The following is a 121,896-nucleotide window of genomic DNA, read 5'->3' on the forward strand; positions in this document are numbered from 1 at the left end:
CTGAAGATCCACCATATCCTCCACCCATTCCATAGCTGGATCCTCCACCACAGTATCCAGAGGAACCTCCACTACCTCCACCTACAATGATGGTTTTTGATCCTGAGGATCCACCATATCCTCCACCCATCCCATAGCTGGATCCTCCACTGCAGCATCCAGAGGAACCTCCACTGCTTCCCCCTCCAATGATGCTCTTTGATCCTGAAGATCCACCATATCCTCCACCCATTCCATAGCTGGATCCTCCACCACAGTATCCAGAGGAACCTCCACTACCTCCACCTACAATGATGGTTTTTGATCCTGAGGATCCACCATATCCTCCACCCATCCCATAGCTGGATCCTCCACTGCAGCATCCAGAGGAACCTCCACTGCTTCCCCCTCCAATGATGGTTTTTGATCCTGAGGATCCACCATATCCTCCACCCATCCCATAGCTGGATCCTCCACTGCAGCATCCAGAGGAATCTCCACTGCTTCCCCCTCCAATGATGGTCTTTGATCCTGAAGATCCACCATATCCTCCACCCATCCCATAGCTGGATCCTCCACTGCAGCATCCAGAGGAACCTCCACTGCTTCCCCCTCCAATGATGGTCTTTGATCCTGAAGATCCACCATATCCTCCACCCATCCCATAGCTGGATCCTCCACTGCAGCATCCAGAGGAACCTCCACTACCTCCACCTACAATGATGCTCTTTGATCCACCACCGTAACCCCCTCCCATCCCATATCCAGAGGATCCCCCACTGCAGCAGGATCCGCCTCCTCCACCACCAGAGCTGATGATGACTTTGCCGGAGCCCCCTCCGCTCCCGCAGCAGGAGGAGCCTTGGGATTGGTAACTGGAGGAGCTGTGGCAACCAGAGCCCTGGCTGTGGCACCCGCTGGACTGGGAGGACATCCCATGGCAGCCTCCGGAGCTTTGTCTGGAGCACATCTTGGAGCAGTGACCCTGCAAGGAACGGAGCTGTCAGAAAGGAGAATCTTGGACATGCAGCTGAGCCTTCCCAGTTCAGGAAGGAAGAATTCCCAGGACTTGTCCCATCTTCTGCAGCCCTACTTTAAACTCCCACCCTGAGACCTGCCCTGACATCCCAGGGAGATCTCTGCAGGTCACAACAGTTCCAGGAACCCTCTGCGTGCAGGGAGGTTGGGAACACTTCCCGAGGTTTGCACACATGCTCTGACATGCCTCAAAAATGGTGTGGATCCTTCTGGATGTCTCACACTGACTCAGCAGCTCAAAGTTCAGCTTTCAGAGCTCCACCTGCAACGCCCCTGTCTAAGGAAGGGAGCTCTGTTGGCACCTCCAGTTGGTTTTGGAGACACCACGGTTCCAAGAACACCCAAAGACAAGCTGGTGGAGGGATCTCCCTGTGTAGAGGTTCCAGAAGTTTCTGTATCCATGGGCTTACCTTCAGTGCTGGTGGGAATGTGGTGATGCTCGGCGTGGGTTGAATGAGGAGCCCTGGGATGGCTGAGCTTTTATACCAGCTCCACCGTGCTCCGAGGGAAGTGAGACACCCTAAGGAATGCTGAGAGATTTATTGACAGAGCTTGGCCTCAGCTGCCTCCTTCCTTGACTCACCTGCAGCAGAGGAGATGTGAAGGAGGCGCATCGGCCCCGTTCTGTATCGCAGCCGATAATTCCGCCTAATCATTCCCTTCCGGGAGCCTCGCTCCGAATTTTTGGGGCAAGCAACATCTCGGGGTCTGTTTTGGGGGGGACCCAATGTGTTTCTTCTGGGATGGAGCTCTCTGGGTGCTCAGGACAGAGTGGGGACTGAGCAGATGCCAAGTGGAGTGAGTTGGAGCCAGTGTGATGGAAGGACAAGGATGAAGGATGTGCTTGAGCAGAGTCACAGAGAATTTTGGAGAATTCCCTCAAAGACTGGCAAGACGGGGAGCAGGAGCACATCCATCCTGCTGGAAAAGGCAAGAGGTGCCACCCCAACAGAATTCCCTTCTTTGGAGCTGCCCAGATCTGTGTCAGAGGATGTGACAGTGACAAAGGGGACATTTTCCTCCAGTCTTTTGTGACCCCAAGGTGGAAGCGGCCGTTGGATATCCACGGAGGTCTGTGCTCAGCTCCAGCTTCCAGGTGTCTCAGTCTCCAGGCTGGAGTGGGCAAAACCTTGGAATCCTTCCAAGGTTCCAGCCTCCTCCATCCTTGGAATCCAAAGTTGCACTTGAAGGCCATCAAGACCTGACCCTTGAACTCCAGGACATTAAACAACATCCTCTACCTCAACAGGACCCATTTCTGAGGGTTTTGGTGGCCACCCCACCCACACCTGAGCAGGGGAGTCGCCTGGATGTGTTCCCTGCTGGAGGATGACAGTTTGTCAGCACAGCTGTCCCAGCACCAGCTCTGTGTCACGCGTGTTTGGAGCCTGACAGCAGCATCCGCCCTCACGGGACATTGAGTAGAGGAAGGATTAATAGAGGTTCTGGCTGTGGGGACAAGTCACAGCAGCAGCAGGTCCTGGCGGTCATCACCATGAACGTGACTTTGAACACTCACACATGACACCCTTGGGATGGGGACAGGGCCACCAGCAGCAGGGACACACGTGCAGGGGCTTCCTTCGTTCAGCTTTGGAGTCCCTCCCATGGCCTTATCTCTGTTCTCATCTCCAGATCTGAGGTGTCACCGCTGTTCTGGCTCCCAGCTCTGGCGTGTGGGTGTTGTACTCCTGAGCATCTCAACACCTTGATCCCTTCTGTGCCTTCCAACCTGCAGGGACTTGCCCAGATTAGGATTTGGGATTAGCCAGACTCAGGATTAGCAGCTCATTGGCACAGAGGGACACCCAGTGTGAGCAGCTCGTCCTGACCCAGGGATGTGGAAAGGCCGTGGAGGTTTTTGGAGAGGTGGTGAGAGGAGCTCCTGCAGATCACAGAGTGTGGAGAGGCCAGGGTGGGACCCGTGGAAGCACTGGATCTGTAGCACATGGATTTGTTTGCCAGAGCTGTAGGAAAAGCGTGGCTGGAGCACAGGGTTGGCACTGCCACAACCTCTCCAGGTTAGGGAGAAGTTTGTATGCCTGTGTTGGATGAAGGAAATGGGGATGTAAAATGCTTCAAGGCCACGTTCTCAGTTTTGTGAAGCTCTGCTGGGCCCTTTTTCCTGGAGTCCTGGAACCTTTGAGAAGGGCTGGCAGGTCATGGTGCCTCTTCATCTCCTCACCGCAAACACCTTGGTGGTGGTTGATACAAGAGAAGACAAATCCCTGGCCAAATCCTACCCTGGATCCCTTTTCCCACCAGATTCCCTCAGGCACAGTGATGCTGACAATGTGGGGCGTGATCCTGGAGTAGAAGTCTCCATTTTTCTCCAAAAGGCAGGAATCTGACAGTCGTGATCCCTCAAGAGTTTCAGTATCCCATGGATTTGTTTGCCAAAGGTGTAGGAAAGGCGTGGCTGGAGCACAGGGTCGGCACTGCCACAACCTCTCCAGGTTAGGGAGAAGTTTGGATGCCTGTGTTGCGTGAAGGGAAATGGGGATGTAAAATGCTTCAGGGCCACATTATCAGTTTTGTGATCTCTGCTGGGGCCTTTTCCCTGCAGTTCTGGAGCCCTCAGGAAGGGCTGGCAGGTCATGGTGCCTCTTCATCTCCTCACCACAAACATCTCGGTGGTGGTTGATATGAAGGACAAATCCCTGGCCAAATCCTACCCTGGATCCCTTTTCCCACCAGATTCCCTCAGACACAGTGATGCTGACAATGTGGGGCACGATCCTGGAGAAGAACTCTCCATTTTTCTCCAAAAGGCAGGAATCTGTCAGTCGTGATCCCTCAAGAATTTCATGGCCGATGATCCCACTAATTCCTGATTTTGTTTCCTCCCTACCAGGTGTGTTTGTGAGGTGAACAAAAACCCTGTGAACTTAAAATTTGCTGGACTCAAGACTAATCCCACCAGTTCCAAAGAGGACTTTGGGAGTCCTTTTTGAGAGGATTTTCCTGATTTGATAGGAATGCCAATTGTCTGTGGGCTGCATCCAAAGAAGAGCAGTCAGGAGGGTGAGGGAGGGGTTTTTCTGCTCTGGTGAGATCCCACTGGGAATGCTGCGTCCAGTTCTGGTGTCCTCAGCATGAGAAGGACATGGAATTGTTGGAGCAAGTCCAGAGGAGGCCATGAAATTGATAAGAGGACCCCCTCCTCCATGGAGCCAGACTGGGAAGGTTGGGAATGTTCAGACTGGAGGAGAGGAGGTTGGGAATAATCAGCCTGAAGACCTCAGAGCCCCTGCAGGATCTGCAGGAGCTCCAGGGAAGCTGGAGAGGGACCTTTCCTCAGGAATGGCAGGGACAGGACACAGGGAATGGGATCAGGATGAAAGAGGGGAAAATTATGTTGGATATAGGAAAGATCTGCTCTAGCACTGGAGGGTGGAGGATATTTCCCAGCAGAATGTTGTGGATGTTTTACTCTTTTTTTTTTTTTTTTTTTTGGGAAGAAAACCCACAAAGGAGAATAGAACCTCACAAACCAGTTCTGTCCGTGCACAGAAGTCTTTATTTCCCGTCACATTTGTGGCACAGAGGAGCCACCTGGGAGTTCACAGCACAGGGATGCAGCACCAAGGGAACACAAGGGATGGGGACGTGCTGGGAGAAAACTTGGAGGGCAAAGACTTGGCCATTCCTGATGGGAACAGGAGCTGCCCAGGGCTCTTACTTCTGCTGGCAGGGCCAGCTGGAGCTCTGCTTGGTCTGGTGGGACACCATGCTGGGGATGACAACGGGACATTTCTGCTGTGAGGAGCCTCCGCTGCCACCTCCAGAGCTGATGATGATGGTCTGGCCCGAGGAGCCACCACCGGATCCACCACCACAGCATCCAGAGGATCCGCCACCGCCTCCCCCTCCCATGATGATCTTCCCTCCTGAAGAGCCACCACCGGATCCTCCTCCGCAGCATCCAGAGGAGCCTCCTCCTCCTCCTCCACCACCAGAGCTGATGATGATCTTCTGGGCTGATCCCCCACTGCCACCGCCGGATCCTCCACCACAGCACCCACCACCTCCACCACCTCCGCCGCCCATCATGCTCTTTGAGGAGCCACCACTGGATCCTCCACCGCAGCATCCACCACCTCCACCACCTCCACCTCCCATGATGACCTTCATCCCAGAAGAGCCACCACCAGATCCTCCACCACAGCATCCACCACCTCCACCACCTCCACCACCTCCCATGATGACCTTCATCCCAGAAGAGCCACCACCAGATCCTCCACCACAGCATCCACCACCTCCACCGCCCATCATGCTCTTTGAGGAGCCACCACTGGATCCTCCACCGCAGCATCCACCACCTCCACCACCTCCACCTCCCATCATGCTCTTTGAGGAACCGCCACTAGATCCACCACCACAGCACCCACCACCTCCACCGCCTCCACCGCCCATCATGCTCTTTGAGGAACCGCCACTAGATCCACCACCACAGCACCCACCACCTCCACCGCCTCCACCGCCCATCATGCTCTTTGAGGAGCCACCACCGGATCCGCCACCGCAGCATCCACCACCTCCACCGCCTCCACCGCCCATCATGCTCTTTGAAGAGCCACCACCAGATCCACCACCGCAGCATCCACCACCTCCACCGCCTCCACCTCCCCCACCTCCCATTATGATCTTCATCCCAGAAGATCCACCACTAGATCCACCGCCGCAGCATCCTCCGCCTCCTCCTCCTCCTCCCATCATGCTCTTTGAGGAACCACCACTGGAGCCTCCGCCACAGCATCCTCCTCCTCCTCCTCCTCCCATCATGCTCTTTGAAGAACCGCCACCGGATCCCCCTCCGCAGCATCCAGAGGAGCCTCCTCCTCCTCCTCCTCCGCCGCCAGAGCTGATAATGATCTTCTGGGCTGATCCTCCGGAGGATCCTCCACCGCAGCAGGATCCGCCTCCTCCCCCGCCGGAGGAGCCCTGGGACTGTTGGCTGCCCCGGCAGCAGCAGCAGCAGCCACAGCCGTGGCACCCGCTTTGTCTGGAGCACATCTTGCAGCAGTGACCCTGCAAGGAAAAGCTTTTTACTCCAGGGCAACCACCAGTTCTCACTAGGCTTGTGACCCCAGTCCAGCCCAACATCACTTTGTGGTGGCCAGGATCATCTTTTAAAGATTTTTAGCCCAAAGTTGTCTCATCTCCTTATACCAAAGCCATTCCATCTCCATCTCAATGCTGATGAGAGACAACTTTCAGCAGCACGGGCTGATCCTGCTTCTGCTTGATCTGGTGGGACCAAGGCATCCACAAGACATTTAAATTCACCCCAGCAATTTTCCTGCCCTTCCAGATGTTTTTCACCAAAACTTTTGCATTTTGGAAGCAGGAAAGGAAGAGAAGAATCCCTCCCTTGGGCAGACATGGACTTACCCTTCTCGGCTCTGACCACGGACAATTCAGGGCAAAGCTGAGCGAATGAAGCACCCCGAGATCCACCAACTTTTATACTGCTTTTCCTGAGTGGGAAGTGAGGCATCCAAAGGAATGGTGATAGGTTTATTTACCAAACAGACTCTCCTTCCTCCATCCCACTTGTCCTGACTCACTGGGATGCGGACGATGCCTCTCCCGTGCATCACTTCCTCAGCTGCCCTGCATCCACGGCAGGTCCCACACGTGAGCCCGGCTCCTGTGGTTGAATTCCCATGGTTGAATTCCTTCTGGGGCTCCAGAAGGATTCTGGAGGTTGCCACCCTCCACTCCAGCCGGGAGATGCCGCTGGTGACCGACATCAGAAGGGACTGGGGAGCCTCATTTTATTGGGTGTTACGCACTGGAGGAACAGGGGGGATTTATGGGGTGTCTGTGCAAGGCTGGGAATTGAATTCTGATGATCCTTTGGGGTCCCTTCTGCCTCAGGATATTCTGTGATTCCACCATATTCCAGATTCCCAGGGGAACAGGGATGGGACTGGAATTTCTGGGGCACCACAGGAATCCCTCGTGGCTGTGGGAGATTTCCCACCACAGCAGTGAAAGGTTGATGGGGATTTTTTTTTGGTTCCCCCACTCAGGAGAGAACAGAGGTCAGGCAGGCCCCACCACTTCAAGTGATGGAGATGGAGGGGTACCAGATCCATCATCCCCCCTGTACAGCAGCATCTCCATGGATATGGACCAAAAGGATGAATTTCTGCTCATTTTGGGCATAACTCTGTCATTTATGAAGAAGGAACAAGATTTGAGGCTGTGCTGTGCCTCCTGCCGTCACCCTGAGAATTTCTGTAATTTGGATCCTGGTTTTCTTGATCCTGAGCCATTTCTGGGTGCAGAAATTTCTGACAGCACTGTTTGCACCCCCCTGAAGTGGGACCCCAAACTCTGGCTTTGCTCTGTGCCAGCAATGTCAGTGTTTATGCCGGTCCCAGCTGCTGGAATTTTATCACTCCCAATGACTTCCCATAATAAAATCCCAGGAAACTCAGCTATTCCAATGGCTGGACGGGCTCATCTGGATGTGTTTTGAGGTATTTGCCTCACTGAGGTCCCCATGGGGGGTGAGGGCAGAGAGTGGAGGGACAGGAGAAGCCGTTAAGGCCATGGGTTTCTCCTGTTTCTCCTGGGACAATTCCAGGTGTCCATCACCTGCCTCTCATAGAACAATTTCTTGGTTTAATTCCCTTTCTCTGCTAATTACTGGAGTAGACCACATCAAAGAGATTGCTCCCCACAGGGAAACTCCCTCTGGAGACTCACGCCCGGAGCTGTTCTGGCCCTGTGGGAATGAGGAAATACCAAAGTTTTCCAGCCTGAGCATCCCAGCCCTTGGAAGGGCCTTGCTGGAGTCCCTGATTCCACTGGGGGTTCAGAGCTGGAAAAGTGCTGGAGAACTTCATTTCTCTTCCAGTTGTGAGAGCACCAGGAGCTTCTGCACCACCTCAGGAAGGGCCTGAACTCCTCTCACCCCATACTTACACCTTGAAATCCTTCACAGCTGAATTTTGTCATCTTCTCTCCCTGAACCCACTCAGAACTTTCTTGGGCATCACCAGGATTTTGGTGAGATAGAGAAACCCCAGTGATAAATTCTGTGGTACCTTCTCTGACAGGCAAAAGTCAGGATCATCATCATCATCATCAAGATTCATTTAAAAATTACTTGAGAATGTTTAGTGAATCCAAAATCTCTTCTACCACTGGGGTTTCAGTGCAGTTTTGCTCTGGATCTTTATTGAAACAGCACTGGAATCAAACCAGAAATGGAAATAAAGGGATGATAAATGAAGTTTATTTCCAACCGGGGATGGAAATAAAGGGATGATAAATGAAGTTTATTTCCAACCAGGGATGGAAATAAAGCAACTGGGGCCAGAAAATTCAACCACTCACACACAGAACTTTCTAGCATTGCATTTTTTATTTTCTGGTGCATGCACTTTAAAACTGGGGCAGGAGCAGGGACACGGAACAACCCTGGCTGGAATTACAGATACACAAGACCAGAGGTTCCGCTCAGAACATTCCCAGGGGAAGGGAGAAGAAAACAACACAAATAATCTTAAATTGAATAGATGAGGAAATGTCAGGCATCTTCATATCTTGGGCTTCCTTGGTGGCAGAGTCCTTCTGGCAGCCACTACTTGTGCTTGGTCTGCGGTGGCCAGCAGATGGGCTGGGTCTGCTGCTGCATGGACATTCCTCCAGAGCTGGAGGAGCCACCTCCACCTCCACCACCGCCGCCGATGATGACGACGGGACCTTGGCCCTGGTGGCCTGAGCCTCCTCCACCTCCTCCTCCTCCCCCAATGCACACAGGGCCTTGGCTTTGCTGCCCTGAGCCACCTCCTCCTCCTCCTCCACCACTAATGATGATGGGACCTTGGCCCTGGTGGCCTGAGCCACCACCTCCTCCTCCTCCCATGCCACCTCCAATGCAGATGGGACCTTGACCCTGGTGCCCTGAACCTCCTCCTCCTCCTCCTCCTCCTCCACCACTAATGATGATGGGACCTTGGCCCTGGTGGCCTGAACCACCACCACCTCCTCCTCCTCCTCCCATGCCACCCCCACCAATGCAGATGGGACCTTGGCCTTGGTGGCTTGAGCCACCACCACCACCACCACCACCACTAATAACGATGGGACCTTGGCTTTGTTGACCACCACCACCTCCTCCTCCTCCTCCACTGCCACCTCCAATGCAGATGGGACCTTGGCCCTGCTGCCCTGAACCTCCTCCACCTCCTCCACCTCCTCCCTTGCCACCACCACCTCCTCCACTAATGATGATGGGGCCCTGGCCACCACCACCACCACATCCACCTCCTCCTCCACCTCCTCCTCCTCCCTTGCCACCACCACCTCCTCCTCCACTAATGATGATGGGACCTTGGCCACCACCACCACCACCTCCACATCCACCTCCTCCACCTCCTCCCTTGCCACCACCACCTCCTCCTCCACTAATGATGATGGGGCCTTGGCCACCACCACCACCACCTCCTCCTCCTCCCTTGCCACCACCACCTCCACCTCCTCCTCCTCCTCCCTTGCCACCACCACCTCCTCCTCCACTAATGATGATGGGACCTTGGCCACCACCACCACCACCTCCACATCCACCTCCTCCTCCTCCTCCCTTGCCACCACCACCTCCTCCTCCACTAATGATGATGGGGCCTTGGCCACCACCACCACCACCTCCTCCTCCTCCTCCCTTGCCACCCCCATCTATGCAGATGGGACCTTGGCTTTGCTGCCCTGAGCCTCCTCCACCACCACCTCCTCCACTAATAATGATGGGACCTTGGCTTTGTTGCCCACCACCACCACCACCTCCTCCATCTATGCAGATGGGACCTTGACTTTGCTGGCCACCACCACCTCCACCTCCTCCTCCCCCTCCAATGCAGATGGGTACATGGCTCTGGTGGTCAGAACTTCCTCCACCACCTCCACCCCCTCCAATAATGATGGGACCTTGGCTTTGTTGCCCACCACCACCACCTCCTCCTCCTCCTCCTCCTCCAATAATGCAGATGGATCCTTGGCTTTGCTGGCCGCCTCCTCCTCCTCCTCCTCCACCTCCTCCTCCTCCACCTCCACAGGAGGTTGATGCCATGTGAGTCTGATAAATGATCCCACCACCGCCACCGCTGCCACCGCCACCGCCGCAGCAGCCTCCTCCTCCTCCGTGGCAGGACGATCCCTGGCTCTGGTATCCTCCTCCACCGTGGCAGCATCCTCCTCCTCCACCTCCTCCATGGTGGCAGCAGCAGCAGCAGCCGCCACTGCCGTGGCACCCTCCGGACTCCTGGGACATCCCTTGGCCATCACCCTTCTGCTGGTGGGATCCCATGGTCTGTGTGATGGGAGCCCTGCAGGAGAGACAAAAAATCCAGGCCTGAGCACTTCCAGAGGGAGGGAAGTTTGTGCTACTGGGCCATCCCATTCCCTTCAAACAGGGAATGGTCTTCTCTTCCCATTTTGCTCCTTCTGCTGCCCCTGACTGATGCTAAACTTGTCAGCTTGAGGAATTATTGAATAAACTGAAAACCGGTGAAGTAAAAACTTATTCCATCTACAGAACCTCCTTATCCAGATATAACTGTTCTTTTTTTATCTAGGACAATGATCACACCGTAATTCCTTCTTGCAGCAGGTGTGTCACTGCAAGAGGCCCATGAGGCTGTGGTACCCCAGAATTACCCTCATCCAAATGTGGTTTGTGGATTGTGAAAGGGCCGCAGTGCTCAGGGACAGGGATTAATATTCCCTGGCTGCAGGAAAGAACCCGGCTTGTCATTTGCATAACAATAACTCCATTGTACTTTGAAATTCTTCAATCCCGCTTTCAAAGGAGCTCAGTATTTAATTTCTCCTCCAGAAGGAGAAGGAAGAGGAGCAGCCTGTGAAAAAGTTGTCAGAGATGCTAAAGAAAGGAGGGGAAAAAAAAAAGCCCAGAACTTCAGCAGCTCCAGGGCAGCACTTGCAAGGTTTGATGTGTGTCTGTTCCCGAGGGATGCTCTGAAGATTGAGCTCTTCTTTAACACTTAATCCCCACCCCAGCCATGTCCTCTCTGCTGGCAGCAGGAATTGATGTTCCTGTGAAGGGAAGGGATGGCTCTGAAAGGAAAAGATCAGCAGGATCTGTGCTCAAACCTCCAAGAAATGAAGTGCTCCTCAGGAAATGCTCCTCAAGAAATGCTCCTCAAGAAATGCTCCTCAGGAAGTGCTCCTCAAGAAATGAAGTGCTTAAAAGAAATCCCTTCCCCCCCAGATAAAAGGCTGGAAAATGAGGATAGAGCCTCATTTTGTGTTTCTGTTCCTCTGTTTCCCACTCTTTGCGGAGTTACTGCCCTTTTCCTCAAGGTTTGTTTTCCAAGAATATTCTGGATTTGTGTGTGTGAGGTGCTGGGCCCAGAGAAATCCAAGGGGCTCCAAACCCCAGATTTTTCACGTCCCAGCTCTCTCCTTTCTCGATCCCTGAACTGGTAGGAAAAAACCAAAAAAATAACTGCAAATAAAGAGAAATTTTTGAATTGTGAGACCCAAAATCCACATTTAACCCCACATTTCCACTTCAGCATTCCAAGCCTAATCAGCCAAATTAATTTCCATCTCTTACCGTGTCCCACGGCACAAACCAGTGGAAAGGAGTCAACGGGACTGAGGGAACGTGGTGTGGGAGAACTTTTATATAGGATCTGGTCCTCCTCTTGGAAAGAAGCAATGATTGATTTATTTACTGCCAAGCCCAGCCCCGGCTGCCCACTTACTTCGCATAATCTCAGGCTCAGTCACTGCAGAGATTGCTATCGCCCTTCCTTCCACCACCTCTTCTGTTAAAATTATTGGATGGCTCCACCTACTCTGAGCAAAGTGAGGAAACACCAAAAACCAGAAATGTTTTCAGCATAAACAAGTGATTTTTGATTTTATGCCCCTCTCTAGAAAAGTGCACCATGCCAGTGAGGAAATTTGGGAGGGGGAGATTTTGTCTTTATGGATGAAAGGAATTTATTTCTCATTCTAGAAAATATTTCTGAGCTGCCAGAGGTGGCCCTGGCATGTCATTAGGGTGTGATGCAACCCAGGCTGTGGATTATATGTTCCTGATGACGCCCACGTTATTGCCAGGGACATGTTGGGCTCCGGCGAGTCCGAGGACCTGCAGCTCCCCAAAAACACAACAAATGCCTCCGGAGCCAGAGATTGGAGTGATGCAAATCTGGGAGGCTCCAGGTGATTTACAACCCTTGGAGGGTTTGACCTACTGAGAAGTAGAGGGAAGAAGCCCAAAAAAGCCCAAAGAAGCCCAAAAAGGAGTGAAATGGTCCTTGGGGAGATTTGCAGAAAGGTTGAGGGAGTTGGGGCTGCTCAGCCTTGAGGAAGGGAAGTTTTGAGGTGACCTCATTGTGGCCTTCCAGGACCTGAAGGGGCTACAAGGAACGTGGGGAGAGATTTTTACAAGGATTTGGAGCAACTAGAGAAGGGGGAATGGGTTAAAACTGAAAGAGGGGAAATTTTGGGTGGATATGGGGAAGAAATTGTTCCCTGTGAGGGTGGTGAGGCCCTCACCCCTGAACTGCCAGGGAACCCACTCTGGGTAGAGTTTGCTCCCATTTTTCCTGCCTCTCTTCTGCCAAGCTGGAATTGTTCCAGAGAGCAAAACTCTCCAGCTCCAGGCGAGCTCCAAAGTGCCAGAGTTGGGAGGATCTTTCGCTCAGATGGAGCTGATTGAGGCAATGGGAAGTTGATTTATTGTTTCAGAGATGATCTTGGCTCCAGAGCCGCAGGCTGTGTCACCCAGGTGCCACCTTCCTGCCCAAATCCTGCCCAAATCCTGCCCTGGAGGCTGCTCAGCCTTGTCTCAGTTTTATCTTGTCCTCACCAAATGCCACCACAGGACCTGGATGGAGGTGACACCACCACGGGTGGCAGAGGACAAGGGGCTCCTCCTCAGGGCTGTGTTGGAGGATTTAATCTGAATGGGATTTCATGGGATTTTTTTTAGAAGAAGCTCCCATCAATATACATATTTTAAAATTTAACATATTAACATTTATATATGGAGAATTGCATTTACATACATATAAATTAACATTTTTATATATAGCATATATATATATATAAAAATTATACATTAACTTTTATATATATATATTATATATAAAAAATATATTTAAAATAAAAATAGAAAATAAAAATAAAATTAAATAAAAATAAAAATAAAAGTATATTTTTATATCTAAAAAATTAACATTTTTTATTCAGAAAACTCTTGGAAGTCTCTTCTCCATATCACTCCCAAGAGATGCTCACACACACCTGGCTGTTGGAGGATGAGCAGGAGAGTGGGTAGATTAAAAATACCCACAAAAAAAGTTCAATTAAAAAAAAGAAATTAAATAAATAAACAATAATAATTGCTCTGTTCAATAAATAAACAGAGCAAAGAAATGAAATCATATAAAATTCACCTCCCTTTTCCTGAAATTTGGTGCTTTATTTCCCACAAAACTGGAGGGAAATTTAACTTTACTTGAATTAAAATTTAATTTTAATTGAATTAAACATTTAATTGAATTTTTAAAAAATTAAAAAATTTAATTTTAATTGAATTAAAATTGAATTAAAAGTGGGGCAGGGAAGGGAGAGGTGAAGGGACCTGTGCAGCTCTGGCATCAGAGGAAGGGCTGTGGTTGCAGCACATCCTTTGCATATCTGGAGCAGCTTGTTTATCTCTGCTGCCAGGATCCAGGGCACTCAGGATGCACCTGCCAGGGCCCAGTGCATCAAAAATTAATCTGGATTTCTGGGAGCCATTCTCCTGATTTCTGGGTGCAATTCGCCAGATTTCTGGGAGCAATTCTCCTGATTTCTGAGAGCATTTGTCCTGATTTCTGAGAACAATTTTCCTGATTTCTGAAAGAAATTTTCCTGATTTCTGGGAGCCGTTTTCCTGATTTCTGGGAGCAATTTTGGTGGTCAGAACACCCTGATTTTTGGGTGTATTTCTCCAGATTTCTGGGTGCAATTCTCCTGATTTGTAGGTGCAATTTTTCTGATTTCTGAAAGCATTTTTCCTGATTTCTGGGAGCATTTCTCATTTCTGAAAGGAATTTGCCTGATTTCTGGGTGCATTTATCCTGATTTCTGAAATAAATTTTCCTCATTTTTGGGGAGCCATTCTCCTGATTTCTGTGTGCATTTCTCCAGATTTCTGGGAGCATTTCTCCTCATTTCTGGGAGCAATTCCCCTGATTTCAACACCTGTGATTTGCATCTCCCTTGCCAAGGAATTTCGACACGGCTGAGGAGGTTTGTGTACCCCAACCAGGGCAACTTTCCCCATTAATTAATTGCCAGTGGTTTTGGCAGTGGAACAGTCGATTGTCCAGCTGTGCCTCGCTTCCCTAATTTCACTTTTATTTGGTCCCTGCACTTTGCCACCACCATTTAAGCCTTGGCCACACCCTGTCTTCCATTTTCTTCTTTCCCCCACACCGGTTCCTCATTCTTCAAGGTTGGGAAATCCTTGGAGCTTCACTGGGAATTGGGAATTCTCAGCCTGTGGAGATCTCAGAGACTTTTCCAGGGTCTGCAGGGGCTCCAGGGGAGCTGGAGAAGACCTTTATATATAAAAATTACATATATATATATAAATATATATATAGTATATTTATAATTTCCTCAGGAACTTCAAGGAATGACTTCACACTGAAAGAGGGGAAATTTAAAGGGGGTATTGGGAAGGAATTGTTCCCTGTGAGGGCGGGGAGGCCTTGGCCCAGGTTATTCCATGGATTTCCCATCCCTGGAAGTGTTCCAGGCCAGGCTTGAGGGGGCTTGGTTCGGTGGGATGTGTCCCAATGTGGTCAGACAGAAACGATCACTTTTAAATAACTAAAATTTCCCAAGAAATGGAAGAACATTTCGAAAATAAATTAAACCTGGGACTTTCTGGCAAGCCAGGACCTGGAGCTGAGCCTGAGCGAGGCAGACACTGGCGGCAGATGAAACAAAAAAGAGGAGAAGCCAAAATTGAGCAAGAGCTCCACCCCGCCCCCTCAGAGGTGCAGATCCCTTATCAAACCCACGGCCTCATCATGGGAGGGTTTGGTAATGGCAGCAAAATTGGGGCCACTTCCTTCCTGCACACACCAACCTTGGGCCCATTTGGGTTGTGTCATCCCAGATGCCATCACATCATCCCTGGAGCTGGACTTCCCACCATGATGGTGACCAGAGAGAGCCCCAGGAGTGTCACCCAACCCCAAATGTCTCAGTTGAGGTGGAGACAACACAAAGCAACGCTCTCCATTTTCAGAAGGCTTTGAACTGTTTTTATTCTATTTATTCTATTATTTCTATTTATTCTATTGTTTCTATTTATGCTATTATTTCTATTTATTCTATTTTTAAAAGCATGAATGCTTTTTATACATTCTTACAAAACTCATAAATTTAGACTTATTGGTCACAAGAGAAACAAAGAGTTTATTGGAATAGACAGTTGCAAGTTTGTCTTGTTTCTCCTTTTCTTCTTGGCTTCTGTGTCAAGGTAGAAAATCCTTTTAGGAGTGAACATGGATCCTCTTCTCAAACTTCTCTCTGGCTCACAGGAGTCTCTGCAAAACCTCTCCCACGGGAAAATAACATTTCTTTCTGCTTCCAGAGGGGGAATGAACCATGGGAGGGTCCCACATCCACCCTGGAGTCCCATGGGGTGACAAATCCATCAGCTCAGACCAAACTTCCTGTGCTGATAAGGGCACACCTGGCTGGCCAGGGCATCACCTGGAGGTGACAAATCCATCAGCTCGGGGACACCTCCATGGCTTTAGGGACAGGACACCTGACAGGATGTCCTGGGAATCATCTGCCACTGCCCAACCCCCTGGCACAGCAGGGAAGGAATATTTTTGGCTTTAATTGGACTTTTTTTGCAGTTTTTCAGGTTTTAGTTTTAATTATTCCTGGGTTAGGGCAGGGCGAGGAGAGCCAGAGCTGCCTGGACTTTCATTTGTACAGCAGGATCCCCTCCCAGTGGGAATTCTGCTGTCTCTCAGTATCCTGGGCTAGGAAAAGCTGTCCTTGGGTGGATTGAGGTGATTTTTGGGGTTCTTTCCAACCCAAACCATTCTGAGGCTCTGTAATTTTGACATTTCAAGACATCCCCAGAGGGAAGAGCATCCACCAGGAAGGGAGGGAAATAAATCCTCGTGGATTTGTTTTGGGTCACTCCCTGCAGCTCTAAACGTCATGAGTGAATTTTTATTTGATCTTTATTTGCTCCAAACCTTTTATCCTCACCCCCAGGACTTTTCCAGAACCCCTCCTGGGCATTTTTCCATTTTGTCTCTCCTCCCCACCAAGGAGCTGAAGCATTTCTGGGATGACAGGAGGGCTCGTTGGCCAAGCCTGTCATTGTCACCCAGACACCAACGTCACTGCCAGCCCCATTCCAGCATCCACCAGGGATCCGTGGGGACAAGGGCAGGACAAACTCCTGGGGAAGAGGGAGCTGCTCGTGCTCTGGCCAGTTCAGCTGCATTGCTTCCTATTTTTGAGGATCCACCCAGCTCTTTACTGGGTCATCTGCCCAGTTTTTCCCTGTGACACTGAGGCAGCTTCCTCCCCTTGTTATTCAGAAAATTACAGTCATCGAATGGAAAGTCTTAATTGCTCCATTCATTATCCTCGGGAGTCATATCCGACTGTTAATTTATTTTGCCTGGGAACTCCCCAAAGGCTTCCCGAGGTTTTTGGCCTAAATCAGGATTAGCTGCTCTGGGGACAGTTGGAGGAAGGAATGTCACCAACACAGGGAAGCCTCTCAGTGCCACCAGCTCCTGCGCCACCAAAACCAACCCCAATTTTCTCAGAGTGGGGAGAAACCTCTCTGTGATTTTTGGGGATGCTGGAGCCTTTCCCCCTCACCAACAGTTGATTTTTGGTTACTTCCATGAGGATTTCAGTCAAGGACAGGAAAACCAGGACCTGTTTTGTAGGACACATCTGAAATACGATGTTTTGTGCAGGGTAGAGGCATCTGGAAGTCTTCTTATCCTCTTTCTAAGGGCCTGGAATGACAGGACAAGGAGGAATGGCTTCAGATGGACAGAGAGAAGGTTCAGATAGGATTTTGGGAAGGAATCCTTGTTGTGAGGGAGGGTAGGCCCTGGCACAGGTGGAGCAGAGAAGTTCTGGATGCTCCTGGATCCCTGGAAGTGCTTGGAGCAGCCTGGGATGTTGGGAATTGTCTGTGCCCATGGCAGGGGTGGGATGGGATGAGCTTCCAGGCCCTTCCAAGCCAAACCATTCCATGATTCCACCATCCTGAAGACTCACATTTAAGAGCCAGGGTTCCCCCAGATCCTCCTGGTGGAACTGCAGGTGCAGCACAGCTGGGCAAGGCCAGCCCTGCTCGCTGCTCATCCCATCAGCACCACCCAGAGAGAGCTCGGGGAAGTTGGGATGGACAGGGAGGAATGTCCCAGAAAAACAGCAAATCCCATTATATATTTTACTGTATTATATTGTATTATATTATACCGTTATTATATTATACCATTATTATATTATACCGTTATTATATTATATTATATTATATTATATTATATTATATTATATTATATTATATTATATTATATTATATTATATTATATTATATTATATTATATTATATTATATTATATTATATTATATCCATTATATAGTATACATTATATATTGTAAATAATATATATTATATACTATATATTATATATTTTATTATATAGATATATGATATAAATCTATATATAATACAATATATATAATAACATATAATATATATAATACATATATATATATAAAAATGCAATATTTATATTATATATATTATGTTTAATTAAGAAATAGTCAGCTTCTTATTGTGATGGCGTGAATTATAGCATCTGCATTGTCTCACCCTTCACATGAGACTGAAAACAAAATAAAATTTTTAAAAGTCTCCCAGTTGCCCCATGTCTGGGTCAGAAAAGGGTTTAATCCGACATCTGTTCTCCCTTCTAGGGCACGAACCACCCAAGAGGAGTCCCGGGGAGCCCGGACCTGCTTTTCCAGCTCTCCACACAGGATGGGCCCTGTTCCATCCCTTTATCACAGCGGCATCACCAGGGCAGCAATTTGGGATTTCCACACCCGCCGTGCTCCACCTTCCCCACCCAGCACCAGCCTGAGCTCCCCAAATCCCTCAGAGTGTGCCCAGTAATATATGTTGTTTGTGGTTTTTTTTTTTTTTTTTTTTTTTTTTTTTTGTTTGTGGAGTGGTTAGTGTCTTTTTGGTGAAGTTACTCTGCCCCTCTGTCTGTCCCTCCGTCTGTCTGGCTCGTCCCAGGATGGAGTCTGGGCTGGAATCAGCAGAGCTCATTATGCAGCAGTTAATTAATGGTGCCCCCAGTAATTATAATTAACATATAACATATAACATATAACAAATAACATATAACATATTATAGTACATATAATGCAGTATATAGTATATACTATATACTATATACTATATATATAGTATACTTTATATATAATGTATATAATATAATACAATATATTAATATATATTAATATAATAGAATATATATTTTATAATATTTTATATTTTATCTTTTTAATAATTTTTATATATTAATATAATAGAGTAGATATATTTTAACATAAAATCTAATATAATATGATAGAAAAGAACAGAATATAATAGTAACTAATATAACTAATATAATATATTATAATTAGTAATTCGTTCCTAGTGCCTCCGGCCGCCCCGGGAATGAGGGGGATGAGTCAGGAAGGAACATTCCAGAGGCTCTGCGCCCGCACAGCCACAGGAGGGTGCTCCGAGACCATCCATGGAGACACCACCGAGAAAATCCCGTCCCATCCCTGGACGGGCCGCGACCCCATGGCTGATGTAAAATGCGGATTTTCAGCTCCGAGTCACGTGAAAAGGGATGGACGAAAAACCCAAATTATAAACAAAAAATTCCACGCAGCAGGGGTTTTATTTGGAATGTTGGGGATGTGCTGGAGAATGAAATAATGCAAAACACAAAGCAAATTCTCTGGCTTGCAGCTGACATATCTCAGGTGGGTATTTCATGTATTTATTTTATCCAAGGAGTTTTTATTATTATATTTAAGGTGTAAATGTTTTGAGGGGGAATTGCTTGACACAAGAGGCTCCCTTGACTTGAAAGTCAAGTTCTGGTTTTCACCATTTTATTTTTTTCTGGGTTTTTTGTTTGTTTGTTTTGTTTATTTGGTTTGGTTTGGTTTTTGTTTTGTATTGGTTTGGTTTGGGTTTGTTTTTGGTTTTTTTTTGTTTGTTTGGGTTTTTTTCTTGTTTGTTTCATATAATTAAAATCCCCGAATCCCTGAGGCTGGAAAAGCCCTCCCAGACCATCAACTCCGACATGAGCCACACCTCCACCTTGGACACCTCCAGGAATGTGACCCCACCACCTCCCAGTTCAATAAAAATGATATTTTTACAAATTTGCCTCCAGAACAAAGTCATAAGCAGAAAAATAAAAGTTTATTTTCAGCAGCATTGGCAGGGGGAGCTGTTTGGTGGCACTGGGGCCACCTGGAGGCCATGTCATCCATGTGGGTGGCCGAACCCACATCTCCTTCACATGGCCACCAGAATCTCCTTGTGCCACAGAGAGAGTGGAGGAAAGAGGAGAAGAAAAGGAGCTGCGAGACCCCAAAATCTAACACAGGGAATTCATGGAGAGGATGAAACAAGGGCTGGGTCCAGTAGGTGTCAGAAGGTTCCTGAAGGTTCCAGAAAGTTCCTTAAAGAACCAGAAGGTTCCCAAAGGTTCCAAAAGGTTCCTAAAAGAGCCAGAAGGTTCCTAAAAGAACCAGAAGATTCCTAAAAGTGTCAGAAGGTTCCTAAAGGTTCCAGAAGGTTCCCAAAGGTTCCAGAAGGTTCCCAATGGTTCCAGAAGGTTCCTAATGATGCCAGAAGGTTCCTAAAAGAGCTGGGAGGTTCTCAAAGGTTCCAGAAGGTTCCTAATGGTGCCAGAAGGTTCCTAAAGGTTCCAGAAGGATCCCGTTGTTTCCAGAAGGTTCACAAAAGAGCCAGAAGGTTCCCGAAGGTTCCCAATGGTTCCAGAAGGTTTCAGAAGGTTCCCAAAGGTGCTCAGGAGTGGTTTCAGCAGGAGAAGCATGGTGTTCCCAGGAGTTGCCCCTTGGTGCTGGATGTCCTCCTGCTCTTCATGCCCTGCCCATGCCCTGGGTGCCCAGCGAGGTTTTACTGCCCACAGTTGTACTGGTAACTGTTGGACCACTGGTAGGAGTAGGGCCCAGAGCGCTCCTGGCACACGGGGCTTGGGGCACACACCTGGGGACACCTGAGCACGCCCTGCCCGCAGCGGGGCACGCCCAGGAGCTGCGGGATGGGCGCGGAGCAGGAATCCAGGCATCGGGAGCTGCTGCACGATGAGGAGGAGGAGGAGGAGTGCCCTTCCACCATGCGCATCTCCACGCAGCTGGGCCGGCAGGGGCTGGGCAGGGTTTTCCTCACGGTGCAGAGCTTGGGCGCCACGGGGGTGCAGGGTGAGCAGGGTGAGCAGGGCAGCACCAGCTCGGAGCTGGGGCACTGCTGGGGGAAGGTGAGTGTGGAGCTCTGCACCCCGCCAGGGATGAAGCACTGCTGCTTGTACTGGTAGTTGTAGTAGGACATGGCTCCGGGGATCCTGGAAAACACAGGAGGGAGTTGAAGGAATTCCCTGCTGAGCTCAGCTCTCAGCTCTCCACCCAAACTTGTTTTTCCCTAAAAAACTCCCCCGCAGCTCCAGCTGTTGAGCTGTAATCCCTTGGAAAAGGCGAATTTTGGGATCTGGGATTTGTGCTGAGGTTCTCAGTTCTTTAGGATAAAGACCCTCATTTATTTCCTTTCCAGGTGCCTCACCTGACACTGGAATTTCTTTCTGCCAGCAGAAGGAAAAGCAAAGGAAGGAATCGCCCTTGGAACTCCTGGGATGTTCCAGACCCCTCCTCTCATCCCTGGTTGCTCCAAGCCCTGTCCAACCTGGCCCTGGACACTTCCAGGGATGGGAAATCCATGGAATTACCTGGGACCCTCACAGGGAACAATTCCTTCCCAAAATCCCGCCCAAATTCCCCCTCTGTCCCTCTGACCCTCTTCCCTGTGTCCTGTTCCTGCAGTTCCTGAGGAAAAGTCCCTCTCCAACTTCCATGGAGCCCCTGGAGATCCTGGAGGGGCTCTGGGGTCTCCACAGACTCAGCATTCCCAGCCTGGCAAAGACTAATCCAAACCTGGATAATTATCACCTGAACTACTGAAACAAGTGGCCTTTAATTAAGGAGAAATCTAGAACTCAATTTTAACAAAGCAAATGAAAAATTTAGATTTAATAAATAAATAAATATAAAATAAATAAGAAGGTGAAGAAAGCTCACATCCCAAATCGGGTGAGGTTCTCTAAGTCTCAGGCTCAACTTTAAAACCATTTTCCTGTCTCTGCCTTAAAAAAAGTCAGCAACAAACCCAAGAAAGAACCTTTATCTGCAACAACCCTCTTCATTCCCAGTGCCAGGATATTCCAGATTCCAGCTCCAAATCCCAGCAGAATTGTATTTTCTGAGGAGTAGAAATAGGGAAACAACTTACCGAGCTCACAGTGGAGAGTAAGGACTGGGTGGAAAGCTTGGAAATGGGGGTTTTTATATGGAGTTTTTATAGTCCTTCAGGCTTCATGGAAAACCTGAGCCACAGAGTGCCAAATCCTAATAAACCACAGCAGGGAATTTGTTCACATGCAACTTTTCCACTGGCTGTAATTATTTTACTCACTTGGGCTTGTTAAGACATTGTTATCCCCAAATCCCGTGAAAAATGCCCCACACCCTGCAGGTTCTTCCAATTGGAAAGCTTAACTGGGAGAAGGAAAAGATGCCTTTTATCTGGCTGACCTCATTAGGTACCTGAAGAAATCCAAACCTCCCCTCCTAAAGCTCCTTTTGTGGGAGTGACCATGGGGAAGCAGCGCTGGGGGAGCGGGAATTGATTGGGGTCATCCCAATGGTTCAGGGACCATCCTAATGGCTCTGGGGTCATCCCAACGAGCTCTGGGACCATCTCAACAACTCTGGGACCATCCCAACAGCTTTGGGACCATCCCAATGAGTCTGGAGTCATTCCAACAGCTCTGGAACCATCCCAACAGCTTTGGGACCATCCCAACAGCTCTGGGGTCATTCCAATAGCTCTGGGGTCATTCTAACAGCTCTGGGATCATCCCAAAGGATCTGAGATCATCCCAGCAGCTCTGGGGTCATTCCAATAGCTCTGGGGTCATTCTAACAGCTCTGGGATCATCCCAAAGGATCTGGGATCATCCCAGTGGCTCTGGGGTCACTCAAACAGTTCTGGAACCATCCCAACAGTTCAGCTTTGCACCCAGAGCTTGGCTTTGTCCCCATGCCTTGCGCTGGGCCCTGGGGAACGATCCTGTGATGTCATTAGGGTAATTAGCAGCCTTTGATGTGCCGGGACGCGGCCCTGAAATTGGCTCTGTGCTGGCGTTGCTGAGCCAGGCCGGCTTGGCTCGTGTCAGACATTAATGAGCGTTTGTGAGGGGTTTATGAGGTCCTGTTATGAAGGTGTTGTTTAATGTCTGTTCCATGTGCAGGTAAACACATGGGATGAGCCAGCTCAGCACCTCCAAAGTGTCTTCATTAATCAGGAGTGTCTTAATTTATCACCAGAGTGTCTTCATTTATCACTAAAATGTCTTCCTGTATCAGCAGGGCAAAGTTGAGTTTTGGGGTGAGAACAGGCTCTGACAAAGGTGTTTTTCCCTTTTTCCAGCTCAGAGTAGCCCTTGGAAAAACAGCCCAGCTGGACGTTGTGGTTTAGCTGTGGTTTTATTTAATTAGTAAATGCACTGCGTGTTTGTGTGTTGGAAAGGGGAGCAAAGTCATCAGGGAATCGTGGGGTGGTCTGGGTGGGAAGGACCTTCAAGAATATCTCATTCCACCCTGCCATGGGCACGTGGGAGGTGGGATTGTCTCTCCAAACTCCTGAGAGGACGTTTGGAGCCCCCATCCCCAGAGGTGCCCAAGGAATCCCTGGACATTGGTCTGGATGTCCAGGTGGGGTTGGGCCCAGCTTGGACTCGATGACCTTGGAGCTCTTTTCCAACCCCAGCGATCCTGAGATTCTTTTTTGGGTGTTCCATTGGTCTCAGGGATAGGTTGGATCCCTGGTCCCTGTTTGTTTGAACACTTCACCCACATTGGTGACCTCAGGGCTCTCTTTTCTCTGGGGCTCAGATCTCCCTTGATCCTTTCAGGTTTATCTTTACAAAGTCAGTGATTTTTTGTGTTTTGCATCTTTATCTTTAGAAGAGCTGACATTGGATCCTTCAGCCTGTCTGGGCTGGAAAATCGAGCTGACACTGCTCTGTTGTGCTCCTCACTCAGGTGCTGAGTTTGGGCCACGAGTCGCCAGTTGATTCATCACTTTTATTTCCTGGTTGTGCCTGAACTGTTACAACTCTGTTAACAGCGATACAGTGACAACATCAGGGCACTAATGAGCTTTTATGGTGTGTTTGGAAACGCCTGCAGAAAGCCTTGACATGTTTCTTTTCAGGGTTAATGTTTGTGTTCACGGAAATCCACCCTGCAGTGACAGGAGCCCCGAGCAGAGGGAACAAATCCCAGCATTGTGGATTCCTCCCACGCTGGAGTAAAGATCTGGACTCTTCATTATCAACAAATCCCTAAGATAAGATTTAACATCTAGTTTAATCTTCAGATGGCTCAAACCACTAATTAGGTATTAATTCCAATGTTTTTGACTTTGGGGATGAATTGCTGGCCAGTTTAATCCAAGGTGAGGATGGATGTTGCAATCCCTGTGGTTATCTTTGATTATTGTTGGTGTCCCACCCCTGGAAGTGTCCAAGGCCGGGATGGATAGGGCTTGGAGTGACCTGGGACACTGGAAGGTGGAATGCAATGGTCTTGGAAGTCCCTTCCAACCCAAGGGAGGAGTCCTTGAGATGAGGTTTAATAAAAGACAGCAGAAATAGGAAAATACTTTTGTTTTTTCAACCAAATGGGAACCAGAACGGGGCAGCTGCTGGGGGTGCGAGTGCCCATCCAGCTCACACCCGTGCCACCCTCGGCATCTGTCCCAGAGCCTCCTCCTCAGATTTAGCAGGATGATAACCCCAACCAGCAGGCATTCATCAGCAGCTGGCATTCCAGAGGCGTCTCCCACTTGTTGTTCCCAACGTCAGCTGTTCAGGTGCCCTTCGGTCAGAGAGGTGACTCTGTGGAAAAAATGCTTGATGAAGTCTTGCCTTGGTCACACCCTGTTTATGGCCCTTTTTGCCGTTCCCCAAATCCAGTCATGATTTATGGTTTCGAAAATATGGGAGTTTTTAATATGATATTAAATGTGGTCTTGCATTTCTTTCTGTTTTATTGTTCGAATGTCTAAATTGGGTACTCGATGTCGGGTTGAAAGAGGTGTCCTGACTTATTTGGGTCTGTAACTATAAAGTTCAGGATTTTTGCAGTGAGCCAGAGCTTTGATCAGACTTTTTATTAGTTTAAAGAACCCAGAACACAAATTATTCTTCTTTCATCAAATATTTCATTCAAGAACCCAGAACTCCAGTTTATCCCTCACTTTTTCAGCTCTTTCTGGATTCAGTCAAGGATATTTTTATCCAGAAAAATGTCTGGTTCCCCCTTGCCAAGGAATGAGTCCAGTAATGGAGAAGATCAAACCTAAACCCCATAAATATTTTCCCTTTGAGATGCAGAGACAAAGAAACCCCTCCCTATAAAGCTGAAATTGCAGAGTGGGGAAGGCAGTAAAGGACAGGTCATGCAGGACACAAGGGCAAGGCAGCAATTAGCAAGAGTGATTTATCTAAAACAATTAGCATCCGTTAACAAAGCTGGATCTGGAAAGAATCATGGTTAGTAATTGATTAGGAAGTTCTGCATGTGGCTGATTCACGTGCTGGGCACTTCGAGGCCGAGTATAAAAGTGCCCGAGCTCACATCTCACACCATCACCTTCTCTTGTCTCACTCTCTGGTGCTGTAGGTAAGTGAATTCCTAAATTCCTGGACTCCTGAGCTGCTGAATTCCTCCTCTAACCCAACCTTCAAGTGTGGTTTGGGGATCAGGCTGACATTGTGCTGATGGGAACCACTGGATGTGGCACTTGGGGATCTGTTCTGGTTGGGAAGGTAGGGATTGATCACAGGTTGGACTCCTGGGGGAATTTTCCAACCTCAGGCATTCTGGGATTGGTAAATGAATCCATTTGTGACTGCTCAGCCACTGGGAAATGCATATCTGGGTGAGATTTAAGTAATATTCCATGAATATTCCATTTGCGTTCAGTGCACAATTCAGGGATGCATTTTGGGTGCTGATCTATCAGAATCCTCCCTGTCCCTTGAGCCTCTTCGTACCCTTTTATCCTCGGGTTTGACTATGAAACCAACATGAATTTTGTTTTATTTTCCCGCTTTTCTGTGCCCCACAGATCCCCACCCAAGCCATGGTTCACTCCCTGAGCCCCTGCACCGACGGCAGCCCCTCCCCCTGCGGCGTGGCCGTGCCCCAGCCCGTGGCCGACTCCTGCAACGAGCCCTGCGTCCGACAGTGCCCGGACTCCACCGTGGTCATTTACCCTCCTCCGGTGGTGGTCACCTTCCCCGGGCCCATCCTCAGCACCTTCCCCCAGCAGAGCACCGTGGGCTCCGTGGGAGTGCCCGAAGTCGGAGCCGGCGCCGGGGGCAGCGCCGGAACCGGTGTCGGAGCTGTTGTTGGAGGTGGTTTCGGTGCTGCCCGAACCCCTGGAGCTTCCCAAGTTTATGGTGGGGCCAGGTGGGGCCGGGGGTACCCGGTTGGCAGCTGCAGACCCTGCTGCTAAGGTCATGGCTGGACCAGGGTGACTGGCAGGACATGGCTCTAGGGAGAGTGTTAAAACCATCTGTGGATGTTTGAAGGCCTCAAAAAAATCCGTTTCCATCCTTCTACCCTTCCTGGTTTTCCTTCTCTAAAGATTTCCTCTCTTTCCAAGCGCTCTTTTCTCAAAGCTATGGGTTGTTCCTGGTTCTCTGGGGTGTTCTCAAAGCTAAGGGTTGTTCCTGGTTCCTTGGGGGCTTGTCGGGATCTTTGTAGGTTTAGATTAGGGAGAATTTAGGATTTTAGATTTTTGAAATTTAGATTTTAGGGAGAGATTACGAGGGAATTCTTTCTTGTGAGGACCTGGCACAGGTTGCCCAGTGAAGCTGTGGCTGCCTCATCCCTCTGGAAGTTTCCAAGGCCAGGCTGGATGGGGTTTGGAGCAACCTGGGATAGTCAAAGTTTCCCTGCCCATGACAGGGGTGGGACTGGATCATCTTTAAAATGCCACCCAAACCATTCTGTGCTTCTGTGACTGTGGCAATGTCAAGGATCTGGTCTGAGACCCCTTTCAGATCCATTTCTAAGCTCTTCCCGTGGCTCCTGATGGATAAAAACGGTTCTGCAATGCCCCAGCCCCATCTCTGCTGCCGTGCTGTGTGACCAAGGCTGGCTGTCACCACAGGAGGAGCAGCCCCAGACATTCTCTGAGTCACCCTGCATCAAACCACGGCTTGTGGGCAGTTTGTAACCTGTGCTGTGTCTCACCTGCTCTTCCTCATTAAACCAGATGTCACAGCAGCTTCCTGGTGTCTCTGTGTGTCCCCTGTCCTTGTCCTGCTGCACCAACGCCATCCTGTCACCAGGAGAGGGAAATTCATGAAGGATCTGGCCAAGGTCTGTGTGGGATCTCCTTTGCACAGCCTCAGCTGTCCTTCCCCACATTCCCAGATTCTGTGGAGAATTTTGCTCAGTTTTGGCGTTCCTGGGTCCTTTTCCTGGTGTCCTGGAGATCCTGACAGTGACAGGAGCAGAGAACAGGGTTGGAAAAGCCCTCCAGGATCACAGAGTCCAAGCTGTGCTTGAGCCCCATCAACGTCCAGTCCTGCCTTGGACACCTTCAGGAATGGCTACTCCAAACCTTCCTGAGCCCCTTCCAAGGCCTTTTCCCTTTCCCAGGAGGAATTTCCCCAAATTTCCCACCCTGAGCCCTGCCCTGGCAGAGCCACCACTGTTCCCTCTTGTCCTGTCCCTGTTCCTTGGGATCAGGTCCCAAAATTCCCACTACAAGAGCCCAAAATTCCCCCTGGACCCCCCTTTTCTCTGGGATCAGACCCCAAATTCCCCCTGGACCCCCATTTTCTCCAGGCTGAGCCTCCCTAACTCCCTCAGGATTCTCCATTCCCTTTTCCAACTGCTCCAACTCCATTCCCACCCCTGGACACTCTCCCCCTTCAATAACCAGGATAACCTGGACATGATTTTGATGCTCCCTCATGGAATTGGGGATTTCTTCGGGAATAAATTGGTAATAAACCTTTCCCCAGCTCTGAAATGTTATGCAGAATGTGGGGAACAGCATCAGTGTCTTTAAGGATTGCAGGATGACGTGGGAATGTGGGATTATTCCAGGGTAGTCACTCTTTGGGGAATTATTATCCTCATGTGGAAGGAAAACAAAGCTGCCCAGGCACTGTAATAATGTGTAATTAATGTTGGCGAGCTCTGGAGCAGTGATTAAACCAGATTCTCCCCAACCACATAATCCTTACAAAAAGAGAAATCTCTCAAACCTCAAAAGCCAGGCAGAAATCTCCCAAACCTCAAAAGCCTTTGTTGTTGGGAGCATTTGGGAATGAGCTGCAGTTTGTTTACACCTCTCAAGATGCTCTTTCACACCCTAAATTGAGATCTGTGTTCACCACAAACCAGAAAAATCAGTGAAATGATGGAATTCTGCCAGTGGGTTTTATAGAACTATTTTTTATACATTTTTATTCCTTTTGCTATAAAATCCCCTGTGTGAAATGTCCTTTCACAGGACTAAAGATATCAGGTGTCTCACTAAGAAAATTCAATGCCTTTTTAAGAGAGAAGCATTACCTAATATCTCTTAGGCTCATTATTGAGCCCAATTATTCAGTTTAATGTTAATTATGGGTTAATATCCATTTAAATATGGCGAATTTTGAAATTATTTTTTCTCTTGTTGCCATTTTTTTCCCGGTTCCATGCCCCACTTCCCCTTCTCCTAAAAGGCTGAAATTTTTAACAAATAATTAAAAAATTTAGTCCAGTTTGGGCAATAATGGGGTGCCCAACTTCTAATTTGGGACAAGTTTAGTCTTTATGGAAGATCCTGAGCCTTGAAGAGAATCTTGGTGCTGGAGGCATGTCCTGTGGCATTAAATGTTCTCAAGGGAACATTTAAATGGATAATTCCCCATGAATACATTCCGGAGTCGCAATGGAATTACAGGAGTTGGTTTGCAGTTATTTAAATCACCCGGCTGTCGCCTGTTATGATAATATCACAGCCAGGCCGCAAGTTCCTCTCCCCATCCCACTTTTCCTGAGCCTCAGGACACAAAATAATTCAGGTTTTGGGATCTCAGAGAGATCAAGGAAGTTGTGGAGGAGCTGATGGTCGGAAACTGGAGTGACAGGATAGGGGGAATCAGTTCAGGGGGAAATTTAGGTTGGATTTTGGGAAGTTCTTCAGTTCTTCCACGTGAGGCTCTGGCACAGGGTATTCCATGGATTACCCATCCCTCAGGACACAAAATAATTCAGGTTTTGGGATTTGGGAGGGATCAAGGGAGCTGTGGAGGAGCTGATGGTTGGAAACTCGAACAACAGGAAATTGGTTCAGACTGAAAAAGTGAAAATTTAGGTTGGATATTGTGAGGCCCTGGCACAAGATATTCCATGGATTCCCTACCCCTGGAAGCGCTCCAGGCCAGCTTGGAGCCACCTGGGATGATCTTTAAGGTCTCTTCACCCACCCAGAACATATGTAGGAGAAAAATGTTCCTGAGACATCAGGACAGATCCATGGAGAACGAGCTTTGGTGTTGGGAGGGGTCTGGGCTGCAATTCCAGGATGATCTGGAACTTCCTGACTTCTCCTGATGAGCTGGAATGAACAGGTGAGGGAAGGTCCCATCCCTGCTTGGTGACTCCTGCGACAGGAGCATCTGAGGTGAGGAATTTGGCACTCCAGTGCCTCCAGAAGGGTGACCTGCAGCAGAGGAGGAGATCCTCGAGGTGCCCTGGATCCCTGGAACTGAGGGATGCCCTCAGAGCCACCACATTCAAAGCAGGAAGGGGAAGTGAGGTGGGAGCCAGGTGGCTCCAGGTGAGAGTAGTGGCGGGAGGTGAGGTCGGGTGACAGGGCTGGGACTGGCAGGAAATCACCACCTGTGGGTCCTGTCCCCAGGGAAAGATCTGAGGGGGACATCAGGAGGCGAGGACATCACAAATGGTGCTGCGCTGGCAAACTTGGGCAGGGACGGAGGTTAAGTGGCACCAAAGGACTCAGAATTTCACCCAGATCTTCGTCTTCCTGGGGTTTATTCTATCTCCCCTCCTATGCAAGGCTGTCCAAGCCCTTCCCTGCTCTCAGTGCAGGCAGGAGACTTTGTATGCCCGAGGCATCCCAGGGAGATAAGCTGAGCTTACCGTGCTGGGAGACTCCACCATTTCCTAATGCTTTCCCCGGGGAACCCAGCCCATTTCTCTGCTGACAGCAGGAGGGTTGCAAAACCTCTCTTAAAGGCTTTGCCACGTTCAAAGGGCTGCTCTGATTTACTGGGGCCGTGCTATGCTTGGGGGGAGGCTCCTCCCTGACCTTCCCCCAATCCTGGGGCACCCCAATTTGGGGCTGTCTGCTCAAATTGGGGCACGAAGGAATCTGACCAGCCCTCGCTGTTGGCTGGGGTTGGTCCTGCCCAGACAAGGAAATGGAGCTCCAGAGCTCAGCTCTGCTCCTTGGAATGGGCTCCAGGTCAGAGTTTTGGGGAAATCAACGACACGATGGAAAGAAATGGATGTTGGGCTGGAGGATCAGCGTTTCTGCTGACTGCTCCTGGTTTTCTGCCCATGGAATGGCTTCTCCCAACCTCCTCTCTTAATTATTTTGTCAAACCTTTCCTCCACTTTGCTCTGAAAGCTGGGAAATGCAAAAATGCTTCTGCAGGAGACCACCACGGCAAGAGGAGGGGTGGCCATGGCTATCTCTGGGAGATCAGCCCAGAGGTGACCCCTCAAAGTCACTCCTGCAATGACATTTTTGACTCCTGCTGAGCTCTTTGATGTGGAACTGGGCTCACAGGGTATCCAGGCAGTTCTGCCTGGGCTCTGCTTGTTGAAACACCTATCATCTTTAGTATTCTAAACCTAAATCCTCTTTAGTATTCAAAACCTGAATAATTTTTAATATTCTACATCTAAACAATCCTTAGTGTTTGAAGCCTACATAATTTTTACGCTTCTAAATTTAAATAATGCCTAAGTATTTGAAGCCTAAATAATCTTAATTATTCCAAATCGAAATAATCTTTAATATTTTAGACCGAAATAATCTTTAGCTTTCTAGATCTAAATAATCTTTAATGTTTTGGACCTAAATCATCTTTAGCATGCCAAACCCAAAGAAGTGCTCCTGCAGGGGCATGGCAGGAGCTCCCTGAAGAACCGGCTGCTTCATCTGCAGAGGAGCTGAACCCTCCAGCAGCTGGCCATGGCTTGGCTGCCTTTGATCTTTCGTCTTGGGTGGCTTTAACCTCGAGCATCACCGATCTCCTGCCTTGGACAGCCATGAGATCCCCCTCAATCTCTTGTTTTTGTGATTTATCGCCCAGGACCCTCTCTGGGGGCAAAATCACCCGAGTGATGCCTCTTTCTGCAGAAACATTTGGGTAAACCCAAAGTCAAGGGTTAGTTAAGGTTTCTCCTTCTGCTGGGGGAAATGAGTCAGGGCAGGAGCCATTGAGATGGAGATGTGGTGACAGTCCCTAACATCCGGAGCCTGGCCTGCCCTCTCATTGCAGGGTTCCTGAGGGTGGCTGGGGGTCCCTTTAAAGTGCCCAGACAAAAACAGAGCAGACATTTGAAGCTTCTGACTGGAGTAATTTTAATGGAAATGAGAAGCAGTGAGGAACAGAAAGAAGAAGTTGGCAGAGATACAGAAGGGGCTTTGACGAGCAGAGTGTTCCCAGTGGTGGGCGATGATTTTCCTGGTGGAAATGGTGGAGTTTGCCAGTCCAAATGTTTCTTTTCTGTGTTCACTGTCAGGTGAGGTGCAGCAGGGACTGAGAACCTCTGCTAAAAGCCACTTTTGGTCAGAGTTGAACAAAGTGGATTCTTTGCAGAAAGTTCCACACAAAGTCGCTGCGGATGGACTTAAAAAAGCGCTTTCCTCACACCCAAAAGTCTCTTTCCACTCCACCAAAGTGCTCTAAAGGTGCTTCAGCCCTTTTAAAGCGACGGCTAGAGAGACAGGAGATCCTACAGAGGGTTACATGGAGTGTCCTACACAGCCTGGCGCCCACACATCCATCAGAGGCGTGAGCGCTCGGCGTTCCTCAGTACCATAACCAAAGCCATGAATCCATGTCCTGCATTCCATCCCAGGGGAGTTACTCCTGCTGGGAACAGCTCAGACGGTTCTGTCCCCAAACTGAACACAGAAGGGGAGACTTAATCCCATGTTTCCCAAGTTACCAAAGTTACCCATGCAACCCAGGAGCCCAGGGAGCCCCTCGATCCTCCCCGAGAGCTTCCCAACGATGTCCCCGTTCAGGTTGGCGTAGACGATCCCACGGATGTTCCCGGAGGGGTGGAAGAAGTTTCCAACATTCCTGAAACCAGATGGGGGCACATCTTGGCACTGGTCCCGGTAGAAGCTGAAGGAGCGCCTGGGACGGAAGCTGGAGCTGCCAAAGCCACCAAAGTTGTCATTGCCGCCCTGGGCGCTGCAAACATTGTCACAGCACTCCTTGAAGGAATTCATCCTTGTTGATTTGGAGAGCCTGGAACACACACCCAGAAACAAAATTTATGAGATGCTAAGGGCAGAACAAAGGCTCCAACTTGGTCCCTCCTGCGCATCGGTTTAACCCTCTTAATTAACTCCTTTATTTCTGTAATCTCCTCAATCCCAAACAACTTTGCTTTTTTTTCCCCTTGTCAACTTTTGGAAACTGCTGACTAAACGTAGTGAATGAGAGTTTTGCCAGCTGAGAGCTAAGCTTTCCTGCCCCAGAAATCAGAGAAATGTAAAAAATGAAAGAAAAATGCAATAAATATAACCCAGAACAGAAAATTACTTTTTACTACAAGATTGTGGTAGCAAATTTCCAGTTTTAAGCTCTTTAAAGCCTAATATTTCAAAAAGCACAGGAAAGAGGAGCAAAAAGCCTTGAGTAGAAGAGCAAAATTCCTTGAGATTGCAGGGAATTTTGGGCTTGGCGTTGGCTCTAAAACTACAAGAAATTTCCTACAGAATGTCTGTACCTTCATGTAGACACAGGTTTGTATTTATATGCTATAAAATATACACAGATACAGCAGTACCTTTCAAATAAATAAATAAAAAACCACTATGAAGTTAATACGTATTCATATTCATATCCAAGTTCATATCCATATTCATATTTTATATTTAATTTTACTTATAAAGAAATATTTAGAGAAACATACGCACAGGAGAGTAGAGCCAATGCACACCTCTGCTTCGCTGAGAGGAGAAATTGAGAGGAGAAGTCGAGAGGAGTGGATGACTTTTCGGAGTTGGGGGTCTTATACCTTCCAAAGTGGGTCATCCCACTCCTTATTCCTCCAACCTACGTCACAACCATTTTCATATTTTCCGTACTTGGCGTCGCGGCGCCTACGTAAACCCTTTAGAATTTCTTTAATCTTAAAGCATTTCCAGGGAAATTGCCGCTGAATTCCTTGTGGCCTAATCAGGGAGGTACTTGAAGAGATATTTATTAATTTGGAGAGATATTTATTTGGGGAAATATTCAGATTATTAAGGCAGTGGCCTCGTAGGTGGTCCATCGTCTTCGCGTTAGCGCCTCCGGTGCCGCTGGCGGAGGACAAAGAGAGAGGTTTTGCTTTGGTGTCCTGAGGATTGAGGAGCCTCCACTCAGCATCTCCATGACCTTCCTGGTGGAGTCTCCCAGGGTGTTCGTATCCCAGCTTCTCCAACAACAACCCAACAGCAACTCCAACAATTTTCCAACCACCTTGTGGGTGTTCCCAAATATTCCTTCCAATTTTAAGCGATTTTTTTGGGATAATTTTTGTCATTCATGGAAGAGCATCACCTTAATATGGCTCAGGAAGCAGAGACCTTGAGGAATGACCGTATTATTAAATCTGGAGGTGGCAAACTATTAATATTTAAATCCAGCAACACTTTGCAAATTGAAAACATCAATGAGTGTTTATGAAGTGCTTTGGTATTCAAAATTCAGAGGAAGCCTCAACATCCTGCTTGCTCATTATTACGCTTATTTTATATTCAAATTAATGCCAGAAATTAGGTGAAGGTCACCCAAGGAGCTCTGCCCTTAACTCCACAGTTCCTCCCTATCACAACTTCTGCACGTGGCGATTCTTTGTGGAAAAAATTACCAGCAAGGTTCTTTTAGTGTTCATTTAGTGCTCTTTTAGTGCTAATCCTGATAATTTCTTTATTTCCAGATCAAATTGAGGCTTGAATTCTCCACTTTGCTCTGCTGAACTGGGGTCAAGCTTCCGGTGAATGACACTGCAAAAGATGCAGTTGGATTTTTGTTAAAAACATTCTTCCTGCTCCTGCAGCAGCATGGCTTTGATTCAGGAGCACTTTGGAATTGAGATCTATTTATAATTCTGCTCCTTTTTCCTGAAGTTGATGATTTTTAATGTAAATCCCTGCATTTGCATTTCCTTTAGGTAAAACCCCATGGTGCATCTTCCTACTGAACACAAATACTTTCAAACATGTTGGAAAGTTTTCTTTTTTTACTGAAAACTTCTCTCTCTCCAATGACCTTGAGAAATCAGAAACAGCATTTCTATAATACTAAAAAAAAATTCAGATTTGACAACGGAGGCAGTAAAATGGTATCAGGAATGTTGCTGGCCCAGAAAATGTTAAGATGAAAGAAACCTGTAATACATAGGACATACGGGAACACACTAATAATCCCAAACAATGAGGAAAATTACATTAATTGAAGATATGACGCGTACAGGCAAATTTGTTTGCCAACCAGTAGGATTCCAAAGCTTTTGAATCCACAGGGCGTCTGAGATAAGCCAGGAGGGCAAAGCTGGAGTATAAAAAGGGCTGGGAGCTCAGGGCTCCTCATCAGCTCTCCTGCCTTCTCCTCCTGGTGAACTCGGTAAGCTTTTCCTCCTATCTCCCCCTGCACTGGGAATTTTCCTTTCAGAATTTCTGTTGGTGTTGTGGCTCCTCTGAACTGTCAGATTTTGCTGTTCCTTTTACCTGGGCTTGCTGGGTTCAGCTTTTAAAGCTGCAGGTGGAACTTTCCTGATCCTGTTGGTACCTGGGTTCCCTGATAAGGGATTTTCAGGACAGCAGAGGTAGGAAAGGGTTTCCCCACCACGACTCTTGGTGGTTTTTTTTTCTTAAATCTCCTATTTTACGTGGGATTTTGGGTCTGTCTGGCCACACAGATGTTCTCATGTGTGTCCACGCTGTGTGGTTTCCTCTGTGGGCTCTCAGCATTTCCAGGTGCAAAACAAAATGGGTGGAAAGCGCTGAAATGGGTCTTAGGGAGATGCAGCCAAAAACTGAGGGGTGTTATCACAGGAAAATTCTGTGAAGACTTTCCTGATGGCATCAGGAATGCAGAGCTCCATAGAAAGCTGATATTGTAAAAGAAAGTTAGGGTTGCTAATTGCCTCAGCAAAAACCCTGAAGCAGCAGCAAGGTTTTGATCTGTGGCTGCTGATTCCATCAGGGGTTCCACCAATGCCAGGAATACGCATTAAATACAAAACTGTTTAATAGAAATAGTTTAATATGAATATATTGAATCTACATGAATGTAGAATATAAAATCATTTAAAGACAGTGTGTAGATGAGCAGATTATACAAATGGGGCATTAAAGTAGCAGCTGAGGTCATAGTTTTTCCTCTGCCCTTGTTCTCACGGGACCGGTGAGGAAGATTTCGTGCTCTGAGGTTGTACTCTTGGAGTATTTACCACTCATCCTTTCCTCCCCGTTGCAGGTTTTACCTCCATCTCCCAAAGATGACTTTCCTCCAAGGCCAGTGCGACGACGACTGCTACTCCTCCTGCAACTACGGGGGCCTCTACGGCTACCGGGGCTATGACTGCGGGAGCCCCTGCAGCTACCGCGGCTACGGGAGCCTCTACGGCTCCCGCGGCCTCTATGGCCTTGGGGACCGCTACGGCTACGGGAGCCTCTACGGCTACCGGGGCATCTTCGACTCTGGGGACTGCTACGGCTCCAGGGGGCTCTATGGGGGCTACCGGGGCCTCTATGGCTATGGGGACTGCTATGGATACCCCGGGTTCTACTCCAGCCGCTACGGGTTCCCCTTCGGCTCCCGCTACGGCAGAAGGTTCAGCTTCGGGGGCTGCTACTAAAGCTGGAGAGGGCCACCTCAAAACCCAGCCCGGGTTTGGTGGGATTGATGGAGAGTCCAGCAGTGGAGACCATGGCTGGGCAGAGTTTTAGGGACAAGAGGCATGGCCGGGGTGATCCGAGAGCTCTGCGCTGCTGCTGAAGGGATGGAGGTGATTTGCCTTCATCCCCCTGCCCCAGCTCTCCTCTCAACCCAGAACTTCTCCTCAATCCTCCAAGCAAACCGAATTCCATGTTTTTGGCTGTACAAAAAATTTCTTCTGATTGGATGATGTGGGTGTTATGTGACTTTGGGAGTGTGGTCTTTCCCTTCTGTATCCCTTCAAAGTTATCTCTGTGTTTCGTTTCTATTAAAGGTGTTTTTTCTGCATCAATTCAGCATTTCTCAGTCTATTTGTCATTTAAGTTTCTCAAAGAGCTTGAAGTCTTTGGCATCCAAAATCCTGAGGAAGCCTCAGCATCCTGCTTGCTCTTTTATTATGCTTATTTTAAATTTGAAATAATGCCAGAAATTGGATGGAGGACACACAAATATGAAATCCTTCACAGCAGAAGGATTGGAAGACAAGATTATGAACTCTGAAAAATGATGAATCATCTGTCCAATTCTGGGCCTCTCATGCCGAGATAGATGTTGAGGGGCAGGAGTGTGTCCAGATAAGGAAATGGAGTTGGAGCAGCTGGAAAAGGGAATAAAAGGGAATGGAGGATCCTGAGGGAGCTGGGGGGGGGGCTCAGCCTGCAGAAAAGAGGGATCCAGGGGGAATTTTGGGCTCTTCCAGAGAGAATTTTGGGATCTGATCCCAGGGAAGAGGGACAGGACAAGAGGGAACCATGGTGGCTTTGCTTGTGTCGATGTTGGCCTGGAAAACTCAAACCACCCTCTTGATCTTCCACACAAAACAGAAGAAAGACCATTTGAGCTGAATAAAACCCATTTTTATGGGTGCAGTTTCAATAACATACTAAATCCAAGGACTAAAAGCCAGAAAATGGGGGAGGAAATTTGGGGATAAAAGGCAAATATTCCTAAAGACAAAAAAATGTCCTCATTCCTCCTGGGCAGCCCCTTCCAAGACCTGACCAGGAGGAAATTTCTCCTCGTGTCCAGCCTGAGCCTTTCCTGGCACAGTTCGAGACCATTTCCCCTTGTTCTGTCCCTGTTCCCTGGGATCAGATCCCAAATGCCCCCTGGAAGAGCCCAAAATTCCCCCTGGATCCCCTTTTTCTCCAGGCTGAGCCTCTGTCAAGATTCTCCAGACCCTTCTCAAGCTGTTCCAGGTCTGTTCCTTTCCTTGGATGTTCTCCAGCCCCTCAATGTCGCCTTTGCCATGAGGGACCCAGAGCTGGACACAGATTCGAGTCCAGAAAATCCCTTCAGAATTCCACAACTCCCAGAATATCCACCCAAACCAAGGACACAGGCAAGAAAACAACTGGATCTCCAGAAGTCTTTTTCAAATGCAGAAAGTATTTAATAGAACAAGAAAAAGAGCTGGCACAGATACAGAAAGATTATAGTTTTGGGATGCTGGAGGCAGCCTCGGGAGATGAGTCACTGCTCTCCAGAACATTCCTTTTTGCTGAAGTTGTGTTGTTCATCCTTCAGGTCCTCGTAAAAGCAGATCAAAGGCGAGACAGCCGTAACGCTCCCTCACCCAGGGCTGCAGAGCTGTGCTGGAAGTGCTTATTGAAAATGCAGATGACACCAAATCTAATTTCACAGAGGTCCTCCAGCCCCATTGCAGCAACTCCGAGAAGTTTCACATGAATTGCAGATCGCCCCTCCCGTTGCTGAAGGGGCCGAGGGAGGCTTTAAATGCAGAACATCAGGAGAGTTGAGAAAGGCAAGAAGAAGGAGACAGAGACAACAACAAAAACCAGAAATTCCAAGAGGTTTCAGAGCACAGCAAATCCCCCACTGGTGGTGACTTCACCGTGGTGGCTCTGCACTTGTGCAAACATCAACAGAGGGCTCATCCGTTTGTCTTCCGTGGGTCCGTTCATGGGGATTTTTCCGTGGGATCAGCAGCAGGGGTAGCAGCAGGAGTAGGAGCAGCACGAGGGGTAGTAGCAGCGCGTGGTGCAGCACGAGGGGTAGCAGTAGCGCGTGGTGCATCTCCGGGAGGTGCAGCAGCTGCCGTAGGAGCGGCGGCAGCAGCTCAGTGTGCGGGAGATGCAGGGGTTGCAGCTGTAGGTGCGGGTGCAGGTGCTGTAGCAGGGGGAGCAGCACAGGCTGTAGCAGCACGGGCTGTAGCAGCATGGGGAGTAGCAGCAGGACATGGTGGGGTGATGCAGGGGTGGAGGTGAGCCTGGGACAGGGAGGGAGAAAAAGAATTTGTGAAGGCAGGTTTGAGGTGTGGGCAAGGTGAGGTTGGGTGGAAATGTTGAGTGAACCCCTCAAGTTTGTGTGGGATTTTCATGTCATAGATTTCCCAGAAACCCAAGATTCTAGAATTCTAGAAACCCAGAATCCCAGGATCCCAGAATCCTGGGATTCAAGAAACTCAGGATCTTGGGATTCCAGGACCCCAGAACCCCTGGATTCCAGCATACCAGGATTCCAGAATTATAGAACTCCAGGATCCCAGGATTCCAGAACCCCAGAATCCTGGGATTCCAGAATACCAGGATTCCAGAACCCCAGAATCCTAGGACTCCAGAACCCCAAAATCCCAGGATTCCAGAACCCCAGGATCCTGGGATTCAAGAACCCCAGGATCCCAAATATTATTGATGTCGGAAAAGACCTCCAAGATGGAGTCTTACCCCAGCCCAGAGCACTGAGTGCCACATCCAATCCTTCCTTGGTATAAGGACTCCAAACCTCCCTTCCAAATCCTGAAAACTCTTTCCAAGAAAAGAAAATCTTCCTGAAGAAGGGATTTTTTTGGTGTCCAGGCTCCCGGGACAGGCTGGGGTAAATCCTCTCCCAGTGAAGGAGTCCCAGTGTCTGACTCGTTCCCCCCCGGCATTTTCTGCAGTTCTTGGAAACGCACAACTCAAGGAGTTCATTAAGTCTCCAGCCTCCCTGTCTGCTTTTAATCTTGGCACATGAACAATTCCTTCTCCTGGCTTTGTCAGTGTCAGTTCTAGCAAGGATACTGTGCTGGACAAAGAAAGCTTAAACCCTGCAGCTCAGAGCTGCCCCAGGGAATCCAGAGTGACAAAAACAATTCCTGGGACTTTTCCATATTCCCCATTGCAACATCCCACCACAAAGAGCCATTTCCTCCTTGCACAACCAGGCCTGAAAATTCCAGGTGTCACCACTGGAAAAAAAAGAAATCCAGAACTTCTAACTCAGCTTCTCATCTTTCCAAAGACCTGGGAATGTCCATGGGTCAATGCCCCTCTAGATTAAAAGCACCCAAGAGAAAACACCCACAAGCAAAGGCTTTCCCCCCAAATTCAAGGATTCTCCAGGAGAACAGGATCTGGACTTACCGAGTTCAGTGGGAAGAGCAAACCAAGAGGAGCCTTGTGAGGAGCACCAGGGTTGGGAGCATTTTTATATTCCCATTGTGGAGGTCGGAGCAGTTCCCCGAGAGCTCCCCTTAGTCACGGGACAAATTTGGGAAGTACATCAGCAGCCCAATTGCTATAATTGTTTTCCTCTGCATTTAGGACAATTTTGGAATTCCTGGGGTTGAGCACTGTGATTACAGCCCGGGAGATTCTTTCATCTCCAGACTTTCTAGGACAGAGGGATTTCTGGGGACGCACCTGGAGGACACCTGGGGATGGGGCTGGAGGCTACACAGAACAGCTCTAGCCCCAATTCCTGGCCAGCTGGGAAGCCATGGATTGGTTCTTTGCCTTGTGGCCCCACCAGGGAGGTGGGCACTGCACATTTTGGGGTGACGTAAAGCAGCTGGGGAGCGGAGGAGAATCACCCCAAGCGCTCCGGGATTTCCGTCACAATTAATGACAGGGGTTCCATTTATTCTTTTAGGTCCTTCTCCTGCCTATAATTTGTTCTAGGAGAGGTGCAGGCCGAGGCACGGGATCAATTAAGGCAGCATCTGAGAAATGTGGTTAATTTTTATGTTATGAGGGTTTTGCGTGGTTTTTTCTTTTTTTTTTTTCCCAGATGAAATTATTGGAAAAATTTGCATGAGTCGGTGTCTTGTGATATCACTCACGTGTCTGATATGTGTAGGGTTTATATTTGGGATCCATGGGCATGAGCTGGCCAGAATGCCTCCCTGTCCTGGGCTGCATCCATGGGCAGGGGGGTCAGGAAGGGGCTTCTCCTCTTCTGCTCTCTCTGGTGGGATCCCATTGGGAATTCTGTGCCAGGTTCTGGTGTCCCCAAAATAAAAGGGGTCTGGAATTGTTGGAGCAAGCCCAGAGGAGACCCTGAATTTCACAAGGGGATTGGAGCCCCTCCCTGATGGATCCAGGCTGGGAATATTGGGAATGTGGAGACCCCACAGCCCCTCCAGGATCTGCAGGGGATCCAGGGAAGCTGGAGAGAGACTTTTCCTGAGGATTTGCAGGGACAGGACACAAGGAATGGGGCAGGGGGGATTTGGGTGGGATTTTGGGGGGGAATTGTTCCCTGTGAGGGTCCCAGATAATTCCATGGATTTCCCATCCCTGGGAGTGTCCAGGGCCGGGCTGGACAGGGCTTGGAGCAACCTGAGATACTGGAAAGTGTGGTTATTCCAACCCAACCCATTCCATGGTTCCTTATCCACAATAATGAGCCAAAGATCTTCTCTTCCACCTTAAAAAAACCCCTTTGGGGTCCTCCTCAGCTTTAGGAATGAAATCCAGGTCTCTAAAACTCATACGAGTTAAAATAATCAAATTATTTTCCTGCCTCGGGTGGGCTGGAGAGCACAAAGGGCTGGATGTTCCCCTCGGGAGGGATTTTTCCTGAGGCAGGAATTGCTCCCCAACCGGCTGTGGTGGCATTTTCCAGATGGATCTCTGTCACTCTGCCATAGGGGACAGCAGGAATTATAAATAAATATAAATAATTTAAATGAAGAAAAACCTCCCTTGTCCCCCCGGGGCTCCCTTCCCTGCTCTACTCGAGGAATTTAAACCGGGAGGGTTGAAAGAATCCAAACATTGCCAAAGGAACTCTAATGATTGTTTTGGGAGGGTGCTGATACCAGAAATTCTGATGAGGCTCAGCACTTCCCCAATGCCTGTAATTATCCTCATTTAATATGCAAATGAGGCTTGGCTTACTGCGGGGGAAGGTCATACAGGGAGGTATTTGCTGAATTTTAAAAAAAGTCTCTTGATTTGTGCTGGACAGGCTGAAAATCAGCATCAGTAAGATTTGCTGCAAAATAATTTTATAATTATAACTCCTATAAATTCCCTTGTTTGTTCTGAAATCTGGATTTCATCACTAAAGCTGAGGAGGAGTCAAAAAGGTTTTTAAGACAAAAATACTTTTGTGGGTTATTTTGTGTTGCCAGGTTGAGCTGAGAATAGATTAATAACCGCTGATGGAGAGGAAACCAATTATTTTAATTGAAGGTGTGACATGGGCAAATAAATTTAATTTTGTTGATGTTTACATTAGCCAGATAATTTCTGAGTGACCAAAACACCTTCCAAAGGGCTGAGGGACACTGAAGGGCCAGGAATGCCCCTGGGAAGTTCAGCAAATTCAGGACATTTTCCAAAGTTCCTTCAATGCTCCAAATTAATGCAAAATTTGGGTGTCCAGAACCCTGAAAATGCAAAATTCCTGCAGAAGCAGGAATTCACTTTTGCACCTGAAAACACAGGGAAGAACTCAAGAAAGGCTTTGATCATTAGGTGGAAATCTAATTTATAGAGCCTTTAGTTAATTAGAGAAAGATGGATTTAAATTCCTGGCGAATAATAAATGGAGGCATTTAATGAAGGGCTCTGATTCATGGGACGGCTTAAAACCTGCTCATCCCCATTCAGTGCTTTTTTTTTTTAATATTCTATACAAAATTTAAGTCTGAACTTTTTGAAAAAATGCATTCTGAAAATACAAATCAATTCCAATTGCTTTCAGACTCTGCAACTGGAAACTTTATTTTCTACTCCACTCCTTTTAAACTTCTAAACCAAATTCATGCCTAAACCAGAGCAACTTTAGATAAGAAATGAATCCCTTCAGCTGCTGAATTTGCACCTCCTGACCAGCGGAGGGAACCGTTGGTTTGCATTTTTAGCCGGTTTAATCAGATCTGAACTTTTGCAGAAAAAAGGAAAAGCTGGAATTCCGGGATCCCGGGGCTTGGAGAAGCCTCCAGGATCAAATCCAAGCTCAGTCAGAAAATTTCAGGAATTCCTCTGACACCTCCAGGGATGGGGATTCAACCCTCCCTGAGCCCCTTTCCAAAGCCTGGCATCCCTTTCCATGAGGAATTTTCCCAAATTTTCCAACCTGGCACAGCTCAAGGCGGAGCAGAGCCTGAGCTCCCATCAGGGATTTGGGGATTTGGGAATTTGGGGGTTTGGGATTTGGGGATTTGGAGATTTGGGGATTTGGGGGTTTGGGGAGGGAATTCTGCCGCCCACCTGCACTCTGGGACTGTGGGGAGACAATTCTGGCTGGAAATCCCTTTCAAAACTGGATTTTCCTGCGGGGCAGGACTTGGGCTGGAAATGTCCTGATTAATTTTTCCTAAATCTTCACATTTTTTTCAGCTGGAGCTTTGGAAACAGGAATGGTTTTGGCGGAAGAGGGGCAGAGTTGGGACATGGAAAATGTGAATTTTGGAGCAGACAGAAATCGAGGTGCTCAGCACACCCTCAGTCCCCTCAAATTCTACTAAGAACCGCAGATCTGAGAAACTGGTGCCAAATTTAATTTATTTTTTCTATGTGCGCCAGATGAATAATTAGCAAAGTCAAATATAGTATTAAAAAGAACATTAAAACACAACAGAAGGCAGCGGTGTGATGCAAAATCTTTTAATGAGAGTAAGAAGTTACAGCTGGTAGTAGCACAGGAGGTTCACACCATCACACTGAGGAGTAGCTACACCCCAGAGCAGATGTCTGGGAAGTAAAGCTGGTGTAGGAGAGGAGCAGAGCTGTCAGCACAGCCAGACGAGGCTCTTGCTCCTCAGGACACACAAAAACCTCATCCCGAAAGAGAAGGAACAGCAAAAATAAGCGAATTAATCAGAATAACATCATGGAAGAGATCCCTAACCCTCAGGGAACCGGAGCTGAGATGGAGCAAAATCCAGCCAGGAGCAAAATCCACCCAGGAGTAAAATCAATCCAGCCAGGAGCCTTCAGGGCGGGTTTTGGGGTTTTCCCTGCCCGGGCTGGGCTCAGCACTGGTAGCAGGGGTAGCAGCTGCCGTAGGAGTATCTCTGGAAGTAGCGGGAGGAGTAGGGCGAGCAGTAGCGGGAGCTGAAGCTCGGGCAGTACTCGCGGTAGCCACAGAGCCTCCCGTAGTAGCCCTGGTAGCCGCAAGGACTGCCACAGTCGTAGCTGCGGGTGCTGCAGACGGTGCCGTAGCTGCAGGGGGAGTAGCAGGAATCCTCACACTGCCGCTGGTAGCAGAAAGTCATCTTGGGGCTGGAGAGGAGGGAGGCCAGGCTGGAAGGGAGGAGAAGAGGAATGGGAGAGTTGGGAAATAGTTTGGGTTGGAAGGGAATTAAAGCTCATCCTCTCCTATATCTGAACGTGAAGCAACAGGGGTCGTTAATCCTAAACCTAACCCTAACCTTAACCTTAACCCTAACCCTAACTCAAACCCTAACCTTAACCTTAACCATAACCTCAACCCTGATCATAATCTTAACCTTAACCCAAACCTTCCTCCAGCCCAGCGGGCTCCAAGCTGGCCTTGGACTCTTCCTGGTATGTGGAATCCTTGGAATATTCTGAATTTAGGTCCTCCCCACCCTCCCAGAGCTCCCATCTGGAGTAGTTTGAAAGGAGAGCTCAGAGATGGATCCAGCAGGAATTTGCTGCTTTTGGAAGACCTGTGAGAGGATGAAAAACCCAATGGAACCTTTCTGTCCAAGGCCACCCTTGTCGGGAAGAACCTTGCCCTGATGTCCCACCTGAACCTCGCTGGCACAGCCAATTAACAATAAATCCTGAAATAACCCATAATATCCTCAAATAACATATTTCTCATAAGGCATGTCTAAATGTGGAAATTAATAATTAATTCATATATATATATATATATATATATATATAAACCCATAATATAAAAAATGGGCTATTAACTCATATTTATATATATATTTTTTTATATGTTATTTTATATATATATATATATATATATATATATATATATATATATATATATATATGATTTCGTGGTTGTGCAGTTTGGGGCGTTTGTTTAAAATGGGATATTAACCCATATTTATATAGATATATATATGTAATTCTAAATACATTTTAATATATTTCTATATATATGTAAAAGAAATACATATATATAAAATACGGGCTAATACCCCATTTTTAACAAAAACCCCAAACTGCATTGCCACGAAATCATTCCTAAACCATAATTTCAAATTTTAACTCCCATCCCTACCCCTCTACAGCCAAACCCAGCAGCATCCCAGCAGCAAATCCCCTTAAGCCCACTTACCACACTGAGAAAGAGCTGAGGCTGAAGGCTGAAGGCGTGAGTGCAGAGCCGTGGACTTGGCTCCTTTTTATACATTTATCTACGCCAGCCTGTGATGCTTCAAACTCCTTCTCATCACAGCCCAAACTCGCCCTTCACGTCACCCCGCAGCTGATGGGGTTGTTTTCCTCGTTTTGGGATCCTTACTCAGCTCCCAGGGCTGCCACAGGGATGACTTCGTGCTTCTCTTTCCTTTCATGTCCAGGCTCAATTACAAACGGGGAGTGAGGGTGGCGAAATCTGAGTTACAGCAGGAAAAGGAAGGAAGGATATTGAGAGCAGAATTAATGGATGCTCGCAATCCCAATTTGGGATGAATGGACAAATGGTAATATGTGAAACCTGCAATGACCCTGGATTCATTTAGGGAGAAGGAATTTCAATTGTTTTTCAAAATGAAAATCCCTGGAGATAATTTATTGCTTGGGTCTATTTCAAAATCGCGTTTTTAGGCCAGAACATCATTTATACTTATATTTATATTTATATTTATATTTATATTTATATTTATATTTATATTTATATTTATATTTATATTTATATTTATATCTATATCTATATCTATATCTATATCTATATCTATATCTATATCTATATCTATATCTATATCTATATCTATATCTATATCTATATCTATATCTATATTTAGTTTTAGTTTTAGTTTTAGTTTTATTATTAATAAGTAACTCAACCCAGCTTCAACACACTCTTGAGTTGTAGAAAGAAATGGTGATCCTTTTCCGTGTAAGACTGGAAATACATTTGAATAAAACCAGGCATCAATGACTTAAATGAACCTCAGAGCAGGTAGAAATCCCCAATGAATCTAAATTATTTCAAGCAGAAAAAAGCATATTTGTAATCTCCAGGTTTATTTTATGATATTTGAAATCTCCAGGCATGTTTTACGAAATCCATTCAGGAACTGAATTTCCAGCCCAAGCAAGGTGAATTTTGCTGGCTCCAAAAAGATCTGCTCAGTGTTTGTTTTCCCTTCGATCACAAAATTATTCTTTCGGGGTTTCCTGACAAGGAGAAACATAAAAAATCCCATTGAAAAGATAAAAAACCTCTGGGATTTATCTCTGTAACGACCACAGTTTTCCTGGGAAACCCCCCAAATTCCAAATATGGTTTAATGTAAATTTTTCTTCATATTGTTGAGGTGTTTAATTCTCCCTAATGAAGGTGAATAATGCTGGGGTGACCTTCACCTCCAAACCCTGTTTTGCTGTTTACTCCCATCCCAAGGGAGGATAATGACAGGCAGCACGTCAGGAGTTCTGGGCCTTTCTCTAAATTTGGAATATCAAAGCCTTCATTAAGACTTATTAAATATTTTCGGGCACAAAGAGATTTATTATTTCAATATTAACAGCACCTTGCTAAGCCCCGCTCTTATGTAACACCCTCTCCAAAAACGTACATTGGGGTGTTCTGTTTCCTGCCTTTATTAAAATTCTAATTTATACCTTCAGAATTGGGTCTCCGGAAGATTTTTTCCCCCTCTAAAAATACATCCTGGACATACCAATTTGATGCTTGCAGGCCAATTTTCTGGCTGAATCAATATTTTCTGGTTGAATCAATATTTCCTGACTGAATCAATAATATCCCCCGGCGCGGCGGCTCCAAATCACCGGAAATGTTGGGAGGGATCCGCAGGGATTCTCCAGTGTCATTAGGAGTGATGAAATTAATCAAAAACACAGCTTGTGCCTTCCACAATTATTCCAGGGGGGGAAAAAAGCACAACAAAGCACATTCAGTGTCCCAAAGATGCCACGTTGGGAATTCCATGGGAGTTTGCTGATCCCCAAGAGTCACCGCTGTCCCAAAAAGCGCAAATTCAGCGTGATGATGATGATGATGATGGCCAGCCTTAATTGCACTGAGTGCCTTTGGGATGAAAGGGACGTGACGGGCGGAGCCTCCTGGTGATGGTGCCGGACCCTGGGATATCGATGAGGGGAGGAAAAGGGGCTGGGAATTAATTAGGGCTGAGCCCGACACGTGTGGGGTGTGTGGGGCGGGACTGGGAGCTCCATAAAAACCCCACATCCCTGTGGAGAAACCATTCCCTGCTCCTGCCTTCTCCTCCTTGCAGCCAAGGGTAAGTGGGAACAGGTCTAGGGAATTCAGAGGATGATGAAGGGATGGATTTGGGGCCGTTCCCTCTCCTTTTTTTCCCCTCCTTATCTACAGAAGCTGCAGCCAAGAATTGAGGTTGTGATTTAGGAGTGCAAAACAATCTTTCCTCCCTGGATTTTTAATTTCTGGCTGTTCAAAACAGCCTCAGTCCCACTTGGATCCCCTATTTCTCTCACGCCTTTGTCCCAGCACAGCTCTGAGGATTTTCCAGCCCTGCTTTGGGTCACAGCCCCATTTTTCAGCGAGGCTGTGTGGGAAAGCTCAAGATGGAGGATTAGGGGCAAGAACTGGCCCAAAATTTGGAATATTCCAAGGATTCCACATCCCAGGAAGAGTCCAAGGCCAGCTTGGAGTACGATGGACTGGAGGAAGGTGTGGATTAGGGTTAAGGTTAAGGTTAAGGTTAAGGTTAAGGTTAAGGTTAAGGTTAAGGTTAAGGTTAAGGTTAAGGTTAAGGTTAAGGTTAAGGTTAAGGTTAGGGTTATGGTTAAGGTTAAGGTTAGGGTTATGGACCACTGTCTCTGCCCTTTCAGGGGTAGAACAGGTTGAACTTTAATTTCCTTCCAACCCAAACCATTCCCCAACTCTGCCGTTCCTCTTTTCCTACCTTCCAGCCTTGCCTCCGTCCTCAGGATGGAGGATTAGGGGCAAGAACTGTCCCTAAATTTGGCATGGAGCGATGGATGAGGGCACTGTGCCGTGATTTTCTGCCTCTCCCTTCCCTGCATCTCTTACTCGGGGTTTACTCACTGTCAGGGCTTGCCTCAAGTGTTTTTCCCTCCCTTGCAGCCTGGCCTCCCTCCTCTCCAGCCCCAAGATGACTTTCTGCTACCAGCGGCAGTGTGAGGATTCCTGCTACTCCCCCTGCAGCTACGGCACCGTCTGCAGCACCCGCAGCTACGACTGTGGCAGCCCTTGCGGCTACCAGGGCTACTACGGGAGGCTCTGTGGCTACCGCGAGTACTGCCCGAGCTTCAGCTCCCGCTACTGCTCGCCCTACTCCTCCCGCTACTTCCAGAGATACTCCTACGGCAGCTGCTACCCCTGCTACCAGTGCTGAGCCCAGCCCGGGCAGGGAAAACCTCAAAACCCACCCTGAAGGCTCCTGGCTGGATTGATTTTACTCCTGGGTGGATTTTGCTCCTGGCTGGATTTTGCTCCGTCTCAGCTCCGGTTCCCTGAGGGTTTGGGATCTCTTCCATGATGTTATTCTGATTAATTCGCTTGTTTTTGCTGTTCCTTCTCTTTCGGGATAAGGTTTTTTTGTGTCCCGAGGAGCGAGAGCCTCGTCTGGCTGCGCTGACAGCTCTGCTCCTCTCCTACACCAGCTTTACTCCCCAGACCTCTGCTCTGGGGTGTAGCTACTCCTCAGTGTATGATGACGTGATCCTCCTGTGCTACTACCAGCTGTAACTTCTTACTCTCATTAAAAGATTTTGCATCACACTGCTGCCTTCTGTTGTGTTTTAATGTTCTTTATAATGATATATATATTAGTCAAAAACAAATATATGTATATGCTAACTATATATATATGTATACTTCCCCAATGTTCCTCCAAAACTCTTTTTTCTCCCCCTTTTTTCTCTGCTGTGTCTCTCAACCCTCCCTGGGTTTAGTGCAGTAAAGGAAACTGGGTTTAATATTTCTTTACAAATCCCTCATTTATGGCTCTTTCCCAGCTGTGTTTAGTGTGATGCAAAACCACTCAGAAAATGAATTCCAAATCCCTAATTTCCTAGGAAATATTTGAAAATATTCCTTTAAATTTGCTTTGGGTGTGCAGGCATGGGACACAACAGCAGCTATAAATCACTGAGGCACCTTCTGGCTGCTAATTATTTAAATTTTGGGGGATAACACCAGAAATTGGGAGAAAACTTCTTTTTCTGCAGTGCTTTTGTGCTGGCCCTGCCTTGGATTTTCCCATCTTTCCAGATGGAGAGATCTGATCTGTTGCACAACAGAAAAAATCAATTTTTAGAGCAGAAAATGTCACTTTCCAGAGCAGAAAATGTCACTTTCCAGAGCAGAAATTTTCATTTTCCCTTTACTCCAGGCTCTGCTGAAATGACACTGGAAGTGTGAATTTCCCAGGCTGTTCCACCGCGTCCTGGGGAGTAGGAGCCACTCAAATTATTCATCGCTGAGGTGTCTCAGAGTCTGGGCTCAAAAGATCAATTAAACCCTCGAACCTTCATTGTGAGCTTAATTACTGCCCTTGGAACAGACAGAGGCAATCCCAGAATCCCAGAATTTGGGTGGGAAGGGACCTCTGGAGACCTCCCCACCACAGGAACAGAGCTGGATTGGGCTCAGCACAAAATATGAGTGCAAAACCCATGGAAAACCTTTCCCAGTAAAAGTGGGGGTTGTGTTTCCAGCAAATTTCAGGCTAGAAATAATAATAAAAAAAATCCAAAGGCTTTTGATGAATTTTGATGAATTTATCCATTCAGACACCCAGCTCAAGTCACTGCTCAAGCTGTGTCCTGGTCTCTAAATTCAGCTGGTCATAATTTTAATATTTTCTCTAATTATCTCTAATCAATAAAGTCTGGGAGTTACAAATTCCCAAATAAAAACTGGAAAGCTTTCTGTGTCTCAGGGTGCACAAGTGAGACCACGTGAAAATAAAATAAATTAATAAATTCTGCTGTCTCAGCCCTGATTTGACTACTTTAACAAGGGTTAAAGAAAGAATTAAAATTAATGGAATTTTAACGTATTTTGCTCCCTCCAGAAAGTCTAAGGATAAAACTAGTAATAAATCCAGATTTGGAGGATGAAGAGACAAAGCAGTTCATTGTCATGGTTATTTGTGCAGAGCTACACTTGAATGGAAAGTTTCAAAGGAATAAAATAAATTCTGACTAAAGCCAACATTGAACTGCCTCAACTCGTACCTTTGAAGTGACTCTTTTTCAATAATGAAGCAGCAGAAAAGAGAATTGTGCTTTTAATAGATTAATAACAGCTTATAAATACATAAACCAGCGTCTGAACTGCTGCTTTGAACTGCCAAAATTAAGTGAAGACATTGTAACTTTTTATTGAAGGACCACAAAGGAATAAATAAATTAATTGATACTTTTCCCTTCAAGTCTTGGAATAGGGGTAATGACTCATTTCCATCCTTTGTGTGCTGCAAAAGGAAAATGTGAGAGCTGACGAGGATCTCACAGACCTTGTTCATTCATGGATGATAAATGTGGAGCCTTGGGCTTCATTTGGGGAAGAATTTCATCCTGGGAAGGGTGATCAGGACTGGAAGGGGCTGCCCAGGGAGGTTTGGGGTTCCCACCCCTGGAATTGTCCAAGGAACAAGTAGAAATGGCATTGGACCCCTGGGTGGGGCGACATGGTGGGGATTGGCCAAAGATTGGATGATGATTTGTAGGTTTTAAAAACCAGAATGATTCTGGAATTCTGTGAACATATCCCAGCTCAACAAGGACCATCAGAAGAGCAAACCCAGAAAAAACAATCGAAATCCAAGTGATTGCAGCAATGCAGAATCTTTATTGTGAATGAAAAGCCCACAGGCGCTGTCAGACTGATGGGAGAGGGGGTTTAGGTGGGACATTGGCCATGAATTCCTACCTGTGAGGGTGAAGAGGTCTTGAGATGGATTTCCCAGAGAAGTTAGGGACACCCTACCCTGATAGGGTCCAAGACCAGGTTGGACAGGGTTTGGAGCAGCCCAGGACAGTGGAAGGCGTTTCTGCCCATGGCACAGTGTGGAATGGGAGGAGTTTCAAGGCCCCTTCCAAACCAAACCCGCCCGTGATTCCACGATAGGACATTCCACACCATCCCTCAGTTAGAGACTCATTTACGGCCAGGATGAAGAAATCCATGAAAAAAGCAAATATTTTGTGCAATGCAGATTCTTTATTTTGAGTTAAAAAGCCCACAGGCGCTGTCAGCGAGAGACAAACCAGCAACATCACGATGGAAACACGAAAATCCCAAGGCAGCAGCAGCAGCAGCGAGGCACAGCCCAGGGCTGCACCCCAGAGGTTGCCCCTTGCCAGGGCGGCAACGGGGCTCCGGGCTGGGCAGAGCAGGGCAGAGCCTCAGCCGAGGCTGGGCACAGCTGGCTGGGGGCACACAGAGAGGGGGAGCAGCTTTTGGAGGCAGAGCTGGCAAGGCCAAAGGCACCGGCCGGGGCTCTGCAGGGTCACACGGCAGGGACAGGGACCCTGCAGCTCCCGGGGCTGCCGGGCCGGCCCTGAGCAGGGGCTGCAGCGTCAGCCCGGCTCAGGGGGCACAAGGCAGCAGGGGCTGCTGGAGGAGCCCGCGGGCAGGGGCAGCGCTGAGCTCCGCCGGGGTTTGGGCTTTAGCAGGGCCCGCAGGAGCCCCCGAAGGAGCGGGAACCACGGCCACAGCTGCCATAACCCCCATAGCTGCCATAGCCCCCATAGCTGCCATAACCCCCAAAACCTCCATAGCCCCCAAAGCCCCCAAAGCCCCCATAGCCCCCAGAGCCTCCACGACTCCCAAAGGCGCCTCCAGAGCCGGCTCCCACGTAGGGAGCTCCGGCCGAGCCCACGGCGCTCTGCTGCGGGAAGGAGCTGAGGATGGGCCCAGGGAAGGTGACCACCGAGGCTGGGGGCTGGATGACCACCGTGGAGTCGGGGCACTGACGCACGCAGGGCTCGTTGCAGGTGTCAGCCAGAGGGGATGGGGTGGCCACCCCGCAGCTGGGGACGCACAGGCTGGAGCAGGACATCCTTCGGTTTGGTTGGGAGAGCTGCAAGACAAGGCACGGACAGGGCTCACACCAAGGACTCAGCCCAAAGCCCAGCTGCTGCTCTTGCCCACCTGGAGCCTGTGTGCCAGGACTCACTCTGGCTCATCCCAGGACTTCTGATCGTAGCCCCATTCCCTCCAAATTCCTGCTCACATCCCCTGCTGCCCTCACCATCCCTGAGTCTTGCTTGCCCATGGGAATGAAGAAAAATTCCCTCATCCCAACCACCAGGCCCCCCAAGGCTTTGAGCCTGCTGGTGGAACCCCAACCATCCCAGCTCTGCCCTGGGACAGCATCTGGAGCTCAGGGACAGAGATTCCTTGGAAAATCCAGAGGCAGAGATTCCTTGGGAATTCCACAGGCAGATATTCCCCAGGGAATCCAGAACCGGAGATTCCTTGGGTAATCTACAGGCAGAGATTCCCCTGGGAAGGAGCAGAGGAGGAAGAGAGGACAGAGGGAAGACTCAAACTCACCACAGCGATCAATGAGCAGATTCAAGTGAGGAGAGCGAGATGGAGCCCTGTGGAGCTCTCAGACCTTTTATACACCCCAGAGTGCCTGGGGCACCATCCAGGGGGTGGGGGCAAACTCCAGTAATTAGGAATTCAAGCAGACAAGTTAAATGGCCCAGCTAATGATGGGGAATAGTTGTTTGTCATCTTCTTTTTGGAGATATTGCTGTGCAAACATGCCTGGACGGATGGGATGAACAGCAGTGGCCCATCATTACATGACAGACACGGTGCTGCTGGAACTCGACTGACAGCCCCAATAAACCCAGGTTTGTCCCTAATCCCTAACTTTGTTTACAAAGAATCCTTTGGACATTGCAGTGCCCAGACAGGCCGTGACTCTAAGCCAGCCAAGCCCAGCTGGGCCTGTCCAGGTACACGGCCAGGGCCGGTCTGGCTCTGGGGGGCTCAACCAACACCCCCTGTGTCAGATCTTGGGGCCACCAGAACAATGCAAACCCCCCAGGAGGGTTCAACTAGGACCCAGTTTGCAGACACGTGGCTGGAGGAACCACAGGGAACTTTCAGGTGACCCATGCTGTCCTCTCTGTTATGGCTGATGAGGGCTTTGCCCCAACACTCTCCCGTTCCCTGGTAGTTTGGGGTTCCAGCAGTGGGATACGCCCCCTATGTGAGGCCATCAAGGGGAAAGGGGACATAGAAAACACAATGTTCTCCAGAACCCGGCAAACCTTACTCTAACACGAACACTCACCTAACCCAACCCTAATCCTAACCCTAACCCTAACCCTAACCCTAACCCTAACCCTAACCCTAACCCTAACCCTAACCCTAACCCTAACCTTAACCCTAAACCTAACCCTAATTCTAACAATTCACAGACGTGTCAGGCGACCCCAAAACCTGGCCATGAACATTTTTGCTGGCACTGGCAGTGGATGAGATTTGGGAGACACCCCGAGAGTGGCTTCTGCTTTGCCCAAGCTGCCGCTGCCTCTGTTTACGGGCCAGTAAAAGGGCGATAATGACAGGGGTGATGGCTGGGGCAACGCTTCCAAGCTGCTGCAAGATGTCAGGAATTGTTCTCTGCAAGCAAAGTGAGGGATTAGGGACAAACCTGGGTTTATTGGGGATGTGAGCTGAGTGAACTCCAGTAGCACCATGTCTGTCATGTAATGATGGGTCATGGCTGTCCTGGCAAGCGCCTCTCTCCTGTCCACTCCTTTCCACACCAATGTCCACAATGCGGGGGGGGATGACAGAATTTTTCAGCGTCCCTTCACTTTATGGAGCGTCTCAGTGTGAATTCATAATTACTGGAGGGGGGGTCTGTCCGCACCCCCAGACGATGCCCGGGGCTCTCTGGGGTGTATAAAAGGGCCGAGCTCCCTGCACAGCTCCATCCACACTTCTCCACTTGACTCTCCTCATCACCCAGGTAAGAGCAGCTCTCCGAAGCCTCTTGGGGCTCTCTCTGTCTCCTTCCATGCAATTCCTCCCTCACACCTTTGCCTCTTTTTCCCAGAAGCCTTTCCAAGTCTCAAGGATGTCCTGCTGTGTCCCCACCTGCGGCGTGGCCACCCCGACCCCTCTGGCTGACACCAGCAACCAGGCCTGCGTGCGCCAGTGCCCCGACTCCACGGTGGTCATCCAGCCCCCGGCCTCGGTGGTCACCTTCCCCGGGCCCATCCTCAGCTCCTTCTCGCAGCAGAGCTCCGTGGGCTCGGCCGGAGCTCCTTTCGTCGGAGGCGGCTTCGGCGGCTCCTCCGGACGTCGTGGGGGCTCCGGAGGCTCTGGTGGCTTTGGGGGACTCGGAGGTTATGGAGGATTCGGAGGTTTTGGGGGCAGCTGCGGAGGCTCCAGAAGCTGCGGACCCTGCTAAGTGCCAGCGCCATCCCTGATCCAGAAGAGCTCCAGGAACGCGCACAACCCATCCCTGCACACCAAGGCCTGAAGCAAAGACACACCGACAGACTGACACACCGACAGACCGACAGACATCCCCCGGCCGCTCTCGGAGCCCCGTAGCGATTGTTGCCCACTCCCGGCACGGCCCCAGCTCGGCTCCTGGTCTGCCCTTGTCCCCCCACCTCCGGGACACGCGGGGAGCGCTCGGCCAAGACCCCGCTCCGCTGCCGCCCCCCTACCCTGCACAACAATAAAAGCTGCCTCGCATTGCAACGTTCACCGCCTCTCTCGGCTGCTCTTTGCTCCGCACCCGCTGCCCAACCCAGCCTGGAGGGTTCCGGGAGGGTCCTGGGAGGGTTCCGGGAGGGTTCAGGAAGTCCCTCTTGGATACGGTGGGTCAGAAGTCCCCGACAGCTGCCCGGGCTCCTCCTGCCCGTCCTTGGCCACGTCAGCCCCGCAGCAGAGTCCCCCCCAGCCGGACCCTGCCCAGTCCCTGGAATGGGGTCTCTGCCCATCCCTGCCCGCTCCGGGCTCCTCTCTGCAGCCCCAAAGGAGCCCCGGGCACACTGCCAGCCCCCTGCCCTTGGGACAACCCCCAAGGGATGCCTGGAGCCCCAGGGCTGTGGGGATTTGGGGAGCAAGTGTAGCCCCCCAGGGGATGCCTGGAATCCCAGGGCTGTGGGGATTGGGGGGCAAGTAGAGCCCCCTGAGGGATGCCCGGAGCCCTGGGGCTGTGAGGACTGGGGAGCGAGTGTAGCCCCCCAAGGTATCTGGTGATTTGTGGAAACAAAAATCTCTACAACTTTTTGAAAGTTGTAAAAATGCTAGTGTGTTTATTACAGTGCTGGACGCTTGTGGGAGCTGTTTCTCTCAACAGGACATGTGTACCTCTGGGAATTCCAGATCCTTTTTTATTTCCCTCTCAAATACATATCCTATGGCTTACCCTAACCCCATCACCAGCCCCTGCCCTTTGGACATGCCCCGAGGGATGCCTGGAGCCCCAGGGACGTGGGGTTGGGGGAGGAGTGGAGCCCCCCAAAGGATCCGGTGGTCTGCAGAAATAAACTCTATATCTTCTTGAAAGTGGTAAAGCTGGTATGTTTATTACAGCACTGCAGGCATGTGGGAATCGTTTCTCTTAATACGACACACGTACCTCTGGGATCTCCAGATCCTTTTTTATTTCCCTCTCAAATACATATCCTAAGCCTTACCCAAACCCCACCACCAGTCCCCTGCCCTTGGGACACACCTCGAGGGATGCCTGGAGCCCCAGGGCCGTGGGATTGGAGATTGGACGTCCCCAGCTGGGACACACAGAACCAGCTGTGCCCGAGCTCCTGAGCATTGCCCAGGGACATTGCAATGGCCCAGCACACACCCAGGAGATTGGAGAGCAGGAGAAAGGCAAGATGAAGGAAAACCAGGAGTCAACATTTCAATGCAAGACAGCTTTTATTGCAGGGAGAGGGCAGGAGGGGCTAGGCAGCAGAGCAGAGTCATGGACAAGGGCATCCCATGGCCTGGCCCTGGGCACAGCCTGGTCAGCGGCAGCAGCCCCAGGAGAGGCTCTGGGACCACCAGGGCACCAGGAGCCCCTTGGGGGTGCTCAGGCAGGGCAGGGACAAGGCAGAGGTGCTTCCCAAGCTGGCACCAGGCACCCAAGGTGCAGAGCCCGGCCATGTCCAAAGGATTTTAGTCCACAGGGATTTGCCGGGGTTTCTCCTGGAGCTCTTCTTGGTCTGAGGCGGGGCTGGGGCTGGGGCTTAGCAGGGCCCGCAGTTGCCATTGAGGTAGCGGTGGCCGCTGCTCCAGCCGCCGTAGCCGCAGTTGCCAAGGCCTCCATAGCCCCAGCCTCCGTAGCCTCCACATCCCCAACCGCCGTAGCCTCCACGGCCTCCATAGCCCCAACCCCCATAGAGACCACGGCTTCCATAGCCCCAGCCTCCATAACCTCCATACCCGCCAAGGGCCCCGTAGCCCCCGTAGCCCCCGTAGGCCCCACGGCTCCCAAAGGCGCCCCCGGAGCCGGCTCCCACGTAGGGAGCTCCGGCCGAGCCCACGGCGCTCTGCTGCGGGAAGGAGCTGAGGATGGGCCCGGGGAAGGTGACCACCGAGGCCGGGGGCTGGATGACCACCGTGGAGTCGGGGCACTGACGCACGCAGGGCTCGTTGCAGGTGTCAGCCAGAGGGGCCGGGGTGGCCACCCCGCAGGTGGGGACGCACAGGCTGGAGCAGGACATCCTTCGGTTTGGTTGGAAGAGCTGCAAGAAAAGGCATGGCCATGGCTCACACCAAGGACTCGTCCCAAAGCCCAGTTGCTCTCCCCTGTGTTCCAGGACCCACTCTGGCTCATCCCAGGCATTCTGAACTGCTCCCCATTCCATCCAAGCTCCTGCTCACATCCCCTGCTGTCCTCACCATCCCTGAGTCTTGCTTGTGATTGGGAATTAAGAAGACTTTGACATACAAACGAGGAAAGTCCTCAGGCTTCCAAAGCCCTTGGTTCCCTGGTATAACCCCAACTATCCCAGCTGTGCTCTAGGAGAGCAAGAGGAACCCACAGCCAAAGGTTCCTCCAGAAAGCCCCAAAGATTCCCTGAGAAAGCCAGGGATGAAGAAGGAAAGAGGAGGGAAGGCTTGGCCTTACCAAGGTGATAAGGCAAGTCAAGCGGTGGAAGGTGGATAGAGCTCTGTGGGGCCTCTGGACCTTTTATACAACTCCCAAAGGGCCTGGGGGCATCACAAGAGGGAGCGGTGGCAAAAAAATCCAGGTAATTAGGAATTCATGCTGACAAGTTTCATCAAAGAGATAATGATGCAATTCAATTTACGCCTCAGCATCAGGGAGATTGGTGTGGAAACGTGTCCCGGATGGATGGGAGGTGATGGGAGGAACACCTGTGGCCCATTATTAGGTGACAGACCCTGCTCTGTCCCTAATCCCCCGCTTTGCTCACAAAGAAACCCGACCATCCTTTGGGACACGGCTGTGCCCTGTCCTGCCACCCTGACCCCCAGTCCCCCATGGCCCTGAGCCAGCTGTGCCCAGCTGTGTCTGTCCTGGGCCATGGCCAGTCCCAGTCTGGCTCTGGGGGACTTGGCCAACACCCCCTCTGTCAGGCTTTAGGGCCAGCTGGGCCATTCAAACCCTCCAGGAGGGCCCCAGCAGGACCCAGCTTGCAGAAATGGGGCCGGAGAAGCCACAGGGACCCTTCAGCTCCTCCCATTGTTTCTTCTCTGACACGGTTGTCCCAGGCTGTATCCCCATGATTTACACCTTCCCTGCGGTTTGGGGTTCCAGCAATGAGATCTGTACCCCTCTGAGGGGGCACCAAGGGAAAACCGGACATGGAAAACACTATGATTTCCAGAACTTCTTAACCCTAACCCTAACCCTAACCTTAGCCCTAACCCCAACCTTGACCTTAACCCCAACCCTAACCCTAACAATTCACAGACATGTCAGGGGACCCCAAAACCTGGCCATGAACATTTTTGCTGGCACTGGCAGTGGGTGGGATTTGGGAGACACCACGAGAGTGGCTTCTGCTTTGCCCGAGCTGCCGCTGCCTCTGTTTACCAGCCCGTAAAAGGGCGATAATGACAGGGGTGATGGCTGGGGCAGTGCTTCAAAGCTGCGGCAAGATGCCGGGAATTGTTCTCTGTAAGCAAAGTGTGGGATTAGGGACAAACCTGGGTTTATTGGGGATGTGAGCTGAGTGAGCTGCAGCAGCAACGTGTCTGTCATGTAATGATGGGTCATGGCTGTCCCTCCCGTCACTTCCTACATGCCCAGGACACGTTTTCACACCTGTGTCCCCAAGGAGGGGATGTCATGGAATTATCTTGCAACATTATCTCTCTGATGAAGCTTGTCAGCCTGAATTCCTAATTACTCGGGGTTTTTTTGTCGCCACCCCCTTTCCTGAAGCCCCAGGCTCTCTGGGGTGTATAAAAGGGCTGAGCTCCTTGCACAGCTCCATCCACACTTCTCCACTTGACTCCTCTCATCACTTGGGTAAGCGCAGTTCTCCGAAGTTTCTTGGGGAATTCTCTCTGGGAAATTCCTTCCTCACACTTTATCTCTTTCCTCCCTGGGGGTTTTCCAGAAGCCTTTCCCAATCTCAAAGATGTCCTGCTCCAGCCTGTGCATCCCCAGCTGCGGCGTGGCCACCCCGGCCCCGCTGGCTGACACCTGCAACGAGCCCTGCGTGCGTCAGTGCCCCGACTCCACGGTGGTCATCCAGCCCCCGGCCTCGGTGATCACCTTCCCCGGGCCCATCCTCAGCTCCTTCCCGCAGCAGAGCGCCGTGGGCTCGGCCGGAGCTCCCTACGTGGGAGCCGGCTCCGGGGGCGCCTTTGGGAGCCGTGGGGCCTACGGGGGCTACGGGGGCTACGGGGCCCTTGGCGGGTATGGAGGTTATGGAGGCTGGGGCTATGGAAGCCGTGGTCTCTATGGGGGTTGGGGCTATGGAGGCCGTGGAGGCTACGGCAGTTGGGGATGTGGAGGCTACGGAGGCTGGGGCTATGGAGGCCTTGGCAACTGCGGCTACGGCGGCTGGAGCAGCGGCCACCGCTACCTCAATGGCAACTGCGGGCCCTGCTAAGCCCCAGCGCTGCCTCAGACCAAGAAGAGCTCCAGGACAAACCCTGGCACATCCCGACCCAATGCTCTGTGGACTCAAACCTCTTGGGCATGCCCGGGCTCTGCAGCTCGGGAGCCTGGTGCCAGCTTGGGAAGCACCTCTGCCTTGTCCCTGTCATTCCTGAGCATCCCCGAGGGGCTCCTGGTGCCCTGGTGGTCCAAGAGACTTTCCTGGGGCTGCTGCTGCTGACCTGGCTGTGCCCAGGGCCAGGCCATGGGAAGCCCTTGGCCATGACCCTGTTCTGCTGCCCAGCCCCTCCTGCCCTACCCCTGCAATAAAAGCTGTCTTGCATTGAAATGTTGACTCTTGGTTTTCCTTCATCTTGCCTTTTTTGCACTGTCCAATCTTCTGGGTGTGTGCTGGGATCTTGCAATGCCCCTGGGCAGTGCCCTGGAGCCCAGGTACAGCTGGCTCTGTGTGTCCCGGCCGGGGATGTCAGACACTGCTGGCTCTGGGGAGCTCATCCCCGCCAGCTCCCCGTGTTCTCCAAGCAGCAAGAAATGCAGAAAATGCCAAAGCCCTTGCTGAGGATGGGACAGGGCCACGAGGGCCTTGCAGAAACTCTTCCTTATCCTCAGCCCAAGCAGCAAAGCTGACATCACCTCTAGGACTGGGCTGTCTTGGTTGAGATGGTCACAACACAAGTCAACACTCCATTTCCAGAAGGCTTCAAACCATTCTTACGACACCATGCATGCTTTTATGCATTTTTACAAAACTCATAAATTTACACTTATTGGTCACAAGAGACAAACAAAGTGCTCATTGGAATTGCCAGTTGCAGGTTTCTCTTATTTCTCCTTTCTTTTTTGGTTTCTGTGTCAAGGACCTTGGTAGGAAATTCTCTCAGGGATGAATATGGCTCCTCTTCTCAAACTTCTCTCTGGCTCACAGAAGTCACTGTTAAACCTTTTCCACACAGGGCTAGGACTGATCAGTCACATGGAAAGGTGCAGGGAGATGCACCATGGGCTCTGCATGTCCCAGGTGTCCTAGCATGTCCAGCTGGAGGTGGTGGCAGCTGGGAAGGAAGGAGACAGATCCAAGCATTTCTTGCCCAGTCTCCTCTCCACACCATGGAATGACCACATGGTTCCGTCCCGTGGAGCTCTTGGAGCAGGAGCTTTGAGTTCCCATCCCTCTGAGGTCCCTTCTATTGCGTATTGATCTGTCTGAAAATTTCTTCCCTTATTAACATCAAAATATGTAACCTCAAACTGCCAGGGTTTGAGATTATATATTTGCTTTATGTTCATATAGGTCCATTTTAGACAAAATTATTTCATACTCTGTCCCCTTGAGCTCTGAAACAAACAGAGTGGCTGCTACAGAAAGCAGGGTTAAAATGACCCAGAAATTCTTTCTGATGAAAGAAAAAATTATCACATTGTCAAATGTCAAAATTGTCAAATGTCACACAAAATCAGTAAAATGAATATGCATGAACCTATTATAAAATTGCATTCATATGTGTTTGAGACGGACATTAAAAAGGATCTGGACTTCCCAGAAGTACGCATGTCCTATTAAGAGAAATGATTCCCACTTGAGTCCACAGCTGTAATAAACATACCAGGTTTACAGCTTTCAAAAACTTGTAGAGTTTGTTTGTTTCCTCAAACCACCGGGTCCCTGGGGGCCTTCACTCATCCCCTAATCCCCATGGCACCAGGGCTCCCAAGGAGAGGGGGCTGGTGGTGGCCCCAGAGCAAAGGGCAGCCGAGAGAGGCAGTGACCATTGCAATGCAAGGCAGCTTTTATTGCCGTGCGGCACAGGGGGCGGCAGCAGAACGGGGCCCCGGCCGAGCGCTCCCCACGTGTCCCGGGGGTGGGGAGACACGGGCAGAGCAGGAGCCGAGCTGGGGCCGTGCCGGGAGCAGGCAGTGATCGCTGCGGGGCTCCAAGAGCAGCTGGGGGATGTCTGTCTGTCTGTCTGTCGGTGTGTCCTTGCTGTAGGCCTTGGCGTGTGGGATGGGCTGTGCATGTTCCTGGAGCTCTTCTGGATCAGGGATGGCGCTGGGGTTTAGAAGGGCCCGCAGCTTCTGGAGCCTCCCCAGCTGCCCCCAAAACCTTCGAATCCTCAATAACCTCCTAATCCCCCAAAGCCGCCGGAGCTGTGGGTTAGGGTTAGCGTTAGGGTTAGGGTTAGGGTTAGCATTAGTGTTAGGGTTAGTGTTAGGGTTAGGGTTAAGAGATTCTGGTGGACATTGTGGTTTCCATGTCCCCGTTTCCCTTGATGGCCCCAAAGAGGAGTCAGGTCCCACTGGTGATAATCCAAACTCCCAGGGAAGGTGGAGATCAGTGGGACAGAGCCCTCGACCCTTATGACACAATGGACACCACTGGAGGAGCTGAAAGGTCCCTATGGCCCCTCTTGCTCTGTTTCTGCAAGCTGGGTCCTACGTGAGCCTTCCTGGAGGGTTTGCATTGTCCAGGTGTCCCCAAGTTGTGACACAGGTTGTTGGTTGAGCCCACCAGAGTCAGACTGGCTTTGGCCGTGGACAAGGTCAGGCTGAGCTGGGCACGCTTGCCTCAGTGGCACAGGGGTCTGGGGCACAGAGTGGCCGGGCTGGGCACAGCCATGTCCCAAATATGCTCGGGATTCTTTGTAAGCAGAGCGAGGGATTAGGGACAGAGCAGGGTCTGTCACCTAATAATGGGCCACAGGTGTTCCTCCCATCGCCTCCCATTGGTCCACGGCACGTTTCCACACCAATCTCCCTGATGTTGAGGTGTATAATTGTATTGCATCATTATCTCTTTGATGATCTTGTCAGCATGAATTCCTAATTACCTGGATTTTTTGCCACCGCTCCCTCTCGTGATGCCCCCAGGCCCTTTGGGAGTTGTATAAAAGGTCCAAGGGTTCCACAGAGCTCTATCCACCTTCCACCGCTTGACTCGCCTTATCACCTTGGTAAGTCCAAGCCTTCCCTCCTCTTTCCTTCTTCATCCCTGGCTTTCTCAGGGAATCTTTGGGGCTTTCTGGAGGAACCTTTGGCTGTGGGTCCCTCTTGCTCTCCTAGAGCACAGCTGGGATAGTTGGGGTTATACCAGGGGACCAAGGGCTTTGGAAACTTGAGGACTTTGCTAGTTTGGATGTCAAAGTCTTCTTAATTCCAAATCACAAGCAAGACTCAGGGATGGTGAGGGCAGCAAGGGATGTGAGCAGGAATTTGAAGGGAATATGGTTTGGATCAGAAGGCCTGGGATGAGCCAGAATGAGTCCTGGAACACAAGGGAGAGCAGCACCTGGGCTTTGGGTTGAGTTCTTGGTGTGAGCCATGGCCATGCCTTGTCTTGCAGCTCTCCCAACCAAACCAAAGGATGTCCTGCTCCAGCCTGTGCGTCCCCACCTGCGGGGTGGCCACCCCGGCCCCTCTGGCTGACACCTGCAACGAGCCCTGCGTGCGTCAGTGCCCCGACTCCACGGTGGTCATCCAGCCCCCGGCCTCGGTGGTCACCTTCCCTGGGCCCATCCTCAGCTCCTTCCCGCAGCAGAGCGCCGTGGGCTCGGCCGGAGCTCCCTACGTGGGAGCCGGCTCCGGGGGTGCCTTTGGGAGCCGTGGGGGCTACGGGGGCTATGGGGGCTACGGGGCCCTTGGCGGGTATGGAGGTTATGGAGGCTGGGGCTATGGAAGCCGTGGTCTCTATGGGGGTTGGGGCTATGGAGGCCGTGGAGGCTACGGCGGTTGGGGATGTGGAGGCTACGGAGGCTGGGGCTATGGAGGCCTTGGCAACTGCGGCTACGGCGGCTGGAGCAGTGGCCACCGCTACCTCAATGGCAACTGCGGGCCCTGCTAAGCCCCAGCCCCAGCCCCGCCTCAGACCAAGAAGAGCTCCAGGACAAACCCTGGCACATCCCGACCCGACGCTCTGTGGACCAAAACCCTTTGGACATGGCCGGGCTCTGCAGCTAGGGAGCCTGGTGCCAGCTTGGGAAGCACCTCTGCCTTGTCCCTGCCCTGCCTGAGCATCTCCTCGGGGCTCCTGGTGCCCTGGTGGTCCAAGAGACTCTCCTGGGGCTGCTGCTGCTGACCTGGCTGTGCCCAGGGCCAGGCGATGGGATGCCCTTGGCCATGACCCTGCTCTTCTGCCCAGCCCCTCCTGCCCTCCCCCTGCAATAAAAGCTGTCTTGCATTGAAATGTTGACTCTTGGTTTTCCTTCATCTTGCCTTTTTCGCACTGTCTAATCTCCTGGGTGTGTGCTGGGCTGTTGCAATGCCCCTGGAGCCCGGGCACAGCTGGCTCTGTGTGTCCCAGCTGTGGATGTCTGACACTGCTGGCTCTGGGGAGCTCATCCCCCCCAGGTGCCTGTGTTCTCCAAGCAGCAGGAAATGCAGAAAATCCCAAAGCCCTCACTGAGGATGGGACAGGGTCCTGAGGGCCTTGCAGAAACTCTTCCAAATCCTCAGCCCAAGCAGCAAAGCTGACATCACCTCTGGGACTGGGCTGTCTTGGTTGAGATAGTCACAACACAAATCAATACTCCATTTTCAGAATGCTTCAAACCATTTGTATTATGCTATGCATGCTTCTATACATTTTTAGAAAACTCATAAATTTACACTTATTGGTCACAAGAGACAAACAAAGTGCTCATTGGAATTGCCAGTTGCAGGATTCTCTTATTTCTTCTTTCTTTTTTTGGTTTCTGTGTCAAGGACCTTGGTAGGAAATTCTCTCAGGGATGAATACGGCTCCTCTTCTCAAACTTCTCTCTGGCTCACAGAAATCACTGTAAAACCTTTTCCACACAGGACTGGGACTGGTCAGTCACATCAAAGGTGCATGGAAATGCGGGATGAGTTCTGCATGTCCCAGGTGTCCTAGCATGTGCAGCTGGAGGTGGTGGCAGCTGGGAATGGAGGAGACAGATCCAAGCACATCTTGCCCAGTCTCCTCTCCACACCATGGAATGACCACAGGGTTCAGTCCCATGGAGTTCTTGGAGCAGAAGGTTTGAGTTCCCATCCCTCTGAGGTCCCTTCTATTGCATAGTGATCTGACTTAAAATGTATTCCCTAATTAAGACCAAAAACACCCTGGTATTGAGATTTCATATTTGCTTTAATTTAATATAGATCAATTTTGGACAATATTATTTCATACTCTGTCCCCTTGAACTCTGAAACAGAGAGGCTGCTATGGAAAGCAGGGTCAAAATGACTCAGGAATTCTTTCTGATGAAGGAAAAAATTATCGGCAAATGTCACACAAAATCAGTAAAATTAACAAGTATGAACCTATTGTAAAATAGCATGGATATGTATTTGAGAGAGAAATACAAAAGGATTTGGAGCTCCCAGAGGTTTTCATTTCCTATTAAGAGAAAAAATTCCTACATGCGTCCAGCACTGTAGTAAACACATCAGGTTTACAACTTCCAAAAAGTTGTGGAGTTTGTTTGTTTCTGTAAATTACCGGGTCCCTGGAGGGCTCCACTCATCCTCAATCCCCACGGCCACGGCCGTCCAGGCATCCCTCAGGCTGTCCCAAGGGCAGGGGGCTGGCGGTGGGCCCAGAGCAAAGAGCAGCCGACAGAGGCGGTGATCATTGCAATGCGAGGCACGTTTTATTGCCGTGCGGGGCAGGGGGGTGGCAGTGGAACGGGACCCCAGCTGTGCCCTCCCTGCGTGTCCCGGGATGGGGGGGAAACGGGCAGAGCAGGAGCCGAGCTGGGGCTGTGACAGGAGCGGGCAGAGATCGCTGAGGGGCTCCGTGCACTGAGGGAAGGAGCCAGGGGATGTCTGTCTGTCTGTCTCTCTGACTGTCTGTCTCTCAGTTTGTCCTTGCTGTAGGCCTTGGCGTGTGGGGATGGGCCGGGGTGTTCCTGGAAATCTGCTGGATCAGGGATGGCGCTGGGGCTTAGCAGAGCCCGCAGCGTCTGGACCCGCAGCAGTTGCCCCCAAAACCTCTGAATCCTTCAAAACTTCCGAATCCCCAAAAGCCATCGAAGCTGTGGGTTAGGGCTAGGGCTAGGGCTAAGGCTAGGGCTAGGGTTAGGGTTAGGGTTAGGGTTAGGGTTAGGGTTAGGGTTAGGGTTAGGGTTAGGGTTAGGGTTAGGGTTAGGGTTAGGGTTAAGGTTAGGTTTGGGTAAGGGGGTTCTGGAGGACATTGTGGTTTCCATGTCCCAGTTTCCCTTGATGTCCCCACAGAGGAGGCAAATCCCACTGGTGAAACCCTAAACCCCATGGGAAGGTGGAGATCAGCGGGCCAGGGCTTGCAACCCTCATGACACAATGGACACCACTGTAGGACCTGAAGGGTCCCTAAGGCCGCTCAGGCCCCGTTACTGCAAGCTGGGTCCTGGTTGAGCCTTTCTGCAGTGTTTGCATTGTCCAGCTGGCCCCAAGATCTGACAGAGAGGTTGTTTGTTGAGCCCCCCAGAGCCAGACTGGCTTTGGCCGTGGACCAGGTAAGGCTGAGCTGGGCACAGCACTCAGGCTTCCTCAGTGGCACAGGGGTCTGGGGCTCAGAGTGGCCGGGCTGGGCACAGCCATGTCCCACATATGCTCGGGATTCTTTGTAAGCAAAGCGAGGGATTAGGGACAGAGCAGGGTCTGTCACCTAATAATGGGCCACAGGTGTTCCTCCCATCGCCTCCCATTGGTCCACGGCACGTTTCCACACCAATCTCCCTGATGCTGAGGTGTATAATTGTATTGCATCATTATCTCTTTGATGATCTTGTCAGCATGAATTCCTAATTACCTGGATTTTTTGCCACTGCTCCCTCTCGTGATGCCCCCAGGCCCTTTGGGAGATGTATAAAAGGTCCAAGGGTTCCACAGAGCTCTATCCACCTTCCACCGCTTGACTCGTCTTATCACCTTGGTAAGGCCAAGCCTTCCCTCCTCTTTCCTTCTTCATCCCTGGCTTTCTCAGGGAATCTTTGGGGCTTTCTGGAGGAACCTTTGGCTGTGGGTCCCTCTTGCTCTCCTAGAGCACAGCTGGGATAGTTGGGGTTATACCAGAGGACCAAGGGCGTTGGAAACTTGATGACTTTGCGAGTTTGGATGTCAAAGTCTTCTTAATTCCGAATCGCAAGCAAGACTCAGGGATGGTGATGGCAGCAAAGGATGTGAGCAGGAATTTGAAGGGAATGGAGCCTGGATCAGAATGCCTGGGATGAGCCAGAATGAGTCCTAGAACACAGGGGAGAGCAACTGCCCTTTGGGATGCGTTCTTGGTGTGAGCCATGGCCATGCCTTGTCTTGCAGCTCTCCCAACCAAACCAAAGGATGTCCTGCTCCAGCCTGTGTGTCCCCACCTGCGGGGTGGCCACCCCGGCCCCTCTGGCTGACACCTGCAACGAGCCCTGCGTGCGTCAGTGCCCCGACTCCACGGTGGTCATCCAGCCCCCGGCCTCGGTGGTCACCTTCCCCGGGCCCATCCTCAGCTCCTTCCCGCAGCAGAGCGCCGTGGGCTCGGCCGGAGCTCCCTACGTGGGAGCCGGCTCCGGGGGTGCCTTTGGGAGCCGTGGGGGCTATGGGGGCTATGGGGGCTACGGGGCCCTTGGCGGGTATGGAGGTTATGGAGGCTGGGGCTATGGAAGCCGTGGTCTCTATGGGGGTTGGGGCTATGGAGGCCGTGGAGGCTACGGTGGTTGGGGATGTGGAGGCTACGGAGGCTGGGGCTATGGAGGCCTTGGCAACTGTGGCTACGGAGGCTGGAGCAGCGGCCACCGCTACCTCAATGGCAACTGCGGGCCCTGCTAAGCCCCAGTCCCAGTGCGGCCTGAGACCAAGAAGAGCTCCAGGAGAAACCCCAGCACATCCCTGTGGACCAAAACCCTTTGGACATGGCCGGGCTCTGCACCTTGGGTGCCTGGTGCCAGCTTGGGAAGCACCTCTGCCTTGTCCCTGTCATTCCTGAGCACCCCCGAGGGGCTCCTGGTGCCCTGGTGGTGCCGGAGCCTCTCCTGGGGCTGCTGCTGCTGACCTGGCAGTGCCCAGGGCCAGGCCATGGGATGCCCTTGTCCATGACTCTGCTCTGCTGCCCAGCCCCTCCTGCCCTCCCCCTGCAATAAAAGCTGTCTTGCATTGAAATGTTGACTCCTGGTTTTCCTTGATCTTGCCCTTTTCCCACTGCCCAAATTCCTGGGTGTGTGCTGGTCTGTTGCAGTGCCCCTGGGCAGTGCTCTGGAGCCCGGGCACACCTGGCTCTCTGTGTCCCAGCTGGGGATGTCCAACCCCGCTGGCTCTGGGGGAGTCATCTCCCCTAGCTCCCCATGGTCTCCCAGCATCAGGAAACTCAAGACATCCACAAATCCCTCGCTGAGGATGGGAAAGGATCACGAGGGCCTTGCAGAAACTCTTCCAAATCCTCAGCCCAAGCAGCAAAGCTGACATCACCTCTGGGACTGGGCTGTCTTAGTTGAGATGGTCAAACACAAAGCAATACTCCATTTTCAGAATGTTTCAAACCATTTGTATTATACTATGCATGCTTTTGTACATTCTTACAAAACTCCTAAAAGTACGCTTATTGGCCACAAGAGACAAACAAAGTGCTCATTGCAATCAGCACTTGCACGTTTCTCTTATTTCTCCTTCTTTCTTTTTCAGTTTCTATGTCCAGCACATAGGTAGGAGATTCCTTCAGAGAGAAACATGGCTCCTCTTCTCAAACTTCTCTCTGGCTCCCAGAAATCACTGTAAAACCTTTTCCACACAGGACTGGGACTGGTCAGTCACATGGAAAGGTGCAGGGAAATGCAGGTTGAGTTCTGCATGTCCCAGGTGTCCTAGCATGTCCACCTGGAGGTGGTGGCAGCTGGGAATGGAGGAGACAGACCCAAGCTGATCTTGCCCAGTCTCCTCTCCACGCCATGGAATGACCACAGGGTTCAGTCCCATGGAGCTCTTGGAGCTGAAGCTTTGAGTTCCCATCCCCTTGACATCCCTTCTACTGCCTATTGATCTGTCTGAAAAAATTTCTTCCCTAATTAAGACCAAAAACACCCTGGGTTTGAGATTTCGTATTTGTTTTAAGCTCATATAGATCCATTTTAGACGATATTATTTCATACTCTGTCCCCTTGAACTCTGATACAGAAATGATGCTATGGAAAGCAGGGTCAAAATGACCCAATAATTCTTTCTGACAAAGGAAAAAATTATCGTCAAATGTCACACAAAATCAGTAAAATGAATATGTATGAACCTATTGTAAAATTGCATGGATATATATTTGAGAGGGAAATAAAAAGGGATCTGGAGTTCGCAAAGGCACACATGTCCTATTAAGTGAAACAATTCCGACACGCGTCCAGAGCTGTAATAAACATATCAGGTTTACAACTTTCAAACTGTTCAGAGTTTGTTTGTTTCCGCAAATTGTCGCGTCCCTCAGGGAGCTCTACTCGTCCCCCAATCCCCATGGCCTGGAGACTCCAGGCATCCCTCGGGGGTGTCCCAAGGGCAGGGGGCTGGCGGTGGGCCCAGAGCAAAGAGCAGCCGAGAGAGGCGGTGAACATTGCAATGTGAGGCAGCTTTTATTGCTGTGCGGTGCAGGGGGGCGGCAGTGGAGCGGGACCCCGGCCAAGTGCTCCCCGTGTGTCCCGGGATGGGGGGGGCACATGGGCAGAGCAGGAGTCGAGCTGGGGCCGTGGTGGTAGCGGGCAGCGATCGCTGCAGGGCTTCGAGAGCAGCCTGGGGATGTCTGTCTGTCTGTCTGTCTGTCGGTCTGTCTGTCGGTGTGTCCTTGCTTCGGGCCTTGGCGTGGGGGGATAGGCCGTGGGCATTCCTGGAGCTCTTCTGGATCATGGATGGCGCTGGCGCTTAGCAGGGCCCGCAGCCTCTGGAGCAGCCGCAGCTGCCCCCAAAACTTCTGAATCCTCCATAACCTTTGAATCCCCCAAAGCCACGGTAGCTTTGGGTTAGGGTTAGGGTTAGGGTTAGGGTTAGGGTTAGGGTTAGGGTTAGGATAAGGGTTAGGGGATTCTGGTGGACATTATGTTTTCCATGTCCCCGTTTCCCTTGATGTCCCCACAGAGGAGGCAAATCCCACTGGTGAAACCCCAAACCCCCAGGGAAGGTGGAGATCAGTGGGCCAGGGCCCGCGACCCTCATGACAAAATGGACACCACTGAAGGACCTGAAGGGTCCCTATGGCCCCTCTGGCACTGTTTCTGCAAGCTGGGTCCTGGTTGAGCCTTTCTGCAGTGTTTGCATTGTCCAGCTGGCCCCAAGATCTGACAGAGAGGTTGTTGGTTGAGCCCCCCAGAGCCAGACTGGCTTTGGCCGTGGACCAGGTAAGGCTGAGCTGGGCACAGCACTCAGGCTTCCTCAATGCCACAGGGGTCTGGGGCACAGAGTGGCTGGGCTGAGCACAGCTGTGTCCCAAATATGCTCAGGATTCTTTGTAAGCAAAGCGAGGGATTAGGGACAGAGCAGGGTCTGTCACCTAATAATGGGCCACAGGTGTTCCTCCCATCACCTCCCATTGGTCCACGGCACGTTTCCACACCAATCTCCCTGATGTTGAGGTGTATAATTGTATTGCATCATTATCTCTTTGATGATCTTGTCAGCATGAATTCCTAATTACCAGGGTTTTCTGCCACCGCTCCCTCTCGTGATGCCCCCAGGCCCTTTGGGAGATGTATAAAAGGTCCAAGGGTTCCACAGAGCTCTATCCACCTTCCACCGCTTGACTCGCCTTATCACCTTGGTAAGGCCAAGCCTTCCCTCCTCTTTCCTCCTTCATCCCTGGCTTTCTCAGGGAATCTTTGGGGCTTTCTGGAGGAACCTTTGGCTGTGGATTCTTCTTGCTCTCCTAGAGCACAGCTGGGATAGTTGGGGTTCTATCAGGGGACCAAGGGCGTTGGAGGCTTGAGGACTTTGCTAGTTTGGATGTCAAAGTCTTCTTAATTCCAAATCACAAGCAAGACTCAGGGATGGTGAGGGCAGCAAGGGATGTGAGCAGGAATTTGAAGGGAATATGGTTTGGATCAGAAGGCCTGGGATGAGCCAGAATGAGTCCTGGAACACAGGGGAGAGCAACTGGGCTTTGGGATGAGTCCTTGGTGTGAGCCATGGCCATGCCTTTTCTTGCAGCTCTTCCAACCAAACCGAAGGATGTCCTGCTCCAGCCTGTGCGTCCCCAGCTGCGGGGTGGCCACCCCGGCCCCTCTGGCTGACACCTGCAACGAGCCCTGCGTGCGTCAGTGCCCCGACTCCACGGTGGTCATCCAGCCCCCGGCCTCGGTGGTCACCTTCCCCGGGCCCATCCTCAGCTCCTTCCCGCAGCAGAGCGCCGTGGGCTCGGCCGGAGCTCCCTACGTGGGAGCCGGCTCCGGGGGTGCCTTTGGGAGCCGTGGGGGCTACGGGGGCTATGGGGGCTACGGGGCCCTTGGCGGGTATGGAGGTTATGGAGGCTGGGGCTATGGAAGCCGTGGTCTCTATGGGGGTTGGGGCTATGGAGGCCGTGGAGGCTACGGCGGTTGGGGATGTGGAGGCTACGGAGGCTGGGGCTATGGAGGCCTTGGCAACTGCGGCTATGGCGGCTGGAGCAGCGGCCACCGCTACCTCAATGGCAACTGTGGGCCCTGCTAAGCCCCAGCCCCAGCCCCACCTCAGACCAAGAAGAGCTCCAGGAGAAACCCCGGCACATCCCGACCCGACGCTCTGTGGACCAAAACCCTTTGGACATGGCCGGGCTCTGCAGCTCGGGAGCCTGGTGCCAGCTTGGGAAGAACCTCTGCCTTGTGCCTGTCATTCCTGAGCATCCCCGAGGGGCTCCTGGTGCCCTGGTGGTGCCAGAGCCTCTCCTGGGGCTGCTGCCATTGACCTGGCAGTGCCCAGGGCCAGGCCATGGGATGCCCTTGTCCATGACTCTGCTCTGCTGCCCAGCCCCTCCTGCCCTCCCCCTGCAATAAAAGCTGTCTTGCATTGAAATGTTGACTCATGGTTTTCCTTCATCTTGCCTTTTTCCTACTCTCCCATCTCCTGGGTGTATACTGGGCCATTCAATGTCCCTGGGCAATGCTCGGGAGCCCGGGCACAGCTGGTTCTGTGTGTCCCAGCTGGGGACGTCCAATCTCCAATCCCACGGCCCTGGGGCTCCAGGCATCCCTCGAGGTGTGTCCCAAGGGCAGGGGACTGGTGGTGGGGTTTGGGTAAGGCTTAGGATATGTATTTGAGAGGGAAATAAAAAAGGATCTGGAGATCCCAGAGGTACGTGTGTCCTATTAAGAGAAACGATTCCCACATGCCTGCAGTGCTGTAATAAACATACCAGCTTTACCACTTTCAAGAAGATGTAGAGTTTATTTCTGCAGATCACCGGATCCTTTGGGGGGCTCGCCTCCTCCCCCAATCCCCACGTCCCTGGGGCTCCAGGCATCCCTCGGGGCATGTCCAAAGGGCAGGGGCTGGTGATGGGGTTAGGGTAAGCCATAGGATATGTATTTGAGAGGGAAATAAAAAAGGATCTGGAATTCCCAGAGGTACACATGTCCTGTTGAGAGAAATGACTCCCACAAGCGTCCAGTGCTGTAATAAACACACTAGCATTTTTACAACTTTCAAAAAGTTCTAGAGATTTTTGTTTCCACAAATCACCAGATACCTTGGGGGGCTACACTTGCTCCCCAGTCCTCACAGCCCCAGGGCTCCGGGCATCCCTCAGGGGGCTCTACTTGCCCCCCAATCCCCACAGCCCTGGGGCTCCAGGCATCCCTCGGGGGGCTCTACTTGCTCCCCAAATCCCCACAGCCCTGGGGCTCCAGGCATCCCTCGGGGGTATCCAAGAGGGGCTTCCCGAACCCTCCCGGAACCCTCCCGGGACCCTCCAGGCTGGGTTGGGCAGCGGGTGCGGAGCAAAGAGCAGCCGAGAGAGGCGGTGAACGTTGCAATGCGAGGCAGCTTTTATTGTCGTGCGGGGTAGGGGGGCGGCAGCGGAGCGGGGTCCTGGCCGAGCGCTCCCCGCGTGTCCCGGGGGTGGGGGGACACGGGCAGAGCAGGAGCCGAGCTGGGGCCGTGCCGGGAGCGGGCAACGATCGCTGCGGGGCTCCGAGAGCGGCCGGGGGATGTCTGTCGGTTTATCGGTGTGTCAGTCTGTCGGTGTGTCTTTGCTTCGGGCCTTGGTGTGCAGGGATGGGTTGTGCACGTTCCTGGAGCTCTTCTGGATCATGGATGGCGCTGGCACTTAGCAGGGTCCGCAGCTTCTGGAGCCTCCGCAGCTGCCCCCAAAACCTCCAAATCCTCCATAACCCCCGAGTCCCCCAAAGCCACCGGAGCCTCCGGAGCCCCCACGACGTCCGGAGGAGCCGCCGAAGCCGCCTCCGACGAAAGGAGCTCCGGCCGAGCCCACGGAGCTCTGCTGCGGGAAGGAGCTGAGGATGGGCCCGGGGAAGGTGACCACCGAGGCCGGGGGCTGGATGACCACCGTGGAGTCGGGGCACTGGCGCACGCAGGCCTGGTTGCTGGTGTCAGCCAGAGGGGTCGGGGTGGCCACGCCACAGGTGGGGACACAGCAGGACATCCTTGAGACTTGGAAAGGCTTCTGGAAAAAGAGGCAAAGGTGTGAGGGTGGAATTGCATGGAAAGAGACAGAGAGTGATCCCCAAGAGGCTTCGGAGAGCTGCTCTTACCTGGGTGATGAGGAGAGTCAAGTGGAGAAGTGTGGATGGAGCTGTGCAGGGAGCTCGGCCCTTTTATACACCCCAGAGAGCCCCGGGCATCGTCTGGGGGTGCGGACAGACCCCCCCTCCAGTAATGACGAATTCACAGTGAGACGCTCCGTAAAGTGAAGGGACGCTGAAAAATTCTGTCATCCCCCCCCCGCATTGTGGACATTGGTGTGGAAAGGAGTGGACAGGAGAGAGGAGCTTGCCAGGACAGCCATGACCCATCATTACATGACAGACACGGTGCTACTGGAGTTCACTCAGCTCACAGCCCCAATAAACCCGGGTTTGTCCCTAATTCCTCACTTTGCTTACAAAGAATCTTTTGGGACCCAGCTGAGCCCAGCCCGGCCGTGCTCCTGAGCCAGCCGTGCCCAGCTGGGCCTGTCCTGGGCCAGTCTGGCTCTGAGTGGATTGGCCAATATTCCCTGGGCCAGTCTGACTCTGGGGGGCTTTGCCAACATCCCCTGGGCCAGCCCTTGGGTCCAGCTGGTCAATGCAGAGGAGAGCTTGGCCAGGACCAAGGCTGGAGGGTCTGAGTTGTTCTGGATTGTCTCTCTGCTCTCCTGCTCCCCTCTGTTGGCCTCCCCTTACTCGTTTATGCCACTCCTGATCCCACCTGTGTCATTCCCACAACCGTGCCAGGATGGATCCTTAATGAAGCTTCATCTGACATGGGATCTCCCGTTCTGCTTTTTGCCCCATCATCAGTTGGATTGGGGACTTCACAATTCCTCCAGTGGCACAAAAATCCCTTAAGGATTCTCCCTCCAAGAGCCCCCTGTGCCCAGCCCTGTGCCCAGCCCTGTTCCATGTGGGGTGACCCTCCTCGGGCAGGACATGGCTGTTTGTCTGTCCATGGTCCCCCCAGCCTGCCCCACTCCAGGACTCTGTTCCTGCACACGCCCTTGCCACGTTTGGCGTTTGGGATGCGCCCCGAATGGGTGGGATGGCTTCTCCCTCCCGGCGTCCCTATTTAGCAGCCCGTAAAAAGGATTAATGACAGATTAAGTGCTGGCTGTGCCATTTCAAAGTTCTCCTGAGTGATGCCCAAAACTCCCGTGCATAAGCAAAGAAGGGGATTAAGGACATGTCATGTCGGGGTTTATTGGGGCTCTGATCTCGGCTTCAGCAACAAATGATCTTACACACAGTGGTTGGTCATGGCCTGTCCCTTCAGGGCCTGGTGGCTCTCCAGGGCACCTTTACTCGTTCTGGCCTCAATTAATACAGATGTTATTACCTCAAGTTTCAGTTTGTGTCATGAGGTTTGTCCGCTTGAATTCCTAATTACTGGGGGTTTGCCCCCACCCCCTGGATGGTGCCCCAGGCACTCTGGGGTGTATAAAAGGTCTGAGAGCTCCACAGGTCTCCATCCTGCTCTCCTCACTTGAATCTGCTCATTGATCGCTGTGGTGAGTACGAGTCTTCCCTCTGTCCTCTTTTCCTCTTCTGCTCCTTCCCCGGGGAGTCTCCACCTGTAGAACTCCTAAGGAATCTCTGGCTGTGGATTTCCCAGGGAATCTCTGCCTGTGGATTTCCCAAGGAATCTCTGCCTGTGGATTTCCCAAGGAATCTCTGGCTGTGGATTTCCTAAGGAATCTCTGCCTCTGGAGTTCCTAAGGAATCTCTGCCTGCGGATTTCCCTGGGAATCTCTGGCTCTGGATTTCCCAGGGAATCTCTGCCTGTGGATTTCCCAAGGAATCTCTGTCCCCCGAGCTCCAGCAGCCATCCCGGACCAGAGCTGGGATGGTTGGAGTTCCACCAGCGGGCTCAAAGCCCCGGTGAACCTGGTGGTTGGGATGAGGGAGTTTTTCTTCATTCCCATGGGCAAGAATCAGGGATGCTGAGGGCAGCAGGGGATGTGAGCAGGAATTTGGAGGGAATGGGGCTACGATCAGAAGTCCTGGGATGAGCCAGAGTGAATCCTGGCACACGGGCTCCAGGTGGGCAAGAGCAGCAGCTGGGCTTTGGGCTGAGTCCTTGGTGTGAGCCCTGTCCGTGCCTTGTCTTGCAGCTCTCCCAACCAAACCAAAGGATGTCCTGCTCCAGCCTGTGCGTCCCCAGCTGCGGGGTGGCCACCCCATCCCCTCTGGCTGACACCTGCAACGAGCCCTGCGTGCGTCAGTGCCCCGACTCCACGGTGGTCATCCAGCCCCCGGCCTCGGTGGTCACCTTCCCTGGGCCCATCCTCAGCTCCTTCCCGCAGCAGAGCGCCGTGGGCTCGGCCGGAGCTCCCTACGTGGGAGCCGGCTCTGGAGGCGCCTTTGGGAGCCGTGGAGGCTCTGGGGGCTATGGGGGCTTTGGGGGCTTTGGGGGCTATGGAGGTTTTGGGGGTTATGGCAGCTATGGGGGTTATGGCAGCTATGGGGGTTATGGCAGCTGTGGCCGTGGTTCCCGCTCCTTCGGGGGCTCCTGCGGGCCCTGCTAAAGCCCAAACCCCGGCGGAGCTCAGCGCTGCCCCTGCCCGCGGGCTCCTCCAGCAGCCCCTGCTGCCTTGTGCCCCCTGAGCCGGGCTGACGCTGCAGCCCCTGCTCAGGGCCGGCCCGGCAGCCCCGGGAGCTGCAGGGTCCCTGTCCCTGCCGTGTGACCCTGCAGAGCCCCGGCCGGTGCCTTTGGCCTTGCCAGCGCTGCCTCCAAAAGCTGCCCCCTCTCTGTGTGCCCCCAGCCAGCTGTGCCCAGCCTCGGCTGAGGCTCTGCCCTGCTCTGCCCAGCCCGGAGCCCTGGTGCTGCCCTGGCAAGGGGCAACCTCTGGGGTGCAGCCCTGGGCTGTGCCTCGCTGCTGCTGCTGCTGCCTTGGGATTTTCGTGTTTCCATCGCGATGTTGCTGGTTTGTCTCTCGCTGACACCATCTGTGGGTTTTTCATTCATAATAAAGAATCTGCATTGCACAAAATATCTTTTTTTGTAATGGATTTCTTCATCCTGGCTGTTAATGAGTCTCTAACTGAGGGATGGTGTGGGATGTCTGATCATGGAATCACAGGAGGGTTTGGGTTGGAAGGGACCTTGAAATTCATCCTATTCTAACCCCTGCCGTGGGCAGGGACATTTTCCACTGTCCCAGGCTGCTCCAAGCTCTGTCCAACCTGGTCTTGGACCCTGCCAGGGATGGGGGAGCCCCAACTTCTCTAGGAAATCCATCCCAGGCCCTCTTCACCCTCACAGGGAGGAATTCCTGGCCAATCCCCCACCTAAACCTCCTCTCCATCAGTCTGATGTCTGATGCCTTTGTCCTGGCACCCCATCCTTGGGAATTTTCTCTCCCCATGTTTCTCATTGCCCCTTCAGGTCCTGAAAGACCACAATTGGGTCACCCCAAAGCTTCTCCAGGCTGAACCATCCCAGCTCTCCCAGCAGAGCTGCTCCATCCCTCTGATCCCATCCTGGAGCCTCCTCTGGGCTCTCTCCTCTCCCTGAGAGCGTTTTCCGAATGCTCCTGGAGCCCTGGCAGCCTCAGGAATGTGCCCATTCCCTGTGGAACCTGGGCAGTGCCCAGCAGCCTCTGGGGGGAAAATTTCGCTGATATCCCATCCAAACCTCCCCTTTTTTTCTTTTTCTTTTTTTTTTTTTTTTTTTTTTTTTTTTTTTTTTTAATGTGATAAAGGAAAACAGAAAATGAATTTCGGTCGAGAAAATTTATTTGGAAAGAGAAGTTTTCCTACAACTGTGGAACAAAACTGTACAGGATACAAAGAGCATCATTCCAGGGGGTTCAGCGAGGCTCTGGCAAATCACCAGCATCCAAGGGATGCCTCTTGTAAAAAACGGGAAAATTCCCTTTTTTTGGCAGGGTTGCCGTGTGCAATTCCGAGCATTTCAAGTCACCTCTCTAAGCTCGGTGCCAGTAAAAAAAATCCGCGATAAGCCAAAGCGCGGCGGGCGCAGACGGCTGCGCCGCAAAGCTGCGGGACAACAGCTCTAAACTAAGGGAAAAAAACCGCTGGGATTTCGCCCGGAATTTCCCTTTCCCCGCGCTCAGCACGTCCAGCGCTTCCCGGAGCGGTAGGAATTGCAGGGATGAGTCCATTGCGAGGAGTAGCTGTAGGAATACTTGGGGGCGCAGCGCGGCTCCGCGCGGGCCACCACCGGCGCTGCCACTTTGTCACCCGCTGTCACCTCGGCTGCCACCGCGGCCTGGGGCTCGCCCAGGGCCACCTCCGAGGGTTCCGAGGCTCCCACGACGGTTTGCTGGGGGTACGTGGTGAGGATGGGCCCCGGGAAGGTGACAACCACGGGCGGCGGGTAGATGATGACCCGAGAGTCGCCGCAGGTCACCACGCAGGGCTCGTTGGTGCTGCTGGCCAGAGGCTGGGGACACTTGGGCTCGCAAGGGGTGGCACAGGCCAGCTGGGTGGAAGCCATTGCCTGGGGGAGAGCCTGCGGGGTTCAAAAGCCACAAAGAAAGGTCCAAAAGCGAAGCAAAGAAGAACTCCTGGCAGCTCTTGGATGTTGCCATTTGGGTCTAAGAGATCGTCGGAGGAAATTGGGATAGAGACAAAATTTGGGGGCTGGTTTATTGAAATTTGGCTCTAAAAGATCGTCAGAGGAAATTGGAACAGAGAGAAAATTTGAGCATTGGTTTATTGACATTTGGATCTAAAAGATTGTCAGAGGTAATTTGGATAGAGACAAAATTTGAGGGCTTGTTTATGGACATTTAGAGGAAATTGGGATAGAGTCAAAATTTGAGCGTTGGTTTATTGACATTTGGCTCTAAGTGATCATCAGAGGAAATTGGGATAGAGACAAAATTTGAGCAATGGTTTATTGACATTTGGCTCCAAGTGGTTTTTAGAGATAATCGAAATAAAGGCACGAGCCAAGGGCTGGTTTATTGACATTTGGCTTTAAAAAATCGTCAGAGAAATTTGGGATAGAGACAAAATTTAAGCACTGGTTTATTGATATTTGTCTCTAAAAGATCGTCAGAGATAATTGAGATAGAGACAGAACTGGAGCTCTTGTTCGTTGACATTTGGCTTTAAGTGGTTTTCAGAGATAATCGAGATAAAGACATGGTCGAGAGCTGGTTTATTTGGCTCTAGGTGGCTTTTAGAGGTAATCGAGATATCTCTAAAAGGATATTGTGCTCCTAAACTCGGAAAAAGACGAGAGTTGAGCACTCGGCTATTGACATTGCAGGAGATAATTCAGGTAAGAACAAGAGCTGATCGCTTGTTTGTTGACATTTGGCTCTAAGTGGTTTTTAGAGATAATTCAGAAAAAAACATGAATTGCTCTCTTGACTATTGACATTTCGTTTTGAGATCTTTTTAGGGATAACTGAGGCAAAAACAAGAATTGCTCTCTAGGCCATAATTTCCTTTTAAAATCTTGTTAGGGATAATTGAGGTAAAACCAATAATTGCTGTCTTGATTATCGAGATTTGTCTTTAAGGGATCCTCGGAGTTAATTTGGATGCAGTTTTATCTCCCACCTTTAACTTTCCCGCCCCGATTTGTTCTGAATTCCTGTTAATTTCCCCCTTCTCTCCTCCTCCCCCTGGAGCGGAACTCCTCCTCTTTACCTCCCGTGCTACCTCCCAGCCCCGGCCCTTTGGAGGAATTCCTGAGGACGCGCTCGAACTCGTTCCCACAGCGCCTCTGTTCCTCCCACACTTGGGGGAAAAAAAAAAAAATCCGGATTTTCCACGTATTTCAGCGTGGAATAATCAGCTTTGCACCCTGCTTAATTTTTGTATTATTTTCCTTGCAGATTGCCGTTGTTTGTTTTTTTTTCCGTCTGTGTTTTAGCACGAAAATATTCTGCTAAAACACAGGGGAAAAAAGCAAAAGGCTGAGAATAAGTGGGAGTGTTAAGTGCTCGTTTAATAAGCGAAACATATAATTAAATATTTATTTAATATAATATATATGTTAAATTATTTCTATGGTGATATAATCAAGCCAAATAAGAAAATTGCATTTTCACCTAGGGGATATTAATTCAATAATGTTTATTTCTTCAGGTTAAATCCTCACATAAAAGTCTGGTGTAGCATCAGAATATTTTTTTAAACTTGTAAATTAAATTTATTCTTTTGATAGTTTAAAAAAATTTCAAAAATACCCATGCAGGGCATTTTCCTCCGAATTCCCTCAAGTGAGAAAGCAGCACTGACCTACAGAAATGCTGAATTTAATCTCTGTAAAAGCGCTTTAGAATTGTAAATCACTTTTAAGAGTTAGAAATGAAAGTTATTGGCACAGTTACGTTAATAATCCATAATAATCACTTGGTGTAGCTCGCTGTGTCTCCAATTAAATTAAGGATGAGCTGATCCAAGCAGCAGCAGAGCTGCACCGAGCTCAGTTCCAAGGAGGATTTTCCACAGTTTTCCATTAAGTCCACCCTGAACCCTCTCTCCGATCGTGCCACACCACCAAAAGCGAAGTTAAATCCATCCCCGAAACTTTCCCGAATATTTTTCAAGAATTAAAAGACTGAAATCCTCATTGTCCCATAAATCCCAAAAGCCCCGCTTGGACTTTCTCCCACTTTGGCCAGCACGAAAAGCGCTCCTAAATCCCTCAGAACCAGAACATTCATGCAAAGCTCAGCCCCGATTTTGGGGAGAAATCCACTCCAAAAGCAGAAGGAAAATTGAGGTTTTTAGACCCGAACTTACTCAGAGAGGCGGAGAGGTGGAGTCGGGAGAGGCAGTGAGGAGATGCCAGGGTGGAGAGGGGATTTATACCCTGCCCCGATGGCCGGGGGCGGCTGAGCCACCTTTTGCTAAAGCGCTTTAATGACTCTGGAGCCGAGCCCGGTGCAGGGATCGCTGCTGGAGCCGCAGGAATTGTTTTGCTCGCTGTTTATGATTATCTAAAGCCGCGTTGGGCAATAACCCCAAAAATGCAGGTGGCAACTGGCCAGGTCTTTTCATCTCGGAATTTCCTGCTTTTCTGCTGCCGGTTTCATTAAGAGGTGAAAATGCAGCGAGAATTAATGAGGTTTTTTAGATTATCTTGGCTAAAAGCTGGAGCGCGCAGGGAATCTTGGAGAGCCAGGGTAATTTTCATTATGGAAGCAAAACCTGACACAGGGAATCGTGGCCGTGCCTTGTTTATCAAATCTGGGGTTCTTTCCCGTAATATTGATGGGATTTACGGGTGTGCTCCTAAACCAGGGGAAGAAGCTGCTGCAAAGCTGAAGAGCAAAGCTCGTGGTTATCTCTGGAATAAAAACGAAGCCGTTCATGAATTATGCCAATTGTGAAGTTTAAAATGAGGAGCTTGATGAAACACTTTCCATAATTTATTCTTTGTGAGGTCACAGCAGCCTGGATCCTCTAGGATGTCATTACCGTGATTACCACGAAATGATTTCCCTGGATGACAAACTCGCAGAGGTTTTGAGATCTTCTTTGAAATCTCATTTTCTGATGTCTCCGGAATATTCCTGATAAGCTCCAAAGCCCTGCAGGATATCTGGAGGTGCCTCATAAAATCAGAATATTTCTTGGGATGCCACAAACCCCAGGATAGCTTTACCTCGTCTCAAGGTGGGCATTTCCAGGCGCAAAAGTTCCCCCCGGAGGGAAGAGGGATTGAAAAGGGAAAAAAATGGAAAAAAGGGAAAAAAAGGGTTAAAGCACACGGAGAAAATGTGAAATTCACCCCTCGGAAAGGATTTCAGCTCTCCTCAACTGATCAGTTTGGGAATTCCCAACCCAGGAACCGAATCCGGGCTGGAAAAATAAGTCCCCGGAGCACAACGGGATCAACTCCTCCCAAAATCACCCGAAATGCAGAAATTTGGAGTGGAATTTTCTCTTTTCCACCCGCGTTTTGTGTTTTGCTCCTGTGCCTGCAGTTGGTTCGTCAGGAATTGTGGGGATGGATCCAGACAGAAGGAGGGGAGGTTTAGGGAGGATTTGGGGAAGGAATCGTTCCCTGTGAGGGTGGGGAGGCTCTGGCACAGCTTCTCCAGGGAATTTCTGGGAAAATCCATTCTCAAAACTTTTCCAAATATTTTTTTTTCAGAATTAAAAGACTGAAATCCCTCATTCTCTCATAAATTCAAAGCCTTGGAAAAGCCCCCGCTTTGATTTTTGCACCCTTTACCCGGCACAGAAAGCAGAGCAGGAAAACGCTCCTAAATCCCTCAGAACCGGAATATTTAAGCAGGGTTCAGCCCCGATTTTAAGGAGAAATCCACCAAAACGAAGAAAAGTGTCCGAGGCCAGGCTGGAAGGAGCCGGGACCGCGGCAGGGGTGGAACTGGGCGAGTTTTAAGTCCCCTTCCAACCCAAAACCATCCCGTGAGTAACAAAGGCAACAAAGAGCGAGCGCAGACTGCAAACCCCACAACACAGAGCCTTAATAACCATTAATCCTGAATTACTGTAGAAAATCACATCCTTGCGCAGGGCAGGGGCAGCTTTAATACCGGTTCATTCGGTTTTTTGTGCCCGGACCGGTTCGGCGGGGCTGCAGAGCCGCGGGCTTCGCTGCTGAGGCTGAGTCAGGAGCTCGGCCTGACGGAGGAATCATCAAAGAGAGGATTTGGGGTGGGAGCGGCGCTGCCGGAGCTTCGCAGCCCTCGCTGCCCCCGCTTCAAAGCGTCTCTGCCCGCTGACATCAGCGGCACCAAGCTCGCATCATCAGCAACAATTCCGCCCATCGGGTAATTAGCGGCAATTAACGCCTCGCTCCCCGCGCGTTCTGCTCTATCAGGAGTTCTGATTTCGCAGGGAAAGTCGGAGAAACCCCAAAATCCAGGCGGTGACCCCTGGCTTGCTCAGGGCAGGGAGTGACCTCGGTTGGTCTTGGGTGGTTGCACAAGAGCCGGCGGCTCCCGGGTGGGGAAAAATTCCCAAACCCGCCCAGGGAAAGGTTCTTGGGCTCGGTGGAGCCCAGAGCATGCCCTGGGAAGGGGTTGTGGGGTTGGAGGAACCTGGAGAACACTCAGGGAATGGTTCCGGGGTTGGTGGAACCCAGAGAACACTCAGGGAATGGTTCCGGGGTTGGTGGCTCCTGGAGAACATTCATGGAAGAGTTCCTAGGCTTGAAGCACGCTTAGGAAATGGTTCTGGGCTTGGTAGAACCTGGAGCACGCTCAGGGAAGGAGTTTTGGGGTTGGTGGAACCGAGACAACACTCAGAGAAGGAGTTTTGGGGTTGGTGGAACTCAGAGCACGTCCTGGGAAGAGTTTTGGGGTTGGTGGAACCTGAAGAAGACTCAGGGAAGGGTTCCTGGGCTTGGAGCATGTTTGGGAAAGGGTTCTGCGGTTGGTGGAACATTGAACCTGGAGCATTCCCGGGAAGGGTTCTGGGCTTGGTGGAACCCGGAGGACACTCAAGGAAGGGTTCCTGGGGTTGGTGGAACCCAGAGCAAGACCAGGGAAGGGTTCTGGGGTTGATGGGACCCGGAGCATGCTCAGGAAAGGGGTTCTGGGGTTGGTGGAACCCGGAGCATGCTGTGTTTTGGTGTTTTGTTTTGATTTTTAAATTTGTCCTCGGTTTTGGTATTTTTGTTTTTAATTTTTAATTAATCCTGTTTTTCAGTGTTTGGGTGGAGCCCCAGATCTGAGTTCCCTCGGTGGCTTTGCGTCTCCCTCTGCTTGTCCCGGATGGCATTGCACAAACTGCCTCAGTTTCCCCATGAAGCCCGGGATTTTTCTGTTCGATTTTGGAATTATTCCCACTCGATTCTGGAATTTTTCCCACTCGGTTTTTCAGTTATTGTCACTTGATTTTGGAATTACTCCCACTTGATTTTGGGATTATTCCCACTTGATTTTGTAATTTTCCCCATTAGATTTTAGAATTTTTCCCACTTGGTTTTGGAATTATTTCCACTCCATTTTGGAATTATTCCTACTCGATGGTGGAATTATTCCCACTCGGTTTTGGGATTATTCCCACTCGGTTTTGGGATTTTTCCCACTCCATTTTGGGATTTTTTCCGCTGGATTTTGGGATTATTCCCACTGGATTTTGGGATTTTCCCCCACCCGCCTCCCAGCAGGATGGATCCCTCCCCCCCGGAGGGAAATCCCACATTTTCAGGAGAGTTTAGGGCAGGGAATTGTTTAATGGGAGTAAACCACAGGAATGTAAACACGCGGGAGGAGGAGCCGGGTATTTTTAGCAACCCTTGGGTGTGGCAGATGCTCGGAGTCACCTTGGTCCTCCCGGCGTGGCTCCAGGGTGACAAATTCCGGCCAGCACCGGCCTCAGCTGCCACCAACCTGCCCCGGGGGGCTGAATTTAATGCAATTCAATCCCTCGGGGGCTGGAGTATTAACGAAGTGTCGTTAATGAAGTTTTATGCTTAATTAAGTGATGTTATCACCGGATATTCGAATATTTGAAAGCTGATAAGATGTGGTTTGATTCATCCTGGTTTTCAGTTCCGATGCTTAGTGTAGGAAAAGCAAAAATAGCTTAAAGATGAGGATTTGGGATGCGTTTATTCTAAATACCTGTAAATGTCATTGCCAGGGAGTTCCTTGAGTTAGTCCAAGACACTCAAAATTCCCAAATATCCCAAATATTCACCTTGGAATTAATTCCAGCCCCGGGGCGCACAGAAGCTGATTCACCGAAAATCCAAACCAGCTCCTGCCCCCCAAAAATACAAAATAATGATCCCGAAAAATGCCACTCCTAATCCCCATCCTCGTGTTGCTAAAGTGCAGCTGTTGCCCAACATCTGGATGTCCAAATCCAAATCTTGGTGTCGCAAGGCTTGTGTACAAAGATAATTAATGTTTGTGGAGCGTCCCCAACGCCTGTCATTAGGGGAAGGATCATCCAGGAGCTGATTTGTGGAAAAAGCAGATTTGCAGATTTCCTTTGTGGATTAGACGAAATTAAGTGGATTGGTGTGGACAGAAAACCCCCGGCAGGGGGGTGGGGGAGGATTTTGGGAATGTGATTCCCCGGAAATTCCAGCTCCTTAATTCTCAGCTTGATCACTCATTACTTCTAGCTATTACCAAATATCGGCTAATTTATACATAATATTTAATATTCATATTTGTTTCTTTCACATTTTAGGCTGCACGTCCCCACGTTGCAGATTGTTCTTGCCTATAATATCTCTATTTATAAATATAATTATATTTATAGGTTATTAATATTAATATTAATATTTAATATATATTTATATATAAAATTTATACCTATAAATTATATCTATATCTATATCTATATCTATATCTATATCTATATCTATATCTATATCTATATCTATATCTATATCTATTTATTTCTTTCACACATTGCAGATTGTCCTTGCTCATAATATATAATATTTATATAATATTTATATTTATATCTCTCACACGTTGCAGATGGTCCTTGCCCATAATATATAATATTTATATAATATTTATATTTATTTCTTTCACACATTGCAGATCGTCCTTGCCCACAATATATAATATTTATATTTATTTCTTTCACATTTTAAGCTGCATGTCCCCATGCTGCAGATCGTCCTTGCTCATAATATATGATATTTATATAATATTTATATTTATTTCTTTCACACATTGCAGATCATCCTTGCCCAACTTGTCCTAGCCTGGTGCCCCAGGGAGGGTGACAGCTCCTGCCTGAACACGCTTGGCCCAGGATTTTTGTCCTATTTTTGGGGAACAGCCTCACGAGTCAGCTGGAAAATTCATTCCAGGGCTTCAATTAATTAAACAAAAAAAAAAAATCTGCATTTTTGTGCTGGGCCCAGCTCCCAGAGGCAGCAGAATTTCACCCCAAAATCCAGGCTAGATGAACTCCAGGAAAAGGCAAAATCTCCTCAATTTTGCATGGTGGTTTGGTTAATGCTGATGTGGGAGGGGTTGAGCCTCAGGAAAAGTCCCAAAGTCACTTCTGGGACCAAAAAGGGTCAAAATTAAATGTAGAGGAGAAAGTTTTCCACCAGAACTGGAGTGACTGGACAGGGGGGTGGGTTCAGACTGAAAAATGGAAAATTTGGGTGGGATTTGGGTTGGAATTGTACCCTGTGAGGGTCCCAGGATATTCCATGGATTTTCCATCCTTGGAAGTGTCCAAGGCCAGGTTGGACCCACCTAGGATAGGGGAATTGGGGTGGGATTTTTTGGGATTTCAGGTTCCTTTCCATCCCAAACCATTCCAGAATTCCCTTGGCTGGTTTGGATGGGATTTTAGGGATAAATCCTTCCCTGGCCCAGGTGATTCCATGGATTCCCCATCCCTGGAAGTGCCCAAGGCCAGGTTGGATCCACCTGGGATGGGGGAATGTTCCTGCCCATGGCAAGGGGTGGCACTGGATGATTTCTCTGGGGTCCCTTCCACCCGAAACTATCCTAAAAAACCAAAACCCAAAAGTGCATCTGCATGACAGCATTTAATGGGAACGAGAAGCTCAATTCACAAATGCAAAACTCACTGGAAAGGATAAAATCAAAGAATTCCAGGAGCGTCCACAACAAATCCCCACCCCCATGATTTTCATAGATTTTAGCAGAAGAATTTTGCAAAGAGATTTGCTTTTACAGTTGCTGTAAGTGTTTTGATTTTGGTTTTTTTTTCCCCTTGCAATAAATGAGGTAAAGGCAGGAAAAGAAGCTGGGAGAGCGTTACATGGTGAGGCTAAGCAGAAATAAAGAACAGCAAGGAACTACAAATTCCTAATTTCCAGAAATGCCAAGTAGAGATGATTTATTTCCTTTTTTTTTTAAATGTTGGTTCAGCAAAATTTGCAAATGAAGAGGAATTTGGGTAAAATTTCATTTTGGAACCCAAGATTTTCAGTCATATAATTTGGGTGGATTTTGTAATTTTTTATTTTGGGAGAAATTGATAATAAAACATCCGTGTTGGCATAAAAATGAATTTATTGACACACAGCTTTTAGCAAACCAAAAAAAAAAAAAAAAAAGAAAAAAAAAAGGAGATATATATATATTTTAAAAATCTGGTTTCTTGGAAAATTCTGGGCTTTGGTTTATCCTAATTTGGAATGAGGTAAGTAGAGAAATTTCAGTTTTTTCGTAGTTTGGAAATTCTAGTCCTCAGGCAGGTTAGTGCCAGGAATCCCTGGATTTATGGACTCCATGGGAACCTCGGGAGCTCGGCACTTCTACAATCCATTATCCATAAACTTTGGTCGGGCTCTGTCTGACTGCTCAGTTGTGCTTTTTCAGTCTATCCACAGATATCCAGGCAAGGTTTAGGTTGGCCTGCAAGTTCCACAACAAAACTGGGATGAGTGAGGAGGAAAAGGATTAAAAACCCCCAAAGAACCCCGAAAGGAGGCCTCCGCAACTGAGCCCAAAGCGCACCTACCCCCAAACCCAAGGAATCCCTGGGAGCCCAGGAAGTTCCTGATGTCCAGCAGGCCCGTGGAGCCCACCAGGGTCTGCTGGGGGAAGGTGGTCAGCGTGGGCCCGGGGTAGATGACGGAGTAGGGGGGAAAGTCGGGCTCCACAATGTCCACCACGGTGTCGGGGTACTTGATGACGCAGGTGTCGTTGCGGGTCACGGCGAAGGGCTCGGGGCAAGCCAGGCCCGGGGGCAGGCAGCACTCGTGGAAGGGAGACATGGGGGCAGGGCAGAGCTGGAAAGGAGCAGGGAAAGAGGGAAAAATGAGAAAAATATTCCTCGGTGTGGCGCTAAACATCTGGGATAAATAGCGGTGTTTTGGTAGAGCGGTTATGGGAATTTTTGGGAAATTGGGAATTACAGAGAGCATGAGTGGGAGTTGAATTTGGCAGGGCAGAGCTGGAAAGGAGCAAGAAAAGAGGGAAAAATGAGAAAAAAACATCCTCAATGTGGCAGGAAATATCTGGGATAAATACCTGGGTTAAGTCATGCGGTTATGGGAATTTACGAGAAATTGGGAAATAGAGAGGGCTCAAGTGGGAGTTGAATTTGGCAGGAATTGAGCAGAAATTCAGGTGGGAGTTGAATTTGACCTGGAATTGAGCAGGAAAAGAGGGAAAAATGAGGAAAAACTATCCTTGGTGTGGCAGGAAATATCTGGGATAAATAGCAGCGTTTTGGTAACGCGGTTATGGGGAATTGGGAATTCCAAAGATCTCAGGTCGGAGCTGAATTTGTCCAGTTTACTTTTCCAACCAGGAGCTCTCTTCCTTCCTGGTTGAACTTCCTGCTTTTCAACATAATGGTATTTTTCAGACCATCACCATTTTAACCCCAAAATCTTTTATCCCATTGTTTCTCTTCCTGGGATTTTCGCTGTGTCTGTCCCACCCCTCTTGCCAGTGGAAAACCACGACTCCCAACTCAATCCGAGATTTTCAACTCAGGTTTAAATCCTCATTTAAATCCCCAGTGTGGAGGTTGGAGCTCGTGTCCTCCTCCCACCCTGTTCCAAGTGGAACACTGAGATCCAGGATGGAGATCCACCCATTTTTTATGGGTCTCATTAGGGATCAGCTGAATATTTGAAATCCCAGAGCACTTTAAACCCAGCCTGATATCGAGGCCAGATTTTCCCTGGGCATGGTTTAATTATGGATTGAAGACCGTGCTTGCCCTGGATTATGCCCACACGGATTGGGCAAGGAAAACACGTAAGGAGATGGGATAATTTTCCTCATTTTCCTCATTTTAGCTCTGTGAAGCTGCTGGGGGAGAAGTTAAGGGCTGGCAAAGGGGGGTTTGAAGTGATTTCCTAAATAATTCCCCACTTCACCCCAGGAATCTGTGAGGGAGACAAAATCCAGGGGGGATTTCTCACGTCTCCACCTGAACATCGCATTTTAACCTTCTCAAATTAAAAATTCTGAGGTTTTTTCCAATCAATTCAAGTCCAATCTCCTTAGACTTCAAGGTGAGGAGAAGACAACCACGGGGTATTTTTCCAGCTGAAAAGCTGGATCTGGAATGGCCAATTTTGGCTTTGAGAAAAGAAGATTGGTCTGGGGGTTGGGATCTTCCAGTGCTTCCATACTATTTGTAAAAGCTCATCCCAGAACTCCTGAAAGGAGGTGAAAAAGGAGCGCTGGGATCTTCCTTCTACATTTGGAATTCAAAATAGAAATATATTTTAACTGAAGCCAGCAGTAAAGGGGATTTTGAGTAAGGAAAATCTGTGTTCTGCTCTCTGCAGGATTGGGAAAATATTTAGGGCGAGTTCTCCAACTTAAAAGACACGGCAGCCTCCTGGAAGACAGCTGAGGGTGAGAACATCGTAGAAATTAAATTTTAAATGATAATTTCTTTAATGACACTGACTCTTTAGAATATGAAAAGAGCACCATGGAATTATTGAGGCTCTTTAGGATTCAGAGGGAGTTTTCTGTGCCCTCCCTGCTTTCCTGAGCTCTCCCCTCTGAAGTGTAAAACTTCAATTAACTCCAAACTAAAGGATAATAAAAAGGCTTTTTCTGCTAAAACACCCCCTTGTCCTTTCAGGAGCTCGCCCTGTCATTTGAGATTCAGATAGCAGTAACAACAATAGTAATAATAAAATAATAATTGATTTAAAAGTCAATAATTGATTCAAAATTGACTTACCAGGATCACCCAAGGAGGAGAGGAAAAGAAAAGTGATTAGGGAGGCTTCTACGTAGCAAATGCTTTTATACACGTCCCCGAAGCGCCTGGAGGATGTGACACCCTCTTTGCATGAAGTCTTAATTAGTTGCAAAACAAACTTTGCTGCCTGCATAACTTCTGCGAGTAATGAAACTGTTTTGCTCCCTGTTTGTGTTTGTTCCCTCCCGGAGCTTCCCAGAGCGTGCTACGCCCTCCGGGCAGGATTCACTTTGCCCTTTCAAGGGCCAAAAATAGGGCTCGATCTGCTGCTAATTAACCACATTTCAGTTATTTCGGGGCCTGATCAAGGGTTCTTTTATTGGCATTGGGTTTTCCCTCTCAGGTGCTGTGAAAGGGAGCTGAAGTGGCATCACTTCCTAGCAGGGAACTGAATTATTTTTATGATTTCTCAGCGTGGATTTTTTTTTTTTTTTTAGTCCCAAAACCACTCCCAGGGGCATCAATTGTACCCCTACATCTATGGATAAGGAGAAAAAATAAATTCGCCATGCCAGAATTCTCAATAAATTCCATGAATTCTCAAGAAATCTCATGAATTCAGAAATAAATCTTTAATTTCATGGTGTCAGTGACCTCATGGAGAAACCGCAGCCTTATCTCCCATCCTCTCCTTACAAATCCTGGGATGGGGTTTAAGTGGAGCAGCTGGATTTGCTCCTGGGCTTTGCAGGGTTTGACCCCAGCGCAATTAAAGGCATCCAAATCCCACCCACGGTTCTGGCTCCTGACTCAAGGTGAAATCACAGCCTCACATGGCCTTGATTTTGTTTTTTGGGTTTTTTTTCCTCCCTTTCCCCCCAGTTTTTGGGTTGGAAAGGATAAAGTTGTGGGAAAAGGAAAGTTGGAATCATCCAGGTTTTCTGGGGCAGAATTAAGGGGTGGGGGTAAAGTAGACAAGAAATTGTTCTGTCCTCATGAAAACGTAATTTAGCACAAATTATATAGACCCACTCAAATATTGGAGAAAATGGCGGCGGGTAGTTTATCAACATTTTGAGTGAGCCAGACATGGATTTAAAATGTTTTTATTGAGATTTTAAAGAGGAAATCAATGACAGAAAAATCATAATAAAGACACAAATCAGGATTCCCTCAAAAAGAGATTTCTGAGGGAGCCACTGGTTGTGTAGCCAGGAATATTTTGGGATAACAGCACCCAGAAAATTTTATTTATTTACTACCTAAAAACTGTCCTTAATTGAAATCCTATTGGAATACCGGGATGGGGATCATTTAAATATTCAGAGACACCCTTAAAAGCACAATTCCACCTCCCTTTTTCACCCCTGATGCCCAAATCTGCATAAATCCCTTGGGATCAGCCCAAACCCTTTTGTTCCCAAGTGCCCACAAATGCTTTTGCCTTAGGACCCCTCTCAGGCTGCAGATAATTTTATGCTTGGAGGGAAAATGGAGAGTAAATAATAATTAGGAACAAAGGGAGGCAGCTCAACTTCCTGGCACCTCGCTTGGGATGTGAATCCTGGGAAAGAGGAATGAGAATTGTGGATATCCCATCCCTGGAAGTGTCCAAGGCAGGTGGGAATGTCCCAAGATTTAACTCTAATTAACAAGCCTAAGGTTATAAGAAAGCTGTTCCACAGGATTAATTCAGCTGAAATGTCATTTATGAAGATATAAAAGGGCACTAATACATATTTTTATATTTTCATTTTTTTATATTTTAAAATGTTTATCTTTTTATATTTTTATATTCCTATATTTCTCTATATTTACAGATTTATATTTAATATATGTATTTATATATACATATATTTACACATATTTTAATGTATGTATATATTTCTATTTCTATATATTTATTTCTGTGTTTCTACGTTTTTGCTTCTTATATTTTTACATTTTATTTCCTTTCAGAACCCACATTTCTTGCTGTTTAACCACTTAACACTCTTTTTGAAGACAATAATTAATTGCATTTATATAAAATTCACACAATGTGTGGCCAAGAGCAGATAAACCTTGAACCTGAAGGTTTATCCATCAGAGGTTGGATTTGATGAACTTGGAGCTGGTGTTCTCTGAGCACTCCCCTTTTCCCAGCCCCTTGTGCTGCAGAACATTCTGGAACTCGCAGGGATTTCTGCTCCCTCTGCATTTTTGGTCCCTCTATAAAAAATCTCCTGGGCCCTTCCCTGGCAGATGGATTTTCCGTCGCCTTTGGCAGATTTTAATTCCAGTTATTATCTGGGTGTAGGGAAGCACAGGAGGCAAATGAATCCTCCGAGGTCACCCCGGGAGCAGCCGGAGGAACATGCAGTGAACCAGGCTGCCATTTATTTCAATTTATTTCAAATCCAGATTTGAATTCCAGCGGCTCCTGCAGGCCTTGGCTGCGGTTCTGCAGATCCGTGGGGAGAAGGAGAACCCCCAAATTCCAAGATCAACTGGGAATGAAGGAGTGGGAGTCCCAAGCCCTGGAAGGGATTTAGGGAAGGGCTGGGAGCACTTTTGGACGTGTCCTGAAATGGCTTTTCCAGTTGGGGCCTGGAAATCTGTGCCAGTAAACACAGCCCTGGGTTTTATTTTAATAAATTATTCAGTTTTCAAAGTGTTCTGTGTAGTCACGTTCTCCTGGTGTGTTTTGTGCAGTCCTGGAATGGTTTAAAGAAGGATCTTTAAAAATTATTTCATTCCAAGCCCTCCCAGGAGCACAGGCCGCATTCAGCCAGGCCTCGGACACTTCAGGGATGGAGAATCCACAATTCCCTGCAAAACATCCCTACCCTCCCACAGAACATTTTTATCCCGAATTTCTCCCTCAGAATGAGCAGCAAACTTTGATTTCTTTCCATTTTCTCCTCAAAAAAAAATGCTGAGTTTCCCGAAGCTGTGTGAGACCTTCAAGGTCCCATCCCTAATTAAAACCCCGGCCTTTGTTTATGTCTTTCGAAACCTGAAGCTGCCACTTAAGAAATCTGCAATTAGTGGGGCCTCCAAATTGCTGCCGTGGATGGGGTAATGATCCCCAGGCAGAAAATAATTCCTTTTTAATGAAAATCCCGCCTCAAAAATCACCCCTTAGGAAAGGCCGCGCTGCCAAGGAATAATCGTATCAGCGCGGGTTTATCGGCTTTTAGCAGTTAAAGAGGGATGAAACCACGCAAATAAATAATAATAATAATAATAATAATAATAAAAACAGGAGGGTGAAGATGTTGAAATTTTTTTCAATTAATTGAAATATTAATGAAGCCTTTTGTGTGTGCGTGAGGTGTTAATGAATTCCAGATTAATTTTTCAGGACTGAGTTCTGCATTCTCTCCTTGTGGGTCACACTGGCCCTGTTTGCATTTCTGACCTTCCTGTTCCTTCTTCAGGGCTGTTTTTTATCCCAGAATTCCAGAAGATTTGGGGTTTTTTTTGGTGGGTTTTTGGGTTTTTTTGGTTTTTTTTTTTTTTTTTTTCTGAGACTGCAAGGTTCAGAATTAAAATGAAAAATCTTTTTTTTTTCTCAATTCCTTCTCCTGACAAGCCCCCATTTTTATTAAATCTTAATCAAAGTTCTTTATTTGTCATTCCTTTCTAAAAAATCAACTCTGAGCCCCTTCCCCTAAATCCAGAATTAACCAGGAATGATCTCCACATTTTGATTTAACAATTATTCCCTGCTTGTGTAGTTCCTGAGGAATCAGTGTTGTTGAATGTCCAGGTTTTCTCTGTAACAAATTCCAGCATTTGCCTGTTCTGGGAATGCTGACAGAAGTAAAAACCCAAAGTTTTCAAATTGAAATCAAACAAGAGAAAATATTTATATTTATTAATATGATCATTATATTAAGATATATGATTATTTATTAATTAGTGTATTTATAATAGAGTAATATTTATTATAAATATAATGAATATTTATACTGTATTATATTCATAACATTATATTATTAATTATAAATATACAATAGATTCAATGTTTATTAATATATTTATATTTTATATGAATATACAAATATTTAAATATATTTATATAAACATAAAAATATATTTAATGGTTGTATTTTTATTCTATATTTTATTATAGATTTATTTTTATACAATATATTTATACAATATATTTAATATATTGTATTATTTTATGTTATTTATTTATTTGATTATGTATTTTAAAAATATCTCTTTATGACCAGAGAATGTTCATTACCAACCTTGCCACGTCCTTCGGGGTGACTTTGTGACTCTCTTTGTGCTCCTGCAATCCTGCTGCATCCCTAAAAGCTGCTAATGAGTGTTTTACATGAATAAATCATTCATGAGAGTTTGCAAAGTGCTTTGAAATCCTTTAATCTAAAACTTCCCGGGGCTGTTCCCGGGGACTGGCGTTGCCTTGGGAACTTTGCAGAGTCATCCATTTTTGCAGGAATAATTCCAGAGAAAAATGGGATGAATTATTTAAAAAGGGGAAATAGGAATAAAAATGGGCAATTCGATGATTTTCGGGGAAAGGGGATGGAGTATGAACCCTTTTCCTACTGAAATCTCCCAATATTCTGATTATTTTGTATATATATAATATATAATAAATTATATTATATATAATTTTTACATATTTATAATTACATATATAATTTATAAATATAATTTTATTTTTTTTATATATATATATATAACATAAATATAAATATATTTCTATATAAATATATCCCTGAGAGGATGGAGGAAAGGTTGAGGGAATTGTTCTGCCCACACAGAAATTGGGATTTTATTCCTTTTTCTTTAATAAAGGACATTTCTGGGCACCCTCGTTGTGCTCTGCGACTCTTTAAGCATCACCCCCCATTCAGGGTCTGAGAGCTACCCCGGGGTTGACAAAAACCTCATTCCCGACCTCATTTTGGGGTCATTTTACCAAAACCTGCATCTTTCAGCCCAGGTAACGAGGCAGGGAAAGTGCCCGGTGTCCCTGAGCTCTGCCCTTCCCTACAGCCAGATTTGTTTTTTACCTGCTCCTTGTTTGCTCCTTTAATCCAGCACAATTTTTATTTTTATTTTTTCAACTTTGAATCCCTCTTAAATGACGAGTTGGGACAGGGAGAGCCCCGAGGCAGCGACTCTGATCCCAAAAGTGCCATCCCAGGTGCTCATTAATGGTTTGCACATCCCTGTGTCATTATCCCCAGCGTGGAATTGGCTTCAGCCACCCATGGGTTGAGCAATAAAAGTCCTCAAAGATAAACAAATCAGAGCTCAGCTGTCATTCCAGTAATCAGCTCCTAATCAGGTCAGGATACTTGGCCTTGTAAGGCGTTTTTAAATTTTATTATTTCCTACGCATTTTGAAGCCAAATAATGGAATAAATTAAATCCCAATAGTGGACGAAATTAAATCCCAATAGTGGAGTAAATGAAATCCCAAGAATGGAATAAAATAAATCCCAATAATGGAATTAATGAAATCCCAAGAATGGAACAAATGAAATCCCAATAGTGGTATAAATGAAATCCCAAGAATGGAATAAATTAAATCCCAGGAATGGAATAAATTCAATGGAATAAATTCCATTATAATTAATGGAATAACCTGCATCCAGGGAGAAGCAAATACACTCTTTTCCATTCCATGGCTTTGTGCTGTGATTTCCTGTCAGTCTCCCAGGAAATCATGGAATGTTTGGGATGGAAGGGACCTTGAAACTCATCTCGTTCCCCCCCTGCCATGGACAGGAACTATCCCACCATCCCCAGGTGCTCCAGACTGGCTTTGGACGCTTCCAAGGATGGAGTATCCATCCATAACCCCTGCTGGAACCTCCCCACCCTCCCAGGGAGGATTCCTTCCCAAAATCCCACCTAAATTTCCTTTCTGTCAGTCTGAACCTTCCCAAAATCCCACCTAAATTTCCTTTCTGTTGGTGTGAACCTTCCCAAAATCCCACCTAAATTTCTTTTCTGTGGGTCTGAACATTCCCAGAATCCCATCTAAATTATCTCCCTGTCAGTCTGAACCCTTTCCCCCTTGTCCTGGCACCCCATCCCTTGGGAATTGTCTCTCCCCCAGTTCCTCGTTGCCCCTTCAAGTCCTCCAAGGCCATAATCAGGTCACCCCAAATCTTCTCTAGGCTGAACATTCCCAGTTCTCCCAGCAGAGCTGCTCCATCCCTCTGATCCCATCCTGCAGCCTCCTCTGGGCTCTCTCTAGCAGCTCCAGCTCTGCAGGTGAGGTCTCACCTGAGCAGGGCCCTGCTGGACCCCCCCTTTCCCCATCCCCACCTCATTTTGTTCCCAGTGCTGCTGCCTGAAATTGTCACAAGAATCCCAAGCAGCCTTGGATCCGCTCCAGAGGCTCTGTGGGAGGTTATTATGACACACAAAATGACTTTTTGATGAAAAAATTAATAACCCTGGGTTCTGACGCTGTCAAATGCTGTCTGCTCGGGGAGTAACCAAATTTCGGGTGACATTGTTGCCCAAGTGACAAAACCATCCCAATTTTGCATTGTAGCTGCAATATTTCCATGGCTGATGCACTCTGTGTGTCTCAACCATTTAATGAATATTTGGGATTGGCTTTGAAGTTCTTCCCTTTCAAGAAGTTGAAGAGCTTCGGTTGTTCTGCAGACAGACACCTCCGAGGCTTCGGGATGTGGGGTGAAACTAAATGAGAGATGGAGGTTCTGATACTGCTGGGAGGGAGCTTCCAGTGAAACATCCTTTTCTTTTTGTTTAATTTAAAAAATACTTCCTAAAATAATTCATTTTTTTTTAATTAAAAAAATACTACCTAAAGAAAATTCCCCTTAGTTGTGGAGTTATGGAATGGTTTGGGGTGGAAGGGACCTTAAAGATCACCTTGTCCTGACTCCTTCCATGGGCAGGGCCACCTCCCACAGGGTCAGGTTGCTCAATATCCCATCCAGCCTGGCCTGGAATGGATCACATCCTGGAATTGATCATTTCTTCAGCCTCAATCACCACAGGAAGCATTCCCAATTAATTTGGTCCTTCTCTGAACTGAAATCGTCGAATAATTCTAAAAATAAAGCCCTCAGTCTGGGGATTGAATAATTTTATCCCTTCATGGTCAGTTTAATTCTTGTTTTGCTGCAATCATGATGCGCTAAGCTCTGCTTTAATGAATAAAATGAAACATTTCTCTCCTCAGAAATGTTTTGGGGCGGAAAAATTGAAGCTGGAGACTTCCTCCCCTTGGTTAGCCAAAATTACCCGCTCAAATTATCCGAGTTGAGCTGAAATGATTGTTGGCTGCACCACCTGAATGAAGCATTTGGGGTTCTGGCTTTGGGGCTGGCCATAAATCAACCAAAATTAGGTGTCCCAGCAATTGCAGGGATGCCACCAGCCCTGTGTTCCCAATTGCTCCCATTCCTGTCCTAAAGCAGTGCTGTCAGGATGTCACCAGTGGCCACCCTGGCCTCTAAACTGTGGTGCCGGGACATCAAACCTGCGCTCATTCCAGCCCTAATTAGGCCAGGGAAGCAACTTGCCCAGTAGCCCACAGCCAACACCAGCTGCTGAATGTTTTATTTCCACTGAAAAACAGAATTCAGCTCCCCGCTGGAAAAAGAGAAAGAAAAACCATTCCTGGAGACTTTGCAGAAGTTGCTCTGAGGGTCAAGGGGGAATTAATCCCCCTTAAAGTGTGAAGCTGACTTGGAAAAAATCCACATTCTAAAAAATTCCAATTTTGGTTATTAAATGCGCTTGGAGGTTCTACACAAGCTGAAGGTGGTGACACAATAAACTATAAATCATGAAGTGGTTTCTGGAATAAAATACTGAATGTTGACTGAAAAACTAAAAAAAAAATTGGTGCCAAGCCGGGTTTGTGACCTAATTAGGCTCTCACCTAAAGCAGGGCTTCATTCTCGATGAGAGATTCAAACCAGACATGTGGAACAATCTGAAAACACACGGAAAAATAGCTGCAATTACATTTATGCAAAACATGCAAATGCTGTGTGAATCTGGAGCTATCTGGGATGAGTCTGGCATGGTTTTAATTTGGAAATGGCAACGAGACAGACGAGGCAGTGACTAAACCACCAGACAGAGGAGGAAAAACACTTTGCTTTCCAAGGAGATGGCCACAAAGGCCTGAATTACCTGAATCAACAGTGCTGGCCAGGAGAGGCCTTTGATCTCTAATTAAGTCACACAAAACGAGGTTCCAGCGTGGAATGGGGATGCCAGCAGCAAGGAAACGGGGAAGGAGCATTGCAGCCCCAAATCAAAGGTTGGTGCTGGAGGAAGGGAGTGTTTTCCATGCAGGATGAGCTTGGGAAACACATCCCATGAGCAAAGGCTGGCCCTGGGGCTGTGTGGGACAGTATAAAACCCACTCTGAGCACAGGATCCCTCATCCACCTCTCCCGCCTTCTCCTCCTCGGTAACACAGGTGAGCTGAAACGGCCTTTGGCATCTCCTTCTCCTTCTCCTTCTCCTTCTCCTTCTCCTTCTCCTTCTCCTTCTCCTTCTCCTTCTCCTTCTCCTTCTCCTTCTCCTTCTCCTTCTCCTTCTCCTTCTCCTTCGTGTCTTTGTCTTTGTCTTCATCCCTGGACTCACTGCTGCAGAGATCCTGCTGAGAACTTTGCCCCCAGATCCTTCTCCCAGCCTCTGCTCACTGTGAGGAGTTGGGAGAAGCTGTTGGGCTCTTTGCAGGAAGCCATGGGGATGAGGCTCCTGATCCTATCATCCTCTCTGTTCCCTGTCCCTTCCCTCGGCCTCTGCTCCTTCTCCTGCTGAGGCCGTGCCTCACCTTCTGCCTGTGCCTTCTCCAGGTTCTCCTGCAGCCCCAGCCATGTCCTGCTACGACCTGTGCCGGCCCTGCGGCCCCACCCCGCTGGCCAACAGCTGCAACGAGCCCTGTGTGAGGCAGTGCCAGGACTCGCGGGTCATCATCGAGCCGTCCCCTGTGGTGGTCACTCTGCCCGGGCCCATCCTCAGCTCCTTCCCCCAGAACACCGCCGTGGGATCCTCCACCTCCGCCGCCGTGGGCAGCATCCTCAGCGAGTCCGGGGTCCCCATCAACTCGGGGGGCTTTGGGCTCTCGGGGCTCTCCGGCCTCGGTGGCCGCTACTGCGGCCGCAGGTGCCTGCCCTGCTAGAGCTGGGCCGCACATCCAGCGAGTGCCTTGCCAGGCCAAGTGTCCCCTGGAGCTGCTGGCCAGCCTTTCCAGAGGCCTCGGGCCCCTCCTGACAAAGAGGGAGGCAAACGTGCCCACCTGAGGCTTCTGCTTGTCCTGCTTTCTCCTGCGCCTCCCCGGGCCCTGCCGTGCCCTGCTCTCCTGGCCCAGGGGCTCAGCCCCAGCCCAGCCCAGCCCAGCCCTGGGCTCCTGCTGCTCCCGCTGGCCCCGTGCCCGGGCCAGGCAGACGTGTGTCCCACTGCTGGCCATGCCTGCCTGCCCATCCCTGCTTTGGTTCTGTCTTCACACTCAATAAAGTTCACTCTGCATTGGAACTGGAGTCTCCTGGAGTTCCTGCCCTGCTGGGATGTGCAGCTCAAGCTGTTTCATGGGTGGGGGGTGATGCCGTCAGGGTGTTTGGGTGGTTAAAGGCCAGGGTTGGACCTTTCTCACACCTGGGCAATGTGAGAACCTCCAAGGCAATCGCTGGAAGTGCCATAGGGCAGTGGAGGGTGTGTGGCCTTGTGTGAGTGTGCACAGGGTGACCAAGAGTGCCCCAGGGGACATCTGAGCCTGGCTGAGGTTGAGGATGTGCTGAGGTGGGTGTGTGACGAGGACATGGAGCAGGGATGGGCACACAGGGACTATGATTCCTCCTCTGAGGGAGGGCAGCAATGATGGTGACAAGGTCTGGACCTGTACCCAGGCGTAGAAGGGAGCAGTGGATCCATCTTATCCCCCACCCAAATTGTCCTGTGGTAGGGAGCAGTAATTGCTGTGGACTCATTCTGTGTTGTCACTGTGTCCTGAAGGAGCAGGTGTCTGGAGCAGACCTGCAGAACTCTGCTGTGTTGACTGGCCACTTGGTCTTGGAGCTTTTTTTCAGCCTTGAGGACTCTGGGATTTCTCCACAAGAGTGACGCATGCTCAGTCCATTTCCACTGTGCCAACACCTGGCACAGGACTCACATTTCTCTTTGCACACCTGTCCTGGGAGCCATGTGTCACCTCAGAACCTTGGGTTGTCCCAGTGCTCCAGGGTTTGGATGCTGTGCTTGGATGCAGGCAAGGAAAACAACCACTCATAGTTGGAAATGTGTAATAAAGGCTTTGGGAATGTGCCTGTAAATCCTCCCAGAAGTCTCTTCTGGAAGGTCAATGTTTTGCTTCATCAACTGAAACCCAGTGTCCCACCTCCCTCCTGAGTCAAATATCCACTGAGGCACAATGACAAGGCCACACTGCCTCCAATCCCACCCCTCAGAGCATCACATTGCCCACGGAGCAGCTTTAGCTGGTGATCCCAAAATGGAAGGAACTCCAGAAGACTCCAGTTCCAATGCAGAGTGAACTTTATTGAGTGTGAAGACAGAACCAAAGCAGGGGTGGGCAGGGCCCGGGCCAGGCTGACCCAGCAGCAGGGCCTGGACGACTGTGGGACACACACGTCTGCCTGGCCTGGGCACAGAGGAAAGCAGGACAAGCAGAAGCCTCAGCTGGCCACCCTCCTTGTCAGGAGGGGCCCGAGGCCTCTGGAAAGGCTGGCCAGCAGCTCCAGGGGACACTTGGCCTGGCGAGGCACTCGCTGGATGCGCGGCCCGGCTCTAGCAGGGCAGGCACCTGCGGCCGCAGTAGCGGCCACCGAGGCCGGAGAGCCCCGAGAGCCCAAAGCCCCCCGAGTTGATGGGCACTCCCTCCTCACTCAGGATGCTGCCCACGGCGGCGGAGGTGGAGGATCCCACGGCGGTGTTCTGGGGGAAGGAGCTGAGGATGGGCCCGGGCAGAGTGACCACCACGGGCGAGGGCTGGATCACCACGCGGGAGTCCTGGCACTGCCTCACACAGGGCTCGTTGCAGCTGTTGGCCAGCGGGGTGGGGCCGCAGGGCCGGCACAGGTCATAGCAGGACATGGCTGGGGCTGCAGGAGAACCTGGAGAAGGCAGGGAAATAACCCATGGGGTGTGAGGCACACAGGGAGATGGTGCTTGCAGGAGGAAACACAGCCTGGGCAGAAGGGACAGCCTGGAGAGGGAGCAAGGGAGGAACCCAACAGCCCTGAGCCCAGAGAGTTCCCTGCAAAGAAATCCCAACATCTCCCACCTCTCCCCAGCAAAAAACGACCACAAAAACCTGGTGAGAGCAGAATCAAGGAGAAAGGTTCTCAGAGAGCACTGTGGAGAAGCCAAGATTCCACTGAGGATTGAGAAGAGAAGAGAAGAGAAGAGAAGAGAAGAGAAGAGAAGAGAAGAGAAGAGAAGAGAAGAGAAGAGAAGAGAAGAGAAGAGAAGAGAAGAGAAGAGAAGAGAAAAGAGAAGAGTGAGGTGAGACAAAGGCCCTCGCAGCTCACCTGTGTCACCGCGGAGGAGAAGGCAGGAGAAGTGGATGAGGGATCCTCACTTGCTCTGCCTTTTATACTGTCCCACACAGCCCCGGGCCCGACGCGCCTCTGCACAGGGAACGTGTTTACCAACAAGCTCATATTTTATGCAAAGCATCCCCAATTAAGTAAACTGAAGGTTGTTTACGCTCCCTTCGAGGCTGCCTTTTCATTTCCCTGTGCAGGACATGCCCATTCAGCCAAACTGGCTCCTTTCAAGTGCCAGCATTAGAGGACAAAATGTTTTTAGGGTATTTTTCAGCCAGAACCAGGCTGATGTTTCAGCCAGCTGGGTGGAGTGGTGCTGTATTTCCAGGTGATGTCAGCATCTTCCCCTCCTGAGGCAGCTCTGAGCCTTTGGAGTGATAAATGAAGTTTTTTTTATTATAAACCCAGGATTAAAGGGCTGGCTGTGGCGGGGACTGGCCGTAGACGTTGCTCCCTGTGACTCCAAGGCTTTTCAAGCCTTCTTAGACATCATTTATTCATCAGAGAGACTGCATGGGTTGGTTTTGAACTTTCTTTGGGATCTCACATTGTCTTTGGAAGAAATTATCTCGTTTCTCCTGCCTTTCACCTCTTTCAGCATTGCCTGGAGGTCTCCAATCAGCAGAATAGGACAGTTCCAGAAGGAAGGACGCTGCTTTCCCAACAAATATTATTTCCTAACAAATATTAGTCAGGGTCATTATCTTGCAGAAAACACTCCTTAATGAGAACATCTGACTTCAAAACTCTTCCTTCTCCCATTCCTCAGGGCCATCCCTCCACTCCTTTTTCCCCTCTGCCTCTGACCAGATCAGGTCCCAAATACTCAGGAATGTTTCCAAGCAGGACACAGGGAGCAGCTGAGGGCTGGCAGTGCCCACAAACCCAGCCTGGGCAGCACAAGCGGCCAGGATGTCCCCAGAGATGGGGAAAGGAAGGATTCCATGCTCTGAGCTGCATTTCCTGGGGCAAGGGCAGAGCTGGTATCCCCAGGAGTGGTGATGGCCCTGCCCAGGCACCACTGTGACACCCCTCAGGGCAAATGGGGCAAAACTCCTGTCCCAGTGAGGCTGGGGCTCCATCAGTGACAGAAAAATCTGAAATCCCAGAGGTCCAAGCCAGATTCATCATCCAGGAGGTTGAAGGGAGCTCTCAGGTTGATAGAAGTTGTTTCTCCAAACAAACACATTCAGGAGAAACCCCCAGGTGTGACAGGGCAGATCTAACAGAGATTTCCTTCAAAACTCTCACACACCACGTTTCCATACAGGCATTTCCACTTAAATGCCTTCCAGAGGCAAAACACTGAGTGCAACAAAGGCATTTCCAGCCCTCTGTCCTTCTCCCTCACCCATCCTTCCTCACTGAGGGTCTCCATGAAGCCCTGGGTGTCCCCACCAACCCCAATCTCTCAGGGGTGTCCTGGGTGTGTTGTCTCCCTTCCCTGGTTCCATTTTGACCCTGTTGCTCCAATGGCCCTTCCTGGCTCGGGCAAGGACAGGAGGACATTTCCACAGCAGATAAAGAGACAGAGGAACTTGGCAGGATGGATTTACTTCAGACACTGATGCCCCAAATAGGGGTTTGACTGTCACCAGGTGGCTGCAGGCCCAGGCACACCCCATTCCCTGGGGAGAAACACTCCACAGAATGCAGGGAAAGAAAACTGGGCATCACGTTGACTTTGGCAGTTGGAAAAATGTCCCTTCAACACATTTGGAACTCCCTCTGCATCCAGGACTTGGGAGAAAGACTGGAGGAGGGAAGGTAAATGTCCAGGGGTAGGTGGTAAAACACAATCATGGCCTTGGGCAGGTGGGTGAAACTGGAAAAGAAACACCGTGTCTGCGGCTTGAATCATGAGCTGGAAGTTGTCCAACCTCAGCCTGGCTCAAATGTCTCCTGGGGCAACTCCTGGTCACCCTGTGCACACTCACACAAGGCCACACACCCTCAGAGGAGGAATCATGGTCCCTGTGTGCCCATCCCTGCTCCATGTCCACGTCACACACCCACCTCAGCACATCCCCAACCTCAGCCAGGCTCAGATGTCCCCTGGGGCACTCTTGGTCACCCTGTGCACACTCACACAAGGCCACACACCCTCCACTGCCCTATGGCACTTCCAGCGATTGCCTTGGAGGTTCTCACATTGCCCAGGTGTGAGAAAGGTCCAATCCTGGCCTTTAACCACCCAAACACCCCGACGGCATCGCCCCCCACCCATGGAGCAGCTTGAGCTGCACATCCCAGCAGGGCAGGAACTCCAGGAGACTCCAGTTCCAATGCAGAGTGAACTTTATTGAGTGTGAAGACAGAACCAAAGCAAGGATGGGCAGGCAGGCATGGCCAGCAGTGGGACACACGTCTGCCTGGCCCGGGCACGGTGCCAGCGGGAGCAGCAGGAGCCCAGGGCTGGGCTGGGCTGGGCTGGGGCTGAGCCCCTGGGCCAGCAGAGCAGGGCACGGCAGGGCCCGGGGAGGCGCAGGAGAAAGCAGGACAAGCAGAAGCCTCAGGTGGGCACGTTTGCCTCCCTCCTTGTCAGGAGGGGCCCGAGGCCTCTGGAAAGGCTGGCCAGCAGCTCCAGGGGACACTTGGCCTGGCGAGGCACTCGCTGGATGTGCGGCCCGGCTCTAGCAGGGCAGGCACCTGCGGCCGCAGTAGCGGCCACCAAGGCCGGAGAGCCCCGAGAGCCCAAAGCCCCCCGAGTTGATGGGGACCCCGGACTCGCTGAGGATGCTGCCCACGGCGGCGGAGGTGGAGGATCCCACGGCGGTGTTCTGGGGGAAGGAGCTGAGGATGGGCCCGGGCAGGGTGACCACCACAGGGGACGGCTCGATGATGACCCGCGAGTCCTGGCACTGCCTCACACAGGGCTCGTTGCAGCTGTTGGCCAGCGGGGTGGGGCCGCAGGGCCGGCACAGGTCGTAGCAGGACATGGCTGGGGCTGCAGGAGAACCTGGAGAAGGCACAGGCAGAAGGTGAGGCACGGCCTCAGCAGGAGAAGGAGCAGAGGCCGAGGGAAGGGACAGGGAACAGAGAGGATGATAGGATCAGGAGCCTCATCCCCATGGCTTCCTGCAAAGAGCCCAAGAGCTTCTCCCAACTCCTCACAGTGAGCAGAGGCTGGGAGAAGGATCTGGGGGCAAAGTTCTCAGCAGGAGCTGCATAGCAGCAAGGCCAGGGATGAAGGCAAAGACAAAGAGAAGGAGAAGGAGAAGAGGGAGGCAAAGGCCCTCGCAGCTCACCTGTGTTGCCAAGGAGGAAAAGACAGGAGAAGTGGATGAGGGATTCTCTGTTCTTCTGCCTTTTATACTGTCCCACACAGCCCAGGGCCCACGGGCACCCTCAGCACATGGAACGTGTTTACCAAGCTCATCCTGCATGCAAAACATCCCCATTAGAGAAATGGGGACACTGCAATGTTGCTTTTTCATTTCCCTGTGCAGGACATGCCCAGTCAGCCTCCCAGGCTCCTTTCAAGTGCCAGGATTAGAGGCCAAAATGTGTCTGGGGGCAGTGCCACGTCAGCAGGGCCAGGTGATGCAGCTGGTTTTGGGGACTGTCCTATTTCACCAGGGCACTCCAGGCCCTTTGCCCTCCAGGGCCTCACTTTAGGACTCCCAGAATGGTCAGGGCATTTTTTCTGGCACCCCTAAAATAACAAACCACGCTTTAACATGTGTTTTCTGTGACAGGAGTCACCTCATCTACTGGGTAACCAAATACTCAAGTCCAGCTGAGGTGGGTGTAAACTTCCCTACCACCTTGGACACTCTGAAGAATCAGGGATTTCACATCCAGACAAATCCATGTGCTCTCTGCCCTTTCATGCCTTCGTGGAGAGCCCCCAGCATCCTCGAGACAACAGGAGGATGTTTGAAAAGCAGAAAATCCTCTCCAACACACCTTAACTCTGCTCCCACCAGCTCCACCCAGCACCAAGTGTGTTTGTTAGCCCTTTTCCACTGCTCCTTCTCCATCCCCAAATTTCCACAACCCTTCTGGGAGCCTACACCCAAACTCGACAGCAGGCAGTGGAAAGAGCCTGCAGAGCTCTCCAAGGAGACATCAAAACACATCAGAAGGACTCATGGTCTGGGAATGTCAGCAGGAAAACACTGGAGGCAAGCAGACAGCAAGATCATGGGCTCCTCTTCCATCCTGTCACCACACTCAGACATGCAGGGTCCACCTGGCCTGGCCTCGTCCCGTGGTCAGCACTGAGGGGCTGCCCTTGATGGTCTTTGAGACCTCCATTCCCTGCCCTCCATGCCTGGAATGGTCTCTGGTCACCCCATTCTCTGTCCTCCATGCCTGGAATGATCTGTGACCCCTCCATTCCCTGGAATGGTCTCTGGACCCTCCATTCCCCACCCTCTGCCCCTGAATGGTCTCTGGACCCTCCATTCCCTACCCTCCAACCCTGGAATGGTCTCTGGTCCCTCCATTCCCTGCCCTCCATCCCTGGAATGGTCTCTGACCCCTCCATCCCTGGAATGTTCTCTCACCCTTCCATTCTTCTGCTCCAGGTGGAGTGAAGGTCACTTCTTGTGTTTGAACAACACCCTCAGGCACAGGGTGGGATTTTGGGGTGTCTGTGCAGGGCCAGGAGTTGGATTTGATGATTTCTGGGTCCCTTCCAATCTGGATATTCCATGATTCTGTGATTCCCTGAATGACAGGGAGAAGAAGATGTGGGAGGAAGCAGGAGCACCTTGTCCTCTTCTGCATCACTATCCACACAACTCAACACTCCAACAATGTTCTCCCGTGTTCTTGGGACCTCCTACAGCCCTGAGCCCTCCAGGAGGGACAGGAGGGCACAGGGGATGCTGTGGTGGTGGCAGATGTGAAGGGTGACAACTCCTTGGGATTCTGTTGGATGACGGACATTGCCCTTGAGATGGTTACAACACCAAGCAACACTCCATTTTTGGAAGGCTTCAAACCTGGTTTTATTCTAGCATGAATGGTTTTTAGACATTCTTACAAAACTCATAAGTTTACTCATTGGTCAGGAAAGACAAGCAAAGTGTTTATTGGAACAGGCAGTTGCAGGTTTCTCTTATTTCTCCATGTTTCTTTCTCGGTTTCTGCATCAATGACCTTGGTAGGAAATTCTTTCAGGGTTGAACACAGATCCTCCTCTCAAACTTCTCTCTGGCTCAAAGTAGTCTCTGTAAAACCTCTCCCACAGGACACGAGCCATGGAAACATTTTCTACTGAGTGCTGGAAAACATGGACCAGGGAGGTTATTATGGGGCGTCCATCCTTGGATGGATTGAGAAACCATTGGCATCTAAAGCAACTCCCTCAAGACTGTCCCACCTGAGCAAGGGTTGGGCCACGTAACCTCTGGAAGTGCAATCCAACCCCAAAAACTGTGATTTTGTGACCTCCCACATGGAGCAGCTTGAGCTGGGGATCCCAAAACGAAAGGAACTCCAGGAGACTCCAGTTCCAATGCAGAGTGAACTTTATTGAGTGTGAAGACAGAACCAAAGCAGGGATGGGCAGGCAGGCATGGCCAGCGGTGGGACACACGTCTGCCTGGCCCGGGCACGGGGCCAGCGGGAGCAGCAGGAGCCCAGGGCTGGGCTGGGCTGGGCTGGGGCTGAGCCCCTGGGCCAGCAGAGCAGGGCACGGCAGGGCCCGGGGAGGCGCAGGAGAAAGCAGGACAAGCAGAAGCCTCAGGTGGGCATGTTTGCCTCCCTCCTTGTCAGGAGGGGCACTGAGGCCTCTGGAAAGGCTGGCCAGCAGCTCCAGGGGACACTTGGCCTGGCGAGGCACTCGCTGGATGTGCGGCCCGGCTCTAGCAGGGCAGGCACCTGCGGCCACAGTAGCGGCCACCGAGGCCGGAGAGCCCCGAGAGCCCAAAGCCCCCCGAGTTGATGGGGACCCCGGACTCGCTGAGGATGCTGCCCACGGCGGCAGAGGTGGAGGATCCCACGGCGGTGTTCTGGGGGAAGGAGCTGAGGATGGGCCCGGGCAGAGTGACCACCACGGGCGAGGGCTGGATCACCACGCGGGAGTCCTGGCACTGCCGCACACAGGGCTCGTTGCAGCTGTTGGCCAGCGGGGTGGGGCCGCAGGGCCGGCACAGGTCGTAGCAGGACATGGCTGGGGCTGCAGGAGAACCTGGAGAAGGCAGGGAAAGCACCCACGGGGTGTGAGGCACACAGGGAGATGGTGCTCGCAGAAGAAAGAGCAGAGACTGGGCAGAAGGGATAGTCTGGAGAGGGAGATAGAAAGGACAAGGAATTGCAGTCCCCAAGAGGACCCTAAAAACACAGACAAGTCCTTCTCCCACCTCCCCCCTAAGTAGCACAGAGAGTGGAGATGATCACCAACTGTCCCAACAAAACAAAACTGAGGCAAAGTCCATGTGGGAGCCAGAAGAGACAGAGGAAAAGAAATGGAAAGAGAGGAAAGCACTCACCTGTGTCACCGAGGAGGAGAAGGCAGGAGAAGTGGATGAGGGATCCTGCACTTGCTCTGCCTTTTATACTGTCCCACACAGCCCCAGGCGCAGGGACAGTCTTTGCACAGGGAATGTGTTTACCAAGCTCATCTCGCATGCAAAACATCCCAATTACAAAAATTAGTGTTTTTATTTTTGCCCTGCAACGCTGCCTTTTCATTTCCCTGTGCGGGACGTGTCCAGTCAGCCTCCCAGGCTCCTTTCAAGCGCCAGGATTAGAAGCCAAAATATTTCCAGGGAAACTGATTTGTCAGCAGAGATGGGAGATGCAGCCAGGGCTGAGAAGAGTCCCACTGACCATCTGGTGCCTTCCAGGGCAGGACATTCAAGTGCCAAGGCAGCACCATGTCCTCTGCTGGACATTGGCACCACGGGGCCGGACTGGGGCTTGTCCCTCACATGAAGGGATTACAGGGATTGGAAAAGCTCTCCCAGAACACCGAGTCCTACCTGAGATCCATCCCCACTTTGTCACAGAGCCCAAAGCACAGAATGCCATGTCGTTTCCCCTTGAACACCTCCAGGGATGGTGAGTCTAAACACCCCCTGGGCCACCCCTGCCAAGGCCAGATCAGCGATGGACAGAGATGAGGGACAGAGCTGACCCTCGCAGGGCAATGGTCAGGGTGAAGCCTCAGGGCCCTGAGGAGCCTGGCCCCATCATCAGGAAGCACTTTAAAGTCCTGCCCTGGAGGGCAAAGGACTGAAATTATTTGGGATGTCGAACAATCCTCAGCACCGGCTGCATCACTTGGACCTGCTGACGTGGCACTGCCCCCAGACACGTTTTGGCCTCTAATTCTGTCACTTGAAAGGAACCTGGGAGGCTGACTGGGCATGTCCTGCACAGGGAAATGAAAAAGCAGCATTGCAGTGTCCCCATTTCTCTAATTGGGGATGTTTTGCATGCAGGATGAGCTTGGTAAACACGTTCCATGTGCTGTGGGTGCCCGTGGGCCTGGAGCTGTGTGGGACAGTATAAAAGGCAGAGCAAGTGAGGATCCTTCATCCACTTCACCTGTCTTCTCCTCCTCGGTGACACAGGTGAGCTGCGAGGGCCTTTGCCTCACTATTCTCATTCTTTTCTCTTCTCTTCTCTTCTCTTCTCTTCTCTTCTCTTCTCTTCTCTTCTCTTCTCTTCTCTTCTCTTCTCTTCTCTTCTCTTCTCTTCTCTTCTCTTCTCTTCTCTTCTCTTCTCAATCCTCAGTGGAATCTTGGCTTCTCCACAGTGCTCTCTGAGAACCTTTCTCCTTGATTCTGCTCTCCCTCGGTTTTAGTGGTTGTTTTTTGCTGGGGAGAGGTGGGAGATGTTGGGATTTCTTTGCAGGGAACTCTCTGGGCTCAGGGCTGTTGGGTTCCTCCCTTGCTCCCTCTCCAGGCTGTCCCTTCTGCCCAGGCTGTGTTTCCTCCTGCAAGCACCATCTCCCTCTGTGCCTCACACCCCATGGGTTATTTCCCTGCCTTCTCCAGGTTCTCCTGCAGCCCCAGCCATGTCCTGCTACGACCTGTGCCGGCCCTGTGGCCCCACCCCGCTGGCCAACAGCTGCAACGAGCCCTGTGTGAGGCAGTGCCAGGACTCCCGCGTGGTGATCCAGCCCTCGCCCGTGGTGGTGACCCTGCCCGGGCCCATCCTCAGCTCCTTCCCCCAGAACACCGCCGTGGGATCCTCCACCTCTGCCGCCGTGGGCAGCATCCTGAGTGAGGAGGGAGTGCCCATCAACTCGGGGGGCTTTGGGCTCTCGGGGCTCTCCGGCCTCGGTGGCCGCTACTGCGGCCGCAGGTGCCTGCCCTGCTAGAGCCGGGCCGCGCATCCAGCGAGTGCCTCGCCAGGCCAAGTGTCCCCTGGAGCTGCTGGCCAGCCTTTCCAGAGGCTTTGGTCCTCTCCAGCCCTCCTGCCGAGGAGGGAAGGAGGGAGGTGCTGTCTGGTCTCGTGGCCAGCCTGTTTCTGCCTTGAAAATCCTGCTTATGAATGAGTTTCCTTGTCTCTGATTTTGCATTTCATGGCAGTTTGATGCTGTGATTGCCAGCAGTCAGTGGAGGAGTTTTTTTGAGGAATTAAGGAAAGGTGGAGTCTTGCTTTCTGTCTCTCAGTTGGAATGGTTTCTTTTCCCTTCATAAATATATATTTTCCCTTTGTTTTTGCTGAATGCTACTTGCCTGTTTATCATTAAACTGATGTTGCATCTGATTTTGAGTTTCATTGTGGTTTTTCTCTCCTTTTTACCTCCCCTTGGGGCAGAATTATGTGCAAATCCATGCAAGGATTTCACAGAGGAAAATGTGCATCCAAAATCACCACAACTTATCTGATAAAATAACTTCATTGGTTTTTACACTCTTGAGAAGTACTGAACAGGTTCTCAAATCTATTTCTCTTTCTAGGATATTTTCCCCCAATTTTTTCATCTCACCTCTGTGGATATTTAAAAGCGTAATTGTGGTGTTTAAGCTTGAGAGATTTTAGATATTGTTCCCTATTTGGGATCTTTGAAACTCTTGAGAATCTGAATGAATATTAATATGGCAGAAGCAACACTTGCCATTGTGGCAACCAAAAAAGATCCAAGAAAAATAAAGCCATGAAATAAAATCTATTTGAAAATTAAAACATCCTGGAGCTGAGATATAAATATTTGAGGAGCTCGGGGGAAGGCTCCTGACATTCAAGTGTGGAGCCAGTCCACATCCCCACAGCACAGGCAAAAGAGGTGGGGTTTTATGTTCAAAAGTTTTGTGCTTTGTTTAAAGTTTAATAAAAATTATTTACTCGCAAACTTACAAATTTGGGAGGAGAAGAGATCAACAAAAAGATGGAGTAGAATCCTAAAATATCCTCAGTGGAAGAAACCCTCAAGGGTCGTCCAATCCATCTCAAAACAAAATCCCAAAATCCCAACATCCCAAATGCTCCTCGATCAGCCCTGGGGCCATGCCCGTTCCCTGGGGAGCCTGGGCAGCGCCCAGCACCCTTGGGGGAAGAATTTTCCAGAAAAATCCAGCCCAAACCTCCCTGGCACTGTTCCAGCCATTCCCTGGTCATGGGGAGCAGAGGAATTCCGCTGGGGCCCCTTTCCGCCTGCGGCTTGAGGTAGAAATGCCAAAAAACGAAAGCTAGGAATGAAAATGTCCCAGACTGAGCAGAGCCTGGGCTGGAAAAGAGGTTTCCATGGGCAAATTTTCCAAACAATTAATCAGAGGGACTGGTGGGATGAGTTGTTCCCTGGGATCCGCGAGGAACCCAAGGGCGGTGGCGTTCTGCGCAGCAGAACTGTTGCAGTTGTATTTATGATCAGACTGATTTTTCTAGTTTTTTTAATATAAAAATGACCTTGTGGTCAGCTTAAGTGACACCCCAGATATGGCACTTGCTGATAAAAATGTTACACATAAGGTTTCTGTGCTATCACAATTTTATTATGGTGTGAAATTGATGCAATATCAATTAAAAAGTATTTTTCAGATCCCTTACATATGTTTCAATAAAAACAGATTTAAAAGCCAGTTTAAATCTGTTTGTATTGAAACATATGTAAGGGATTTGTATTCTGTACCTACCATCAACAGACTATATAATCTATTTAATCTATGCAATCGATTTTATCTATTCTATCTATTGAATGTATTTTATCTATTCAGTCTATTTTATCTATTAATCCCTCGATGCAAATGGACGCAGAGCACAAGGAGTGGAGAAAGTGAATTTGGGAGAGTGAATAATCTGGGAAATAAACCCCAAAATTTCCCCTTCCTGACCTAAAGGGAAAAAAAGGGAAAAAAGTCGCCTTCCAGAACCTTCCCAGCCCAGTACAGCAGGGAGTTGTGCAGGACATTGAAGTTTTTATTAAATGGAGTTGCTCAGTTCAATTTCAAGCCGAATTTTGTACATTTAAGGGTCTGATCCATCACCTGCAATGACTGAAATCACCGGATAAACAATTTCTGAAGAATGTGAATGAGGTTTGGAAGCCATGTCCCCCATGGATGTTGAGGTGGAAAAACAAGTGCGATAACTCCATAGATATTTTTGACTTTATGGGGTTTTTGAAGCATCTTTTTTTTTTTTTTTTTTTTGCATTAATTAGTTCCCACACATATTTTTGCAAGTGGAACCTTTTCCTGATAAAGGAATTGTCCTGCTTTTGTTTCCCAGTCTATGTTTAGGCTGGCATTGCGTGAGAAGCATCATCCACCCATTAAAAAATTCTTTCATCTTCTCAATTTATGGGTACTTTTAATTTCTGGTACTTTTAGACAGACTCTAATAATGTCAACATGAAATTACTTCAAGCACAGTCTAATAAAGACAATTTTTTTCCAGCTCCTTAGCAATTTGTTCACTTGTGGCTGCCTTGGGATTTGAGATCAAATCCAAGAGGAGCCAAAACTCTTTGTGCGCCATTCCCAGTCTGACCCACTTACAAACAATTGTCAATTAAAATGTTCACATCTCAAAAAAAAAAACTCTGAGGACCTTTCCAAGCTTGGAGAAGCTTTGGGGTGACCTCATTGTGACCTTCTAGGACCTGAAGGAGAGAACAAGAAACAAGAAAGGGTCTGGAGTGACAGGACAAGGGGGAAAATGGGTAAAACTGAAAGAGGGGAAATTTAGGTCGGATTTGGGAAGGAATTCTTCCCTGTGGGTGTGGTGAGCCCCTGGCACAGGTGGTTCCATGGATTCCCCACCTCTGGAAGGGTCCCAGGACAGGTTGGACGAGGCTTGGAGGAACCTGGGATCATGGGAGGTGTCCCTGCAAACGGGTTGGCACAGGATGAACTTTGAGGTCCCTTCACACCCAAACCATTCCATGATTCCATGATTCTGACTGTGTTTTTGTGAGCTGAGGGGGAACAGGAGGGGTATAGAGGTCCCCTTTGTAAAAGAACTGATAAATCAGGATTAAATGTCCCCTTGTTCTTCCAGCTGTGCCTCAAACTGCGTTACCGAGATTTAGCACCATAAAACCATCTGAAATCGATGTGATAAAGTGGTAATTTGTCTCTGAATTCCACAATTCTGACACTTCCTTCCTTCTGTGGGATTTCAGGGCTGGGTGTGCTCTTGAGGCAGGGCCTTGCCCAAACCCAGAATTGAGATTGTTCTGATGCCGGGCTGGAGGCAGAGCCTGGTGAGCATCGCTGGAGACAGGAATTTATTAAGGATTTACACTCATACCCTTAATAAAAGAACACCTTGGAATGATGAATTATGTATTATAGACATTCTTAGTATTTTTCTTTATGACTAAAGTCAAACATACGCCAGAGTCTGGATTTTGTTGTGACTGAAAGGTGGCCCTGGAATAAATTTGGTCCCTAATTCCCGAGATGAGACAAACCTGCGGGACGGAATCTGTCTGTCAGAAGATAAGGAGGAAATAAAAACAAAGTAAATAAGCAGTGAGGAAAAGAACATTTAATCAGGTGGAACATTTGACATTCAGGACATACTCGTTGGGAATTAATTCCAGGTACAAAGGCTGTCTGTGGTCCCCAGGCCATCAGGGCTGAGGTATAAAAACCAACTCAGCCCAACTCCTTCCTACAACTTCTCTTTCCTCTTTTGTGAGCAAGGTTAGTTCAAATCCACTTCTCTTTCTCTGTTTGTTGAGTTCTTGCCTTTTCATAATCTGGTTTTTTTTCCCAAAGTGTTCTGCTGCTTGCTGGATTCTTTTTTGGGGGGATGAGACCTTTTCTGCTTAAAAAGTTGTGGTTTGATGTAGGAATTGTGGAATTTCTGGAGTCCCAACTTGGCTACAGAGATCCTTGAATTGGTGATAGAAATTTATACAAACGTGTAAATTTCTATGTTAAATGACATAGAAAATATTAGAACTAATAAAGATTAACGAATTACATGGGTGGAATAACTCTGCAAGGTTTTGGAACTCTGGGATCTTTAAAGGTCCTTTTAAACTCCAACTATTTATTAAAACAGAAAATCCAGGAGCTCAGTTGTATTGCAGCAGCATTTTATATCTTGGAGGGTGTCTTTTCCATCCTGGAATGTCAGCTGGGTGGCCAAGTGTGGAAATTTCATTCCAGAGTGCAAAGACATCTCCTGGAATGTTGGGGAGTGGGATCAGGGATTGTGGGGTGGAAGGGAAAGAAGGGGAAAAAACAGAGCAAAGCTGAGCACCCCTCAGAAATTGGGGAATTTTGGTTTTATTGCTGTGGTGCAGATAGAACCCATGGAATTCCTGCTTTTTCTCACATCCATGGATGAGTTGCCTGGGAAAAATTCCAAAGACCTCTTCTTCAAGGCTGCTTAATGACACTGAAATTTGTCATTGAAATTTGTACCTCTTTGTAGGCAAAGTTGGAGCCTTGAAACGAATCCTCCCTTTCATTTTTCCAGCTGCCCGTGGACCTCTCTCCACAGGTACATTTGTGGTTGGGTTTCACTCCTAATTGCAGCTCCCCCAACGCTCTGGGTGTGCAGATCTGGGTCTCTCCAGACATGCAATCAAAATCCTACAATTAAATTAATGACACAGGTTTGTTTCTTTTGTTCTGCTGCCAGTTCTTGCCAGGATCACTGACAGCCCAGAGGACATTTCAGCCTCTGTCTCTATTTAAGAGTTTGGTTTCCTCCTCAGCTCCTGGCTCAGTTCCTAAAAGGCTCCTTGGAAAGTCGCTGTCCCAATAACTGAACTAAAATGAGTAAATGAGCTGAGCTGAGGAAATGCAGGTGTGACATGGATCCTTTGAAAGTTTCTGTCCTGATTGTTGGACTAAAATGAGTAAATGAATTTAGTTGAGGAAATGCAGGTATGACACAGCTCCTGCCTTGCCCTCAGGTGTTCTCCTCTATTCCAGACCTCATCCCCAGCCATGTCCTGCTACGAGCGATGTCCCCCCACATCCTGTGGCCCCACCCCACTGGCCAACAGCTGCAACGAGCCCTGTGTCCGGCAGTGCCAGGACTCCACCGTGGTCATCCAGCCGTCCCCCGTGGTGGTCACCCTGCCCGGGCCCATCCTCAGCTCCTTCCCCCAGAACACCACCGTGGGATCCTCGGCGTCTGCGGCCGTTGGGAGCGCTCTGAGCGCTGAGGGCGTCCCCATCAACTCTGGGGGCAGCTCCTTGGGCTTTGGGGGTTTTGGCTCAGTTGCTGGGCTGGGCAGTGGCTACAGCCGGCCCTACCGGCGCTACAACGCCTCCCGCAGTGGCTTCTACGGGCCCTGCTAAGGCAGTAGGAGAAGACCAGGAATGCTGAACCCCGACCCGTCCCTGGAGAAGGACTGAGCTCACGGCATCCAAAGCGGGGTCAGATCCCCACAGCTCCATCTGAACAGAGTCCATCAGACCCTGGAATGAGGCCACTGCTCCTGTTTTACTCCTGGGTGTTTCTGGTCCTCTCTGTAGCTCTGTTGCTCGGTGTATTTGGTACTACCTGGTGTAAAGTTTTAAATTTAGGTTGGAGGCGGGACGTGGTTCTCAGGGTGGGCTGGAAGAAGAGCTCTGCCTTGGGAACATGTCCCCCTAAGCTGAGCCTTTCCCCCCACACCAACCCCTGGTGCTTTGCAGGGCTTTAATGCTCTTGTTGGGATTAATAAAATGATGCTTTTATCATAATCTCCTGAGTCTCCTGATGGTTTTTTCCTCCCCTCCTGTTCTTATTTGAAACTTATTCAGTTTCATTTTTTTAGGTGAAATTTATCACTGAGTAGATCAGCAATAGTCTGGGGGAGCTGGGAAGGTTGGGAATGTGCAGAATCTTCAGCTCAGAGTGTGGAGAACTCCGAGCACCTCCAGGATCTGATTTAGATTTACAACAGCCACCAAAGGCACTAAACCAGTCCATTATGGGGGGAAAAAAGGGGAAGAAATTCTCTTGTTGGGAAGGTTTGGGGCATTCCAATAAACCAGTTATACAAATAATGTCTGCAGCAGGTTGAGCTGTCCCCAGGAGTTAAACTGCTCATGGTTTATGTCCCAGCCTGGCATGAGATGAAAAACCTCACTCAAAGAGCTTCTTTCATCCCTGGGACCCGGTGTTCATTTCAACCCTTTGTTCCATCACACCCAGGGCTCTGGAGCCAACACAACACAACAAATTTCAATTCACGCAGTAATTTGTCAAGTCTTTGGTGCCTCACCTGTCCCGGGAGCTCCAAAGGAGTTAATCGAGTGTGGGGAGTGCCAAACTCCAATGAGCCAGGGTTGGTGTGTCCTGGTTCTCCATCCAAGGGCTCCAAACCTCTTGGATGAACTCCGGGGGTTAATTAGGGAGCTGGAATCCCTGCCAGGCTGTTAATGAGGCCGTTCCCAAAATGGGATCTCCCCTCCAAGAGCAGAAGTTTCTGTGCCTGGAGGGGAGGATGAGGAGGAAGAAGCGTTCCTGGGTTATCTCAGTTTTACCCATAAAAAGGAAGCGAATTTTCCTTGGAAAAGATCCCTACTACAAGGAATGGATTTTGTAACATATTGAAAAAGATTCTGGGCTGTTGGGTTGTGGAGAGTTTGTGGAGAGGGAGGAGAAAGACTCTCCTTTTTCTCCTTTTCTCCTTTTGTAGAAAAACCTTTTTGTAGAACAGACTCCAAAAAAGAAGAGAATCTTCATGTGGAGAAAATTGGAGGAGTTAAAGGATTTAAAGGAGATGAAGATTCATCTCAATTTTATTTTTTTAAATATACATGCTTGAAAATTTTAATAAAATAATTAAAGTTTTTGAAGGTGTTTACCTTGAATTAGGTGAAGTTCTTTGAGTTTTCCTGACTCACCAATTTCGACTGAAGTTTTTACCCAGGGGATGCAGGCAGCCAGATCCCCCACAACCTCGGGGAGCCAAAACTTTGCATATTTGAGCCATTAGTGAGAAATGGCAACTTTGAAGTCCTTTATTCCTCTGAAGTCCAAGCCCAGTCTTTGTACAAAGCCTCCTCATTTGGAGTTAATTCCTATCTTTTGCTGAGTTTTCCCCATCCCAGTTTTTTGCATCCTTTCCATGCAGGAATTTCCAGCAGGGACAAATCGAGCTGTGATAAATGGGATGAAGAGATGGGTGCAGCTTCTTCTGACAGCACACAGCCTCTAACCCCCTAAATTTGAACTAATCTCCAACATCCAACTTCGTGTTTAATTTGTTGTGAAAATTGCTGCCCATCCTGGCCACTTCCTGGGATTTCGGGCAGGAATGGGGGTGGCTCAGACAAGGAAAGGATATTAAAATTCATGTTTGGGTAGAGAAAGGCAGGATTGTGGGCGTTTGGGTTGGCTGTGGCTTGGAGAGCCACCTTGGCAAGGGCACAAGGGCAGGGAGTGACAGGACAAGAGGGGTGGGTCTGGAATGACAGAGAGGGGGCTTAGATGGAAAAAACCCACTTTGTTCATGGGGTTTATCACAATTAATACTGTCAAATCCTGGCTCCCAGGGGATGGATCAGAACCCCAAATTCACCAGCCTGGGTGGCGCCAAACCTTGTTCTGTGAGGAAGGTGGAGCTGGAACCCAGGGCAGCACTAATTACACTCATCCAATTTGAAATGTAATTAAAATCTGCATTTGAAAGCTTGCGAAAAACAGGTCTGAAAAACAAACAAAACCCTCCCGTTTTGGGTGTGTTGTTTTGCAGAGGTTCTGGTGAGTAAATAATTTCTCCCCTCGAGTGTGAATTAATTTCTGGAGCTCTTTTCTGCTGTTCCCAGCAGAATTCCAGCTGGGAATTCCACACTACCCCAGCTCCCTGCAGGAATTCTCTGCAGATCCATCCAGGAGTGAGTGACATTAATTTTTGGACAAAACCAGAAATCATAACAGAAATTGTGTAAGTTTATTAGCCCAGACTAAGATGCCAAAGCAAACCTCAAACCTGAGTGATTTTAAAGTTGTTTCGTGACAGAATCTGTATAAAATTAACAAGGAAATGAGCTCAAGTTGGGTGTGAAAATGGAGGATTTCACATCTCCCTGTGCCTTCAGGGGGGTTCTTTGAGGAGAGGTGAGGTCGCAGACTCTGCCTACCCCAAAAACCATCTCAGATCACACATCCACATCTTCTTCTGCCTGGGTTGGGCAGCACATTCCAGCCAGGAACAGGGGGTGGTTGCAAAACCTCTGAATTCCAGGCAGATGTGGCCAGAGGGGCTGAATTAAACACCTTAAACCACAGGAACACCTTGGATTTCAAACAATTCCCAATCCAGGGCAATCTGGATGAGCTGGAGAGGTGGGACTGGGCCAAGCCAAAGGGCAAAGTCCCAAATCCACGTTGGGGCAGCCCCAAGAATCCAGGGAGGGGATTCTGCCCCTCTGCTCCACTCTGGGGAGGTTCCACCTGGAATTCAGTCCGGCTTTGGAATCATGTCCAGTTCTGGAATAGTGTCCAGTTCTGGAATCGTGTCCAGTTCTGGAATCATGTCCAGCTCTAGAATAGTGTCCAGCGTTAGAATCGTGTCCAGTTCTGGAACTGACCTGGATTATGGTGGGAACCTCAAATGGTTCCATGAAGTCCTCACCATCTCAGTCCAGAATTACTGAGAGAAAAGCAAAACTCAGCACAGGAGGAAACTCAGGAGCTGCAAGAATTTTACAAGAGGCTCCAAGTCTTTGAGGAACTAATTCTTTATAATGAGCTAATTAATTACAATTCAAAACGAATTGCAGATGCTACACTTGCCAGGGAAATTCCCTCTGCTTCTCTGTGGATTTTGGGGTCACCTCTGTGCCCGGAGACTTTACCCAGGGATGACTATGAGTAACCTCCCAGTTCCATTTTGATTAAAGATCTCTTTTTTCAGACGTTCAGTCACTCACAGGTGTCTCAAGAGGATGTTCTCACATTATGCAAAAAGTCTTAATTAGAATCTGAATATTTAGATCTGGCCTTGATGACAAAAATCTGGGAACTCTTAATTTGCTCACTTTAATTCATTTCAAAATCAGGCCATTAAGTCGTTCTGAGAGTACAATAAAATAAAGGCTTTAGTTGGAGTAATATTTATTGTAATTGCTTACAAGGAAGTCTCCAAAGAAATTTGAAATGTTGCCAGATCTGTTTTTAAATTCACAGCTGGATTTGAAACGTGCTTTATGTTTTCCAAGCAAAGTTTGGATGAAGGAGGAATAAAAAGAATGAAGAAAAATTTTTAAAAGATGAAAAGAAACTGTGGATGACGTTATGCAAGTTAATTCCTCAACTAACTTCTAGAAATATTAAGAATAATAGGAAATATTTTTAAATAGCTGCTAATTCATTAAAATATTGAGAAATAGTGAGGAATGCTCAGGTAAAAACAGACAAGGAATTTTTTTGAGAATCCTCCTGAAATATGAGATGGCTTGAGCCGAACCTTGAACTTTTCCTTTTTGATTTAAAATAAAGCAGCTGTAATTCCTGCAGATAGAAACAATGGCATCAATTTCACAGCCCAATTGCTGCCCTGCACCCCCAAATCTCTGTAACATCTTATTAAATAAAATACAAGAATTCAGATCTAGGTCAGGGATCTGAAATGTGCCCAGGATGGGACATTTGCATGGTGGCACTCCAATAAAGCTGCTGATAAACTTTGAAGTCCTCAGGAAGCTCTGCCCAAGCCAAACGAGTTTCTGTTCCCAGGGGATCCCCACAGAGACAGCCCTAATTTAAATGTGATTTGCATGTCTCAGGAGTGGATGTGCCAGCAGAGAACCTCGGGGTTAATCCCTGCATCCAGGACTGCTCGTGGATTTGGGGTTGGAAAAGAGCTCCAGGATTACCAATCCCAACCTGTGACTGATCCCTTGATGTCCCCTCATTCCTGGGACACCTCCAGGGATGGGGACTCTAAACCTCCCTGGGCAGCCTCTTCCATGAAAAAATTCCTTCTTCCATGGAAAAATTCCTTCTTCCATTCCCAGAGAGCCTCTCCATGCCCAGAGGTGTCCAAGGAGTGAGCAGACCTTGGGCTGGTGACCAGGTTGGCGTTGGGAACACCTCGGACTCGATGGTCCTGGAGGTCTTCTCTAACCTCATGGATCCTGTGGAAAACAGCTGGAAACACTCATGGCTTGCCTTCCAAAACCTGCAATTCTCCATGAATTCCCCCAGGATTTACCTTGCAGGGGAGGGTGCTGCATTATGCAAATGAGGCCTAATCTCCTTTAATGACACCAAGCAGATCCCAAAGGGGTTTGAAGGCTGAATAAATCCCGCTGAATTAATCCCTGCAGTGTTCCCAGAAATGAACCCAGCCTGGAATATTTTAAGATGAAAGCACCCTGTGGTCAGATAGACAAACCACAAGATAAGGAAGCGAAGCAGTAAAAAACACAAATACTGAGGCAAAAAACCCTGTAATCAGTCGTGGCCCATAAATCACTTCTTGCACAAAGAGTGGCCCAAGTTGTTGGGCAACTCAAAACTCGGTATAAAAACCTGAGCAACTCCCGGCTCTCCCAGTCACTTCTCTGCCCTCCTTTGCCTTCGTGAGTAAGGTGAGTTTGAACCTTTTATTCTCTTTCTAAAGCCTTGATTTTGTAGCTTTTCCCTCACTCTTCTTGCTGCAATTTCTTCTCAGAGGGAGGAAGGGGTTTTATAGCAGAGAAGGAGTTTTGTGTTGGTGGCGAGTTATAAAAATCATTAATTAGCCACGTTAGCTAAATGGCTATGGGTTATTTATTAAATGGGTTATTTATTAAAGGGTTATTTATTCAGTTTGGGGATCCAAGGCAGTTTTAAGGTTGTGAAGCTGCACTTTAATATCAGCAGTGAATCCTTGGGCCTGTCCAGTCGCATGACCGCGTCCCACCGCAGCCCAAGAAGAGAATTAACCTAAGGCCAGAACACCAACAGCATTAAAAATCCAATTTCCTTCCCAATTCCCAACCCTGAAAGAACCCCTGGAAAGCTGCTGATAAACGTTGGTGTAACTCAGCTCCTGTATTCCAGAATTCCTTCTGGCCACAGCCATGTCCTGCTACGACCTCTGTGCCCCAACCTCCTGTGGCCCCACGCCGCTGGCCAACAGCTGCAATGAGCCCTGCGTCCGGCAGTGCCAGGACTCCACCGTGGTCATCCAGCCGTCCCCCGTGGTGGTCACCCTGCCCGGGCCCATCCTCAGCTCCTTCCCCCAGAACACCACCGTGGGATCCTCAGCGTCTGCGGCCGTTGGGAGCGCTCTGAGTGCCGGGGGAGTCCCCATCAACTCCGGGGGCAGCTCCTTGGGCTTTGGGGCTTTTGGGGGCTTTGGCTACCCCGGGCTGGGCAGTGGCTACAGCCGGCCCTACCGGCGCTACAACACCTCCCGCAGCGGTTTCTATGGGCCCTGCTAAGGCAGTAGGAGAAGACCAGGAATGCTGAACCCCGACCCGTCCCTGGAGCAGGACTGAGCTCATGGCCGCGGTTTTTGGATGCCACGTGAGATGCCCCCCAGCCTGGAGTTAAAGGAGGTGTGGGAGTTTGGCATCTCCCCAAACCAGGCCTTTGCTTGTCTTTTGTTGTGCTTTACTTCGTGTTTCTCATCAAATGTCTTGTCCTGCTTTTTTGTTTTGTTGGTTTTATTTTTTTGTATTTGATAATAGGCAAAATATTAATTGTTGGCAATTGTTGTGCATGGCTGGATTAGCACAGGTCGTTCGTTGATGAAGAAGGAAGATTTCCGCTCGCTGAGTGTGTCTGTGTGGGTTCTGTCCTTACTGAACCATGGAAATGTACTGCTGACTTTTTCATTGCTTCCTTCCCTTCCTCAACCCATTAAATTCGTGTTGCATTACCCTCCGAGTCTGCCTGGCCTTCTTTGCTCTCCCAGCCCCTTTTCCAGTGCCTTTGGAAGTCCCCATTTCCAGAAAACACCACGCAAATAATTTCAAAGGAGAACGAGTCCGATTCCAGTGGTGGAAAACTTTTAAAACCAAGCCTAAAGGCAGAAAGGGACCCTGCAATGGGTGCCTCCTGCTGGGACATAAACAGGGAATTTTTAAAGATTTGATACTCTGGAAAAATGTTTTAAAAGAAGGGCGCTCAGCTGAGATTCCTAAGGGAATTGTTGAGGGAGAGAAGCAGCAATTGGGGCATCCTTTTTTGGGGTGCAGCATCTCCTGGCAGCTGAGCTCAGCCCCTGGTGAGGCGCAGAAGGATGGGGAGTGTTTCTCCCTTTGGAATTTGCTGGGTTGGGAAGCAAGTCTGGGACAGAGAGATTAAAGGACTAAAATTTAAAGAATTTTTAGTTCCAATCCTCTCTTAGGGTTTCTTAAAAGAGAGCTGAGCTTTATCAGGTGTGGCTTTGCTCCTCCTGGATTGGGACTAAGGTGTGGTTTAGACACCCTGAAGGAAGAAGGTTTAGAAAGCTTCCCCTGAGGGCTCTGGGTGACTCAACCTCCTGTCACCCCTTAAAATGTCTGATATCTCTGAAAAGTCTCACTTGGAGTCTTTGTCTGCCTGTCCAGAATGAGGCTGAACTGTAATTAAAGATGCTGATGAGCTTCTGCCAACTGCAGTCATTAGCAGAATGAAATTAAAGGAGGTAAATGAAAGAATTAATAATTTTAAGGAGGTGGTTTTTTTAATAAACACCAGAAGACAGTGGAAAGCTGTCAGTTTGATGTTCTATTACAGGATGAGCTTGGTCTGGATTAAATGTTTAATTTAATATTTTTTGCCATCTCAACTGAAGCTATTCCCTGATCAAAGGTGATGAATTCTAAGAAGTCCAATGGCTCCAAAGCGCTGTGACTGAGGCACTGCTGAGAAGGTGCCTTGGACAGGTTCAGGTGGATATTTCTCATAACAAAATTAATTTCCTTACCCTTGCAACTCCCTTCTCATTAATTGAACCAAATCCCTTCCCAGATTGCAAAAAAACTCCCATCAAATTTGGGGTATTTCCTCCAAACATTCAGAAATCACATCAGAATAAAATATGACCCTCAAGCACCAGTTCCCCCTTCATTCCTGTCCCAAATCGCCTTTTGGGTTAAAACCTGGTGTGGCAACCAGTAAAGCACAATTCTGAGGGGGAAAAGGGAAATCTGGGTGGGTTTGCAGTCACTTAGAAAGTGATTTATTCACTGCTGCAGAAAAGGAGTGGGAATATCCTGTTAGAACGTTTTCCACAGGGAAGTATTTCTCCTGAAGATCTTGGTCCTACAGAAATAAAAAATGCCATTATTTTTTCAGAAATATTTTTTGTCAGCAAAAATCCCTTTCAGCACCAAATTCTGCGGAGCTGAGGCCAGAGCTGCAGCATCTCCTGGGTTTATGGGGAGAAGGGAAGAGGCAGGAAGGCTCTCCAGAGCTTTTATGGCTTTCTGGGGCTGCCTGGAGGATCCCAGACATTCCTGCACCTTTTATTACCCAGTCCCCGCAGGAGCTGTGGGTTTGCTTTGCATTTGGCCGGATTCCCAGCAGGGAAATTGGTTTGTTTACTGTTTGTGTTCATGATGGTTTTTCCTGGCCGCGGATGAAACCCACGACCCGTGAGGCCGCTTTCATCTCCCTGCTTTACATCCATTAAATATTCCCGGCTCCATCGTGCCAACTCCACCTCCCAAAGTGGGGGTGAGTCAAAATCCCATTTGTTTAGGACTTCTGGCATTTTGGACACACACCTGGGAGCAGCCCCTGGTGTGGTCGCGAGTTTTAATTGGAGTCCCAAGTGTGCAATTCCAGTCGTGATAAGTGTCCAGGAGATTTCAGATCGCTGCTCCTTGTAATCTTCCCAGGAGCAGCATCCCAAAAGCTCTCGGCTCCTGGGAGGAGAAGATGGAGCCATCCAGACAAGCTGGACTTAGGATCACCTTCAGAAGTGGAATTTGGGCTCTTTTTATCTTCTCTGTAGCTTTGGATGAGTTGGCTTTCAAACCACAAGCTGGTCTTGGAATTGATAGATAATTATTGTTATAAAGGAAAGTCAGGGAATCATGGAATGGTTTGGGTGGGAAGGGGCCTTAAAAAGAATCTAAACCATGGGCAGGGACACCTTCCACCATCCCAGGGTGTTCCAAGCCCTGTCCAACCTGGCCTTGGACACTTCCAGGGATAGGGCAGCCACAGCTTCTCTGGACAACCAATTTTTTTAACATTTTTGTGCATGCAGCAAGAACTTTGGGAAAGTCTGGTCAATCTTGAGGGACAGGAGAGTTTCCAGACATCGTGTCATCATTTTGGGTCATCCCAAACTGGGGACACCCAGTGGCTGAGTTGATGCAAATTCTTATTTGTATTTCAAGGACAAGGTGGAAGGATTGGAGCTGGTGGGGAAGTTTTGTGGAATCCATCAGGAATCTTGGCCACTCCTTTGAACCCCTGGTCATGTTCAAAGAGTTCTTCCCTGCCCATTTGCTGATCGTCCCCCATTTGCATGTCTGAGTGGTCCAGGGAAATGTTTGGGGAACTTTGAAGACTTCTGCTCTTCAGAAGTCTCCAACCAGCCTTTATTTCCCAGGAGATGTTGGGGCAGATACTCCCAGTTCGGTGCTGATTTGCCTGTCTCTGCCTCGGAGATTAAACACCACGGGAGCTTGGAATGCTTGGCCCTGCCCTCCAGTCTGCTCCGGCATTGTCTGCGATTACTTTTTAATCTGGAAATTGCCTTTGAAAAGGAACTGGAATTGCTGCACGCTGAGGTGATCTGTGAGACGTGCAAAGTGAAAGCCAGAATTGCCTTTCAAAGAAGGAAAAAAGGAACAGGAACATTACAAACGTCTCTAAATAACTGCTATTCATTTGGGGAACAACTT

General features: G+C 49.4%; 21 protein-coding genes and 1 pseudogene across 21 annotated transcripts in view; 11 read left to right on the forward strand and 11 right to left on the reverse strand.

The window, feature by feature from the left end:
• Positions 1-1,506, reverse strand: part of LOC134429312 (loricrin-like) — a 5,651-nt gene extending 4,145 nt beyond the window's left edge. Inside the window, exons 1-2 of the mRNA XM_063176449.1 lie at positions 1,428-1,506; positions 1-964 (exon numbers count right to left, since the gene is read on the reverse strand). The exon at positions 1-964 is cut by the window's left edge and continues 326 nt beyond it. Of these exons, the coding sequence (XP_063032519.1) occupies positions 1-949 (949 nt within the window). The 5' untranslated portion in view covers positions 950-964; positions 1,428-1,506. The remainder of the gene's footprint in view (positions 965-1,427) is intronic.
• A 3,013-nt stretch (positions 1,507-4,519) lies between these two features.
• On the reverse strand, positions 4,520-6,436 carry LOC134429359 (loricrin-like). Its single transcript, XM_063176502.1, has 3 exons — positions 6,412-6,436; positions 5,133-6,048; positions 4,520-5,054 (listed from the first exon to the last, which is right to left on the reverse strand). The coding sequence occupies exons 2-3, from the start codon at positions 6,031-6,033 to the stop codon at positions 4,696-4,698; spliced, it is 1,260 nt and encodes a 419-aa protein (XP_063032572.1). The 5' UTR covers positions 6,034-6,048; positions 6,412-6,436; the 3' UTR covers positions 4,520-4,695.
• Positions 6,437-9,825: 3,389 nt separating this feature from the next.
• Positions 9,826-11,692, reverse strand: LOC134429314 (uncharacterized). The gene is made up of 2 exons (XM_063176450.1): positions 11,609-11,692; positions 9,826-10,358 (listed from the first exon to the last, which is right to left on the reverse strand). Exon 2 carries the CDS (start codon positions 10,312-10,314, stop codon positions 9,826-9,828), a length of 489 nt encoding a protein of 162 aa, XP_063032520.1. The 5' UTR covers positions 10,315-10,358; positions 11,609-11,692.
• A 13,896-nt stretch (positions 11,693-25,588) lies between these two features.
• LOC134429315 (claw keratin-like) lies at positions 25,589-35,574 on the forward strand. Its single transcript, XM_063176451.1, has 2 exons — positions 25,589-25,836; positions 35,265-35,574. The coding sequence occupies exons 1-2, from the start codon at positions 25,589-25,591 to the stop codon at positions 35,572-35,574; spliced, it is 558 nt and encodes a 185-aa protein (XP_063032521.1).
• Positions 35,575-50,682: 15,108 nt separating this feature from the next.
• LOC134429137 (claw keratin-like) lies at positions 50,683-51,075 on the reverse strand. The gene has a single exon (XM_063176240.1). It carries the CDS (start codon positions 51,073-51,075, stop codon positions 50,683-50,685), a length of 393 nt encoding a protein of 130 aa, XP_063032310.1.
• Positions 51,076-53,118: 2,043 nt separating this feature from the next.
• Positions 53,119-53,454, forward strand: LOC134429316 (claw keratin-like). Its single transcript, XM_063176452.1, has one exon. The coding sequence runs from the start codon at positions 53,119-53,121 to the stop codon at positions 53,452-53,454; it is 336 nt and encodes a 111-aa protein (XP_063032522.1).
• Positions 53,455-55,249: 1,795 nt separating this feature from the next.
• LOC134429178 (claw keratin-like) lies at positions 55,250-55,726 on the reverse strand. The gene has a single exon (XM_063176278.1). The coding sequence runs from the start codon at positions 55,724-55,726 to the stop codon at positions 55,250-55,252; it is 477 nt and encodes a 158-aa protein (XP_063032348.1).
• A 1,890-nt stretch (positions 55,727-57,616) lies between these two features.
• On the forward strand, positions 57,617-58,429 carry LOC134429117 (claw keratin-like). The gene has a single exon (XM_063176205.1). It carries the CDS (start codon positions 57,617-57,619, stop codon positions 58,091-58,093), a length of 477 nt encoding a protein of 158 aa, XP_063032275.1. The 3' UTR covers positions 58,094-58,429.
• Positions 58,430-61,459: 3,030 nt separating this feature from the next.
• On the forward strand, positions 61,460-61,936 carry LOC134429118 (claw keratin-like). Its single transcript, XM_063176206.1, has one exon. The coding sequence runs from the start codon at positions 61,460-61,462 to the stop codon at positions 61,934-61,936; it is 477 nt and encodes a 158-aa protein (XP_063032276.1).
• A 3,440-nt stretch (positions 61,937-65,376) lies between these two features.
• Positions 65,377-65,853, forward strand: LOC134429172 (claw keratin-like). Its single transcript, XM_063176275.1, has one exon. It carries the CDS (start codon positions 65,377-65,379, stop codon positions 65,851-65,853), a length of 477 nt encoding a protein of 158 aa, XP_063032345.1.
• Positions 65,854-67,917: 2,064 nt separating this feature from the next.
• Positions 67,918-71,623, reverse strand: LOC134429129 (claw keratin-like). The gene is made up of 2 exons (XM_063176229.1): positions 71,326-71,623; positions 67,918-68,009 (listed from the first exon to the last, which is right to left on the reverse strand). Exons 1-2 carry the CDS (start codon positions 71,621-71,623, stop codon positions 67,918-67,920), a joined length of 390 nt encoding a protein of 129 aa, XP_063032299.1.
• Positions 69,217-70,021, forward strand: LOC134429128 (claw keratin-like). The gene has a single exon (XM_063176227.1). It carries the CDS (start codon positions 69,217-69,219, stop codon positions 69,691-69,693), a length of 477 nt encoding a protein of 158 aa, XP_063032297.1. The 3' UTR covers positions 69,694-70,021.
• A 2,184-nt stretch (positions 71,624-73,807) lies between the features above and the next one.
• LOC134429175 (claw keratin-like) lies at positions 73,808-74,200 on the forward strand. Its single transcript, XM_063176277.1, has one exon. The coding sequence runs from the start codon at positions 73,808-73,810 to the stop codon at positions 74,198-74,200; it is 393 nt and encodes a 130-aa protein (XP_063032347.1).
• A 1,192-nt stretch (positions 74,201-75,392) lies between these two features.
• Positions 75,393-78,549, reverse strand: LOC134429362 (feather keratin 4-like). Its single transcript, XM_063176509.1, has 2 exons — positions 78,402-78,549; positions 75,393-76,149 (listed from the first exon to the last, which is right to left on the reverse strand). The coding sequence occupies exon 2, from the start codon at positions 76,132-76,134 to the stop codon at positions 75,748-75,750; it is 387 nt and encodes a 128-aa protein (XP_063032579.1). The 5' UTR covers positions 76,135-76,149; positions 78,402-78,549; the 3' UTR covers positions 75,393-75,747.
• A 5,543-nt stretch (positions 78,550-84,092) lies between these two features.
• On the reverse strand, positions 84,093-87,377 carry LOC134429164 (claw keratin-like). The gene is made up of 3 exons (XM_063176267.1): positions 87,249-87,377; positions 85,053-85,323; positions 84,093-84,946 (listed from the first exon to the last, which is right to left on the reverse strand). Exons 2-3 carry the CDS (start codon positions 85,306-85,308, stop codon positions 84,912-84,914), a joined length of 291 nt encoding a protein of 96 aa, XP_063032337.1. The 5' UTR covers positions 85,309-85,323; positions 87,249-87,377; the 3' UTR covers positions 84,093-84,911.
• Positions 87,378-95,929: 8,552 nt separating this feature from the next.
• LOC134429060 (feather beta keratin-like) lies at positions 95,930-96,369 on the forward strand. Its single transcript, XM_063176155.1, has one exon. It carries the CDS (start codon positions 96,064-96,066, stop codon positions 96,367-96,369), a length of 306 nt encoding a protein of 101 aa, XP_063032225.1. The 5' UTR covers positions 95,930-96,063.
• A 1,622-nt stretch (positions 96,370-97,991) lies between these two features.
• On the reverse strand, positions 97,992-98,315 carry LOC134429076 (feather keratin 1). Its single transcript, XM_063176164.1, has one exon. It carries the CDS (start codon positions 98,295-98,297, stop codon positions 97,992-97,994), a length of 306 nt encoding a protein of 101 aa, XP_063032234.1. The 5' UTR covers positions 98,298-98,315.
• A 3,070-nt stretch (positions 98,316-101,385) lies between these two features.
• Positions 101,386-101,709, reverse strand: LOC134429081 (feather beta keratin-like). Its single transcript, XM_063176170.1, has one exon. The coding sequence runs from the start codon at positions 101,689-101,691 to the stop codon at positions 101,386-101,388; it is 306 nt and encodes a 101-aa protein (XP_063032240.1). The 5' UTR covers positions 101,692-101,709.
• A 2,859-nt stretch (positions 101,710-104,568) lies between these two features.
• LOC134429317 (feather keratin 1-like) lies at positions 104,569-106,316 on the reverse strand (annotated as a pseudogene).
• Positions 106,317-106,709: 393 nt separating this feature from the next.
• On the forward strand, positions 106,710-107,033 carry LOC134429072 (feather keratin 1). The gene has a single exon (XM_063176161.1). The coding sequence runs from the start codon at positions 106,728-106,730 to the stop codon at positions 107,031-107,033; it is 306 nt and encodes a 101-aa protein (XP_063032231.1). The 5' UTR covers positions 106,710-106,727.
• Positions 107,034-112,068: 5,035 nt separating this feature from the next.
• Positions 112,069-112,425, forward strand: LOC134429119 (feather beta keratin-like). Its single transcript, XM_063176207.1, has one exon. It carries the CDS (start codon positions 112,069-112,071, stop codon positions 112,423-112,425), a length of 357 nt encoding a protein of 118 aa, XP_063032277.1.
• Positions 112,426-117,985: 5,560 nt separating this feature from the next.
• On the forward strand, positions 117,986-118,491 carry LOC134429116 (feather keratin 4-like). Its single transcript, XM_063176204.1, has 2 exons — positions 117,986-118,001; positions 118,124-118,491. Exon 2 carries the CDS (start codon positions 118,129-118,131, stop codon positions 118,489-118,491), a length of 363 nt encoding a protein of 120 aa, XP_063032274.1. The 5' UTR covers positions 117,986-118,001; positions 118,124-118,128.
• The last annotated feature ends 3,405 nt before the right edge of the window (positions 118,492-121,896 follow it).

This window comes from Melospiza melodia, chromosome 25 (assembly GCF_035770615.1).
Source record: "Melospiza melodia melodia isolate bMelMel2 chromosome 25, bMelMel2.pri, whole genome shotgun sequence".
In the NCBI taxonomy this organism is placed as follows: domain Eukaryota; kingdom Metazoa; phylum Chordata; class Aves; order Passeriformes; family Passerellidae; genus Melospiza; species Melospiza melodia.

Coding starts and splice junctions, on each gene's coding strand:
- LOC134429315 (XM_063176451.1), top strand. CDS start 25,589: ATGGTTCACTCCCTGAGCCCCTGCACCGACGGCAGCCCCTCCCCCTGC. Junction 25,837..35,264: donor GGCGCCGGGGGCAGCGCCGG/AACCGGTGTCGG, acceptor CTCCTCCTGCAA/CTACGGGGGCCTCTACGGCT.
- LOC134429076 (XM_063176164.1), bottom strand. CDS start 98,297: ATGTCCTGCTATGACCTGTGCCGGCCCTGCGGCCCCACCCCGCTGGCC.
- LOC134429362 (XM_063176509.1), bottom strand. CDS start 76,134: ATGGCTTCCACCCAGCTGGCCTGTGCCACCCCTTGCGAGCCCAAGTGT.
- LOC134429137 (XM_063176240.1), bottom strand. CDS start 51,075: ATGTCCTGCTCCAGCCTGTGCGTCCCCAGCTGCGGGGTGGCCACCCCA.
- LOC134429117 (XM_063176205.1), top strand. CDS start 57,617: ATGTCCTGCTCCAGCCTGTGCATCCCCAGCTGCGGCGTGGCCACCCCG.
- LOC134429316 (XM_063176452.1), top strand. CDS start 53,119: ATGTCCTGCTGTGTCCCCACCTGCGGCGTGGCCACCCCGACCCCTCTG.
- LOC134429128 (XM_063176227.1), top strand. CDS start 69,217: ATGTCCTGCTCCAGCCTGTGCGTCCCCAGCTGCGGGGTGGCCACCCCG.
- LOC134429060 (XM_063176155.1), top strand. CDS start 96,064: ATGTCCTGCTACGACCTGTGCCGGCCCTGCGGCCCCACCCCGCTGGCC.
- LOC134429129 (XM_063176229.1), bottom strand. CDS start 71,623: ATGTCCTGCTGTGTCCCCACCTGTGGCGTGGCCACCCCGACCCCTCTG. Junction 68,010..71,325: donor AGGATTTGGAGGTTTTGGGG/GCAGCTGCGGAG, acceptor CCCTAACCCAAA/GCTACCGTGGCTTTGGGGGA.
- LOC134429359 (XM_063176502.1), bottom strand. CDS start 6,033: ATGTGCTCCAGACAAAGCGGGTGCCACGGCTGTGGCTGCTGCTGCTGC. Junction 5,055..5,132: donor GATGAAGGTCATCATGGGAG/GTGGAGGTGGTG, acceptor TGGGCGGCGGAG/GTGGTGGAGGTGGTGGGTGC.
- LOC134429314 (XM_063176450.1), bottom strand. CDS start 10,314: ATGGCCAAGGGATGTCCCAGGAGTCCGGAGGGTGCCACGGCAGTGGCG.
- LOC134429118 (XM_063176206.1), top strand. CDS start 61,460: ATGTCCTGCTCCAGCCTGTGCGTCCCCACCTGCGGGGTGGCCACCCCG.
- LOC134429164 (XM_063176267.1), bottom strand. CDS start 85,308: ATGTCTCCCTTCCACGAGTGCTGCCTGCCCCCGGGCCTGGCTTGCCCC. Junction 84,947..85,052: donor GGGATTCCTTGGGTTTGGGG/GTAGGTGCGCTT, acceptor TGGAACTTGCAG/GCCAACCTAAACCTTGCCTG.
- LOC134429081 (XM_063176170.1), bottom strand. CDS start 101,691: ATGTCCTGCTACGACCTGTGCCGGCCCTGCGGCCCCACCCCGCTGGCC.
- LOC134429172 (XM_063176275.1), top strand. CDS start 65,377: ATGTCCTGCTCCAGCCTGTGTGTCCCCACCTGCGGGGTGGCCACCCCG.
- LOC134429175 (XM_063176277.1), top strand. CDS start 73,808: ATGTCCTGCTCCAGCCTGTGCGTCCCCAGCTGCGGGGTGGCCACCCCA.
- LOC134429178 (XM_063176278.1), bottom strand. CDS start 55,726: ATGTCCTGCTCCAGCCTGTGCGTCCCCACCTGCGGGGTGGCCACCCCG.
- LOC134429116 (XM_063176204.1), top strand. CDS start 118,129: ATGTCCTGCTACGACCTCTGTGCCCCAACCTCCTGTGGCCCCACGCCG.
- LOC134429072 (XM_063176161.1), top strand. CDS start 106,728: ATGTCCTGCTACGACCTGTGCCGGCCCTGTGGCCCCACCCCGCTGGCC.
- LOC134429119 (XM_063176207.1), top strand. CDS start 112,069: ATGTCCTGCTACGAGCGATGTCCCCCCACATCCTGTGGCCCCACCCCA.